This window comes from Bubalus kerabau, chromosome 3 (assembly GCF_029407905.1).
Source record: "Bubalus kerabau isolate K-KA32 ecotype Philippines breed swamp buffalo chromosome 3, PCC_UOA_SB_1v2, whole genome shotgun sequence".
NCBI classification, from domain to species: Eukaryota; Metazoa; Chordata; class Mammalia; order Artiodactyla; family Bovidae; genus Bubalus; species Bubalus kerabau.
Genome location: NC_073626.1, coordinates 44,381,990 through 44,521,434, shown reverse-complemented (window position 1 = coordinate 44,521,434; position 139,445 = coordinate 44,381,990). Strand labels below are relative to the sequence as shown.

At 48.4% G+C, this 139,445-nt stretch overlaps 5 protein-coding genes and 1 long non-coding RNA gene across 19 annotated transcripts; 4 read left to right on the top strand and 2 right to left on the bottom strand.

Moving 5' to 3' along the window:
- Nucleotides 1-20,473: 20,473 nt before the first annotated feature.
- KIFC1 (kinesin family member C1) lies at nt 20,474-35,332 on the top strand. Of its 2 annotated transcripts, none has more exons than XM_055571710.1 (11): nt 20,474-20,633; nt 27,686-27,823; nt 27,912-28,005; nt 28,525-28,578; nt 28,694-28,744; nt 28,929-29,326; nt 29,990-30,769; nt 31,790-32,080; nt 32,177-32,250; nt 32,365-32,440; nt 35,125-35,332. In XM_055571710.1, the coding sequence occupies exons 1-11, from the start codon at nt 20,622-20,624 to the stop codon at nt 35,167-35,169; spliced, it is 2,013 nt and encodes a 670-aa protein (XP_055427685.1). In that variant the 5' UTR covers nt 20,474-20,621; the 3' UTR covers nt 35,170-35,332. The 2 variants fall into 2 exon arrangements, with proteins under 2 accessions (XP_055427685.1, XP_055427684.1); XM_055571709.1 differs by having other exon boundaries at nt 27,683-27,823.
- Nucleotides 35,333-36,341: 1,009 nt separating this feature from the next.
- On the top strand, nt 36,342-41,799 carry PHF1 (PHD finger protein 1). 6 transcript variants are annotated; one of them, XM_055571714.1, is made up of 15 exons: nt 36,342-36,576; nt 37,312-37,487; nt 37,573-37,654; nt 37,753-37,848; nt 38,624-38,724; nt 38,819-38,967; nt 39,122-39,217; nt 39,396-39,464; nt 39,620-39,743; nt 39,850-39,917; nt 40,080-40,184; nt 40,293-40,482; nt 40,564-40,658; nt 40,932-41,009; nt 41,164-41,799. In XM_055571714.1, exons 2-15 carry the CDS (start codon nt 37,329-37,331, stop codon nt 41,450-41,452), a joined length of 1,701 nt encoding a protein of 566 aa, XP_055427689.1. In that variant the 5' UTR covers nt 36,342-36,576; nt 37,312-37,328; the 3' UTR covers nt 41,453-41,799. The 6 variants fall into 6 exon arrangements, with proteins under 6 accessions (XP_055427689.1, XP_055427693.1, XP_055427688.1 ...); XM_055571713.1 differs by having other exon boundaries at nt 36,343-36,576; nt 40,929-41,009; XM_055571717.1 differs by lacking the exon at nt 38,819-38,967 and having other exon boundaries at nt 36,343-36,576; nt 40,929-41,009.
- Nucleotides 41,800-41,903: 104 nt separating this feature from the next.
- CUTA (cutA divalent cation tolerance homolog) lies at nt 41,904-43,519 on the bottom strand. 3 transcript variants are annotated; one of them, XM_055571736.1, is made up of 7 exons: nt 43,379-43,455; nt 43,246-43,297; nt 42,781-42,989; nt 42,574-42,633; nt 42,418-42,463; nt 42,240-42,289; nt 41,904-42,123 (listed from the first exon to the last, which is right to left on the bottom strand). In XM_055571736.1, exons 2-7 carry the CDS (start codon nt 43,285-43,287, stop codon nt 41,997-41,999), a joined length of 534 nt encoding a protein of 177 aa, XP_055427711.1. In that variant the 5' UTR covers nt 43,288-43,297; nt 43,379-43,455; the 3' UTR covers nt 41,904-41,996. The 3 variants fall into 3 exon arrangements, with proteins under 3 accessions (XP_055427711.1, XP_055427712.1, XP_055427713.1); XM_055571737.1 differs by having other exon boundaries at nt 43,246-43,292; nt 43,379-43,397; XM_055571738.1 differs by lacking the exon at nt 43,246-43,297 and having other exon boundaries at nt 43,379-43,519.
- Nucleotides 43,520-45,600: 2,081 nt separating this feature from the next.
- On the top strand, nt 45,601-74,041 carry SYNGAP1 (synaptic Ras GTPase activating protein 1). 2 transcript variants are annotated; one of them, XM_055571693.1, is made up of 19 exons: nt 45,601-45,667; nt 48,829-48,950; nt 51,057-51,162; nt 57,202-57,293; nt 57,695-57,816; nt 59,531-59,684; nt 59,905-60,003; nt 61,368-61,994; nt 62,129-62,273; nt 62,488-62,632; nt 64,118-64,354; nt 64,478-64,679; nt 64,860-65,038; nt 65,579-65,620; nt 65,934-67,011; nt 67,357-67,530; nt 68,635-68,846; nt 69,909-69,999; nt 73,615-74,041. In XM_055571693.1, exons 1-19 carry the CDS (start codon nt 45,601-45,603, stop codon nt 73,759-73,761), a joined length of 4,041 nt encoding a protein of 1,346 aa, XP_055427668.1. In that variant the 3' UTR covers nt 73,762-74,041. The 2 variants fall into 2 exon arrangements, with proteins under 2 accessions (XP_055427668.1, XP_055427669.1); XM_055571694.1 differs by lacking the exon at nt 65,579-65,620 and having other exon boundaries at nt 68,641-68,846; nt 69,909-70,013; nt 73,615-73,657.
- Nucleotides 67,511-76,153, bottom strand: LOC129646065 (uncharacterized). The gene is made up of 4 exons (XR_008711668.1): nt 75,817-76,153; nt 73,338-73,440; nt 69,496-69,752; nt 67,511-68,868 (listed from the first exon to the last, which is right to left on the bottom strand). It is a non-coding gene; the product is annotated as an uncharacterized LOC129646065 (long non-coding RNA).
- Nucleotides 76,154-76,279: 126 nt separating this feature from the next.
- ZBTB9 (zinc finger and BTB domain containing 9) lies at nt 76,280-138,291 on the top strand. 5 transcript variants are annotated; one of them, XR_008711665.1, is made up of 6 exons: nt 76,280-76,548; nt 112,400-112,506; nt 113,085-113,302; nt 131,228-131,479; nt 136,478-136,583; nt 137,178-138,291. XR_008711665.1 is itself a non-coding variant. In XM_055571723.1 (2 exons), exon 2 carries the CDS (start codon nt 76,811-76,813, stop codon nt 78,194-78,196), a length of 1,386 nt encoding a protein of 461 aa, XP_055427698.1. In that variant the 5' UTR covers nt 76,280-76,548; nt 76,805-76,810; the 3' UTR covers nt 78,197-79,308. The 5 variants fall into 5 exon arrangements, 2 of the variants coding, with proteins under 2 accessions (XP_055427698.1, XP_055427699.1); XR_008711666.1 differs by lacking the exon at nt 131,228-131,479; XR_008711667.1 differs by lacking the exons at nt 112,400-112,506; nt 113,085-113,302; nt 131,228-131,479; nt 136,478-136,583; nt 137,178-138,291 and adding an exon at nt 109,162-109,680.
- The last annotated feature ends 1,154 nt before the right edge of the window (nt 138,292-139,445 follow it).

The window sequence follows — 139,445 nt, the reverse complement described above, 5'->3', positions numbered from 1 at the left end:
CAGAACTCCTGACCCACTGAATTGTGAGAAGCAATCAAATGGTCACTGTTTTAAGGCATCATGTTTTGGGACAGTTTGGTATATATCAACAGAAAACCAAAACTGAACCAAAAGAGGAACTTTGAGTTCTTAATGTTTGAGAGACTTCCTCTCCAGACCAGTAAGGTGAGACAGCATTGAGACTGCACTTGAAAAGAGCGAAACCTACAAGGCAGTTAAAATCATGTGCTGGTCTGGAGGAAACATACATGTTAGAGTTTTTAAAAATCTGTAATAAGGACTGTTTTCTTTACCGATATGCTTCGAAAACCTAAGTTTGAAGAGAAGAATAGGAAATGCTCCCCAAAGTACCTCCAGGCTGGGTGACTTTTGGACCCATTCTAGTATGAGCTCCTTCTAACAAACGGCAAGGGAGCTGGGGCCTCAATTTTTTTTTTCCAGTAGCTGAAATCTGATCCCTTTATTTTACAACCAGATTAAATAAACTCACTTTTATGCTTGTTTGCAAAATAAAGTTTTGGACTTCTCTGGTGGTCCAGTGGTTGAGAATGTGCCTGCCAATGCAGGGGACACAGGTTCCATCCCTGGTCCAGGAGGATTCCACATGCCACAAGGCAACTAAGCCCGTGGGTCAAAACTACTGAGCCCGAGCTCTAGAACCTGCGTGCCTCAGCTGCTGAAGCCCGTGCACCCTGGAGCTCACGCTCTGCAACGAGAAGCCCAAGCCCCACAGCAAAAGAGTAGCCCACACGCAGCAACGAGGACCCAGCACAGCCATAAAAAATAAATGAAAGTAAAATTTAAAAGAAGTTCTGCAAGGAAGAAATTACTCATCTCTATGGAGTTCTCCCCATGTGGTGTCAGCCCATTCTCTGAAGAGGCACCCTAATGTAGGGAAAGAATGGTGAGGTCTGTCATCACAGAGGATGGGGTTTGAATCCCCACTTCCTTCCCCACCTCAAAGCTGTGATGCTCTGGAGAAGTTATTCAACATCTTTCAGGCTGAGCACAGGCTCCCTCATCATTAAAAAGTAAGACTAGTAATATCTACTGAAACCAAGCAGGACCCTGGAGGGCCTTCCTGGGGATATACCACCCCCTACTTCTCACTGTGTCCCTTGCCTCTTGGGGCTGGTGCACTGGGATGACCCAGAGGGATGGTATGGGGAGGGAGGAGGGAGGAGGGTTCAGGATGGGGAACATATGTATACCTGTGGCGGATTCATTTTGATATATGGCAAAACCAATACAATATTGTAAAGTTAAAATAAAATAAAATATTTAAAAAAAAAAAAAGGCTTAACCTCCTAGTTCAGTTCAGTTCAGTTCAGTCGCTCAGTTGTGTTTGACTCTTTGCGACCCCATGAACCACAGCATGCCAGGCCTCACTGTTCATCCTGCTGCTGCTGCTGCCAAGTCGCTTCAGTTGTGTCCGACTCTGTGCGACCCATAGACAGCAGCCCACCAGGCTCCCCCATTCCTGGGATTCTCCAGGCAAGAACACTGGAGTGGGTTGCCATTTCCTTCTCCAATGCATGAAAATGAAAAGTGAAAGTGAAGTCGCTCCGTCATGTCCTAGACCTTCCCCAAATCTCAGACAGCAGATTTCATCAGAGAAATTAAAAAAAAAAAAAAAAAAAAAAAAAGCAGAAACAAAGGAAAGCAGTAGAGCAAGACAAGGTAATAAAAACTTTATCCGTAATACAACAGCAAGGACATTTAGTTCCTCTTCAGGGGCTATAAATCCTATCCTGAGCCATACTCTTGAGTTGTTTTGCAGATACTAAAGCCCCACCAGGCAGAAGTTAACTGTTCACTGACCACCAGCACATAGATCCCAGAACAGTTGGAACCAGAAGGTTGATGTTTGAGATTCTTGAAAGTTGACCCTGTTACCTTACCACTGACCAATCAGAGGAATGTACACAAGCTGATCATGCACCCCACAACCCTCTTCCTCCCCTTGCCTTTAAAAGCCCTTCCTTGAAAGCCAAGGGAAAGGCTGGTTTTTTGAGCATGAGCTGTCCATACTCCTTGCTTGGAGTCTTGCAACAAATGCTGTCCTTTCCTTCATCACAACCCCGAGTCGGTAGATTGATTTGCTGTGCTTTGGGCAAATGGACCTAAGTTTGGTTTGGTAACTGTACCTTGAAGGATTGATTCAAGGAAAAAATGAGGTAAGGTACATGAAAGTACTTAAAACACTGCCAGGCATATGGCTGAGACTCAAAAATGTCTTGGCTGCATTTTGCTGCATTCAGAGGTCACTGAAGCCCAGGTGATGGCTCAAAGAAGGTGAAGGAGGAAACAGCAGGCTGCTCAGCTTGTGGGAGCTGGGTTGGGTCCCCACCACTGTTCTCTTTTCCAAGACTCTTGCCATTGACTTAGATCCCGGAGACGGAAGATTTTAAATACATGACCCTATTGTCATATTTTCTGTTATGTGTATCCCTACTCCCATCACAAAAACAAAGGTCCTGCCTTTAGTATCTCAGGAAAGGAAATAGAGTAGAATGCAGATTATCATTTATTCAGTTTTTGACTTTGGGGTTTAAAAGCCAAAGTCTCAAAAAAAAAAAAGTTTTAGAAGAATAATTAGCGAGTTCCTTTTTCTCAGTGTTGCCGCACATATGATACACACTCACATACACACACACATATTGACACACGTGTACGTGCAGAAAATCAAAGGATTATATACAAATTCACTAGACTCTGCAGACGGGAAGTCAGATGGAAATGGGGAGCTGGGATGCGGACTGTGTGAAGAAACCATTCATGTGCTCTTCTCTTTGCCCTCAGCAACTAAGTGGCCTCCTCCTTCTTTGGTTGTGGCATTATCCTGCTTGCGAGAAGATAAAGATTGTTTCAGAAAGAACAGAAAGAGGAGAAAAGAGCTAATGTGTTGAAATTCAAAATAGGATTTTGCAGCAAGACAATAGACTTGAAATTGCACTCACAGAGAAATCATTTTCTGCATTCATTTAGCTCCTATTTAACATAATCAAGATCGAGCTCTAGGTCCAAGTTTCTACAAAAGGGAGAGGTAATTTAATCTCTCATTTCTGATTTCGTCACCTGTTCATGATGACAATCATAACATCTACCTCAAAGGATGGCTTCCAAAAGGGGCTCCTGTCTTCTGAAGTGGCAACCAGAGCCAGGAAATCAAGGGTATGATATGAAAGGAACGCAAGAGAAGCCACCCCTTCTAGTCTTGGGGATTGAAGAAGACAGCCAGGAGGTGACGGTGAGATAGACATCAAAGAGGCTGACCGTGGGAGTGGGGAAATGGCTTCAAAACGGCCAGAAAATAGAGGAAATCATTGAAGTCGGTACAAACTGGTGTCCAGTGTAGATACATGGGCAAATCAAGGTGAACCGGGAGGGAGACAGAGAGTAGTTTGCACTTTTAGTTCTTTCCTAGGTGGGTATTGAGTTGAGAGCCATGGGCCTGCCATGGGCGTGGTATGCAAGCAAGATGATGAATGGGTGACAGAATATGTGAATATGTGAATATGTGAGTGTGTATCATATGTGGGGCAACACTGAGAAAAATGAACTCTCTAATTATTCTTCTAAGAGGTGTAACGTTCAGACAGCTTGAGTTGGGGGCTAGGTGGGGGATATAGTAGATATTTAGGGAGTCCACTGGGTTCTCCAGAGCCACAGAGAGGTTGCAATAGTCAGGGAGTATGAGTGAGATCAGATCCAGCCATAAGACTTGTTGTTCAGTTGCTAAGTTGTATCGGACTCTATGCCATCAAATGGACTGCAGCACGCCAGGCTTCCCTGTCCTTCACTAACTCCCGGAGCTTGCTCAAACTCATGTCTATTGAGTTGGTGATGCCATCCAACCCTCTCATCCTCTGCTTCTCCCTTCTCTTCTTGCCTTCAATCTTTCCCAGCATCAGGGTCTTTTCTAATGAGTCGGTTCTTCACATCAGGTGGCCAAAATATTGGAGCTTCAGTTTTAGCATTAGTCCTTCCAATGAATATTCAGGTTTGATTTTAGGGTTGACTGATTTGATCTCCTTGCAATCCAAGGGACTCTCAAGAGTCTTCTCTAACACCACAGTTCAAAAGCATCAGTTCTTTGGCGCTTAGCCTTCATGGTCCAACTTTCACATCTGTACATTACTACTGAAAAACCATAACTTTGACTAGACAGACCTTTGTTGGTAAAATGATGTCTCTGCTTTTTAATATGCTGTCCGGATTTGTCATAGCTTTCCTTCCAAGGAGCAAACATCTTTTAATTTCAAGGCTGCAGTCACTGTCCACAGTGATTTTGGAGCCCAGGAAAATAAAGTCTGTCACGGTTTCCATTTTTTCCATCTATTTGCCATGAAGTGATGGGACTGGATGTGATGATCTTAGTTTTTTGAATGTTGAGTATTAAGCCAGCTTTTTCACTCTCCTCTTTCACCTTCATCAAGAGGCTCTTTAGTTCCTGTTCGATTTCTGCCATTAGGGTGGTGTCATCTGCATATCTGACGTTATTGATATTTCTCCCGGCAATCTTGATTCCAACTTGTGCTTCGTCCAGCCCGGCATTTCACATGATGTACTCTGCACAAAAGTTAAATAAGCAGGGTGACAATATACAGCCTTATCTTACTCCTTTCCCAATTTTGAACAAGTCCATTGTTTAATGTCTGGTTCTAACTGTTGCTTTTTGACCTGCATACAGGTTTCTCAGGAGGTAGAAAAGGTGGTCTGGTATTTCCATCTCTTGAAGAACTTTTCACAGTTTGTTGTGATCCACACAGTCAAAGGCGTTGGCGTAGTCAGTAAAGCAGAAGTAGATGTTTTTCTGGAACTCTCTTGCTTTTTGTATGATCCAGCGGATGTTGGCAATTTGATCTCTGGTTCCTCTGCCTTTTCTAAATCCAGCCTGAACATCTGGAAGTTCTCAGTTCATGTACTGTTGAAGTCTAGCTTGAAGGATTTTGAGCATTACCTTGATAGCATATGAAATGCACAATCGTGTGGTAGTTTGAACATTCTTTGACATTGCCCCTCTTGGGGACTGGAATGGAAACTGACCTTTTCCAGTCCTGTGGCCACTGCTGAGTTTTCCAAATTTGCTGGCATATTGAGTGCAGCACTTTAGCAGCATTATCTTTTAGGATTTGAAATAGCTCAACTGCAATTCCATCACCTCCACTAGCTTTGTTCATAGTGATGCTTCCTAAGGCCCACTTGACTTCACATTCCAGGATGTCTGGCTTAGGTGAGTGACCACACCCTCATGGTAGTCTGCCTGCTTATCTTTGTGTCCCTTTAGGAATACTTGTGAATCTATTACTATTCCAAAAATTGAATGAATAATCAAAAGCATATTATAATAGACACCATATATAGGCATATAACCAAGAAAGAATTACAGTCTAGAATGTATGAAGAACTTCAACAAACCAGTTTGAAAAAGACAGTCAACCAAAGAGAAAAATGAAGACAGAATGAAGACAATTTCTCAAAGAAGAAAGAGAAAATGGAATTTAAAGTAACAGTGAGGGGAAGAACCCCAGTGTACATGGGTGGTGCTCTTGGCAGCTGGGGCTCTGAGCTTTGGATGCTCTAGATGTGCTGGCAAGCCGAGGCCCTCGGCAAAGGTTTGGGCTGGCTTCTCTAAGGGGGAGCTGAGGCGACTACTGGAGACTAAAGGTAGGTTCCGTGAAAATGCAAAATAAAATGGAAGCTGCATTACTGACTTCCAGAGGGATATTAAGAATTCAGCTATCAAGTGTAACTGAAAGATCCATTTGAACCACAGCAGTGTCTCCCTGTGAAAAAAGTCAATGATAACTTCAGCGAGAAAAAGCCCTTCAAGAGCAAAACCTTGGACGTTAAGATGAACCAACTTCATTGCCTCTAGAGCAGCTGCTTTCTCCACCAAAGCAAAGATTTAATATTCAAAGACCGTGTTCATCTCCCCACTACCTTTTTCCCCCACTGCGCTTTGAAGAATACAATTTTAATACTTTGTTTGTGTTATATGTCTAACCTAGAAATATAATGAATAAACTATTGAAAAATAAAATAACAGGAAAGAATTCCCTGGCAGTTCAGTGATTAGACTCCGCACCCTCACTGCAGGGAGCATGGGTTCGATCCCTGGTCTGGGAAATAAGATCCCATAAGTCACATAGCACAGCCAAAATATACTCCCATCCACCACGCACAAAAACAACGACAGTGAGGTAACATTTCCCATCCATCATATTGGCAAAGATCAGCCTGGTAATATCAAGCCTTTCTGAGGTTATGGGGCAATAGGGACCCTCTTACATTGTATGAGAGTGTAACCTGGAAAAACCACTGTGGAAATCATTTGGCAATATCTAGTAGAGTTGACAGTATAATTCCACTTATAAACTTATATCCAAATTCTCCCATATTTGCATAAGAAGGCATAGAAAAGTATGTTCATTGTAGCATTTTCTTATATAGAAATAAGTTGGGGTCAGCTCTCCCTCGAACCAGCCTCCTCTTCTAACAGTGTCTGTCAACTCTAATAAACTTTATTTCTCTCTCATTCTGTCTCATGTCTGGATATTCTTTCCAACCCGAACACGGACTATGACATAATTGTCCCAAAATAACTGGTCAGATATCTCAATGTAAATGTAAAAAAAAAAAAAAAAAGGAAGAAGTTGGAAATAACATCCGTAAATGAAAGAAAGGAAAAATGATTCATGGTCTGTTTATGTAATTGCAGGTTATAGAGCTATGCTGTCCAATATGGTGACCACTAGCCACATGTGTCTTTTTTAATATCATTTTTATTTATTCAGTCCTTTTGGCTGTGCTGGGTCCTCGCTGCTGTGCGGGAGCTTTCTCGAGTTGCCGCGAGCAAGGGCTACTCTGTTTCGGTGTTTCGATTTCTCATTGCAGTGAATTCTCTTGTTGCGGAGCACAGGCTCTCGGGCACTTGTGCTTCGGTGGTTGTGGTGCATGGGCTTAGTACTTTCAGCTCTCAGGCTGAGAGCGTGGGCTCAGTAGCTGTGGTGAGGGCCTCAGCTGCTCCACAGCATGTGGGAGCTTCCCAGACCAGAGATGAAACCCATGAGCCCCACACTGCAGGGTGAGTTCAACCACTGGACCACCAGGGAAGCCCCAAATGTGCCTATTTAAATTTAAACTTATTAAAATTAATTCTAGGGGAAAAATTAATTCTAAAGGAAAATTTTTAAAATAAAATTAATTTTAAGGGAATTCCCTAGCCATCCAGTGGTTAGAACTCCATGCTTCCAGTGCAGGGGACACAGGTTAGTTCCTGGTTAGGGAACTAAGACCCCACACGCTGCAAGGCGTTGCCCCCCACCCCCCAAAATTAATTCTATGTTTTAAATTTTAAATTAAGCTCCTCTATCAAATTTAGCCCCATTTCAAATGTTCAGTAGCCACATGTGGCTGTTGGGTACTATAGTATTGGACAGTGCAGACAGAGAACATTCCAAAACTGCAGAAAGTTCCTTTGGACAGCACTGCTATAGAGCAGATAAAAGGAGCTATCTCATTTTCAAAGTGTTTCAAAATATAGAAGTCTCGAAAATATAAGTTTGATTGGAGAAACCAAGCAAGTTGCCGAAGAACACCTAGAGCATCATCCCGTTTAAATAGTTTGGAAGAAATTGATTGCACTGCCTTTAGAGACAGGAAGCATGTGGTGAGGGATGAAGTGGCTGAAAGACTTCACAGATGCTCTTTTGCATCTTTTCAGTTTCGAAACAGGCTACTGTGTCATCAGTTCAAAAACCATAAAGTTAATTCTCCTGGCCTCAATCAATTCAAGTAAAAGGCCCAATGCAGATGAAGTTTGTTTTGGGCTTTGCAAAATCATACTTCTTGGTTATTTATTGAAACCTGCCTGCCAGATTATCTTTTTAAAAAAGTAACCTTGTGTTTCCTCTCTATGGTATTTTACAGATTCTGCAGAATGCAAAATTTGACTGTTTGTACTGAAACTTCTACAGCAAGATCTCGCTCACTTCTCTGATTTTGTTTCACGTGGGAATGAAAGTCTTTTGAGGGAACTGAGCTCCTGTAAGCTGTGTAGCATGGCAGAAAAAGAGAAAGCCTTTAAGTGTGAGCAAAAAGTTCTGAGATAACTTATAAAGGAAAAGGGCAACAGACAAACATAGTGTGAACTTGAAACTAAACTGCAATTCGTTGTCTAATAAGTCCAGTTTGAACCGATTAAAATGGCCAATGTTTTCACAGATATGTAGAAATAGTACGAAAACATTCATGGGCATGATAATCATTGCATTCAAGCTAGAGGTTCCCTCTGCGGGAGGAGGAAGGGGATCAGGAAGGCATATGCAGGGTATTCCACTGAGTCTTTAATGTTTTACTTATTAAAAAATAGAGCAGATTAATACTGTTGAAGAAGGTGGTGGTAATTCTGTAAGGTTCATTATGGCTATGCTCTGCAGTTTTGTATTTATTTCATCACTTTGAAAAAGAAGGACAGAGAAGGGAGAACACTGTTGGAAGCTTTAAATATGAAGACCGAGATGTGAGAGAGAATGTGACGTTTGAGTGAGGAATTAAAAAAAGCTTCTGGGAATTCCCGGTGGTCCAGTGGGTAGGACTCAGTGCTACTATTGCAAAGGGCCCAGGTTCAATCCATGGCTGGGGAACTAAGATCCTGCATGGATCTGGAGTGGCCAAAAAAACTACGTAATGGGATTCTACAGTGAGGGCGGGTTTGCCCCGGAGAAGTCTGCCCAGGTGGGTGTGATGAGCTGGTACACTGGACCAATTAAGCCATGTTGAAAGCAAAAAATATGCAGGGTCTTTTTAAAGAAAGTGTAAGATCAGATATATGAATTTTTCTTTGAAGAATGGAAGTCATTTTTAACCAGGAAAGGGTTCACTAACTAGATTTGGAAACCTTTGGAAAGCTAAGTACAGTTCTCAAAGTGAATGCATCTTGACTTTGCACGCAAACTGCTCTCAAGATTCTGGCATCCAAAGGGAAGAAAATAGGAATTCTCTTAGGGCCAGTAAATTTGTGAAGACCTTTGATTATGCGATTAATTGTTCCAGATTCTTACAACACATTGCTTAGATAAATTACAATTTTCACTGTGAAATTTAATGATGGTTCAAAATTCGTATCAGTTGAGATAAATAGGGTATCTGTGAGCTTACGAAACTTTTCCCAAAGGGGCAGTTTATTCAACAATAAAAATACCAATTTGTGATTATGGTGTTAAAAGATTTAGCCCATAACATGTTAAATCAAGTGGATTCTTAAAGTTCCCTCCCCATACTCAAACACAGAACAATGCTGTTGCTTTGACTTTCTTTTTCAAAAATTTGTATTTATTTATTTTTGGCTGTGCTGAGTGTTTGTTGCTGCGTGTGGGCTTTCTCTAGTTGTGGCATGCAGGCTTCTCATTGGGTGGCTTCTCTTGCTGCAGAGCATAGACTTAGTTGCCTCCCAGCATGTGGAATCTTCCCTAACCAGGAATACAACCCACGTCCCCTGCACTGGCAGGCAGATTCTTAACCGCTGGACCACCAGAGAAATCCTGACTTTTCCATGTCATTATTGAGGAGTTTGCACTTCATTTTATTTTTAAATTAATTTTTTATTGTTGTTTTGGTTTTGTTCTGCCATACTGTGCAGCATATGGGATCTTAGTTCCCTGATCAAGGATGGAACCCTTGCCCCCTGCTTTGGGAGTTTGTAGTCTTAACCACTGGGCCACCAGGGAAGTCCCGGTATTTGCACTTTTGAAAGATCACACTGGCTGCCAAGTGGAAAGTCAGCAGGAAATAGGAGAGGATGGGGGAGGCAGCTGGATGCAGTTGTAGTCGTCCCGGTGAGAGGTGAGAGGTCGAAGGTGAGGAAGGATGAGCAGCAGGTAGAATCTGCAGGACAGGGAGGTGGAAGAGACTGGAGGCAGGCAGCGGTGGTGGGGAGAGGGTGGTTGGAGGGAGAATGTTAGGTTTCTGTCGAGGCTGATGGAGGTGGGAGACTGGGGCAAAATGAGTAGCAGGTGCTGGGGAGAAGGTTAAGCTGCAGTTGGACATATCAAGGTGGGGTCATGCCTAAGGTGTGAGGGCAAAATCTATAAACAAATTGACTTCTAAAATTGCTACAAAATGCATGGCTTCCCAGGTGGTTCAGTGGTAAAGAATCTCCCCTGCCCCACCCCCCACTCGGCAAATGCAGGAGATGCAAGAGATTCAGGTTCGATCCCTGGGTGGGGAAAATCCCCTGGAGGAGGAAATGGCAACCCACTCCAGTATTCTTGCCTGGAAAATCCCATGCACAGAGGAGCCTGGCGGGCTACAGTCCATGGGGTCACAAAGAGTCAACATGACTGAGAGACTGAGCGTACACCCACAAAATACCTAAGCCCAAGTGAAGCATAGTGACATACTGATGAGAATTTATATTAATGGGTAAAAAAGATGTACGTATGTATTTTTTTTAACTGTCCAACCTGTACAGGTGAAGATTTCTCTTGTGGTTTCCAGGTGTCATCTCTTCCTATTCCATCCAGGAATCATTGTTTCTTGGTTTGCATTGTCCAATGTGCTCTTCCTAGATAAGTTTTTTGCCCACCCTACACAGCATGTGGGATCTTAGTTCCCAGACCAAGGATCAAAACCCCCTTCATCCCTGCCTTGGAAGCACTGAGTCTTAACCACTGGATCACCAGGGAAACCCAGGCTCCTGGATAATTTTATACTTCCCACCACTGCAAGGAAATACACTGTCATGGCTCTTTGGGATGTGTTTGATTCAGAACAACATAGATCTTTTTTCTTTCAGATCCCCCATACTGAATGCTGGTGCATCGTTACCCAGGGTGCAATGTCATGTTTGAATCCTGGCTTCTGATGACTCTCTGAAGAGTGACTACAGAGCTTCACAGATGACAACCACAAATGAAGCCTTACTCAGAATATACAGGAAAAGTAAAGGGTCATTTGTTTTCTGGTCATGTTACGTTGATCACTTGAAATTTGATAATGTGCACATACATCAACCCACATTTCAGCCATATATTCTCCTGGGCTGTCTAGGACATAATCACTGCCTTCTTGGAATGTAATCTTTTCTTTTTTCCCAAGGCTATGGCACCCCTGCCTTTTACACACAGTCACCAGCAGGAGGCAGCGAGAATACGAGGTCTGTCCATCCTTTGAGGAACTTCCCTGTAGCTTATACGCTAAAGAATCTGCTTGCATTGCACCATACCTGGGTTAGATCCCTGGGTTGGGAAGATCCTCTGGAGAAGTGAATGGCAACCCACTCCAGTATTCTTGCCTGGGGAATCCCATGAACAGAGGAGCCTGGTGGGCTACAGCCGTGTGCTCTCGGTCGGACACGACTGAGCGACTAAGCACAAGTCCATCATTTGAGCTGCTTGTGTGACTAGAGACTAACCTGGGAGGCGGCCACATCAGCCGAAGAGAAGGGCTGGCTGGCTTGCAGAGCTGAGGTCTTGAAAGTCTGAGGAGGAGGCAGGCAGAGCCACCCCCAGGGGACAACCTGGCATGAAGCGCAGACTGTAGGGCAGGTGGGTGACTTTCCTTGGTGCCAGTAGGGCCCATGGAGCAATGCCAGCAGCCAGGGACATGCAGGGTGAAGGCCTCCTGCCACCCTTTCCAGCCCCATCTCCCCAGATTGTTCTCTGCTCCAGCCCTTTTCAGTCCCAGGCACTTGAAGAGCCTGGCTGTGGCCTTCTCTGCCTGGAGTGATGCAGTAACTCATACTGCTGTACATGCTGTGCTAAAGAGGTCACATTCATCTTTTAGTTTTATCGTTGCCTCTCTGTCTGCTCATCTGTCTGTAACAATAAGTCCGCGACATACGAACCTTCAAGTTGTGAACTTTCAAAGACACCAACATGTCCCTGTATGCCAGCTGTTGTACTGTACTACCCATGCCTTTTAAGGTACTGTACTTTAAGATTAAAAATGTTTTATTCTTTATGCATATTTGTTTTTATGTATTATTTGTGTGAAAAGTATCATAAACCTATTACAGCAGAGTGCTACATAGCTGACTGTCTTAGTTGGGTAACTAGGCTAACTTTGTTGGACTTAACAAATTGGACTTATCAACGTGCCCCTGGAACAGAGCTCGTTTGTATGTAGGGGACTTACTGTGCTTCTCACTGGGGAAGAACTTCAGAAAAGGCAGGGAACTTGTCTGTCCCGTTCACCTCTATATTCTCAGCACCCAGCAGTGTGGCTTGCTGCAGGAGCCCCGGGCTCCATGCTACAACTGGCCATGATAAGCTTTTTTTACACTGAATCTGCATCTTGCAAAAAAAAAAAAAAAAAATGAAGCAATGAACTGATTTTTCTTTTGTATTATAACTCAGTTTTTTTAGGAGCATTAGACCCAACAAAGGAAGATGGCTCCCTGCTGCTAAGCTGCTAAGTCACCTCAGTTGTGTCTGACTCTGTGTGACCCTATAGACGGCAGCCCACTAGGCTCCTCTGTCCCTGGGATTCTCCAGGCAAGAATACTGGAGTGGGTTGCCATTTCCTTCTCCAATGCATGAAAGTGAAAAGTGAAAGTGAAGTCCCTTAGTTGTGCACGACTCTTAGTGACCCCATGGACTGCAGCCCACCAGGCTCCTCTGTCCATGGGATTTTCCAGGCAAGAGTACTGGAGTGCGTTGCCACTGCCTTCTCCCTACACATACTTTAAAGGGCATGTTTTCCCTAGACTTTCAACTTTTGTGAAGGTCCTGGGAGGCCGGTCCACACAGATGGAGGGCGTGGTGGTGGTGAATGAGGCCTCCTTGGCAACTGGGTCTGCAGACCAGAGGCGGTTGTTTTCTTCTCCAGAATATATCACAAGGCCCACTGTTCTCCTTAACTATCTGTAGGGGGAGACGGCTTCCCCATCATAGGACTAATATCTACCTATGCCTTGGTTATCTGGGAGAGAGAAAAATCTGGGGGCGGGGGAAGTGGGATCAACCACCTCTGGCTGAGTCCCTTCAGACCCAAAGAGCTTCCTCTCGGGCTCATACAGCTAGACCTGCCTTGGGGACCTCAGCCCCTGATCTGTACCCACATATCCTCTCCTGCAAAATGGAAGCTGCTTTTCCCCTTTACTCTTACTTATCTTGCTGCTTCCACCTGAGATGAGGACTTCCCCTGGAAATCTTTCTTCACCTCCTCACTTCTGAGCAAGGTGATCTGATTCCAGCACCTGTCTTTCTTCTACCATATGGTAGGTAACATTTTTTTGTCTGTGTCTCCCTCACTCCCAAACTGGAAGCTCTGGGAGGAAAGAAATGATATTTACTTCATCAGTGTTGCCCAAGAGCCTAGCACAATGCATGACAAAGTGGGCACTTAAGAAATGATGAACTGGGGACTTCCTGGTGGTCCAGTGCCTCAGATTCCGTGCTCCCAATGCAGGGGACCAGGGTTTAATCCCTGATCAGGAAACTAGACACCACATGCTGCAACTAAAGATCCCACCAGTGACCAGTGAAAGTCACTCAGTTGTGTCCGACTCTTTGTGACCCCATGGGCTATACAATCCATAGAATTCTCCAAACCAGAATACTAGAGTGGGTAGCCATTCCCTTCTCCAGGGAATCTTCCCAACCAGGGATCGAACCCAGGTCTCCTGCGATATAATTGTAGGCGGATTCTTAACCAGCTGAGCCAAAAGGGAAGCCCATGTTGCAACAAAGACTGAAGATCTCAAGTGCTGCAATGAAGATCTAGTGCAGCCAAACAAGCATAGAAAGAAATATTAAAAAAAAGAAATGATGAGCTGTACTTGAAAACTGAGTGGCCCTCTTATAACAGTTTTGAGAAATAAAATTCATCCTTTTAAAATGTATAATTCATTGGTTTTTAGTATTAATATATTCACAGAGCTGGTCAACCACCACCATTATATAATTTTGGAACAGTTTTCATCATCACAAAAAGACACCCATTAGCCAACCACCATTCCTCCTCCCTGGGTCCCTGGAACCAGTGATCTACTTTCTGTCTCTATGGATTTTCCTCTTCTGGACATTTCATATAAATGGAATCATTCAATATGCGGTCTTTTGTGTCTGATCCTGTCATTCCACGTGTTTTCACGGTTCATCCACGTTGTAGCAGGTATGAGTACTTTATTTCTTTTTATGGCTGAAGGACAGTCCATTTTATAGATATACTACATTTTATCTGAAGAGTCTTCAGCATTGTTTCATTTGCTTCTCTGTTTTGTTCTTATCTTTGGGATTTCAACTAGGCAACAACACATACGGAAAAAAGGCTGCAAGGTAGTACACAGTGGCTTCCGTGGCTAGAAGAATGATTTCTTTTCCTCTAAATTTTTTCTTTCCTTTTTTAAGTATCAGATCAGATCAGATCAGTCGCTCAGTATAGTTGATTTAAAATGTTTTGTTAGTTACTGTTGTCGAGCAAAGTGATTCAGTTATTACATATATGTTGGTTTTTTGTGTATTATTTTCCATTATGGTTTATCATAGCTTATTGAATATGGTTCCCTATACAGTAGGACCTTGTTGCTTATCTACTTTATATATAGTAGAGTGGATATGTTGTTTATCTACTTGAGATAGAGTGGATATGTTGCTCCCAAATTCCTAACTTATTCTCCCCACCTTTCGCGTTTGGTAACCATAAGGTAACTTCACTGCACACCTTGCCATCTGCAAAGAGGTCTGCAAAGTGTTGGGCAGGTGGAAAAAAATCCCTCGGAGAAGCAAGGAAAAGAAGCAGGGGGAGGAGGGGATGTGGAGTTCAGGAATGTGATTTCCAAAACAAGAAATCCTTCCCAGCTTGCAGGAAGGATCTCTGAGGAGGGGGGAAGGACCACCAAGGGCTGTCCCACTCAGCCTGCTCCCGAGGTACTCAGATGGGACAGACTCTAGCAGGACCAGGTATCACAGGCTTTATCATCCCCCTTAGCCCAACACCAAGGCCTTGGAGAGAACTGACATCTTTATAATATCAAGTCTTTCTCTGTAAGTACACTGTGTATCTTTTCATTAATTTAGAACATCTTCCAATAGGTTTTATCATTTTCTTCACAAAGGGTTTGCATTCCTATTGTTAAATTTATTCCTAAGTTCTTTGTATTTTTGTTCCTATTGCAAATGGTATATTTTTAATTAACATTTTTATTGCAGTATAACATAAAATGCAAAGTCAAGTGCAGAGCTTGACTTTTATATATGTATATAGTCATGTAACCAAACAGTGTATTTTAAAAGTTACGCTTTATAACTGATTGTTGCTGAAGAGAAATGCAAAAATTTTATGTATATATTTTTCCTGTATTTTTTTTGAACTAGAAATCTTACTAAACTCACTTGCCAATTCTACATGAAATTTCTTCTGGGGTTGTTACACACAAAAAATTTCATCTGTAAATACTGATGTTCTTGTTCCTTTCCAATCCCTATATATTTGCTGTCACTGTTTATTGGACTAGCTAAAACTTTCATTATTATATTTACTAGGATTATTGAGAGCAGTTTTCTTTGCCTTTTTTCTCATCTTAAAAGGAAGGCTTTCAATATTTTATTATTATCGTGATGTGTACTGTTGAATTTTTGAAGATTTTTATCAAGTTATGGTCTTTTCTTCAATATCAATGGATGTTGAATATTTTGAGCAGTCTTTCTCCATCAATTAAGATAAGTAAACTTTTTCCTCTTTAATGTCCATATCTCTCCCACTCTAACATTTTGTTTTTTAACTTTGATAAATGCCTTTTGATACAAATATCTTCCCAGTTTTCCCTTCTCAGTCCTCTTTCAGTTCAGTTCAGTCGCTCAGTCATGTCCGACTCTTTGCAACCCCATGGACTGCAGCACGACAGGCCTCCCTGTCCATCACCAACTCCCAGAGTCCACCCAAACTCATGTCCATTGAGTCGGTGATGCCATCCAACAATCTCATCCTCTGTCGTCCCCTTCTCCTCCCACCTTCTATCATTCCCAGCATCAGAGTCTTTTCAAATGAGTCAGTTTTTTGCATCAGGTGGCCAAAGTATTGAAGTTTCAGCTTCAACATCAGTCCTTCCAATGAACTGAGGACTGATCTCCTTCAGGACTGACTGGTTTGATCTCCTTGCAGTCCAAGGGACTCTCAAGAGTCTTCTCCAACACCACAGTTCAAAAGCATCAATTCTTCAGCACTCAGCTTTCTTTAGAGTCCAACTCTTACAACCATACATGACCACTGGAAAAAACCATAGCCTTGACTAGACGGACCTTTGTTGGCAAAGTAATGTCTCTGCTTTTTAATATGCTGTCTAGGTTGGTCATAGCTTTTCTTCCAAGGAACAAGTGTCTTTTAATTTCATGGCTGCAGTCACAATCTGCAGTGATTTTGGAGCCCCCAAAAATAAAGTCTCTGTTTCCACTGTTTCCCCATCTATTTGCCATGAAGTGACAGGAGTGGATGCCATGATCTTCGTTTTCTGAATGTTGAGCTTTAAGCCAATTTTTCACTCTCCTCTTTCACTTTCATCAAGAGGCTCTTTAGTTCTTCTTCACTTTCTGCCATAAGGGTGGTGTCACCTGCATATCTGAGGTTATTGATATTCCTCCTGGCAATCTTGATTCCAACTTGTGCCTCATCCAGCCCAGCGTTTTGCATGATGCATATAAGTTAAGTAAGCAGGGTGACAATATACAGCCTTGACGAACTCTTTTTCCTATTTGGAACCAGTCTGTTGTTCCATGTCCAGTTCTAACTGTTGCTTCCTGACCTGCATACAGATTTCTCAAGAGGCAGGTCAGGTAGTCTGGTATTCCCATCTCTTTCAGAATTTTCCAGTTTGTTGTAATCCACACAGTCAAAGGCTTTGTCATAGTCAATAAAGCAGAAATAGATGTTGTTTCTGGAACTCTCTTGCTTTTTCAATGATCTAGCAGATATTGGCAATTTGATCTCTGGTTCCTCTGCCTTTTCTAAAACCAGCTTGAACATCTGGAAGTTCATGGTTCATGTATTGCTGAAGCCTGGCTTGGAGAATTTTGAGCATTTTCTTTACTAGCCTGTGAGATGAGTGCAATTGTGCGGTAGTTTGAGCATTCTTTGGCATTGCCTTTCTTTGGGATTGGAATGAAAACTGACCTTTTCCAGTCCTGTGGCCACTGCTGAGTTTTCCAAATTTGCTGGCATATTGAGTGCAGCACTTTCACAGTATCATCTTTTAGGATTTGAAACAGCTCAACTGGAATTCCATCACCTCCACTAGCTTTGTTCATAGTGATGCTTCCTAAGGCCCACTTGACTTCACATTCCAGGATGTCTGGCTCTAGGTGAGTGATTACACCATTGTGATTATCTGGGTCATGAAGATCTTTTTTGTACAGTTCTTCTGTGTATTCTTGCCACCTCGTCTTAATATCTTCTGTTTCTGTTAGGTCCATACCATTTCTGTCCTTTATCGAGCCCATGTTTGCATGAAATGTTCCCTTGGTATCTCTAATTTTCTTGAAGAGATCTCTAGTCTTTCCCATTCTATTGTTTTCCTCTATTTCTTTGCACTGATCACTGAGGAAGGCTTTCTTATCGCTCCTTGCTATTCTTTGGAACTCTGCATTCAGATGGGTATATCTTTCCTTTTCTCCTTTGTTTTTCACTTCTCTTATTTTCACAGCTATTTGTAAGGCCTCCTCAGACAGCCATTTTACTTTTTTGCATTTGTTTTTCTTGGGGATGGTCTTGATCCCTGTATCCTGTACAATGTCATGAATCTCAGTCCATAGTTCATCAGGCATCCTATCTTTACCCATCCAGTGCTGTTTTTTTCTGGTTTCCTTCATCACTGCTCACTCTTCAGGCTCCTTCTCCTTGTCGGTTTCCTAGGATTTCAAAGATTGGGGGATGCTGACAGGGTTTTTGAGACACTGTGTTTCCACACAGTCTGCTCCCCTCCACAAGCACAAGTTTGAATTCAAATCAAAGCACTGAATTAGAAGATAGGTGGCTTGAATTCCAGTTTGGTGTGTCTCCAATTGCCTTTTCATACTGTTCATGGGATTCTCAAGGCAAGAACAGTTAGAGCTGGACATGGAACAACAGACTGGTTCCAAATTGAGAAAGGAGTACGTCAAGGCTGTATATTGTCACACTGTTTATTTAACTCATATGCAGAGTACATCAAGCAAAACGCTGGGCTGGAAGAAACACAAGCTGGCATCAAGATTGCCAGGAGAAATATCAATAACCTCAGATATGCAGGTGACACCACCCTTATGGCAGAAAGTGAAGAAGAACTAAAGAGCCTCTTGATGAAAGTGAAAGAGGAGAGTGAAAAACCTGGCTTAAAACTTAACATTTGGAAAACTAAGATCATGGCATCTGGTCCCATTACTTCATGGGAAATAGATGGGGAAACAGTGGAAACAGTGAGAGACTTTATTTTTTGGGGGTCCAAAACCACTGCAGATGCTGACTGCAGCCATGAAATTAAAAGACACTTGTTCCTTGGAAGAAAAGCTATGACCAACCTAGACAGCATATTAAAAAGCAGAGACATTACTTTGCCAACAAAGGTCCATCTAGTCAAAAGCTATGGTTTTTCCAATAGTCATGTATGGATATAAGAGTTGGACTCTAAAGAAAGCTGAGTGCTGAAGAATTGCTTTTGAACTATGGTGTTGAAGAAGACTCTTGAGAGTCCCTTGGACTGCAAGGAGATCCAACCAGTCCATCCTAAAGGAAATCAGTCCTGAATATTCATTGGAAGGACTGATGCTGAAGCGGAAACTCCAATACTTTGGTCACCTGATGCGAAGAACTGACTCGTTGGAAAAGACTGATGCTGGGAAAGATTGAAGGTGGGAGGAGAAGGGGACGACAGAGGATAAGATGGTTGGATGGCATCACCCACTCTATGGACATGAGTTGGAGTAAGCTCTGGGAGTTGGTGATGGACAGGGAAGCCTGGCTGCTGCAGTCCATGGGGTCGCTAAGAGTCAGACACAACAAGGGGAATGAACTGAACTGTGTCTCCAATTATGCATAAGACAAAACCCTTAAGAATCCGCTTTCAGTCTAATAAATAAAATCCCTGCCCTGCCTACCCCCAGGATTGGTTGATGACTAGGGGGTGGTAGAAACACTCTGCAAATTATTCACAGGTCAGGGGTTGTTGCTGTTACTAAGAATATTAGAAGTATTGTGAGATAACCGATATACCTTGCATTTTGAAGCTAGTGGAATCTAGATTCAATCACACTTCCGATCAGCAGTGTGGTTCCTTACTTGTGCACTTGTTAACTTAACCTTTCTGAACCTGTCTCCTTTTTCTGGTTTGCGGATAAGAAATGGAAAGCACTTGACATATATTACTGCTACTGCTAAGTCACTTCAGTCGTGTCCGACTCTGTGCAACCCCATAGACGGCAGCCCACCAGGCTCCCCCGTCCATGGGATTCTCCAGGCAAGAACACTGGAGCGGGTTGCCATTTCCTTCTCCAATGCATGAAAGTGAAAAGTGAAAGTGAAGTCGCTAAGTCGTGTCCGACCCTCAGCGACCCTATGGACTGCAGCCTACCAGGCTCCTCCGTCCATGGGATTTTCCAGGCAGGAGTACTGGAGTGGGGTGCCACTGCTTTCTCCTGACACATATTAAGATCCCAGTAAATTGAGCGATTTATCTGAAAAGCATTAAAATATTCCATAAACGGAAGCAGTAAATCCTCCGTGGGTTCTAGCCTCGGAAGCACTCAAGTCAGTTCTCCAGCACCAGTAACAGCGCCCAGGTACACAGAGGAGGTAAGGCGTAAAGGGTGACCGCAGAGAAAAATCCTCCTTCTCTGTACCTCGAATCCCCACCGTCGAGCTTCCATGCAGCGGCCAGCAGTACTCAAGGTCCTGAAATGTGGTGAGAAACGCCAAAGAGACGGGGGAAATGAGCAGAATCATTCACTCTGACAACAGCAAGCGGGATCCAGCTTCGGGGATCAGTTCTCAGCGGCGCGGGGACTTCGCGCAACAGCCGCAACCCCACCGGTCCAGTTTTTGGCTCGCGAACGCGTTGCCTACTGCCGCCGCCGTTAGGAGGCGCTAGTCCGGCCCCGCGGCCCGCACAGGTACTTCTGCGCAGGCGCGCCTCCTCTGAGCCGGCGTCCCCGCCCCCACACGAGTTACACTCGGCCGGCGCGTTCCCGGCCATTTCTGACGCTGCGAGCGGCGGCCGGGAGCCGAGCGGAAGCGCCGCGCGCCTCCCGCTGAAGGAGGGGTGGGGTGAGGAAAGAAGAAGTGGTGCCGGAAGTGGGGCTCAGTCTCCTGCCGCGGCGGGAGGGGGGAGCAGGAAGGAGGCGGTGGCGGCCAGGCAGGAGGCGGTGGCGGCCAGGCGGGGTGTGGCCTTGGGAGGCGGCGGGCGCTGCGATTGGCCCTGGGTTGTGGCGACGGCGACGATTGGCCCCTGCGGGCCGAGCGAGGTGAGCCCCGGTGGCGGCCGTTGAAATTCAAAAGTGGCGGGTGTGGCAGCGCAGGGGCCGGCAACGCAGGGACCCGGAGCGCGCGTACCCTGTGTCGCGAGCGCGCGAGAGAACGCGGGTCCCCAGAGCCCCGGCTCGGTGTCCTCTTCACCGCGCTTGCCCGGCGTGCGTGGCCCCGAGCCGGACATGGAGCCGCAGGTGAGTGGCGGGCGGCGCGGGGACGACAGCCGGCTGCCGCACCCCTCAGCGCTGACCGGCCGGAGGCCTCGGTCCGGCCTGCGGGGCCCAGATCCGCTCCGTGGGAGGGATGCGGAGTGGAGAGCGGAGAAGGCAGGCAGCGGCCCCGGAGGGCAGGGGCACGTCGGCTTGCCTTCTTGCAGCTTCAGGGAGCCCCCTCACCCTTCCTCACTTTGATGTATCCAGGATTTCCCGTTTCGAATCCTCAGGCTTGTCTGAACACGTTCCCTCCCGTTCATTCAGTGTGAGTTCCGAGATGGCCCTGGGGAAACGGTGACTGAAGCCGAATCCTTGCTAATGCCTTTTGGTGTCCTTTCTCTCCTTTTTGCAGCCGCTTGGGGGCATCGGAAGGGAAGAGGGATGGAGTACTACTCTGAACTGAGGACTTTGCATTATTTCTCCTTCCCCAGGTTTTGCAGAGATCTCTGCTCAGTGGGACTGGTTAACTTAATGTCTTCTCTCATCAGTACCCTGCGGCACCCCGGGACCTCCTGCAGCCTCTTCCCTCCTGCGGAGAGAAGTGTGTTTGTGACAGTGAGAGTGGGTTGACGTCTGGTGCCAGAAAAGGGCTCCTGCCAGAATCCTCTGTTTACTAGTGTTTGGCATTCAGATTTACCCAAAGTCAAGTTGCTACAAAGAGATAGTTTTTGTATCCTGCCAGCCAGACAGTGGAGCAGTGTGTTGTGACAATGAAAAAGAATAGAAGCCTTCTCATATTTATTCATCACATATTTACCAGGCACCTAACGATGTGCTTGGGAGGCAGCAGAGATCCCTGTCGTCATGGAGCTGCCATTCTTTGGGGAGACAGACAATATATCATAAGTAAATCGTCTAATGCTGTTAAGGTTTTAAGGGCTATCCAGAAAAGGAAAAGTTTGAGCAGATTAGGAGGGGAAGAGGGGAGGCTAGCTGGCAAGTCTTAGTAAGCTGGGTGGTCTTAGTAAGCTCCCAATGCAGAAGGTGAGAGGTGAATCAAGACTTGGAGGAAGTGAGGGAAACAGGCAAGGGGTTATTAAGATCATTCCAGGCAGAGGGAATCCCCTAGAGCAAAGTCCCTAGAGTTGTATAGCAAAGCCGGATTGAAATGAGCAAGAGGGAATGTTGTGGTAAGGGAAGTCAGATAACAGACTTCTTGCACAGGCCACTGTGAAGACTTTGGTTTTTTTCTCTGAGTGAGGTGGTGAATCACTGGATGGTTTTAAGCAAAGAGAGACAAGATCTGTCTTACATTTTAAGAGGACCATTCTAGCAGCTGCATTGAGATTAGCCTGTAAAGGAGCAAGGATAGAAACAAGGAGAGCTGTTAGGAATGGGGCGGGTTTTCTCAGCTTTCAACATTATTGACATTGTATTGGGGGTGGAGGGCTGTCCTATTCATTGGCTGATTAGCAGCATTCCTGGCTTCTACCCATTAGGTGGCAGTTGCAACCCCCACCTAACCATGCCAGTCAAAGTGTCCCCAGACACTGTCACACATCTCCTGGGGATGAGGTCATCCCTAGCTGAGAACCAGTGGAGGGTGATAATCCAGGTGAGAGATGATGGCGATTTGAGTCATGGGAGTGGCAGGGGAAGTGGTAACAAGTGGTCCGATTCTGGATCTATTTGGATGATAGAGTTGGCCACATTTGCTGACATTGGACTTTGTGGTATATAAGAGAATGAGAGGACTTTAGATGTATTAGCTTGAGCAGCTGAAAGAGGGAGTTATATCAACAGATGGAGGAAGCTGCAAGGTTGAAAGGATTAGATGTCAGGCAGTCAGAGTTTGGCGTGTTTACTAGGATTCCAAATGGTGACATTGAGAAGGCAGTATGACTTCAGAGTCAGTCTGGGCTGGAGGTGTAAAGTCAAAGTAAGTTTGGGAGGTGGCAGCATATGAGTGTGCAAAGCCATAGGAGTGGCCTAGAATATAGAGATTAGAAAGACCACTGTTAAAATTTGGGGAGATGAAGAGGATCTACCAGAGAGGTAGGAAAACCAGGAGAGGATGGTCTCCCAGGAGCTAAGTGAACTTAGTAAGAGGGAGTGATCAACACAGGGTGACTTGTGGCCTTGAGAGCAGTTTTGGTGGAATGGTGGGATTGAAATCCTGATAGGGTTTAGGAGAGAAAAACTCTTTTTGGTTGGAAGCAGTAACAGCGTGTGTTGTATACTGACTGGAAGGATCCGGGAGAAAGGGGAAGTGATGGTGCAGAGAAGGAAGGATTGCCTGGGTGCTCTTCTTGAGTGGGTGAGGGGCGGGAGCAGATGTGCACATGGATAAGTTAGCAGTAGGGTGCCCATCTCCGAACCTGGGAAGTGGTATAGGAGGGGTCAATGAAAATCTGCTTTTATGTTATGGAAGGAGCTTATGTGGAAAGTTGGGAGTTGTCCTGTCCAGCTTTATAGATGGGAGAAAATTAAATACTGTGCTCTTTGGAGTTGTCCTGAGTAAACAAACCTTTGAACACATTTTCTGAACCCACACAAATTCCAAGGAGATAGGTCTTTCGGTGATCCACTATATTAGCGTAGGGAGAACAATGGGCACGGCTGATTAAGAAATTGAATGTTTGACTTTGAAATACTGAAAAGAAAAATTTAATTTTAATATTACATTTAATTAAAAATTAAAATCATTATTCTTTGTGCAGAATTCTGCAAGTGGCAGGAAAAAGAGAATGCAACCTCTTGTTTTTCATTTTTATTTGTATATGAGCCAGTAGTTTGAATCCCTGCTGGTAGACGGGCTTCCCTCGTAGCTCAGTTGGTAAGAATCCACCTGCATTGCAGGAGACCCTGATTCGATTCCTGGGTCAGGAAGATCCACTGGAGAAGGGATAGGCTACCCACTCCAGTATGCTTGGGCTTCTGTTGTGGCTCAGCTGGTAAAGAATCCGCCTGCAATGCGGGAGACCTGGGTTAGATCCCTGGGTTGGGAAGATCCCCTGGAGAAGGGAAAGGCTACCCACTCAAGTATTCTGGCCTAGAGAATTCCACGGACTATATAGTCCACGGGGTCACAGAGAATTGGACACGACTGAGCCACTTTCACTTTCACTGCTGGTGGCCATCTAATTTCATTCCTTTAAAACTATTGAGTCCTACCGTATAGCAGACATTGTGCTAGACACTCTGGTTCTGTAGCTGTAAACAGAGCAGACATATTCTTGTGATGCTCACAGTCTAATGTAAGGAAAGATAATAAACCAGTAAACTTCAAACAAAAACAAAAAAACAGGATATCAGATTGTTTCAGAGTTTTCTCTGTGAGCATGCCTGAACCTCTTTGTATCACAAGTAGTTCAGCCTCACTTCCCTGAAGTTAAACTTAGCATTTCTTAAAAATTAGCCTTCACGTACTCTCAGATCTCTTTGTGTTACTTCTCACAACTGCATGTGAATCAACAATATTTAAAAACGAGAAGTTTTACTGAAAAACAAACACAGCTTTTCCTCCTGTGATCTTGGGAAGCAGGGCAGGCTTCCTGGAGTCGGCCAGTCTTGGTCTCCTTCATTGCCTGCCCTCTGCTCCCCGGCCCCATGCTACCTCTGCTTAGCCCTCAGACTCTTAGAATATCCCCCTCTACTGAGTTCTGGGGAAGTAAGCTCTAATGCCCTAAGGCATCTTTGTATCTAATGAATTAACTTTTCTCTTGAGCTGTTAGAATGGTGAGAGCTGTTTACATTTTTGGGAGAATTGAGAAGACAGTTCATTTTCTTTCTTTCTTTCTTTTTTCAATATAAATACATTTATTTATTTGGCAAATTGAAAGTGAAAGTGAAGTTGCTCAGTCGTGTCCGACTCTTTGCGACCCCATGGACTGTAGCCCACCAGGTTCCTCTGTCCATGGGATTTCCAGGCAAGAATACTGGAGTGGGGACAGTTCATTTTCTGTAGAGCTTTCTCTTGTACCCCAGTTTGGAAAGGCTGCCCTGGAAAGTAAGCTATGGGCAGGCAGGGACTTTACATTCGTTACTCTTGCCCCAGAGCCTAGAACAGCATCTGGTCCAGAGCATCGTTCAACAAACCTAGTAGGACAGACCCATGGTGAATGAATGGATGAGGGAAAGATGCCATCCCTCTGCTGTGATAACCCTCATCTTCTATTTCCATTCATTCTTTGCACTGGACATGGTTTGCTTTAAAAAAAAAAAAAAAAAAAAAACTTTAAAAATATGCCTTAGTTTATCTTTTTTTGTATAATTGTATTTATTTATTTTTGGCCATGCTGGGTCTTTGTTGCTGCTCGGGTTTTTCTCGAGTGGTGTGTGGGAGCCACTCTCTAGTTGCTGTGTGGGCTCTCATTGTGGTGGCTTCTCTTGTGGAGCTCGGGCTCTAGACTGCAGGCTCAATAGCTGCCAGACCAGGGTGTGTGTCCCGCACACTGCCAGGTGGGCTCTTCGCTACTGAGCCACCAGGGAAGCCCCTAAACCTTTTTAATGTTTTTATTCTTTGGCTGCACTGTGCAGTATGCAGCATCATAGTTCACTGACCAGGGATCGAACCTGAGCCCCCTGCAGTGGAAGCACTGGACCACCAGGGAAGTCCACAGTTCACTTTTTCAGTACAAATTGAATCATACTGTTCTCCTGACTAAAAATGTCAGAGTCCTCTTGGTTTCAGTAGACCCCAGACTCCATGCTGGCATCCCAGCTGCCGCAGTCTTTCCCTCCTGCCTCTACCCTCCTTTCCCCACTTTCTCTGCACATCCCTGTGTTCGCTGAAAAGAATAATCTGTCGTTCTTTGCACATCCCTCTCCTTGCTTTCTGCCTGGAATGCTCCTCCTTGGCCCAAGCCCATCAAGCCAACTCTTTCTCATCCTCAAGGCTCAGCCTAAAAATACTTTGTAGGATTGTGTCTAACGCTCTCTCCCCATCTAAACTGGATGCCCACTCCCTCCTTCGGGGTCCTTTTCTGATAGCACTTAGTAAGATTTAATCATCTATTTATATTTTACTTGCCTACCTTCCTGTGGCCATCCTGAGGACAGGGACCACTGTTACTCCAGAATCCAGATCATTTCCTGGCATGTAATAGGCATTTTAATATCAATAAGCTCAGATATGCAGATGACACCACCTTTATGGCAGAAAGTGAAGAGGAACTAAAAATTGATGAAAGTGAGAGTGAAAAAGTTGGCTTAAAGCTCAACATTCAGAAAACGAAGATCATGGCATCTGGTCCCATCACTTCATGGGAAATAGATGGGGAAACAGTGGAAACAGTGTCAGACTTTAATTTTGGGGGCTCCAAAATCACTGCAGATGGTGACTGCAGCCATGAAATTAAAAGACGCTTACTCCTTGGAAAAAAAGTTATGACCAACCTAGATAGCATATTGAAAAGCAGAGACATTACTTTGCCAACAAAGGTCCATCTAGTCAAGGCTGTGGTTTCTCCAGTGGTCATGTATGGATTTGAGAGTTGGACTGTGAAGAAGGCTGAGCGCTGAAGAATTGATGCTTTTGAACTGTGGTGTTGGAGAAGACTCTTGAAGAGTCCCTTGGACTGCAAGGAGATCCAACCAGTCCATTCTAAAGGAGATCACCCCTGGGTGTTCTTTGGAAGGAATGATGCTAAAGCTGAAACTCCAGTACTTTGGCCACCTCATGCAAAGAGTTGACTCATTGGAAAAGACTGATGCTGGGAGGGATTGGGGGCAGGAGGAGAAGGGGACGGCAGAGGATAGATGGCTGGATGGCATCACTGACTCGATGGATGTGAGTCTGGGTGAACTCCGGGAGTTGGTGATGGACAGGGAGGCCTGGCGTGCTGTGATTCATGGGGTCTCAGAGTTGGACACGACTGAACGACTGAACTGAACTGAACTGAATAGGTATTTTGTAAATATTGAATGAATGAAGTAAACTGAAGGGCAGAGAGAAACTGGCCTTGGAATTAATAGTTATCCATAGTGAAAATCAGAAATTGATCTATCCGTGGTGCTTTCCTGAGGGGATAGGAGAAGGGTGACTACGTGTCCCAGTTTGCATAGGAGTGACCTGGATTTAGCATTGAGAGTCCTGTGTCCCAAGAAACCCCTCAGTCCTTGGCAAACCAGGATGGTTGGTCTCCCAAGGCAGGAGTAAGTAGAGGTTGGGCGCAATCCCCAGACCCTGAGCTGGGCTGCTCAGAGGAGAGGCTCTTCCTTTCCCTTACCCCCACTGCATCCCTGTCCTTGGTGCTCTCCAAACTGGTCATGCTGCTACTTTCTTATCTTCCCCTTGCCAGTCAGCCTACTTCCACTCATTATTATTATTTATAACAACCTCTTTTGTATATTTTTTCACATGCCTGATCAGAAACTGTATCTGACTCTCCATGCATGCAGGGCCCAAACCTAAGCTCCTTAGCGTGGCATCAGTGCCCTATGAGACGGTGTGGTCCAGTGGTTAAAAACACAGCCTCCAGAACCAGACTGTCTGGCTTCTAACCCCAGCTCTGCCTTTTATTCATCGATGACCTTAGACCAGCTCTTTTACTTCCCAGAGCTTTCCTTCCCTCATCTGCAAGATGGGGCTAATAATAGCATCTCCTGGGTGGGCTGCTGTGAGGTTTAAGTCAGTTGATACAGATAAAACGTTTGAAACTGTTCCTAATAAATGTTACCTACTCCTCCCACCCAGCCTCAGCCTGGTCTCTTTTCTAAGTCACTCCCTTGTTTATGATTCTCAGCTCTCACTAAAAGAGTTTATCGGTTTCTTAGCCATGCCATGTGCAGGCTGAGTTTTTGCCTTCCAAAAGGAGGGTTCCTTCACTGCTTGTTTAGGTCCTCCCCTTAAAGTTAGCTGAAGTCCAGCATGTGTCTGTCTGTCCTGTCCCTTAGGGACTGTGTCATGTCCCACCTCCCTCCATGGTTTTTGGCTGGCACCTCATCTGAGAGCCCCAGCGTGTGGCCCCAGGGGTACTGAGTTAATGCTTGTTGGAGATGATGTTGACAGTCAGGCTCAGGGGCCATAAAGGGGAACTCCTGGGACATTGGGCCTCAGGGTGTGGTCTGAAGGGCCTCTCTCTTCCCAGCAGAGGTCCCCGTTGTTGGAAGTGAAGGGGAACATAGAGCTGAAGAGACCCCTGGCCAAGGCTGCTTCCCGGCTGCCTCTCTCGGGACGCAGGCTGAAGAGGGGGCCCGACCAGATGGAGGAGGCCTTGGAGCCGGAGAAGGTGAGCTGGGTTTGGAGATCCATGGACGTGCGTGTGAAACCATCACGGATGGAGCTGTGGACCCCACCCGACCCTTGTCTTTCCCCAGAAAAGAACACGAGGCCTGGGCACCAGAGTGACCACGACCCACCCCAGAGCAGCAGCCCTCAGCTCCGGGCCGCAGGCACAAGGCCAGACCGCAGGTGGGCTCCAGGGCCGGAGAGAGCCAGCCCACAGCTCTCTTGAGCTCACGTCTGTCTGTGTCTTTTCTGTCAATCGTAGCTGATTTTGAATAGGTAACACGCTTCACGGGTTTCAAAGTCCCAAAGGCACAGGAGTTCTTGTGCAGTGAGAGCCTCCCTCCTGCCTCTGTTCCCCAGCCAGCCAGCCCCCTCCCTGGGGGCAGCTGCAAGTCCTGCCAGGGGTGCTCTGTGGGTCTGCAAGCAAATATGGGCATGCTCCCCAGTGTGTTTTACACACATTCTAACATACTTCACACGTCGTTCGCCACCCCCCGCCCTGCTCTTTTCGCTTGTCTTGGTCCAGCTTGTTTCTTGGCATGTTGGTCCTAGGAAGGATATCTTTAGGAGTTGGTCAGATTTAGAGGAAGAGGAAGGTTATCTTATTTATAATCTTCTTAAAAAGCAACTCCTCTGTCTTTGGATGCACTCCCATCTCTGCAAGTCATGACTCTGCTTTTCCTCTCCCCTGTCTCCCAACAGTGCCCAAAGCTCCCAGGAAGCCAGCACCCCGATGTTCCACGGCTGTTGCCCCAGGTAATAATAGTGTGTGAGAGCCAGGGCTGAGAAGGGGTTGGGGGTGAAGGGAGGCGGGTAGAGGTGGAGGGACCCTGGTGTTATCACCCCTGATGCCACCTTCCTGGTTCTCTAGTGCTGAAGACTCAGAAGCCAGGTCCTGTTGTTCCCGTCCAGAAGCCTGGAAGTAGGTGACAAATAAGATCTTGGGTGAGAGGCTGGGCTGGGGAGAGGAGGTGGTGAGTGCCCAGAAAAGTCCTTTTGGTCCTTTCCCTGCCTGATGGAGGAGGTGTGGAGGCCTAAGGCGAGGAGGGGGGAGGGAGACAGAACTGGGGCTGCCCTGACCTTTGTCTTCTCTGTGCCCATCTTAGCGACAGCCGCGCCTCCCATGGTGGGAGGGAAGAAACCCAAACGTCCGGCCTGGGACTTAAAGGGGCAGTTATGTGACCTCAATGCAGAGCTGAAATGCTACCGTGAGAGGAAGCAGGTGCTGGACCAGGAGAACCAACAGCTGCGGGGCCAGCTCCAGGAGGCCCAGCAACAGGCCTTGGCCCTGGGGGCAGAGCGCAAGACCCTGGAAGAGGAGTTGACCAGGGTGCGGGCCCAGGCTGAGCAGGGCCAGCGGGAGCTGGGGAACCTGAGTGCCCGCGTCCTGGAGCTGGAAGAGCGGCTGGGCACGCAGGAGGGCTTAGTGCAAGAGCTCCAGAAGGAACAGCTGAGATTGCAGGAGGAGCGCAGGGGACTGGCTGCCCGGCTGGGAGAGCAGGAGGTGAGGGCTGGCTTCTCCTCTAATGCCACCCTTCTCTCTAGGTGGCCCAGAAGTCGTTTGGGGCTTTGAAGTCCTGAGCACCTCTGTCTGGCAGCACCATCCCCCACCCTGCTCCCTGCTCTCCCCTGCTCTGCGCACTTCTGACTGTCTTGCTTCCCGCCCCACTTCATCCCATTCTGTTTCCATAACCCACCCCTCTCCCATCTGCGTCTCCTCTGCTTCTCCACCTCTTTTCTTTCTGTCCGTCTTCACTGATAAAGGTCCCCATGCATTCTCTCTCCTGCTTGTCATCCATTTGGCTCCTTGGTGAGCACCAGCTAGAATGAGTTACTTGCAGTCTGTCAAATGACTTGATCCTCAATTCAGGGCGTTTGGCGTGTGCACATCCCTTTTTGTGGAATATTCTCTCTGCACCCCATCCTTTCTTGGTTTACTCCCACGCTTTGGGGTGTCAGCCTAGATATCTTCTTCCTTGTGCCCTTTCTGGTGCTCCATGTACTCCTTACTCTAATACTACGATTTATATTCACTTATCTCTTCTTTACCAGACTCTGAAGTCCTTGGGGTCAGGGGCCAGCCTACCTCCCACCCCCAGTCCCATCATGAAACTTCTTACTCTTGGTTGCCGCGTCTCACCATCCATGTCTGTTCTGTTCTGGACAGCGGAGGCTGCAGACCTCAGAAGCTTCTCTGTCGGACAGCCAGGAAGAGGTGGCATCTCTGCGCCAGGAGGCTGCAGCCCGGGAGGCTGTACTGGCTGAGCGGGAAGACCGTCTCCACGGGCTCGAGATGGAGCGCCGGCGGTTACACAACCAGCTGCAGGAACTCAAAGGCAACATCCGTGTGTTCTGCCGGGTCCGCCCCGTCCTTCCAGGGGAGTCCACCCCATCCCCTGGCTTCCTTCAGTTTCCCTCTGGCCCCTGTGGACCCTCTGACCCTCCAACCCGCCTCAGCCTCTCGCGGTCTGACGAGCGGCGTGGGACCCTGAGTGGGGCGCCAGCTGGCCCTACCCGCCATGACTTCTCCTTTGACCGGGTGTTCCCACCAGGGAGTGGACAAGATGAAGTGTTTGAGGAGATTTCCATGCTTGTCCAGTCAGCCCTGGATGGCTATCCAGTGTGCATCTTTGCTTATGGCCAGACAGGCAGTGGCAAGACCTTCACCATGGAGGGTGGGCCTGGGGGAGACCCCCAGATGGAGGGGCTGATCCCTCGTGCCCTGCGACACCTCTTTTCTGTGGCCCAGGAGCTAAGTGGCCAGGGCTGGACCTACAGCTTTGTGGCAAGTTACGTAGAGATCTACAATGAGACTGTCCGAGACCTGCTGGCCACTGGGACCCGGAAGGGCCAGGGGGGTGAGTGTGAGATTCGCCGGGCAGGGCCAGGCAGCGAGGAGCTCACTGTCACCAACGCGCGCTATGTTCCGGTCTCCTGTGAGAGGGAGGTAAGCGCTGAGGGCCACTAGGCCTGGACATGGGGTTGGAGGGCTGGGGCGCAGGCAGAGCGACGCAGGACGCAGGTAGGGGAGCAGGCCAGGATGAGGAAAGGCGAGTGGCGACGATAGATGGGACGTTTGGCTTTGGCTGGCGGGCTGTGAGGTGCATCCACCTTCACAGAACCAAGGCGTGGAGAGCAGTGGCGCACCTCATAAGGCGGGTGACCCTGGGCCCCACACGGTGAGCTCGGTCTCATCTCCGCCCACACTGCTTGTTCAGTTCACGACACCCCTGCTGGCCTCTGGACTTTTCCTCAGCCTGCTCATCACACCCTTGAATCAGGGCTTTGTACCTCCTCTCCATTGCCTGACATGGTCGTACGTTCCTTTCCCAGCAGGGCTGAATTGCTCCCTCACCACCTTAAAGATTTTAAGGTGTTGAGGCCATCCCTGACCATCTTTTTTTTTTTTAACTTTTGGCTGCACTGCATGACTTATGGGATCTCAGTTCCCCAACCAGGGATTGAACCTGTGCCCTGGCAGTGAAAGCTCTGAGTCCTAACCACCGGATGGTCAGGAAATTATTGCTGGTTATCCTTTGTAAAATTGAAACCCTCACCATCACACACTGCTTTTCTATTTTTAATTCCTTGATACTCTCAGATACACTGTGTATTTTAATTATTTAGTCTTTCGCTGGCTACAAAAAAAGCACCAAGAAGGCAGGTGCTGGGTCTTGCTTATTGCCATATCTGACCTGTGGGTTCCCAAGTGGTTCAGTGGGTAAAGAATCTGCCTGCAGTGCAGAAGATATAGAATACGGGGGTTTGATCTCTGGGCTGGGAAGATCCCATGGAGGAGGGCACGGCAACCCACTCCAATGTTCTTGCCTGGAGAATCCCATGGACAGAGGAGCCTGGCAGGCTACAGTCCACAGGTTGCAAAGGGTTGGACTAGACTGAAGCGACCATGCATGCCTGACCTGGCTATGTGCTCACCACTGCCTGACTGCACCTCTTGCTGCCCCAGGTGGAGGCCCTGCTCCATCTAGCCCGCCAGAACCGGGCTGTGGCCCGCACAGCCCAGAATGAGCGCTCGTCGCGTAGTCACAGCGTGTTCCAGCTGCAGATCTCTGGGGAGCACGCTAGCCGAGGCCTGCAGTGTGCGGCCCCCCTCAGCCTGGTGGACTTGGCCGGGAGTGAGCGGCTAGACCCCGGCTTAGCACTCGGCCCTGGGGAGCGGGAACGTCTTCGGGAAACACAGGCCATTAACAGCAGCCTGTCCACGCTGGGGCTGGTCATCATGGCCTTGAGCAACAAGGTAGGAATGGGGGTGGGGGCAGGTGGGCCCTGGGAAGCAGCTGAGGCTGGCTGTCCCCAGCCCTGTCCTAATTGCCTGTCCCTTTCTACCCTGTAGGAGTCCCATGTGCCTTACCGGAACAGCAAGCTCACCTACCTGCTGCAGAACTCTCTGGGTGGCAGTGCCAAGATGTGAGCAGAAGGGGTGGTCTGGGAGCCACTGTGTCAGGGTCAGGGTGGGGGCAGCGACGTAGTGGAGACCTGGACACTGATTCTGGGTTTTGCCCCCCTCTCCTCTGTCCATAGGCTCATGTTTGTGAACATTTCTCCCCTAGAAGAGAACGTCTCCGAGTCCCTCAACTCCCTACGCTTCGCCTCCAAGGTGCGGTCACTAGCAGCCCCATCCCCATCAGACTTCCTGCTGACTGTAGGCTTCTGCACCCTGGTCCTTGGGGCCAGCGGCACGTGCATCCTGAAAGGATGTACATTTGCCAGGCATTTAATTATTGACTTCTGGCGGGGGTGAATTAAGTTTTTAAAACTAGGTGGTTGAAAGGTCAAACCTACGTAGAAAGCTGTATACAAGTGAGCTTTAGCCTCTGCCCTGCCCACCGCGTTCTCCCCCATCCTAGTAGTTGTTCTCATCCTTTATCCTTTTACTTCTCTCAGTGTTTCTTTTTGCAAATACAAGCAATATGCATGGGATTCCCTCTTTCTTACAGAAGACATCTCTTCCCCTCTCTCTCATGTATTATATATTGTCCTGCCTTTTTTTTTGTTTTTGATTAACAAGACAACCTTAAGGACGGGGCGGTGGCCAGGGAGAGTGGGGGAAAAGAAGAAAATCAGACAGCCCCAGGATGATTCCCCACCAGCACACAGAGATCATCCCATTATTTTTACATTTCTAGGACTCCACTGTGTGGATGCACCAAAGTTTATCCACCAGTTCCCTCTACTGGACACTTGGATTCTTTCCACCCTTTTACTAGTACAAACCAGGCTATATTGACTAACCTTGTACATATCATTCTATATTTGCTTGGTTACATCTAACTATCCAGAGAGAGATTGTTTGAAATGGGATTCCTGGATCAAAGACATACAGGTTTTTCAGGCTATTCCAAATACACAGCGTGAATTCAGGCTCCAGTCCCCACAAGGGTCAGCTGTGTTCAGGGTATGAATTCTCTAAGAAACTTAAGCTCCCTCCACAAGAGTTAAGTCAGGAAGTTTCTTTATAGACTACCTTGGAGAGTAATGTATTCCTCTGATAATTCATTTTCCTGAGGATATAGCCTTGAGATACTTTCTGGCTTTGCTCAGGGCCTCAGATTGCAGATGTTCTTCTGCACTCTTGCTGCCGTGGAAGTAATCGACCACCTTAGCGCCCTGCCATGGTCTTCTGCTTTAATCAGGATTTCCCTTGCTACCTTACAAGTTCAGTTAAAGTTCTACCAACATCATTAATACCCAAAAACATGAACTCTTTGATATCCTCTAATACTCAGTTTATATTAAATTTTCCCTGATTGTCTCAAATGCCTTTTATACATTAGGATTTGTTCCATTCAGGATCAAAGCAAGGACCACCCTTTTTCGTTGAAATGGTCTTGAGAGTTTCTTTTAATCTGTAATAATCTCACCCCCACATTTATTTGTTGAAGTGCGGTGATTTGTCCTGTAGAACATATCATATTCTATATTTTGGCTGGTTGCTTCCTCTTTCCTCCACAATTTTTGTTTTCTTGTAATTAGGTTTGGAGGCTTGATTTGAATCAGATTCAAATTTCTTGGCAAGAAAATGGCATGATACATTTTATTGCATCATATCAGGAAGCACCTAGTACTGAGTTGTTCCATTTTTTCCCCCTCCTGCTAGTTGTTTCACCTTTAATGATATAAAAATTGATCATTGCACTTGGATATTGTCAGCCCAGTCTATCCATTTAGAAACTCCCTTCAACTTTCTCCCCTAATGATTTTATCAGCGATGCTATCTAGATCTATTGTTTGTTGTTTAGTCACTAAGTCATGTCCAACTCTGTAGTCCACCCGGCTCCTCTGTCCATGGGATTTTCCAGACAAGAATATTGAAGTGGGTTGCCATGTCCTTCTCAGGGCATCTTCCCGATTCAGTGATCAATCCCACCTCTCCTGCATTGGCAGGCAGTTCTTTGCCACTGAGCCACCGTGGGAGCCCTAGATCTATTATTCAGTTCAGTCGCTCAGTCGTATCCGACTCTTCGACCCCATGAATTGCAGCACGCCAGGCCTCCCTGTCCATCACCAACTCCCGGAGTTCACTCAAACTCACGTCCATCATTAGGGAGTTTTTAAATGGTGATTTTCTAATTTTCTCAGCTGTTCTACGTTTATTAATCACAATTCTTGAGCTCTCCCCCTTGTCATCTATTTGTTTATTCTGAAATTCAGTCCATATAGGTAAGATGGGATAAATGCTATATTCTTCATCAATTTTCACTATTATAAGTTGGTATCCTGGCAACTTCCAAAGGTGACCAGTGAGTTTTTATCCAGGAGGTAACATCTTACCTGTACTTTTGATATATATCGTTTGAAGTCATTATTCTTTCTGATGCCAAATTGCCCGCCTTTGGCCAGTGGAAGCTCCAACTTGGCTCCTGTGCCCTTTAGACAAGTTCCCAGTAGTCCTTTCTCCAGATTCATCTTGTACATTTCCTGCCCTAGACTGAAGAGCATTAATTTTCTAAGGAACTTTGGGTCCTATGTTTATGTTGACGTGTTATCTAGCTTATTGAGCACTAGTCATGGGAGGGCTTTAGGGGTGTCTAGAAGGAGAAGTGCCTCTCTCTGCTCCTGTGAGGGGCTTCTGTCCCTTCTCTGGCCTTTCCTCCTCTTCCAGATCTAGTGTGCCCAGTGGGCACGGGAGAACTGGGACCAGCCTGAACCTGCTTTCAGAGCCCTTATTTCAGGACTCTGAGGACAGCCCTAACACTGAGGGTTCAGAGGTGATTTTGGGAAAACTGTTCTTTTGGTTGCTGAAAATTTTTTATCCTGTTTGTCTAAATCCCCTGCCCGCAGGTGAACCAGTGTGTTATTGGCACTGCCCAGGCCAACAAGAAATGAAGATGGATCTAGATTGTGTGTGTGTATGTGTGAGACACACGGCGGGGTGGGAGTGGGTGGGTGTGCTTTATTGGGAGTGGGCGCTGATACCTGGGCCTATCAAATAAAGAAGAGAATTTTTTGTTGTTTTTAAATAAAGGTTTTATTAGCGGTTGTCCAATAAGGGGGATATTTGTCATATCCATGAAGATGGGAGCTGTGGCTCTTCCATTCTGCCAGACGTCTGTTTCACGGGGACAGGGCTTCAGCTTTTCTAACGGGTCACTCCAGAGTCAGGGTAGCCCCCTGCCCCGCTCCCGTCCCTACCCACGTCTGGGGGGTGTGCGCACCAAATGTCCAGTCACTAGTTCCGCTTCCTCCGCCACAGGCCACCCTCGCCCGGGGCAGGAACTCGGTGAGTGCGAGAAGGTGGGAGCCCGAGTCCGGGGTGGGGCCGGCGCGCCCGCCCACAAGCTGCGGGCTCTCTCCTCCCGCTCTTTCTCTTCCTTCCCTTTCGAACCGCCGGGGCTAGCTCCGCCTGCAGCCATTGGCTGGCTCTCGGCGGCGTCACCGCCTCGGTCCGAGCTCTCCTAGTCGGTGCACCCGCCTTGGCCGCGCGGGGCGGGGCGCATGGGCTAACTCCCTCGCGCCAACCGCCGAGGGCCGCCGCCCCGTCAGAGGAGGGCTGGGTCTTCCCAGGTGCCGCGCGCGCGGGAGGGGTCGCGCGTGCGCAGAGGCGCGGCGACAGTGGGCGGGGGTTGGGGCAACTAGCTCCGGGGAGGGCGGGGCCGGGGCAAAGGCGGGAGGGGGCGGGGCCCGCGGGGCGGGGGCCATGGGACGGGTGAATGGAGGGCGGGGTCGTGAACTACAGCGCGGGGCGGGGCCCGGAGTGACCCTGCGGGGCCGGGGGCAGTTAACGGATGTGGCGCGGGGCGGCGGCCCGGCTGGCGGCCTAGCGGGGGATTCCCTCCTGCCCCTAGGGCAGGCCTCCCTCCGGAGGAAGGGGCTGCGGGGATTCCCTCTCCCGCCGGGTCCGAGAGCCCGCCCGCCCCATCCGCGGAGACGCTCCCCCTTGCTCCGCGCCCTCCAGGCCCGCTGGCGGTGAGGGAGGTGGGGTGAGGAGGTGCCCGCCCCCGCGGCTCCTCCTTCCCCCCGGCCCTCCCCTCCCTCCCCCCTCCCCCCGAGCCGGTTTGTCCCTCCCCTCCCCTCCCCTCCTTCCCCCCGCCGCCTCCTCCTGCCGCTGCCGCTGCTTTGGCTGCTGCGTCATACGCCCCAGAGCCGCCGGGACGGAGGGGCTGGGCCTGGGGACCCCCCGGTCTCTGCCTGCACGCCCCCCCGACGCCCAACCGTGCCCTCCCCGCGCGGGGGTTTCACCTCAGTCTCCCACGTCTGCCTCTGCCCGGTTCCCGGCGGCCCCAGCTGTCACTGGTAAGGAGGCGGCGGGAGGCGCCCGTGGGGGGGGCAGGGAGCCGGGGGTCGGCGCGCAGGGCGCGGGCGGGAGAGCCGCGCCACCCGGGCGGCGGGTCGGGCTAGGCCGACTCAAGTCCCCTCTCGGACTCGCGGTCCTGGGGAGAAGAGACCCGGACTGGGACACGCCCCCCTCCCGGGGCACTCAGGGAAGTTATCTAACCCGGGGGCAGGGAGCCCCGAATTTGAGGGTGACCTGACATAACCTAACACCAAGATGATTGTTCTGAATGAGACACGGGGGCCCAGGAGGCAACCTTTTCCACTCGAAAACATCTCCAGAAAAAGCTCCCGAAACATCTCTGGGAAACAGCACCCCAATTGTAATCCCTCTGTAAACAGCGGTAGAAGGTGACAGCAGAAACTGAGGGGCAACCTTTGCCTTTGCAACCATCGTTTCTGCTAAAATCTCAAGGCCGGGATACAACGTCCCAGGGGAGCTCTGGCAGCTGGGAAACTAGAGAATTAGGTTGGTGGGGTTGGGGGACGGTGGGGAGAAAAGAACCAGTGGTGACTGTTGGGAGAGCTGGAGTCAGGAAGGCCGGAAGGGGTGCCCAGGGGTTTCCTACCCAGGTGTCTCAGGGAAATGGAGGTTGGGCACACCTGCTCAAGTCTTTGACAGAAAAACAGGCAAAGAAAATGGGGGCTAGTTCCTCAATATTCGTAACTTTCTCCTACCGTCTCACCTCTAACTAGGCCCCCCCCAGGATGCAATGGCACAGCCCCCCCGGCTGAGCCGCTCTGGTGCCCCCCCACTTTGGGACCCAGCTTCCCCTGCTCCCACCTCAGGCCCCCGGCCTCGACTTTGGGAGGGTCAAGATGTGCTGGCCAGATGGACAGATGGGCTGCTATACTTGGGGACCATCAAAAAGGTAAGACCTCTGACCTCTGTCACCTTTTCTCATTGCCCTTATCTAGTCTGATTCCTGTTCCATCTTCTCTGCTCACCCATTCCAGGTGGACAGTGCTCGGGAGGTGTGTCTGGTTCAGTTTGAGGATGATTCCCAGTTTCTGGTTCTGTGGAAAGACATTAGCCCTGGTGAGAAGCCTGAGATTGGATCCAGTGGAAAACAAGCCTGGCATGGGGGACAGAAAGGGGCTGGAGACCAGGCCCTCTGACACTCTGTTCTCTCACAGCGGCGCTCCCTGGGGAGGAACTCCTCTGCTGTGTATGTCGCTCTGAGACTGTGGTCCCTGGGAACCGGCTGGTCAGCTGTGAGAAGTGTCGCCATGGTGGGTGAGAGGGCAGGACAGCTGAAAGGCCTAGCTTGCTCTAGGTCTGCCAGGGTGCCTCTGACCCTTCCCTCCAGCACTGGTCCTGATACTGTCTGTCCTGGTCTGAGTCCCCAAGCTATTGCTCTGGCCAGTCTCCACAAGCCTGTAACCTCACTCCTTTCCAGCACAGGGAGAGGCGGCCTTGGGATAGGATGTATGAGCTCTGCGGGCAGAGGGTGTGAATGAGCAAAAGTCTCTCAGTTGTGTCTGACTCTTTGTGACCTCATGAACCGTACAGTACATGGAATTCTCCAGGCCAGAATACTAGAATGGGTACTCTTTCCCTTTTCCAGGGAATCTTCCCCACCGAGGGATCAAACCCAGGTTCCCCACATTGCGGGCGGAATCTTTACTAGCTGAGCCACAAGGGAAGCCCAAGAATACTGGAGTGGGTAGCCTATCCCTTCTCCAGGGGAACTTCCTGACCCAGGAATCGAACCGGGGTCTCCTGCATTGCAGGTGTTCTTTACCAACTGAGCTATCAAGGAAGCCCCAAATGCAGGCAGAGGGTAGTTCCAGTACGGCTTTTTGTAACCATTTGACCTTGGGCAGGTCCCTAAACTTCTAAGAATCACAGCTGCCTCACCTGCTTTTAAAATAAAGGTAATACGCCCACCCAGCAGGACTATGGTCAAGAACAAAATGAGATGGGGTAAGACTTTTGTCCCAATACCTAGCGCACACAGGTACGCAATGCAATAAGTGGTCTACTGTCAATATTCTCATTATTCAGCTTATCACCAGGACTGCCACGTTCCAAGGGCCCCAGCCCCTGGAGAGGGAGAGGGCGCATCCTGGGTCTGCCGCCAGTGCGTTTTTGCCATCGCCACCAAGGTAAGGGCCCCTACCTGTGGGACCTCCCACCCCCAGCCTCTCCTGAACCCTTCCTTCCCCCACCCCTGAGGCCACCTGTCTGTTCCACCTGCAGAGGGGGGGTGCGCTGAAGAAGGGCCCCTATGCCCGGGCCATGCTGGGCATGAAGCTGTCCCTGCCGTATGGACTGAAGGGGTTGGACTGGGACGCTGGGCATCTGAGCAACCGGCAGCAGAGCTACTGTTACTGTGGCGGCCCTGGGGAGTGAGTCGTGAGGGCGGGCTAGGGAGCAAGCGAAGCGGGTGGGGACAGGAGACTGGCAGGGCGGCGGGCCGCTGAGGGGCGGGCAAGTGGTGAGCAGGCTTTGGGGCAGTTAAGGAGGGCGTGTCTGGGGGTCACTGGTCCCGTTTCCCTTCAGGTGGAACCTGAAGATGCTGCAGTGCCGGAGCTGCCTGCAGTGGTTCCACGAGGCCTGCACCCAGTGTCTGAGCAAGCCCCTCCTTTACGGGGACAGGTGAGCCTGGGCAGACCCTCCAGGAGCTCTGCCCCCCACCCCAGACCAGGTGTCTTCCTGACCTCTGAAGCCTTGCTTACCGGTCAGCTCCATCCTTGCTCGGAACACCCCTCCCTCCCCCGTGGGCAGGTGTAGTTTCCTGTAAAAGGTGTATTCTCTTCCTCTTGCCTACGTCCAGGTTCTATGAGTTTGAGTGCTGTGTGTGTCGGGGGGGCCCTGAGAAGGTCCGGAGGCTACAGCTTCGCTGGTGAGCTGGATATGGGGCACGACCTCAGCATCACTCCTCTTTCCGTACCCCTAGTTTTTCACTTTACAGGCCCCAGCCCCCTACCTGGGGGACACCCCTGCCTGCCCCCTGTCTTGTAATGCTTCTACCACCTTGACAAGTCAGTGTTTCTCCAGGGTGGATGTGGCACATCTTGTCCTGTACCACCTCAGTGTTTGCTGTAAGAAAAAATACTTTGATTTTGACCGTGAGATCCTCCCCTTCACCTCTGAGAATTGGGACAGTTTGCTCCTTGGAGAGGTAAGGGGTGGTGAACCTCTGGGGGTCAGGGTGGGCCAGGGAGATGTGGAAAAATGGGGGAGGGAATCACTGCTCTCCTGACCCCATTTCCTATCCCCTCCCCCAGCTCTCAGAAACCCCCAAGGGAGAACGGTCTTCCAAGCTCCTCTCTGCTCTCAACAGCCACAAGGACCGGTGAGTCGGAGGGAGGCTCAGGAGGAGATGGAGATGTGGAGACGCAGCCTGAGAGGGAGGGGCTGCAGCCCACCTGGAAGATGCCCTCTGAGAAGGACTGACAGCATAGGAGGGTCCCTTTTCTTCAGCACTGACCCTGTATCATTTCTCTCCTCATCCCAGTTTCATTTCAGGGAGGGAGATTAAGAAGAGGAAATGCTTGTTTGGTCTCCATGCTCGGATCCCCCCCCCTGTGGAGCCCCCTCCTGGAGACGGACCCCCTACCAGGTCACTGGTCCAGGGGGGATGGGGAAGTTCTCAGGGTGTATGTATGGAAACAGGGAGGTCTTTGGGGTGTCCGGGAGGGGGCTGGGGGGATAAGGAGGCCTCTTACAGCTTCCCTTCAGGGCAGGGCCCTGGGGGAGGGGTCTCACGTCCCCTGGGGAAGCGCCGGAGGCCGGAGCCAGAGCCCCTGAGGAGGAGGCAGAAGGGGAAAATGGAGGAGCTGGGGCCGCCCTCAGCAGTGCGCAGCCAGCCCGAGCCCCAGGAGCAGAGGGAGCGGGCTCGTCTGCAAAGGGCACTGCAGGTAAAGGGGCGGGGCACCCGTGGGCAGATGGTGGTGTGGGAAGGAATCAAGGATGATCTCTCAGTCCTTTGCTCCTTCTAGGCCTCAGTGTCTCCACCACCCTCCAGCCCTAACCAGAGTTACCAGGGCAGCAGCGGCTACAACTTCCGGCCCACAGATGCCCGCTGCCTGCCCAGGTCAGTGCGCCTCCTCCCTCCAACCAGACACACTCCCTTGGAACCTCTTTTCCAGTTGCCTACAAGCTTCTGGATTTCCTCACCCAAAATTCTTTTCCTTCTCCCCTTTGGCTGCCCACTTCTTTACCTAGAGACTTCGAGAACCAGTGTCTGCTCCCCAGTATTCTAGAGCCAGTTTCCTTGAGGATAGTGTTTGCGCTCTGCCCTTCCCAGGGGGAGAGGGTCCTATTCCCTGCTTTGGGTCCTGACTTTCTTCCTTCCCAACCCCAGCAGTCCCATCCGGATGTTCGCTTCCTTCCACCCCTCTGCCAGCACCGCAGGGACCTCTGGGGATGGTGAACCCCCAGACAGGTGAGATTTTACTCCTTTACCTGTGATATCTCTGTACTCTTAACTTCCTTGGTCTCTTAAACATTTTTGTTGTTGTTCCTCTGATCCCCACACGGCCTCCATTTCTGGTCAGTCTTTATCTCCATCTGGACTGACAGTTGCTTTCTCTACCTAGGTCACCCCTGGAACTTCACATTGGTTTCCCCACAGACCTCCCTAAAAGTGCCCCCCACTCGATGACTGCCTCATCTTCCTCAGTCCCAGCCCCCTCCCCAGGCGTTCCCAGACGCTCAGCACCCCCTTCTCCCCTGTGCCGTAGTTTGTCTCCTGGGGCTGGGGGTGGAGTCCGAGGTGGGGTCGGCTACCTGTCCCGTGGGGATCCCGTCCGGGTCCTTGCTCGGAGAGTGCGGCCTGATGGCTCAGTGCAGTACCTGGTTGAGTGGGGAGGTGGGGGCATCTTCTGAACAGCCTGCCTCTGCCCAACTGCCCATTGACACACACCGGCACTTTCATACCCTGACCTCTGACCTCACCTACAGCTGGGATGTACCTGGGGCACTAGGAGGGGTATGTCCCCCTACTGTCCAGGCTGGAATCCAGGTTGGGGGTTGGGGAAGAGGCTCACTCTCCTCTACTCCCTTCACGGTTCCTGACCCTTCCCCCCAACCATTCCCTCATTTCCTTTGATGTTATTTTGTTACAGCTTTTTAAATATTTTTTAAAATTATTTAACCCCTGGGGACGGAGACTGAGGAGGGGAGGAGAACAGATCCTGGGCTCTGTATCATTGAAATAAAGATAAATAAACAAACTTAGCAGCCCTGAGTCATTCCAAAAAACGAGAAGAAAGGGACTAGAAGCACTTCTGATCTTCCCAACCAAATGCACTTTTTGACAAAGAAAGAAAATGGAAGAGACAACTAAAAATGGGATTTATTAAGAGGACAGTCATCACAAGGTACGAGTGTTGATATTTATGAGGGAAACCATGGCAAGAACAAAGGTTCATCACAGCGGGGCTGTACTGGAGTCAGGAACCGACTCTGTAACCTGGCGCACCCACTGCAGGTACGGGGAGTTCCCCTGCTCCACAGGCAATGCAATCACCTCAGCCACTTCATAAGGGTGCACAGACCTGTGGTAACGATAGGGGAGCAAACACTTACCCAAAGGAGTCCATCCCCTCAGACTGCCCAGGAAGGCTCACCCCACAGTTTACACCCTCACCTCTACCCACGTCAAAGTTCTCACCGAACAAAATCCGTCAGAGCGGGAACCAAGGAACTTTGGGTTTTGATCATCTGAGGGGTGAAGATAAACATGGCTGAATCAGGGGGTGAACTTGATTCCAGGATCTGGGATGAGGGATAAGGGGTCAAAGTAAATGGTCAGGGAATTAAGTTTTTGTCAGGTAGGAAACATTTCTCACCATCAGCACTTCACTGTCCTCTTCAATCTTGCCTTTCCACTCATAGCTGAAAAGGTCAGGGAGAGAGTGTTGTGGGAGCAAAGATTTCCCTCAAGGTAAAAGACTACCAGTCAGCCCTTTGAGTTAGGTTAACCCTCCAACCCCGAATTGACTCACATGGATGTAATCTGAGGGACAAGGTTGACGCAGGCTGCTAGGCGCTTCTCCACCACAGCCCTGAAGGTGAAGAGAGGAGCACCGTTTAAAGGCCCCATGACCCGATTTTTGCACTGGCAGCCCAGAGACAGGCGGGAAGCAGCGGGAGGCGCTCCCCCAACTCTCCCTTCATAAGCACCTTTCCTCGCTTCACACTGAAGTCCCCACCTGGCGATCTCCTTTGCGACCTTCTCGTTGGGGCAGGTGACAAAGGCCGCAGAGACCGAGCCGGGGACATAGGCGGAGCCCGAGGCCGACGAGGGCTGGGCCGGGGGACTTCCTGAAGCCATGGACAGCAGGGCTCGGGGTAGCAACAGAAGGCGAGAGGCTGCAGGCAGCAGTGTCGGCATCCAAAACAGCGACAGGAGCAGAGCGGCCTAAGGGCAGGGGGTGGATTCGGGGTCTCATCAACACCCCAGCAAACTGCACCCCGCAACATTTCGCTTGCATAAACACTCAGGCCCTCCCTCTTCTGCATCCCGAAGGAAAACATTCCTGAAACCAAGAGAAGCTTGGAAAATTTAAGGCCAAGACTCAGTTTTCACTCTCTCCTCGGAGGCCAACATCTGGGTTTTGGGGTACGGGTCATGGGCAAAGCTTCGAGGACCGGAAGGGGCGGGGCCGGTCACTCACCCCTCCGCCGAGCAGGAATGTGGGAGCCCGCCCCCGCCTCATGCAGCCTATGCTGGGAGGAGGGTTGAATATCAGAGACCACACGTTACGCGGAGAAAGAACCCCAAAGCCAGGAAGAGCGGCCTCTTCTTACCTGGGCAGCAGCCACGTGATAAGAAAACAGCGCAGACCACGTGACAGCAGAAGCCGGACAACCCTAACCTCCAAAACCAGCCAATCCTTGCTCCCACGTGGCCCGGTTTGTCCCGCCTCCGGAGGCGAGAGGGGCGAAGAAGGATCCAACCAATCAACACCTGGATCTGCAGACGTGCACGGAAATGGAGCGCCCGTTTCCGTGTAAACCGGAAACGGCCAATTGCAGGCTGAGGCGAGCCGCAGCGGCGTTCCACTGTCACGTGAAGGGGCGGGTCGCCTCTGGCAGCGGTACCTCAATGAACTACGCGAAGAGACCAATCGCGGGGCAGCCCCGCAGGCCACATGATGAGAGCTCTGGCGCTGGGAAAGGGGGGCTGGAGACCCCGCAGAATCTATGCGTCAGGTTGTGGAGTCGGGGCTCATTCTTAAACCCCGGAATGTGCCTAGTAACAGCCCTGTTCCTGAGGCCTTAAGGAATGACAGGGTCTTAGGAGATTGAACCTCAGGGCCGGGGGGGTGAAGAGAGCGCCCCCTGCCATTTTGGTTAGGACTGACAGATTCTTGAGTTGGGGAATGCACAAGTATAATCTGAGAAACCAACTGTCTCTGGTTATAGGAGGAAGTGATTAGGCAGGCAGGGCATGGCAAGACCACGGCTAGGTGGAAAGAGGCATTTTAAAAGAACGGAGTAAGACCCTGTAAGTGGGATAGACAGTGATTAAAATGGGGCGCCTCAGCCTTAACTGAAGCCCCAAAACTGCAGGCAGACTTGTGAATCGATAGAGGGGGTGGGGGAGAGGAAGGTTGCAGGTTGGGGGTATGAAGAAGACACCGGGAAGTAGTGATGGTCCTTTTATCCCTTACCCCCTTCCTATTTCACTCTCTGGGTCTGGTCTACCTCTCAGCCTTGGGTCTCCTTCCCTTAACCCATCCCCCTAGGAGCCAGGACCTGCCCTACATAACCTCCCTGGGGCCCAAGCACATCCTGTGACCCAAAAATGGAGGGGCCAATGAGAGGAGAAATAGGTGGGAGGAGGCAGGGAGAAAAAGGCTCTGCCACTTTCCCTACCTAGTATTCCCCCTCCTTCCTGGGTCTGGGGTCTCTGGTCTGCTGGATGGGTATAACTGGGCATTTCCCAGGCTGAGTTCTCTCATACCTACCACTCTGGGGTTGGAGGTCTCCCTGAGATCTCTGTCTCTGGAGTTTGTCTCTGAGGGATCTCTATGGGGTCTTTTAGGATCTGTATCTTTTATAGGACTGAATGTCCTTGTTTTTTGTTTGTGGGGTGAGGTTTCTGGGTCTGCAATCACCCTCTCTCTGAGGTATTAAAAATTCTTTTTTATGTGTTTGGGGTCTCTGAGTTCATCTCTGGGCTAAAAGAGTGTCTCTTTTGCCCCCCACCCTGCCAACCAAGGTCTGGAGTTTCTCTGTCTTTGAGTTATCAGCCTCTGAGTCTGCAGTTTCTTTTCTCTGAGATTTAAGTCTGGGGTCTCTGATATCTCTCAGTGGGTCTGAGTTCTCAAAGACCTAATTTCAGGTCTGGATTCTTTCTGAATCTGGTCTCATCTTTTCCTTTGAGTCTAGGTCTTAGATCTCAGTCCCTGAAATCACTGTTTAAGTCTGGTGTCTTAAGATTTCTGTAGCTATGAAGAAGCTTTTTGAGACTGAATGCTCAGATTTTGACCTTTGACCCATCTGGGGGGGGTGGTCTGGGGTCTATTTTCTGAGATTGGGGCCTCTTTTCCTCTAGACTTAGGGTTTGTGCCTCAGATTATCCCCTGCGCCACCACCCCCCCCACCCCCAGGTGGCAAGGTATCTTTGTGGGTCTGGAGCCTCCCCATATCAGGGTCTGGGGTCTGCATCTTTAGAACCGCTCTCTTTCTGTCGGGAGAGTTTTTGAGTCGGGGTCTCTCCCTCCTTGGCTCTCACTGAGTAGGGGTGGGGGCTGCAGGGACTCTCTCTCCTCCTCCTCCTCCTGCTCTCCTCTCGCTCGCTCCCCCGCCCCCCTCTCTCTCTCTCTCTCTCCCGGCTGCCGCTGCTGCCGTTGGCTCCTCTTCTCCTCCTCCTCCTCTCTCTCCTCCTCTCTGCCTCTCTCCGCTCCTCTCTCCTCCTCTCTCCTCCTCCTCCTCCACCTCCTCCTCCTTCTCCCCCTCTCTCTCCCCCTCTTTCTCTCTTCTCTTTCTCCCCCGGCCCCCCCGCCCCCTCCCCCCCAGGCCTGATGAGCAGGTCTCGCGCCTCCATCCATCGGGGGAGCATCCCCGCGATGTCCTATGCCCCCTTCAGAGGTACGGTGGTGAGGGGAGGGGGAGGACCAGTTGGGGGGGAGAAGGGGGGAGGGGCGGGGGGGGGCTGGGCAGAACTGGGGCCAGGGAGGGGAGCAGCTGAAATGGAAGGGGAGAGGAGGACTCGGAAGGCAGGGATGGGAGCAATGGGGAAGGAGGGATTGGAGGATAGGGGTAAATAGGGACCGGAGGGGCCAAGAAGGCCTTGAAGGGGGCTGAGGGGGAAACGATGAAGGGAAAAGAGATCGCCAGAGAAGGTGGGAAGATAGAAGGGTAGGGTTGGGGGAAGAGCTGCAGAAATAATTTGGAGGTGGGAGCTGAGAGATGAGGAAAATATCAAGGAACTAGAATGACAGAGTCTTAGGAGAGGGGCTAGGAGGGGAAAATGAAGAAAATTAAAACATAGGGGTGAAAATAGCAGCCAAGAAGATGAGGGCTAGGATCTGGTGGGGTCTCAGAGTATGGTAGGGGGTAGAAAAAGACAGGAGATGGAGGGAGAAGAGAGGGGGCCAGATGGAGAGAGAGGGAGGCAGTGGGGGGGCGGGGGGCGGGGAATGGAGGGTCCAGATGGAGGGAAGAGAGGAGAGAGAATGGGGAATGGGTTTGGGGGAGGAGAGACCAGGGCAGGGGGAGGGCCAAATTAGGTATGTGTTTATTGGTGGGGAGGGGGGCAATACAAGTAAAACTGAGTGCTGGGAGTAGGAGGCAGATTAAGATTAAGACCCGGCCCCAGACTCAGGCCCTCATTAAGGCCCTTGAGCATTGAAACCTAATCCCTGGGGGCTTATCCACTTCCTTCACTTCACCACTTTCACCCCTCCCCCACCTCCAGTCCTTATTTCCATTCCCCCTCCCTCTGGTGTCCACCACCTATATCTTTCCCCACATATGGTGTCCGTTCCTTATATGAGTCCCCCTTCTGTCCTTCCCCTGTATCAGTCCCTGCTCTGGTGCCCCTTCTCTCTCTCCCTCTCTTCCGCCTGGTAGTCCTTTATATCTCTACCACCTCTCCACCCCCTCCTTCTTGGCCCCCTCGTCTTAGTGTCCCTATTATGTCCCCCTCACTTCCTTTGGGCCCTTCTGGTGTATTCCCTTGTCCCTAAAGATTTACCATCATCTCTGACTCTTACTGCCTTAGATCCATTCCTGTTATTTCTTCTCCACCCCATCCCTTCTTCCCCACCCCATTCCCTATCTTATCACCACAAGTCTGTGCCTACTTACTTTCCCCTAAGACCCCATCTCTTATCACCCATTCCTCTTCTCTAGTCTCCTCTCCTTCCTGGGCTGTTGGAGATTTGGGGAGCAAAGACACCAGTTTTGACAGTTGGAACAGGACCTACAAGAGATCCCCATCTGAGCCCCATGGAAGTGTTCATCCTAGTAGATCTTTCCCCTTTCTTTTTCCCTTTGTCTCTTGCATCTGCCTCCCAGAATCATCCTGCGTCCAGGCAGCGTTCGTGTATGTGTGTATTTCCGGAGTTGCTCCTAAGTGAAGTTCCCCGTGTCCTTCCCCACTCCCAGGAGGAGGGTGTCCCCTGAAGCCTAACTGTCCTCCCTGTGGCTGCTGTCTGACCCAGTCCCTCCTATAATGATGATGTGAATCAACAGATGTCCCCTCTGGGAGTCCTCGGGGTCTGACTGGAGTGGGCATGTTTCCTGCAATATCTGCAGTCTCAGAGTCTCAGAGTTTTGGTGATCTCTTTATCTAAAGGGTATGTCTCTGAGGTGGCACTGGCAGAGTTTCAAGAGGATTGGGGTTTTTACATACCTGTGTTCAGGGAGTTCACCTCTGTCTCTGACCTGCAGATTGGGTAAATTTGAACCATGTTTACAGACAGAAAGGGGCTAGATTTTTTAACACTCTGCTACTCATAGCTTTTAGTTGGAATGAAGTTCACTGGCCAGTTCTTTTCCTGCAATATTCCCATGATTAATTATCCTGGAAAGGTAACAGGATTTGATCTTTTTTCCTCTAAACTCTCTGTCACCCTCATTCCTTAAGCTTATTTTCTATCACGCTGATGTCATCAATTTTATTTCTCTCTGACTTCTAGAGGGCCTGCCACTATGTCGCCATGATGGTGTGTAGCATTGGGATTTAAAGGAGAGGCACTTTGCATGCACAGGGGTGTGGAAGAACAGCAGAATCAGGGGAGGGGCGACCCTTAGTCTACTACTTTTGGAAGTTTTGTCCCCATCCCCAGCCTCTATGTCACAGGCCTGGGTCTTTCATTCTTCCCTCTCCTCTTCCTTCCTCAGGCTTCTCACGGTGCCTTGGGGAGGTTCCTACTTGAGGAGTTGGCTTCCATCCTGTCCATGGAGACTGGGGAGGTGGGATAGAGGGACAGTATTGAATCTTTGACCTCTGGGCATGGAGTAGGGGAAGAGATCAACTCAGTATTCATGCAAACAAGGGCATATTTCCTGCCTCCTCAGTCCCCAACCCTTCCACAGCCAGATACCAACAAGACCCATCCTTCCTCTCCCACCAGCAGAAGCAGCTCTTTCCCTGAAGGATAAAGCAGGGTTGGGCTGGGGAGGAGGGAGTGAAGGAAAGCAGAGAGGCAGGAGAGGAGGCCCTCTCAGGATTCTGACCCTGGGAACAAGTCAGCTCCTCACTCCCTTTCTTTTCTAGACATTTAGCTTTTAGTCTCATGACCCAAATGTTCCTACATCCCCATCCTTCTTCCCACAGCTCTGTAGGCTTCCTTACTCTCTTGCAGATGGGTGGGGCCACCTTCCAAATCCTTGTCTTCTGCAGCTATCTGGTTGCCCTTCCTCTTCCCAGACACTTGCCACCAACCTCCCTGTATTTTTCTTCTGCCAGTTTTGCTGGACCCTCAGCCTTTTGATTTTTCAGAAGTGGATGGAGAGCTCCTTCCCCTTTCTCTGCCTCCAAACTCGTACTCTCTCTGTCAGGATATCATTCCCCTCTGAACCACTCCTCTGTATTTTCTTCTGCCAAGTCTACTGAGCCCCTCAGCTCCCACCGCCCCAGCCAGAGAAGCTTATCTTCTGTTCCTCTATAGTTTCCAGGGGCCTCACCCCCTTCTATGATCTCCTTAAGGTGGGTGGGGGCCCCTTGTTCCCCTTTATGGACTCTTCTGTCCCCTGAATGCATAGAGCTTCCCTTATGGTTTCTGTGTATCTCTGCCCCCTAGATGTACGGGGACCCCCTATGCACCGAACCCAATATGTTCACTCCCCGTATGATCGTCCTGGTTGGAACCCTCGGTTCTGCATCATCTCGGGGAACCAGCTTCTCATGCTGGATGAGGACGAGGTGAGCAGGGTGGGAAGGCTGGGAAGAGACCTCTGGGTCGCATGGGAAAATGTGAGAGAAGGATGGGAGAATCCTCATTTGCAAAGGGACATGAGACACAGAGATGGCAAAGGGAAAGATACTGGCAAGTGGTGGGAGGAGGGTGGCCTTGAGACTTGGTTGAGACGTCAGAAGGGGCAGGGGTTCTTTCCCTTGGCCAGGGGGGTCTTTGAGGGCCATGTGCAGTGATGGGGAGGAGCTGTGGTTCTAAAGATTTGGGGGTGCCTTCTGTTTTCACCCTGCTCCTATTGTGGGATAGGTTAGGCTAAGAAATGGAAACAAAAGGGCTTGGAGGAGGGTGAAGACACAGATCACTTTGGAGGGAACAGCTCCCTCTTCTCTCTCCATACTGAGCAAGCCTCATCACTGACCACTCCCCATCCTTTCCCTGGCATGGGGCAGAGTGCATGGACTCAGAGTGCGGTCTCTGAGGGAACTGGGAAGGGGCTGCAGGGTACAAGGAGAGATGATGGAGAGCAGTAGGTCTGGGCCTCGATGGTGGTGAAGACAGGGAAGCCTGAGATCAGGGTTTAGAGAGATGCTGAGAGGGCTTTTGCCAGGGACACGGGGAAGCAATATGAGGGAAGAGACACCTGGGGGGTGAGGGGAACTGGGAATATGGGAAGTTGTCTAAAGGAGTCAGAGTGGGATAGAGGCAAGGACCAGCCAAAGTGGAAGATGTGAAATGAACAGAGCATCCTTGGAGGTGGCAGCCATGCAGTATGATTAGAGATCCAGGGGAGTGTGGGTTCTAGTTTTGGAGTCAGGTCAGCAGTAGAGCATCCATTGGAGGAAACAGAAGATGTGACTCTGAAGAATGGATCCCCAGAGGTGTGATTCAGGCGGTGGGGGTGACTTAGGTAAGCTTTAGAGAGTGATAGGATAACCTGCAAGACCAGAGAGGTGGTGAGAGATATGTCCCAAAAGCTGTCGGGAAGGGGGTAGTGAGGCACGGTTAGAACTGGAGTTGAGGTTAACCAGAGTTTCGAGGAATCTGGGGGGCAAGTGAGTGTGGAGAGAGGCCTGGGTAGAGAGCTTCCCAGGCACAGAGTCAAGTTGAAGCCTCGTCCAGGGAGGACATGGCGACTCAAGGGAAGGGTGCTTTGGGGAGTCCAAGTGTTAGGCACTGGGGGCCAATATGAATGGTCACTAGTCGTGGCCAAGCGTTTGGGGTCTGTAGGATGAATGGGGGAAACTGGAGACTGTGTGAAAATGAAGAGGTTGGACAGTGGGTGGGAGAATGAAGGAATGAGAGAGATGGGGACAGACAGGTCCAGAGGACTGGTGGCTAGAAACTGAGGTAGGAAGGGTGTGGAGAGGGGCCTGGAATGGCAGTGTGCAGGGCCACAGGGAACTGGAATTGGCTGGGTTGTGGAGCCCAGGCTGGGACTAGTGGGGTGGGTGGTTCTTGAAGGGGTGGAGATTGGCGGGGTGGAGAGGGGAAGGTTAGGAAGGAGGTGGCCAGGGAGACTTGGGGATGAGGCTTAGGGAGAGGTAATGGCTAAAGCGAGGTGAGCTAGGCTGAAGGGGTGGCCATGGAAGGCGATGAAAGGTGGGGGGGGAGGTGACCAGGCCCTCAAGGGGGTGGGGAGATTGGGTCCCATTCTGGCCGCAAGCCTGGCCGTGGGAGGGAGACAAGCTGTGGATCCTGATTATAAATGCAGCTTCTGCTACCCCCGTGACAGCCACGGAGGGAGGAGGGAAGGGGGTGAGGGCGGTGGGAGGTTGGGAGGAAAACAGGGAGAATGGAGGAACTGAAGGTCAAGGGGAAAGTGGATTTGGGGAGCAGCAAAGACCAGAGTGGTTGCGGGGATTCCCTGGAGGGTGTTTCAAAAGACATGGTGGAAGAAAAGAGGAGGGTGGGACGGGAGGGGATAAGCAGACTCGGAGAGAGAAGGCAATGAGAAATCCACTCACCCCGAGACACCTAAAAAGAGTACGGAGGGGCGGGGGCAGGTGGTCAGACTGGTGGGAAGGGAGGCTCAGACTCCTCTGGTGGGGAAGAGAAAGAAGAGGGACGGCCTGGGCCCGCGAGGTCTGACGCCCCCCCTCCACCGCATCCCCTAGATACACCCCCTTCTGATCCGGGACCGGAGGAGCGAGTCCAGTCGCAACAAACTGCTGAGACGCACGGTCTCCGTGCCGGTGGAGGGGCGGCCCCACGGCGAGCATGGTACGGCGGCCGAGCAGGCTCTCGTGCCCCGAACAGGCGCGGGGAGGGGGCTGCGGGGGCCTGGGTGCAGGGGAGGGGGCGTCCGGGCCCGGGAGGGGGCGGAGACGAAGTCTCGCACCGTGTGGGAGCCCGGGCGGAGCTGGCGCCCTCGTCTGGGGTCTGAGCGGGACGCAGGCTGTGGGTGAGAGGCCTCAGCGGTCCTCGCTGTTTCGCTCTCTTTTTCCTCTCCAGCAGTGAAGTTTGACTGTTTCCCCGGTGCTTGTAAAAATAGTCTGCTTAGATCTTTCGCTTCCTGTCCGAGTGGCTGCCCCTGCCCCTCCCCGGCCTGGGTCTGGGATCTTGGAGAGAATGACCTAGTTCCCGCCCTGCCCCCAGACCTCTGCCCCACCCCCCACGCTCCTGATTCTTCTCCCAGACCTTCTGGCCTGGGGACCCTCCCTCTTGCCCCCTTTTCTTTTTCTCATCAGCTGTTGTTATTTTTCTGCAATTCTGTCACCCTCTTCTGCTTTCCTCCCTGATTTCTCTTATTTTCTCTGTCGCTCTTGGGTCGTCTGCCTCTCCCCTGTGTTCTCGGTGGAACTCCGTCAGACCCCCATCTCATCTCCTTTCTGTCTGTCTGTGGAGCTATGTGCTCAGTCTGTCTCTCCAACTCTCCCTCTCTCCATCTGTCTCTTCCCCTCCCTCCCTCTTTCTGCCCCCCCTCCACCCCCCTCTTTAGTCATTTAAAAAAAGATTTTTGTCTTCCTGAGAAGTTCGCTTAAAAGGTTTCCATGGGAACAGTGAGGGGAGATGAAGGCAGAGAACAGAGATCTGCAGCCAAGGTGCAGAGAGACGCCCTCAGCCCCCAGAAACCCCCTTGTCACTGCCCCCTACCACTGTGTCCCCCTTCCAGGACCAAGGGTCCAGGTCCTTCATCCCCTCAATCCCTGGTGACCCCTTTATTCTACCAGCACCCCCCCTCCCCTCAGGGATCCAGGCTTCCAGTTTCTCTTCCGTAGAGCCAGTGGCCTGTCTCCATCCTTTGGCTCCCTTCAGCCCTCTCTGATAGGCTCAGGCCTTACTGCTCTTGGGGGCCAATTCTGGGACCCTGGGTGGATCGCTGGCCAGGGGTGTGTGTCATTGTCATGGAAACTTGTGACCATGGGGGCGTGTGGGTAGCACATTTCTGTGAGGCAAAGCCAGGTGGTGCTGCTGGTGGTGGTGGAATGTGTATAGAGAATGTGTGTGATGTCTGTCACATCTGTGTGTGTGTGTGTGTGTGTGTGTGTGAGAGAGAGAGAGAGAGAGTCAGTCATGTCCATGCCTGGGAAAGGTTTGTGTCCATGTGTGCATACCTGTGTGTCCAGGCCAGAATGGTCACATGCTCATGGAGCATATTTGTTATATATCTGGTTGGTGGGCGTCTCTGCCCACATATTCCCCTTCTATCTTCTTACTGTCACTCCTCAGGGTCTGGGGTCTCTCGTGTGGGTCTCTTGTGTGTTAGGGAGGAGGGCACTCATGTATGTTTGGAACTGGGGATGGTGTGTGGAGGAGTTTGTGTTGGAAGTTCAGTAAGGGCTGGGAGGGGGTCCAGGGATATATATATTTGGGGGGAGTGTTTAGTGAAAGAGTTGCTGGCTGGTGAACGTTTGGGGTTCTCAGGGGGACGTGGAATGTGTAAAGGGAGTGGAGAATGTGCAAGGAACCTAGAAGTTTTGGGACCCTGGGGGCCTGGGTCCGAGAAGGTCTGTGTAGAGGCTGTGGACTCTTCGAGCCCAGGAGAGGTCGCCGGACCTTCAAGGGGCATCGGCATTCAGGGCTCCTCCTCTCCTGGGTGGAGCCGCCGCCCCTCATTCCCTCCGTGGTTTCGATGGGGGGTCCAGCTCAGGAAGGGATGGTGGGAGGCCCGGTTGGTTTTGGGGGTCCCTTCGCCCCCCTCCCGCATCTCTCTCGCGCTGTCTCCGGGCGACGGGGCTCGTGACAGAGGCGGCCACGGCAGCAGCGGTCGCCTAGCAACGGCGGCGGGGCCCGGGCAACGGCGGCAGCGGCGGGAGCGGCGGCGGAGGGAGCCGTTCCCGCGGCCGTCACCGCGCGGCCGTCCCGGCCGTCCCGGGCCCCGCCGCCGCCCCCACCGCGCCGGGCGGCGCGAGCCGGGCCGCGCCGCCCCCTCTCCTGCCGCACCCGCCCCTCCCCCGCCGGGGACCCCCCCCCCTCCGACCCCCCCGGGGGGCGGTGCGAGGTAAGGGCGGGGCCGGGCGGACGGGGAGCGCGTGGGGGGGCGCCGCGCTCGTGGGGGCTCGCGTGTGCGTGGGCGCGGGGCGGGGGTGGGGAGGCCGCGGCGGCGGCGGCGGCGGCTGCTCCCTCCGCATGTTCTCGCTGCATCTGCCGAGTGGGGGGAGTTATGGTAACTGGCGGGGGGCAGCGGAGGCGGGGGGTCGGAAACTGGCCTCGTCGGACCAGTCTCCGGAGCGCGCGGGGGCGGCCGGTGTAGGGTGGTCTTGGAGCCCCTCGGTGGAGGCGGCAGCCCCGGTGTCCGCGTGTGTGTCGGTGTCCAGGCTTGTGTCTCCTGTGTGTTAGTGCCATGTGCACACGGGGCCCGTTCCTCGTGTGCACATGTGCAACCAGCCTTTTGCAGCCTGTCCTGCCCTCGGCTTGCTTCCTACCTAACGCTCTGCTGGGCTGCCCGCGGCTTGGGGGGCAGCCCTTGGCCGTACCGGTCCCTGTCACCTCTGACCCTGAGAATGCATGTCCCTGGCTGGGGCTCGCCTTCTGTCGGTCTCCTGTGTGTGGGGATGTGTGGCTGCATGAGGAGGATTTCTGTGTCCCTGGTGGCAGGTGTGTGTCTTTGCATGTGTGTTCATCATTGGCCTGGGGATCTGTGTCAGTCCCAGCATGGGTGTCCAGGGCGTGTCTGGATGTGGGTGGTATGCAAGTGGGGGGAGAGAGTAAGTGTGTGTGAGTGTGTTTTTTGGAATCCTACCATGTATGAAACACCTTTGGGCTAGCAGGTGTGAGCCCCTGCTCCGTTAGGGAGTGAGGACAGGAAAGCTAGCTGAAAAGGGAAAGAGTGGGGTAAAGACGAAAAGCGGGGAGTTGGGGGAGAGGAGGACTGAGAGAGGCTTGGCGAGGAGAGGGAATGGCTGAAGAGGGTTTGGGCAGGTGGGACTTGGTGGTGTCAGGTTGAGAAGAGAGGAGAGAGGAGGTGGGGAACTGGCTGGAGTTGGTGGAGAAGAGGCCTGGGAGTGGGGGGGCAGCGCAGGGGCAAGAGAGTCAGGCCTTCCATGAAGCGGTAGATGAGAGGAGAGTGGCGGCTGGGCCTAGGGCTTGTGTGGGCCTGTAGGATCGGGCTTGGCTGGCTCAGGAGAGGCCATCCTAGAGGCCGGCTCCCAGTGAGGCCTGGCGCAGCAGGACCTGCTGGTAGAGGTGCCCGTTCCTCTCCAGCTCTGTTCCTCCACCTGCCTTGGCAGCCTTCCTCCGGGGCTCCCCTTGAGAGCTGCCAGCGGGGTGTGACGGGGAAGAAAGGCCAAAGGGAAGGTTAGCGGTTTGGGGGATCGGAGGATATGGGGAGATTCTGTGGGTGATGGCAAGATTAGAGAGGTTGGAGAGGTGGGAGTGCAAGCCCTTGCTGTGTGTGTGAGTGAGTGCAATTGTGTGTGTATACAGGGTGTGTACATGTGTGGGTGTGTGCACAATGCCTGTGTTACGGGTCTGTGTAGGTGGCTGTTATGCGTGTGCATGCGTGTATACATCGTGCAGGGATGGGACACGGAGGCCCAGGATCTTGGTGTGTGCTTTTCAGGTTTGCTCTCTGCGTGGACATGGGCCTGTGGCATGTGTTCTGAACATGTCACTGCATGCAGCACTAAGAACAGGATATCCTGTGTTTCTGGGTTTTTTTCATTGTGGCAGTGAGGGTCTTTGTAAGCATATGCGTATGTGGTCTCTGTGTACGTCTGACTTAAATGAGTTTGTGCCTCTTAGTACTTAGTTATATGTGTAAGATTATATTACTTCCAAGAATCAAGCAAACCAATTAGCAAATCCATTCTCCTTCTGTTAATTCTTTAGTTCTAAAGCAGAATTTTAGTAGATTTGAAGTTAGACTTTCTGCCTTTATTACAGGATCGTTTATATGAACATAATGGCTGAACTGCATTATTTGGCATAGAATGAGGCGAGCATACCTGAGAAAAGCAAAGACTTAGGAAGGAAATACCCTGAAACCTTAGATGCACTGTTGAGTGTGTAACAGAAGGGTAGTTAATACATTTGTTCCTTGATTTTTCTTTATTCTGGTAGCAACCAGGGACTCCTGTGTTGGAGTCAGGAAAGGGCTGGGGAAGAAGGGGTTGTCCTGAGATAGAATGGTTGTGGTTGTACTTTTCCTGTGAATGAAGGATGCTTGTGCTTTGGGAGTATGGGGGTACCTTGATGCAGTCAGAATCTTGGTTTACTTAAGCATGTGTCTTAGAAGTTAAAGTGGCCCCCTCTGTGTGGGGGCCCTGTGTGGGTCTCTGGGTTAAATGTCCTTTTCTGTAATGTGCTGCCTACATAACTGCCCCAGGTCCACACCAGCAGCTCTCATGGGTGTCAGGGTCAAGTATGCACTCCCCTGCTGCAGTGCTCACATATGTCTAAGCATGTGTCCTGTGGGGTATGTGGGCCCCAGGGCCTCAGGATGCAGACCTGTGGCACTGCCACCTCACCATTCTCTGCATGTCTCATAAGCACCTAGATTCCTCTTTATTTTTCGTATTGTGGTTATCATGTATATATGTCCCCCTCCCGACATAGCTCAGTGTATGTTTCTGTGCTCTACACATGTGTTGCTGAGGGACTGACAAGGGTTTCCATGTCATGGGATCCACTTTTTTGTGTGTAGATCTCCTAACACCTGGGTTTTAGAGGCATAGGGAAGCTGGGCAATTTGCAGGCGATTTGCAGTTCAGGAAGCTGACAGTGAAGCTGTGGCTGTGGCCCTGGCCCTCCCTTGTTTTGGACGCTAGAGGGTTAACAGGCGGCTCTTCCGGTCCCCCCCACCAGCCTGTAGCTTCTTGTTGCTGTGGAGATGGTAGCCCCGCCCCTGATGCAGCACCTGCCCCCCCATTGGCTGCAGTGGTGACTGTGGGGCTGAGGGGGGAGCCCAGGCCTGGGCAGCCATTCTGGAGCTGGAGCCCGAGCTTGGCATCCCCCCACTTTCATTCTCCTCTAGCTCCTCAGCCCCTCTCAATTCCCTGGCAGCAGAGCCTCAGCTTCCCTCGTCCGAGCTGCCACCCCTCCAGACTCAGAGCCGTCCGAGCTTCCTCCGCGTTCACCTCCCTTCCTCCTCTTCGCCCTGCCCTCACTTGGGAGTCTCCCGAGTGCCCACTGCCCATTCTCCCCGCTCCCCTGCGTTTTTCCCCTTCCCCTTCCCCCTTCCCTTCTGACTCCCTGCCTCTGCAGTGCACGTGGAGCCAGCCCCTTCTCCCCTCCCCCCTGCCCTTTGCTGTCCCCAGGCTGCTTCCGCTTCCACTCCGCACAGGTCCCTTCCAGGACCTCCCCCTCCAGGCCAGGGAGGGGGTCATGGGAGGCAGTCCTGGCCCTCCAGACAGACAGGGCTTCCAGGAGTGGGGTCGCGGGGGAAGATGTGCCCAGTTGAAAGAGGAAGAAAGCCTGCCTCTGGCCCATGACCTTTAACCCGACTTCCCCCCCAGCTGACCCCTTCCTGGGGGTGTGGGCACCAAGAACCTAGGTGCTGTGGCTCTTCGGTGTCCTTTATTCCTGGAGTTTTACTGATGCTCTCAGCCATGCCCCTTTGCTGACTGCCAGCCCCAACCCCAGTCATGGGCCTGAGGCCCCCCACCCCGACCCCCTCTGGGGGCTCCGGCTCAGGTTCCTTGCCCCCTCCTTCCCGCCGCCAGCCTCTCAGCCGCCGCTGCTCTTCCTGCTGCTTCCCGGGGGGTAGGTGAGGCTGGAGCTGAGGGGCAGAGGGAGGGGGCTGATACGCTGGGGCCAGGGTGGACCCGGGGCTACAGTGATCCCCTCCCACGTCCCTGCTGGCCCTCTCCTCCCCTCCAGAATACCACTTGGGTCGCTCGAGGAGGAAGAGTGTCCCAGGGGGGAAGCAGTACAGCATGGAGGCCGCCCCCGCCGCACCCTTCCGGCCCTCGGTGAGTGAAGGCCCTGCCAGATGTGGCTCAGCTGGTCCCCTCCCCGCCAGTCCCAGCTGGAGCCCCTGGACTGTGAGAAAGGGGGCAGGAGAGAGAATCTGTGCGTGTGTCCCCCCACCTCTTTGGTTCCCCCCTTCCTGGCTCTGCCCCCCCTGCTTCTCAGACCAGCCCTCCCACCTTCTCTAGGCTGGTGTGTGTGTGTGTGTTTGTGTGTGCACTCGCACCCGTGGGAGCAAAGGAAGACAAACTGGTAGCAGGGCTCCTGTCCCCTTTTTCTCACCCTGGAGACTTCCCTTTCCCCCCATCCCGCCTTCATCCAGGGGCTCTTTACCAGCTGAGCAGTGAGCAGGTGGAACTGACCCTACCCCAGCCCACCCCTATCCCCATTTCCCCCCACCCAGCAAGGCTTCCTGAGCCGGAGGCTAAAAAGCTCCATCAAACGCACGAAGTCACAACCCAAACTTGACCGGACCAGCAGCTTCCGCCAGATCCTGCCTCGCTTCCGAAGTGCTGACCATGACCGGTAAGGGGTCCAGGGACCAGGGTGGGATGATTTGGATGCAGAGTAGGGGGCTCTGGAGTGCCCACTGCCCTTTCTGTGGGGGCTATCAGAGCGCAGAGCTTGATGGCCTCAGATTGACTGAGAGGTGTTATGGGGCAGGGACCAGAATGGAGGAGCAGCAGGAGGTGGGGAGTGGGGGCGGGGAACGGGAGCGGGCCGAAAGGGGATGAAGGTGAAGCCAAGGAGGGGCTCTCCTGGCCGGGGAAGGACGGGCTCCAGGCTGGGGTGGACGGAGCTGCACAGAAGGACAGAGATGGAGTGACTGCCCGGGAGAGGACGGGGAAGGGGCGGTGGGCTGGGAGGGACTGGGGGATCCTGGTGGAGGGTCCCAGGGAAGGGGGGTGGGGCGGGGTGGGGCGGCAGGTGCATGTGGATCGTGTGGAGGAGGGCAGGCAGCACAGGTGTGCAGGTCCACAGTCCGGGGGGCGGGGGGGGGGGGGTGGGGGGGCGGAGGCTGGAAGGTTCATCACGGACTGAGCCTGAGGAGGAAGGCCGCAGACAGGCCAGAGGGCACTGTCGCCAGGTCTGGGCTGGAAGGAAACCTCGTTTGCTCCTGGGGTCTGCTTCTTGGGGTCCCTCTTTGGGTTCCCCCCTCACCCGGTTCCTCCCAGGGGAGAAACCTGTCCTTCCTTCCCCCCGTCTGGCCGCCCCCGAGGCAGGGCAGGTAGGGAGTTAGGCTAGGTGAGTCACACCTTCCCCTCCCCCTCCGTGTCCCTGGAGCTGGATTTGGGGCCGGCAGGGGGTGAGGGCCTGGTATTCCTGGCCGCGGGGGCGGGGGGCCGGGGGAGCGTCGCGCTGACGGCAATGGAGCCCAAGATGACGGGGCTGCTATAAATAGCTCCACGGAGGCTCCCACACCCGAGCTCCCCCTCCCTTCCCCACTGCTCTCTACTCCTCAGCCCCTCGCTGGCTCCCAGAGCTTGGGTCCTGTGGCTCCGGCCTCCACTCCCCTCAGCGCGTGGGCCTCTGCTCTCCTGAGGGGTGCTCCCAAGTTTCCCCCTGCTTGCCCTCTGTGCCCTCAGCCCGCGCTGCAGGGCCCCTGCTCACCTCCTGCCGCCCTGTCTCCACTCTTCCCTTTCCCTCTTTGTCTTCTCCTTTCCCCATCTCTTCCTCCCTAGTCCTTGTTTCCAGACCCATGCTCCTGTTCTCAGTTTTCTGCCCACAGCCTTCTCGTGTTTCTTACTATTTTCCCTCATTCTTCCCTCTATTTTGCTAAAATGTGTTCTCTTACCTCATTCATTCTTGGATTTATTAAGTGGTTTTTAGGTCGTACCTATGTGGCAGGCCCAGACCAACATCTTCGTACTTGTAATTGTTGACTCCCAAGAATCAAGACTCCCACAGCTGTGGGGTTTTTTAGGGGGGTGATCACCTAGAAGTCCCATCTAGAACTGTCCAAAGCCCACCTGTTTCCTTTTTTCATTTCTGGCTTGAGATATTTCTGGGTGTCCCCAGTATTCAGAACCCCTTAGGTGGTGGACTGAGGGGAGGGGCTTTGTCTCACACCCCTTGTGTCCTTCCCTGTACAGGCTGGGTTTCTGTGTCTGTGGGAAGTGGGTGTAGGAGCGCTTTCCCCGGGTCTCTGTCCCTCCTAGAGCCTGCTTGGTGATGCAGCCCTCTGGGTTTGTAAGCAGGCTGGGCCCTGATCCCCTCTCCTGGACCCCCACCCTGCCAGGGCCCGGCTGATGCAGAGCTTTAAGGAGTCGCACTCTCACGAGTCCCTGCTGAGTCCTAGTAGTGCGGCCGAGGCCTTGGAGCTCAACTTGGATGAAGACTCCATTATCAAGCCAGTGCACAGCTCCATTCTGGGCCAGGAGTTCTGTTTTGAGGTACTGGGTGTGTGGGGCTGGGGCAGGCCCAAGGGTCGGGATCCAGGAGGGAGAGGCAGAGAGGCCTGGAGAAGGTGGCAGAGGTTGGGATATCAGGCAAACAGAAGCCTCTGGGGCTGGGAGGAAGGTGGAATGGGCCGGAGGAAGAGATGGTGGGGTGATCCCAGCCCTGGGAGTCCTCTCTCTTCTAGAGCCCCTCTGACCCCGCACCCCTCTTCAGGTAACAACGTCATCAGGAACAAAATGCTTTGCCTGTCGTTCTGCCGCTGAAAGGGACAAATGGATCGAGAACCTGCAGCGGGCAGTGAAGCCCAACAAGGTACTGCGTGTCTGGGGCTCCAGACGGCACGGGCAGGGTGATGTCCAGGGGGCCGGGGTCCTTGGCGAGAGGGGAGGGGGCAGGTGGAGGAGTAGGAGGAGACCCCCCATTTCTTTTTGTTTTCTTCGGCCTTATGATGTTTCCTTTCCATAGAAATCATAGATTGAGAGCTGACAGGGCTCTGGAATTTCCTCCAGTGCATCTTCCCTGCAAGCAGGGATGTCCCCCTAATACCCTGACAGGTGGGCACCCAGCCCCCGCTTGCAGTGTTTCTGTAGCACACATAGATTGGTCACATAGCTGAATATCGAAACCATGGTTTCTTCTCTGTACAACTGGTAGGAATGGGGTTGAAGTAGAATATCTCTAAAGTCCCTCTGGCTCAAAAATTCTGTGAGTCTGTGTTCTTCCCAGGAGAAATGCTCCCAGTTCGGTCTGCTGTTCTCTGTGTCCCAGCTTCCAGTGAGCTCCTCTGTGGAGACCCTTGTTTGTCAATGTCCTCCTTAAAACCTAGACCCAAGATGCTGCAATCTTCCCTGCTGCAGAGTCCAGATACCAGGCTCTTTTCACACTGAAACCTCACTGGTCATTGTCAGCCTCCAGGCCCTTTTTGCATTAACTGTAGATTCTCACCTTTTGCATTTATGCCTTTTTTTTTTTTTCAATTAACTTCTGATTGTCTTTGAAAGACTCCTCAGTTCTCCTGTTCAAATCCCACCTTAATATTATGGGTTTATTATTATAACTTAAAAAAAAAATTTTCCCAATACGAATTCTATCAACTGATGTATGAGCTCAGTCTATATCTATTTCTTCTGGCTGCTATAACAAACTACCACTAACTAGGCTACTTCAAATAACAGAAATTTATTCTCTGGTAGTCAGGAGACCAGAAGTCAAAAATTAAGGTGTCGGCAAGGCCTTGCTCCTCTGGAAGCTCTAGGAAGAATCCTCCCCTTCCCCTTCATACTGTCTGGGGATTGCCAGCAGTCTCCAGCACCCCTTAACTTATAGCTCCATCTGCAAAATTTTTACTTCCATCTTCACGGGGTCTTCTCCTTTCCGTGTGTATCTGGTCTCAAAATTTCCCTCTCCACATAGACCCCAGTCATGGGATTTAGGGTCCATCCTAATCCAGTATTGACCGCATGTCAATGTGATTTTATCTGCAAGGACCATATTTCCAAAACAGGTCACATTCCGAGGTTCCGAGTAGACTGAATTTGAGGGAGACAAGGTCCAGTTCCATATACACCTTCTCAATTCTGTGATTGCTGGTCTCAGAGACTGGGTTTTGACTGTCTCTCCTCCTTTGGTGTCTCTGGCTCTCTGGCCCCTCCCCTTCACCCACCCTACCCTGCCAGGACAACAGCCGCCGGGTGGACAACGTACTGAAGCTGTGGATCATAGAGGCCCGGGAGCTGCCCCCCAAGAAGCGGTACTACTGTGAGCTCTGCCTGGATGACATGCTGTATGCACGCACCACTTCTAAGCCCCGCTCGGCCTCAGGGGACACCGTTTTCTGGGGTGAGCACTTCGAGTTCAACAACCTGCCAGCCGTCCGGGCCCTGCGGCTGCACCTATACCGTGACTCAGACAAAAAGCGCAAGAAGGACAAGGCAGGCTATGTCGGCCTGGTGACTGTGCCTGTGGCCACCCTGGCCGGGCGCCACTTCACAGAGCAGTGGTACCCTGTGACCCTGCCGACGGGCAGCGGGGGCTCTGGGGGTATGGGGGGCTCGGGTGGGGGAGGGGGCTCTGGGGGTGGCTCAGGGGGCAAGGGCAAAGGAGGTTGCCCAGCGGTGCGGCTGAAAGCGCGTTACCAGACGATGAGCATCCTGCCCATGGAGCTGTATAAGGAGTTCGCTGAGTACGTCACCAACCATTATCGGATGCTTTGTGCGGTATTGGAGCCCGCCCTGAATGTCAAGGGCAAGGAGGAGGTCGCCAGTGCTCTGGTTCACATCCTGCAGAGTACGGGCAAGGCCAAGGTGAGTGCTGGGCCCTCAGGACAAGGTGACCTGGGCATGGGCGCTCGCTTGTGGGGACAGTAAGGGGAGGGCATGTGTATCTTCATGAGCTTGGGTTGAACAGAGGCTGACCCCTGGCTCTTCCTGGACTCCAGGACTTCCTTTCAGACATGGCCATGTCTGAGGTGGACCGGTTCATGGAACGAGAACACCTCATATTCCGCGAGAACACGCTCGCCACTAAAGCCATAGAAGAGTACATGAGACTGATTGGTCAGAAATACCTCAAGGATGCCATCGGTACGGCCCTCCTGCAGGCCTTCTCCCCAAACCTACAGACACCCGGTCCAGCCCTAAACACAGCTCCTCCAGACCCCAAGTCCACCTTGCCTCAGCTCGGTGCTTCCAGACCCAGAGTCCCCAGCCTCCAGCCTGATTCTGAGATTCCCCAAACCCCAGTTGTTGCTGCCCTTTGAAAGTGTGACTGACCCCCACTGTGCCTCCAACCCCGCAGGGGAATTCATCCGTGCTCTGTATGAATCTGAGGAGAACTGTGAGGTGGACCCCATCAAGTGCACAGCGTCCAGTTTGGCTGAGCACCAGGCCAACCTGCGGATGTGCTGTGAGTTGGCCCTGTGCAAGGTGGTCAACTCCCATTGGTGAGACTGGGAACGCTGGGTTGGGGGGCCAGGGTTGGGGGAGTCGTGTGTTCATCTGTTCATCCATCTGTCCATCTTCAAAGAGACCCAAGAACCAGTTGTGGGCAGAGTGCTGTGCTCAGTGCTATAGAGCAGACAGAGAGCTGCGAGGCTTGGCCTCTGCCCACAGAGGCCCTGCACCAGAGGGGGTGGGATATCAGAGACGCAGAAAGCCAAGGGACAGTGTAGTATGTGTTAAGTTCCAACGAAGGGACCCTCCATCCCGCCTCCACACATTAGGTCAGAAAAGGCAGAGCTTGGAGATGAGCAGAGGCAGCTTCATGGGACAGGTGCTCCTGGGCTGGGCTTAGAAGATTGGGCCAGGTTCTGACCTATAGAACATGGTGGGTTGAGAAGTTGCCTCCGGAGAAGGCTGTGGAGCAGACCCATGCGTGAGGGCGAGAGGTCCTGGGGCAGCAGGCAGAAGTGGTTTAGTGGAGCGTGTGGCTCACTTCAGTGGGGAATGGAGGGCCATGTGGTGGGACGGGGTGAGGAGAGTTAGCATGTGAAGGCCTCGCTGCCCAGTAAGGGAGCCTGAGTTCTCAGTAGGTCAGGGGATGCCTGTGACGGTGTGCAGTATCGTGACCGTGAAGGTTAGGCCTTCAGTAGAAATGGGTGCAGAGGCGGTTGGATAGGGAGATGAAGTTCAGGCTAGTTGGGGGCTGTTGTTACTGTGTCAGGCATGGAAATCAGATCCTGAGTCAGGATCTGGCAGGAAAAGTAGAAAGGGGCCGCTGTAAGGACCCTCTGCAGAGAGGATCAGCGGGTGTCCTCAGCTAATTGGAAAGGAAGGGCTGTGTCTGTGGGGGTCCTGAGGCTGTGAGGCTGGTGGCTGGGCGACCAGTGGCCTCACTGACAGAACCAGGGAGTCAAGAGGGGGAACTCAGCGGAGGTTGGAGGTGTGGGAGCAACGCTCAGCTCTACTCTCCATGGTTCGAAGTTTAAGGTGTCAATGGGACATTGCAGAGGAGGGCCTGGGGTGGGGGGGCGGTTTGAACTCTGAGCTGTTCCAGGGATTGGGGCCATGCCTGGGGTGCCTCCATCCCCATTTCCCTGGAATCCAGAAGAGTTGGGGGGTCCGAGCTCCCTGTACCTCAAGTGACCCTCCATCTCTCTCCCATCTCTGTCTCTCCCGGTGTCTTCTTCTCTTCTCCTGCTCTCCTCGTCTCTCTGGCACACGCGCTGTCTCCCCGTGTGTCCCTGTCCTCCGCCTCCCCCTCCGGCCCGCTTTCCGCCGTCTGTCCCCGCCGCAGCCCTCTTCCTCCTCAGCCCCCGTCCTCCCCCCGCGCCCTCCCTCACGCCCTGTCACTCTCACCTCTGCCTCTGCACCCTCGCCTCCTAACACCCCCCTCAGCATGTTCCCTGGAAGCTGAGGGTCTCTGGGGCTCAGTTCCGGTCTCTCTCTCTCTCTCTCTTTCTCTCTGTCTCCCCGCCCCTCCCCGCCAGCGTGTTCCCGAGGGAGCTGAAGGAGGTGTTTGCGTCCTGGCGGCTGCGCTGTGCAGAGCGGGGCCGAGAGGACATTGCGGACCGGCTGATCAGCGCCTCGCTCTTCCTGCGCTTCCTCTGCCCAGCCATCATGTCGCCCAGCCTCTTCGGGCTCATGCAGGAGTACCCAGATGAGCAAACTTCGAGAACCCTCACGCTCATCGCCAAGGTCATCCAGAACCTGGCCAACTTTTCCAAGTGAGGGAAGCCTCAGGCCCGGGGTCGGGTGGGGCTGGCAGGAAGGGTCTCCTGAGTCCCTAGAGTCAGGCTTGGGTTGGGGCCTTCTGGGTGTGATCTGTACCTTCTGGATGCTTTGGCCAGGTTTACCTCAAAGGAGGACTTTCTGGGCTTCATGAACGAGTTTCTGGAGCTGGAGTGGGGTTCCATGCAGCAGTTCCTGTACGAGATCTCCAACCTGGACACGCTGACTAACAGCAGTAGCTTTGAGGGTTATATCGACCTGGGCCGAGAGCTGTCCACGCTGCACGCCCTGCTGTGGGAGGTGCTGCCCCAGCTCAGCAAGGTCAGCACGGGCCCCTTGGCGGGTCCTTAGGTCTCCAGAGGCTCCTGTGGCCCAGAGACCATCCCCTGAGCAGATTCTGCTGCCTGTCTGATCCCAGACACATCACAGCCATTTCCTGGGCTCAGACACCTTCCCCTTTCTGAACTCTGAGGCCCCCAGGTAACAGCCTCCCTCTTCCAGGAAGCCCTCCTGAAGCTGGGCCCGCTGCCCCGGCTCCTCAATGACATCAGCACGGCTCTGAGGAACCCCAACATCCAGAGGCAGCCGAGCCGGCAGAGTGAGCGGCCCCGGCCTCAGCCCGTGGTGCTGCGGGGCCCTTCGGCTGAGATGCAGGGCTACATGATGCGGGACCTCAACAGGTGAGCCCCGGGAGCCCCCGGCTGTGCCCTAAGAGCCCACACGTCTGTCCTGGATACACTCCTGGGTCCGTGTGCCTCTCACAAGGACTTGAAAGAAAGGAAAGAGAAGCGTTTTCTTAGAGAAAACCGTAAGGAGACAGGTCCAGTGGTTAGGCTGAGAGCCTGTTTAAGTCAGAGGAAGCAAGCAGCACAGAGCATCCCCTGCCGAAAGCATCCCTCCAGCTCCATGTGCTAGGAGCCTGGGGGCCCTCAGCCTGCCCGGGCCTGCCCCGGGCCGGGCCTCAGCCAGGACACTGGGACCAGCCACCTGGTGTCAGGACGTGCAGATGGCTCTGTCCTAGTCCCCTCCGGGACCCTGTAGACCCTGCCCGCTCCGGCCCTGCCTCGCAGGGCCTCCCCTGCACCGCCGGGCACTGCCTGCCCTGCCCCTCCTCTCCATGACACCATTCCCATCTGCCACCCCGCCCACCTCCACGCGTCCGACCTCTGCCCCCTCTCTCCTTCTCTGCCTGTGCTCGCCCCTCTTGCATCTTTCTCCAGCTCCATCGACCTTCAGTCCTTCATGGCTCGAGGCCTCAACAGGTGAGGGGCTCTGCGCTCCCCCGCCCTCTTCTCTCTGCTGTCTGCGGCCTGCTCCCAGCCTTCTCCATCCCTCATCTCCCCAGTGTCTGCCCAGACCCGGCCTCATCCCTCCTCCTGCTGCCCCATCTGCCCCCGCTGCCGCTGCCGGAGGCCCGTCCCACCCTGTTCCTCTTGCACCTCTGCCCCCCGCCCGCCGCCCTCTCTCCCTGCCCTGTGGCCCCCTCTTCACCCCAGGCCTTCACTGACCACAGAGGCTCACCTGCCAGTGGCCTGCTCTGACCTCCCACTCGTGTGCTCCCTTCCCTTCCCGCAGCTCTATGGACATGGCTCGCCTCCCCTCCCCAACCAAGGAGAAGCCCCCGCCACCACCGCCTGGTGGGGGGAAAGACCTGTTCTATGTCAGTCGCCCACCCCTGGCCCGGTCCTCCCCCGCCTACTGCACGAGCAGCTCGGACATCACGGAGCCGGAGCAGAAGATGCTGAGTGTCAACAAGAGCGTCTCCATGCTGGACCTGCAGGGCGACGGGCCCGGTGGCCGCCTCAACAGCAGCAGCGTGTCCAACCTGGCAGCTGTTGGGGACCTGCTGCACTCAAGCCAGGCCTCTCTGACCGCGGCTTTGGGGCTGCGGCCTGCGCCTGCTGGCCGCCTCTCCCAGGGGAGCGGCTCGTCCATCACGGCGGCCGGCATGCGCCTCAGCCAGATGGGCGTCACCACAGACGGTGTCCCTGCCCAGCAACTGCGCATCCCCCTCTCCTTCCAGAATCCTCTCTTCCACATGGCCGCTGATGGGCCAGGCCCCCCAGGGGGCCACGCAGGGGGCGGCGGCCACGCCCCACCCTCCTCCCACCACCACCACCACCACCACCACCACCACCGAGGCGGAGAGCCCCCAGGGGACACCTTTGCCCCGTTCCACGGCTACAGCAAGAGCGAGGACCTCTCCTCAGGGGTCCCTAAGCCCCCTGCCGCTTCCATCCTTCACAGCCACAGCTACAGTGATGAGTTCGGACCCTCTGGCACTGACTTCACCCGTCGGCAGCTCTCACTCCAGGACAACCTGCAGCACATGCTGTCCCCTCCCCAGATCACCATTGGTCCCCAGAGGCCTGTCCCCTCAGGGCCTGCAGGCGGGAGCGGTGGTGGGGGCAGTGGCGGGGGCGGCGGGGGCCAGCCGCCCCCTTTGCAGAGGGGCAAGTCTCAGCAGTTGACAGTCAGCGCTGCCCAGAAACCTCGGCCGTCCAGTGGGAACCTGCTGCAGTCGCCAGAGCCGAGTTATGGCCCTGCCCGCCCACGGCAGCAGAGCCTCAGCAAGGAGGGCAGCATCGGGGGCGGCGGGGGCAGCGGTGGCGGTGGCGGCGGCGGGGGGCTCAAGCCCTCCATCACCAAGCAGGTAGGACGGGCGGGAGGGCTGGCAGGGCGGTGAGCGGGAGGGGAGGAGGAGGAGATGGGTCGAGGGGAGCACAGCATTCTGTGGTCTGAAGTCACAGTTTTCTCACCTCCTTTCGTTCATTAAGCAAAGTGCACAGAGGGCCTGCTTTGCTCCACGTGCTGTTCTGGGCACTGTGTGCTTGTCAGTTAACAGACAGGCCTCCCTGCCCTCTTGGGGCTCCCAGGGCAGATGTGATGAGAATAGCATTCATGAGGGGATCAGTGGGGGGACTCCCATTTCCTTGGGCCGTGCTCCCTGCCTCTCAAAGTGCCCGCCTCCTTCCGCTTTCCCTCTCCCCTGCCCCAGCATTCCCAGACGCCGTCCACGCTGAACCCCACGATGCCGGCCTCCGAGCGGACGGTGGCCTGGGTCTCCAACATGCCTCACCTGTCGGCTGACATTGAGAGTGCCCACATCGAGCGGGAAGAGTACAAACTCAAGGAGTATTCGAAGTCTATGGACGAGAGCCGACTGGACAGGGTACGGGGGGCCCTCCCCACCCTGAGCCCTGTCATTACCCACAGGGCAGGCTTCTAGTCCCTTCCAAGGGCAACACCTGGGGCCAAGTAGTTATGAGAAGAAAGGACAAAGACCCGATCCTTTCTGAGAAGCCCTCATTCTTTCAGGGGATGCAAGATACAATCAGTCCATTGAAAAGCCCCGTTCAGCTCTGTTTTGTGGGTTCCACACACGGTAGATTGTCGGGGGAAGCATGCTCTGTATTAGACCGCCTCTGTGTTCCTCCCCAGGGAAGCATAAGCCCTGGGCCCTGTGACTTCTCGGGAGGGGAGGCACTGCAGCAGCAGTGGGAGCTGAGCCACTGGGCGAGGGCAGGGCAGTTACACCACGAGCCACGCACGGCTTCCCCCGTCACTGTCCCACAGGCTCCGGTGACAGGGGTAGCCGTCAGAGGTCTCGTGCAGGAAAGTGGCGTACATGGGGAAGACTGTCCAGGCTCTCAGCTGCCGGTAGCCCCAAGCAAAAGGCAGCTGAAGCTCTGGCCTTTACTCGCTTGGCAGAAAGCTGCTTGGGAGCCATTGCTTCAAGGACCCTGAAGAAGAGGGTGACTGCAGGGTTAGATTGTACATACAGGATACATGATTCCAACCTGGGGAGCAGAGAGGTTTTTGGGGAGAAGTAGTCTGAGCAAAGAAAAATGTTGGGATTGATGTAGATAGTCTTGAGCTAAGAGAATATCTTTAGGCCTTATTATAAATTATTTCCAGCACCATTTAACAAACCAAGGACAAAATGCCTTCCACCTGTGTCCATGAGTCTGTCTAGGCTTCTGTGTTGGTTTTCCTGTGTCCAGGTGCACGTGTGAGGGCATGTGTATACCTCTAGGATGGGGGAGTCCATGGTCTTGTTACGTCTTGACAGAGCCTCAGCCCCATGTGAGGACTTTCTTAAAAGTGTGTGTGTGAGAGAGAGGTGGGGGGGCAGATCAAGAGCCAGGGAAGGGCTGGAGGAGACTGGTGAGGATCCCTCACCACAAGGTGCTGTGCTTAGCAGGCAGGGTAGAGGCTGGGTGCATGGTCAGGCCCAGCCCCCCTCACAGTGCGGGGTCGTGTGCCCGGCGGGCAGGTGAAGGAGTATGAGGAGGAGATCCACTCGCTGAAGGAGCGGCTGCACATGTCCAACCGGAAGCTGGAGGAGTATGAGCGGAGATTGCTGTCCCAGGAAGAGCAGACCAGCAAAATCCTGATGCAGTATCAGGCCCGGCTGGAGCAGAGCGAGAAGAGGCTACGGCAGCAGCAGGTGGAGAAGGACTCCCAGATCAAGAGCATCATCGGCAGGTGAGGAGCGGCCCGGGGAGGGCTGGTGAGAAAAAGCCTGAGGCTGAAGAGGGTCAGCAAACCCCGCCTCCAGTCCCACCCACTCCCCCAGCTCAGGACACCTGGAGGAAAGCCCAGTGCCCTCCTAGGGATGCCACCTCCTTCACCATTTACCAGATGAAGAGTAATCTCATGCTTAGTGCATTAAATGTCCCTTTACTAAACCTTGCTCTCTCCCCTAGTAGAGTAATGTCTGAAGCCCTTAGAAATGTACCTCTTACTGTCCAACCATCTCTGTGTGTCTGGACTGGCCTAGGCTGGGACTCCCCACTGGTTATTCTCAAGCCAGCCTATGATGCTCACCCCAAATCTAAGCAGAGGTCCCTTAGCCACAGTGGTCCCTGACCTTCCCATCCTAGAGAGGTGTTCTATCCTGGAGTGAACGATGCTCACTCTCCCTTGCGCTCTGCCAAGCCCTGAGCTCCAGAGGAAGTGTCTCAACAAGGGGTCAGTTAGCTTGAGAGCTGGGTAGGACCCCACACCCCACTCCAACCAGGGCCAGTTCCATTGCCATCTATTCTCAGTGTATTTTTCAGGAAGATTAATTAGAAAAGCTTGACTTGAAACTTTTTTGCAAACCACTGCTGTGATATCCTTTATGAGAAATCACCTTGAGAACCTTCTTTGAAGGTAGAGAGAAGCTGGGAATGATGATTGTAGAGACCCCTCTTGGGCCAGGGGTGTCCAGGGGCTGCCCTGGAGACAGTCTCAGTTCCGTGAGGTGGCGTAGGGGATGGAGGAGCCAGATCTTCAGCTGCAGTGTCTGCGGAAGGGCCTGCTCATGGATAGAGTGCTGAGTGCTGTGTGCCTGGTGAGGGGAGCTCCCAGGGCACAGAGGCCCTCCTTAGCAGAGAGATGCAAGCATTCCTGAAAGCGGGTCGGAGGAATGGAGGGATTCTAAGTGCAGGGGAGAAAAGTGCCAAAGCTTCTCGAGAGAGTGGCAGGGCTCCCAGGGTCGGGATCTCCCTGGGCAGGCTCCCCGCCTGTGCCCGCCACTAACCCCACTGAAGCCCGTCCCTTCAGGCTGATGCTGGTGGAGGAGGAGCTGCGCCGGGACCACCCCACCATGGCTGAGCCGCTGCCCGAACCCAAGAAGAGGCTGCTCGACGCTCAGGTGGAAATTACAATGTCATTTATCTTCTCCGTGTCCCATCCCCATCCATCCCACTGTCCTTCGTGCGGTCACTGCGCCAGCCACCCCGGGCCCATCGCCGCCGTCTCGCCCGTCGTCCTCCGTTCATCCGGCGGCTGCTTCCGGCCGTCCCCGCGACCCCATCTTCATCCGTCGTCTGTGCCTTCGTCACTCCCGGCAGTGTCAGCCCCCACCCCGCCCCGTGCCTCCCCACCCTGCCTCCCCTACTCAGCCGCATTTCAGGACCTCCAGCCAGAACCTCAGCCTCTCTGCCCCCAGACCTGAGTCCTGGCCCTGGCCCCTTCTGGGCTGGCCCCCGCAAGAGTCAGGGGGCACAGTCTCCCCACGCGCCTCTCAGGCCAGGGGGCTGGAAGCGGTGTTTCACCAGCGCAGAGCCTCAGGCGCTAGGGGTGCTTGTGTCCTGGGCTCCAGCCAGTGCCCTGGGGGTGCTTGTCACCACTGCTTCCTGGGCCCCTCAGTTCTCCTTGTCTTTGACAGCTCGCTAGGCCTCTTCCCAGCTCCTGGGATCTTGAAGCCCACCCCCCGGCCCCACACTCTGAGCCCTCCCCTCCTGCCTGTGTTTAAAGCCCAGCCCGCCTTCTTCGGCCCTGCACCCCCTCTGGTCCTCATACCTGCCCGACTGCCCCAGCTCCTGCCATCCACCCTCTCACCCCGCAGCCAGCTTTTAGGACTTCCCTCCCGTCCTCTAACCCCTTGTTTCCCTCCCCCCAGTTCGGCTCACTTGCCCACCCGTGCTTCTCTCTCCTCTGCTCTGACCTCCAGGCTCCCCCCTAGAACCACCAAGGCTCCTGACCCCTTGACCCCACTCTCTCCCCCTGCAGCTCCTCATCAGGTAATTCTCCTGGTTCCGCTTTGACCACGGGCGGAGGACACAGGGGGAGGTGACTCCGGACCACTGCAGGTTGGTCGTGAAGCCCACTCCCTCTGACTCTCCAGAGCCCCTCCCCGGTTCACGGCTGCCCCCCACACCTGAGGACCTCCCCAGATGCGACCCTCCGGACACCTGTACAGACCCATCTTCCCAGGCACTGCCCCAGAGCACTTCCCTGCCGCCTCCTAGAACCGTTCAGGGACCCCTGCTCCCTACCAAGCACTTTACCCTGGACGCCTGCACACCCCTAGATCACAGTGCCTCCCCACACCACCTCCCCGCACCTCCCCTGACCCTGCCTCCTCCTCTAACCTCTCCAGTGTATGTCTGTCACCCCCCATTTCACCAAAGCGTCCTTGGGGGTTGGGACGTTGGGGTAGGGTTTGTTAAGGAGGGGTTGTGATGCTGGGTTGGGGGGGGCGCTGGCTAAAGGGGCTGTGAGGCTGCAGCAGGTAGGCTGGGGTTTCCTCTTCCTTCTCCCTTCCTCTGGTTCTGTGGAGAGCCCTCCTTCCCTCTACCCCTCACCTGTTTCTCTTCTTCCTTCCCTACATCTGTGAGGTAGACAACATCTGGGGCTCCTATTCGGCCCTGCTGGGTGGGAGTTAAGAGTGTGTAGTTAATGCAGGGAGACTTTGGGGGGCTTGGAAAGGGTGCCATTCAGATGTCAAGATAGTAAGGGTGAGTGGAGCAAGGAGAAGGATCAAGAAAGGAGACCCTGATGGATGTTAGGATGTGGACTGGCCCACGTGGTGTGGGAGTTGGCAGTGGCAGGAGATGTCTTCCTAGATAAAATCATGGGCTGGGAGCCGTGTTGATTTCAGGCAGAGATGCTAGGTTGGCTGCTGATGCCATCCACTCCCCTTCTCCTGCTCCCCAGTGGCCTTGCCGGACACAGAACCCTACCTGAAAAGCCAGTAAATGGGAACTGTCAACCAGCGACATCACTTCTGAGAGGCTTTATTTTCTGCAGGATGGATCTGCAGTGGGCAGTGGCTCCTCACTCTGTAATTTTAACTCTCTGCCTGCCCAGCCTCTCTGTCAAAATAGTTAGTGAGCTGAAAACAGATGCTGCCAGGCACCAGGGGACCTCACCATTTAAAGGACTCCTGTGGCGAATTCTTTTGTAAAATGAATAATGGCACCCTAATTTATCTCCTTTCTAAATTTGGGTCCCTGGGGGTGTAGGGGGCATGCAGACAAGCAGAGGGAAGGGAGTCTGAGGTTTCCTTCCCCTGCTCTCCCGCCACACTCAGGATGCCCTACTGCACGTGACTTCCTCTCTCGCTGACTCCTGGAAAGTGTGGGAGATACTCTGTAGCTAAGAGGGCAGCTTTGCTTAAATCTTGGGTTTGGGTGACCTTCTGAGAGGTGAAGACGACTAATCCGGGAGCTTCTGCCTGGAATGTTGTTAACGTCTTTAGCGATTCCGTCAGACACAGCTCGGTTGCTAGGCTTCAATGCTCTATATCCCAGGAAATAACTTGGACACTTTTTCTAAACCCCCTTCAGGTTTTGGTCCCTCTGCAACTCAACCATTAACATAAAAATTAATTTTATGTCTGTATTTTTAAAAGCCAAATGAGCGACCTGAAGCATAGAATACATGGTGTTCTTCTCCACTCCCAGCAGAGGAACAGAAGCCAGAGCTGAAGGGAGGAGACAGGAGTTGGTCCAGGAAGAGTAGGAAGGGGTAGAATAGGACCAGGGGTGGGAGTCCCCCCTCACCCTGTAACTGGGAGCCCAGGGTGAGGGAACGAAAGGAACGTGGGGGTGGAGAGGAACGAAGTCCTTCTGCTTCCTGGGGACGCAGAGCTTGGGGCATGCTGCGTCTCTGCAGGAGCTCCTGGTCCTTCCTTTCTGACATCAGCATGAGAGAGAGGCAGCCCTCCCACAGTATTTTTCCCTTCCCACATTACTTCCCTGAATCCCATTCCTTCACCCCAGTACAGTTAAACCTCTCTAATTTAGAATGTTGTATTTGAGGAGATGGCCACTCTGAATAAGTGACAAAACTGAATGACAGTATCTGTTTAATGAAATGCATGTCTTCAGAATATATACAGTAAGTAGAACTCCATGAACGAGGCTTTTCCACTCAGGGCCCTCAGGGAGCATGTGTTAATGAATGGATAGGATTGAAGTCTGTTTTCTGGTATAGATTAAATATTCCCTCCCACAGACAGGTTTCTACTATTAATTTGCTTAGCACACTCTTTCTTCACAGATAAAGGAAAACTCAAGCCCAGTTTTTGTTCAAATTATGAAAAAATTCCAGTCCATGGGGGTTTGGATTAATGAGGTTTTGCTGTACTGCCTTTCCTTGTTCCCTCTGCACTAAGTTCCCACCTCAGGTTGGTGGTGGCCTGGGAGGGGGCCCTGGGCAGCGGAAGGTGCCAGGGTTAGCTTGGGGGTGAGATAGGAAACTGACCTCTTTTGAAATGGGTTCCTGGTGTGACTCCTGGGGTTGAAGGCCCCAGTTAGGAGTCGGGGTGAGAGTCTCTTCTCCCTGATTCCAGATGATGTACCTTCTCCTGCAGGTGAGAACAAACGAGGAGGATGTGGGTGGGAGGGGTCTCCTGGGGGAAGGGGGTGGGACAGTTGGTGGAGTGGGCTGGCTCTGGGGGAGGCCACTGCTTGGGGGCTGGCAGCCAGGCCCCCGCGAAGCGTCTCAATAAGTCCGCGCTCTCCTCTTTGGTATCTTGCAGGAGAGGCAGCTTCCCCCCTTGGGTCCAACAAACCCGCGTGTGACGCTGGCCCCACCTTGGAACGGCCTGGCCCCCCCAGCCCCACCTCCCCCACCCCGGCTGCAGATCACTGAGAACGGCGAGTTCCGAAACACCGCAGACCACTAGCCCACCCAGCATCTCAGACCTCCTCCTCCCTCCCTGTGCACCCCACCTTGGAATGGCACCAACCACCAGGACTGGACGTCGCCGAGGGACAGCGGGATCGCCTCCCTGAACGCCTCCTTGCAGGGCACCAGCCCCCCACCCCCACTGCACCATTTCTGGGAGGGAGAGTGGGGACCCTCAACTGCCCCCTTTTCCTTCCTGCTGGGGTGCTGTCCCCTGTGACCCCAAGGACCCTTGCCCCAGGACACAGACCCCTTCACTCCGGGGTGCTATCCCCATCCTCTGCCTCATCGTTCCCCTGAGCACTGGGGGACAGACCCTCACCCCCACCCTGGGGGTGCGGCACCTCCAAACTTTCAACTTCAGGGTGATTTTTTAGCAGTAACCAGAGCTGACAATCTAACTCCCCTCCACCGCCCCATTTTGGCCTCCCCTGTCCCCCTTGTTATGGGGAGGGGACCCCAGGTGAGGGGGTCCTATTACCCCTTGATTTCTCAGGAGCGTCTGGGGGGGCTCAGCACGCACAAACTCCTTCTCCTCCTACCACTCTCAAATACTCTCCCTCCCCACCCAGAACCCAGATGGGGTGGAGGGGCCACCGGGGCAGGGAGGGGGCGGCAAAGGGGGAATGGGACTTGTCTCCCTTTCTTCCCATACCTGATCTGCTCTTGGCTGGTCCCAGAGCGGGGTGAGGGGGCTCAGGCCCCCCCCTCCCCCAGTGTGTTGGGTGGGGTGGAACTGAGGTTCAGGGGAGGGATTAGGGTTTAGGAGGGGGGTGTATGTTGGGGAGGACAGACTAGCTGATCTGCCCTACCCTGACACACACAGCCCCCCTGCCCCCCACCCTTGGTCTCTACTCCCAGGGGGAGGGGGGAACTTACTCTAGGAAAAGCCATGTCTTTCTTCCCCAGGGCAGGGGGACCTGTGTTGGAGGAGGGGTGTTGGGGGCCCCCTTCCATGACTCTGTCCCCTGGGGGAGGTAGGACAGGGCTGGGCTTCCCTCTCATCCTCCCCCCCCCCCCCCAATCTCCATCCACGTCTCTCCCTCCCGCCAGCTCCACAATTTTTCGGTGTTTCTCTGTACATAGCTCTCTGGCGGGATAGGGGAGGTAGGATGGATGGGGTTTGGGGTGGGTCGGTCATAGGAGGAGAGAAGGCCCTCCTTGGCACCCCCTCTTCCCTGACTGCTGTCCTCTACCCAGCCTTGCCCCCTCATCCCTTCTTGCGTTTGGTATTGAGACTTCTCGGACTCCACCCTTTTCTTTTGTATGGACAGTTCCCCTTCAGTCCCATCCCCCTACACACAGACACCCAGCCGGGGCCAAATTTATACTTATATAAAAGTTGTAAATATGTGAAATTTTATCCCTGTGCCCTTCCTTGCTTTCCCAACCTCAGACCCTACCCCTGGACCCCCTTTCCTCTTCTGTTCTTTGGCTGTTGTAATTATCTGGGATTTGTACTGTACATATCCGGGGTGTGTGTGTGTGGGCTGGGGGCAACCCCTCTGTACAGCGCTTCCTGGCCCCCTCCCCACCACGATTCTCTCTCCACCCATGAGGGTAGGGAGATGTTCTTCCTACCTGTTTTATTTTGTTTTCTCGTTCTCCCTCCCCACCCCACCCCACCCCCAGCCTACTCTCTCCCCCACCACTGCCCCTTTTCTTCCACTCCCAGCCCCATTTCCTTTTTTTCTGGAGTGTGTGGTGAAACAGAAAAATCATGTTTAATAAACGGAGATTGTTCTTTTATCGCGGTGCTGACTTTCCTACTCTCGGACCTCCGGGAGGATCAGCATGGTGACAGGAACTGCTTTCTGAGAGGAAGCTGACAGCTTGGGAGAAATTCTGTATCCTTGTGTGACGCCAGTCTTGGCTCTAGAATATCGCTCTCCCAACCAGCACTGTTTTAGAGTAGAGGTTTTTGCACAGGCCAAATTTCCCCCATGTGTCTCACTGCGCCACTTAACCCCAAGAATAAAGAGGTTAAGGAACAGCAGCATTATCTGATAAAAAACTGCAAGTGTACATTTACATGTCCCTTAAAAATAATTACCTAGAAGTGAAGATTATTTCATTGTTGGTTAAAGTGCTCCCGTACGGAACGGAGGAAAGAACTTGGTGCCTCAGCCTTGTGGAGCCGGCCACTGGGCCAGCACTTGCCGTCTCGGCTTTCCCTGAGGAAAGGATGGGAACTCCTACCTCGCGGGTGGCAGGTCGGGGGAGGGGGCGTGGGATAGAAGGAGATGCGAACAATACCTAGCCCATATGCTAGGTGCCTTCTTAATCTCAGCACCGATCGGGGGCAGGCGTTGCATTTAATCACTGGCATGGCTCATTGATCGCGCCCTCGGTACCGGCTGCGCCTTCTCATCCCTTCTGCGGCCCGGGCCCGGTCTACTGCCTCCCGCCAGCACCGCCTTCTAGCCGGCGTGGTCAATCGACGTGAGGCTTGTAGGCCGGCGCCTTCCTATTGGCTGCCTCCCTGGCCCCGCCCAACTCCCTGGGGCCCGCTTCCGGCGGGGAGGAGGCGGCTTCCGGCCGAGGCGGCGCGGTTGCTGCAGAGCCGCTCTGGGCGCAGCACCGCGTGTGTACCCGTGGGGGCGTGGCGGCAGGAAGAGCCAAGCGGCTGGCGCTCGCGGTCCCCGGGTGCCTGCCAGGGAGTTGGACTCTGCGGGCACGTGAGTTGGGAAGCGGAACGGCGGGAAGAAGCCGACCGGGCCGGCGGGATCCGGCTCACGGCTGAAGGACCTCCTCCTCGCCACAGGCCCTGCAAGTTCAAGCCCCGGTTGGTGTTTTGTTGTGGTTTGTTTTCGTTTTCTCGGCGGGGGAGTGTGTGGGACTGTTCTGCCTGAACTACCGGCGACCGAAAAGTTCCCATACGTTGGGGTGCAGCGGAGGCGGACGTTGCTTAGGGAGATACGATTTTCCTTATCCAGAGCTTCTGTGACCCCCTCTTTCCTCCACAGCGTTCGTCGCGCAGGGGCTCTCCCCCGCCCCCTCACCTCCTGTACCCGACCCTCTGGGGTTTTTTTTTTCCTCAGGAGGCCATGGATACCTCGACGCCTTTGCCTCCCGTAGCCCCCTCTCCAGCCTGCAACCCAGCCCCACGGACGATCCAGATCGAGTTCCCTCAGCACAGCTCTTTGCTGCTGGAGGCCCTGAACCGCCACAGGCTGGAGGGAAAGTTCTGTGACGTCTCTCTCCTGGTGCAGGGCCGCGAACTGAGGGCCCACAAAGCAGTGTTGGCCGCCGCTTCTCCTTACTTCCACGACAAACTACTTCTGGGGGATGCACCGCGTCTCACCCTACCCAACGTTATCGAAGCCGATGCCTTCGAGGGGCTGCTCCAGCTCATTTATTCGGGGCACCTCCGTCTGCCCCTGGATGCTCTCCCTGCGCACCTTCTTGTGGCCAGTGGCCTGCAGATGTGGCAAGTGGTAGATCAGTGCTCAGAGATCCTTAGAGAACTGGAAAACGCCGGTGGTGGGATTTCATCCCGAGGAGCGACCCCTTTCCACACACTTCTTTCCACCACAGGAGGCTGGTGCATCCGCTCTTCCCCTTTCCAGACCCCGGCACAGTCTTCTCCTTCTACCCAGAGCCCGATTGGAGGGGAGGGGAGTGAACTGGGAGATGTGTTACAGCTTCAGGTTGAGGAGGAAGAGGAGGAAGATGAGGAGGACCAAGGGTCAGCAGCACCCTCTCAGACTCCTCAGCCTCAGAGAGGATCAGGGAGTTTTCCTCGCCCTCCTGCATCCCACCCCCTGCCCACATCCACCACTCCTTGCAGGCTTCCAGAGGGTGAGAGTGCCCCACCTGAGCCTCCTGCTCCTCATACTGCATTGCCCCCCAAAGTCTTCTACATCAAGCAGGAACCCTTTGAGTCCAAGGAGGAGATAGCAGGAGGCGGAAGTCAGTCTGTAGGAGCAAAGGAGGAGACCAAAGTGTTTCCAGCAGGGAACACTGAAGAGAATGGAGAACTAGGGTTCCTACTGCCCTCAGGAGCAGGGACAACATCTGGAGGAGGTGGTCCATCCTGGAAACCAGTGGATCTTCATGGGAATGAAATCCTATCAGGGGGTGGGGGACCTGGAGGAGCAGGGCAGGCTGTGCATGGGCCTGTGAAGCTAGGTGGCGCACCCCCTGCAGATGGAAAACGCTTTGGTTGTTTGTGTGGGAAGCGCTTTGCAGTGAAGCCAAAGCGCGACCGACACATCATGCTGACCTTCAGCCTTCGACCCTTTGGCTGTGGCATCTGCAACAAGCGTTTCAAGCTGAAGCACCATCTGACAGAGCATATGAAGACGCATGCTGGAGCCCTACATGCCTGTCCTCACTGTGGTCGCCGGTTCAGAGTCCATGCTTGTTTCCTTCGCCATAGGGACCTCTGCAAGGGTCAGGGCTGGGCCACTGCTCACTGGACTTACAAGTGATTGCTGAGGCCATATGCTAACTTTCAGGACAAGGGAGCCACTGCTGCTGATGGATACTTATTACCCCTCACTACCACAGTACCCTGATCCTGTATCTTGATGTTGGTGTTGGTGGTTTTTTCTTGGCCATACCTCGTAGCATGCCACCAGGGATTGAACCTGCACCCCGGCAGTGGACAATGCAGAGTCCTAACCACAGGACTAGCAGCAACGTCCCGTATCTTGTTAATTATTCCACAAGGATAGATATATTACGGATCTCTTCTTGGGTGTGGGCCTCAACCTGACAGATTTGCAAGTTTTTGCTAACTGTCCTATGGGAACTGGTTTACAGGCTGTAGATACACTGATCAGTTGCCTGTAATAGATCTTTTCGTACAGGAAACTGGATTAAATTTCCGATTAGAAGGTATTTGATGAGAGAGGAGGTAGAGCAAGAAAAATTATGATAAATGTTTAATTCAGTCTCTATGAGAAGTTAAGGGAGCTGGTCTCCATCTAGAGATGTGTTTGATTCAGAGTTCTAGTAATCCAGAGACTAAGCTCTAAGCTTTACTTTTCTCTCATCATTGCTGAAATTTTATGAGTAAAGGTCATCTTATATATTTTTCTTTGTTATGATTTTCTGGAAACCCTTCAGTCTATAAATTACTTTCTCACCAGTAGGTACTTTTTCAACACCTTTATTTTGTATGTTGTAGTTGAGCACTTTAACAAATTGAGAATTCCATGAGTCACTTAGAACCCTCTTTAATAGAGGTATTCTCTCCACAGTCTGTGTCTCTTGTCTACCTTTGACCACCGCTGATCACTCATATTGATCACAGGGACTGAAATGTGATCAGTGAACTCAGGAGATGGCCACTGACCTAATATACTCTCAGGGTAGTGCCACTGCTCTGAACAAGAGGCCGAGGTTAGAGGGACTCAGGGCTGAGGTGGCACATGCTGAAAACTAGAGAAATAACTGCACAGTGGGACCATACCTCCTCCCTGTCCATCCTCACCCACATTACAGCCCCTTGGTCCACACATAGAAGGGTAGATGTTGGAATGGGGAGATTGTCGTAGTTTTCTTTATTTCTTCAAATAAACTTTGCCATGAAATCTAAGCTAACTGTGAACTGAATTGAGTCATTTATATGGGAGAGAACATGTGAAAACAGTTGCAAAGACCTGGATGTATTCCTTATGCAGCTGGGTTATGTCAGTGGGAAGAATCAGATAGTTTGACGCTGATGCAGAGAACACAATCCTGGACATTGGTGGACCAGATTCTCAGTCCTCACCTGCCTTTTTTTTTTTTTCTTTTTTTTGAGGTGTGGGGTGTTATGTACCTTCTAACTGGTTCTTTGGTTTTTTTGTTGTTTCTTTAGGGATTTTTCACATGATTTTATAATGTTGCCTCCTGACTGCATATATTATGTGTATTGTTTGGTTTGTTCAACATTTATTGCAAAGCACTGTATTCAACCCTGACTTACAGTCTTAGCCTTGAAGAGTTTGCAGCTACTACCAAAGCTAGACATAATGACAATGTGGTATAGTCAGTCCATGATGCGGGACAGTACAAGCTACTGTAGTGGCACAAAGGAAGCTGAGTAAAGAACCTATTACAGACCCAGAGGCTTCACAAAGACCTCCTCCATTGCCAGAGTGTGGCAGTGGGGATAGGTGGCTGGATTGATGTGGAAATGGTGAGCATGAGAACTGTAGAGCCAAGACTGACGGCCTTTGCCAAAGCAGGTACCTCGGAAGTTATTAGGTATGGAGCCTAAAGGGGCTAAAACTATGACCGTGGCTGAGAAGGTGAGTTCTAGCTGGGATCTGTCAGTCTTTCTAAAGAACCATCCCCACTATAAGGACTGACCACACTGGGTACAGGCTCAGGGGTGGAGGCTGCCACCCTTGGATCTACTGCCATGCCACCCACCTGTTATTCTTTGGTGCACATTCTGTGAGGGAGTGTATCTGTTGGCTAGGATCCTTGGATTGCAAGCAATGGACGCTGGCTCTAACTAGCCTTATCAAAACAGGAATCTGAAGGGTGGGGTGGCTCCTGGAACAGAAGGAAGGGCTAAAAGACCAGCCTTTGGAAGGATGAGACCTGGGTCAGCTCCAGGGCTTCAGGGAGCAGAAACTGGGGATTTCTTCAGGTCGTATGTTTTGGGAAGACCCAGTCAGTCTTATGTCTCATGTCTCCCATCTAATGATGAAATTTCCCAGGAGTGGACTCTGCCTCAGGGCTGCCCTCTGGCCAGAGCACGGTGACCATGCATTTCACTGAGGCAACAAGTCCTGGAATCCTCAAGGGTAAATTGAAGTTCTGGGACAGAAGAGTGGGGAAGGGGGCCCACCCGAGAACAGAGGTCCACCCATACAGTCTCCACATGTTGCCCATCTCAGGATCTGTAAAGCTTCAGGTATACCTAGCACTTGATAGATGTCTAGACACACAGCAGAATTGCCTCCTCCCACTCCTTATTCCCCCCAGCTCTTTATTACTTCCTATGAAGCCCATTAAAACTCCATGTTAGAAGTTTATTTTTTTTTATCAAGTTATTAGAATTATAGAGAACTCGAATTCCATGATGAAAGGTTGTGGTTTAAACTCACGTAAACGTGCACTTCTCTGCGTCTGTCTTTTCCTTTTTATAGTGGAGGAAATGTCCCTTCTACTGTGCACGGCTAGGCCCCTTGCCAGAGCCTTTGCTGTCTTAATTATCCTCTCTATCCTGTATCTTCACTCTTCTGTCTCTAGTTTCTCATTAACAGTTAATATGTTCATGGTATTGTGAGAATTAATACATGTAAAATGCTTAAAACAGTGCCTTGTACTCAGTAAACTCAATAAATGTCAGCTCTTATTATAGAGTGAGAGCATCAGTTCCCCACACTCAGGGATCAGTTCTCTCAGGGAGCATTCACATCCATAAAGGGAAAATGTTTTCAACTAAAAGGGAAATGAGGCATACAGCACTCAGTAAGGATTAGATGTTATCATTTTAATTACTGCCTTTCTCATAAATGCTAGTTTTTCAGGGCTCTTCCCCTGTCTTCTAACTTGATACACTCCTGGATGATTTTATCCACTTTTCTGAGTTAAAGCATTTAAATACTGGTGACCCTTAGTTTTATATATCCAGTTTTCCTAACCCCAAAACCACTTAGATTCTTTCCTCTTTATTCCTTCAACAATAAGCGTCTACTGTATACCAGGCACTGATGAAGAAAGCAGAAAGTATCACAAGGACTTGGGCCTGGATTTTCGCTTTAAGAGACAGATGTTTAAACCATTGTGTACATACTTCATAGATGGAAAGGAAATACAACAGGCAATAAGATGGAGAGTAACAGGAAAGGAAGGTATACTGTACATATTTATCTAGTATCCAAAGCAAAAGAAAGACCCAGACTGTTGCCCTAATGGTCCAGGAGCGAGTGACAAGAAGGAAGACAGAACATGAAACCTGGTGCAAGGGGTCAATAGAGGCCCTGTGGCCTCTATTGGACTGAGGTGCAGAGTCTACTCTGAATCCAGCTTTTATTCATAACTGCAGACTACAAGACTTTCTCAGATCTTATCTTTCTCAACACACAGGCCATATCAGTCACATACTCCTAAACATCATGGACTACACTGACACAGTCCAGATCTCTGTGTGTTTACCCCAGGCCATTCCCTTCTGGGCTGGTCTCGGGAGCCGTTAGCAAGTGCACGGGCAGCGCCTATGCCTGACACGGGCTAGGCGTTCCAAGGTCCATGCTTTCATGATCCCACTCATAACCCCTTCTGGGTCTGACCCTGGGGTTTGTAACAAGGCTGTAATTCTAAGAAAGACGTGAAAAATAATCATCAATATAGTTTCTTAATACATGCTGTTTTTCCAGGTACTATTTCTGTGAAATTTCTGAAGGCTGTGAAAGTACATTATTAGGAATTCCCACTACACCAGACGTGCAAAACAGGGCAAGGAAAGTGGTTCCAGTTAAGTGTTCAGCAGATGTAAAGGCCAAGGAAGAGATAGGAGGTGTATTTGATGAGAGTGGGAACCTGGAGAGGAATGAGATGTTGTCTTAGTCCATTGTGGCATCTCTAACAGCACCACAGATTTGGTGACTTATAAACAAAAGAATTATTTCTCACACTTCTGGAGGCTGGAGTCTAAGATCAAGTGCCAGAAGATATGGTGTCATGAGGACCTGCTTCCTGACTCATATATCTTGCTGTATCTTTACACAGTGGAAACAGAAAGGGAGCTCTCTCTGAAGTCCCTTTTTTATAAGGGCACTAATCCCATTCATGAGGTCTTCACCTTCATGACCTAATCTCACCAATCCCCAGCCTTCTAATAACACCACTTTGGGAATAGGATTTTAACATGAATTTTGGGGAACATAAACCTTCAGTTCATTGCAGATGTGATTGAAGAGGTGGACTGGACTATATGAAGCCTTGATTATGATAAGGAATTTGGATTTGATCCTAAATGCATTGAGAAGGCAATAAGGGATTTAGGGAAATAATAATCTTTTCACATTTTAAAGAGATTCCGGGGCTTCCCTGTTGGCTCAGATGGTAAAGAATCTGCCTGCAATGCAAGAGACTCGGGTTCAATCCCTGGGTCAGGAAGATCCCCTGGAGAAGGGAATGAGTACCCACTCCAGTATTCTTGCCTGGAGAATTCCATGGACAGAGAAGCCTTGTGGGCTTCAGTCCATGGGGTTGCAGAGTTGGACATGAGTGAGTGACTTCACACTTTCACTGGACTTCCCTGGTGGTCCAGTGGTAAAGACTCCATCTGCCAATGCAGTGGCCATGGCTTCTGCCCCTGGTCCAGGAAGATCCCACAGGCCTCGGGGTAGCTAAGCCTGTGTGCGACTACTGAGCCTGCGCTTGAGAGCCCGTGCTCGGCAGCAAGAGAAGCCACAGCAATGAGAAGACCGTGCACCTCAGAGAAAGCCGGGACGCAACAACGAAGACTCAATGAAGCCAAAAATAAATTTTATACAGAGGGCAAGAGCAGGAGCAGGGAGACCAATTAGACTATTTCATTAGTGCAGACAAGAAGTGAGTAAAAGCAGATATGGAGAGAAGGAGATGCATTAGAGTTACAATTTTTCGAGGCAGGACTGACACACAACATTTTAACAGCTTAATATAGAGATTGTGGGAAAGTAAAATACCAAGATTTCTAGAGTTTTGGCTTGAGTTAGAGGCCATTTAATGAGTGGGAGACAGGAATAGAACTTGGGAGAGATCACAAGCAGCTGGATGTATTGACAAGTGTTCTTCTAGACCAGGGGGTGGCAAACTTATTCTATAAGGTATCACATAGTAAATATCAGGCTTTACATGCCAAGAAGCAAAATCAAGGACATATAGGTACATAAATAAGGAAAACAAATTTCCATAATTTCTTTGTATTAACAAAATTCAAAATAATAATTGAGTACAAATTTTTGTTGTACAAGTCTGCTGCTTAATTGGGGATCAAAGTTACTGTTTCCTAGGACTTCCTGGGGTGATCCGGTGGTTAAGACTGCTTCCAGTGCAGAGGACATGGACTCAACCCCTGGTTGGGGAACTAAGGTCCCATGTGCTGCATGGTGCAGCTAAAAAAAAAAATTAGAAGCAGTGTTTCCTATCATTATAATCAACTGCAAGCGTTCATCTGTTAGTGCTAATCTATAGTGAGATTTTTTATATTTGATCTTTGAAAATGTCTTCACACAGGTAATACTGCCAGAACTGGTATCAGTCTAAGAGCATGTGATTTTAATTGAGCATATTCATCACTTGAAAGGCATTTATAGACTTCTATCATTTATATTCTCTTGATAACTTGCCTTTTATCATATCATTACATTGTCAATTCAATTCAGTTTAGTCACTCAAGTCATGTCCGACTGTTTGCAGCCCCATGGACTGCAGCACGACAGGCTTCCCTGTCCATAACTAACTGCTGGAGCTGGCTCAGACTCATGTCCATTGAGTTGGTGATGCCATCCAACCATCTCTTCCTCTGTTGTCTCTTCTCCTGCCTTCAATCTTTCCCAGCATCAGGGTCTTTTCCAGTAAGTCAGTTCTTCTCATTAGGTCGCCAAAGTATTGGAGTTTCAGCTTCAACATCAGTCCTTCCAGTGAATATTCAGGACTGATTTCCTTTAGGATTGACTGGTTGGACCTCCTTGCAATCCAAGAGACTCGAGTCTTTTCCAATAGCACAGTTCAAAAGCATCAATTCTTCGGCGCTCAGCCTTCTTTATGGCCCAACTCTCACATCTATACATGACTACTGGAACAACCATCACTTTGACTATATGGACCTTTGTTGGCAAAGTAATGTCTGTTTTTTAATACGCTATCTAGGTTTGTCATAGCTTTTCTTCCAAGAAGCAAGCGTTTTTTAATTTCATGCTGCAGTCACTATCTGGAGTGATTTTGGGGCTCAAGAAAATAAAGTCTGTCACTGTTTCCATTGTTACCTCGTATATTTGCCATTAAGTGATGGAACTGGATGCCATGATCTTAGTTTTTTGAATGTTGAGTTTTAAGCCAGCTATTTCACTCTCCTCTTTCACTTTCATCAAGAGGCTCTTTAGTTCCTCTTTGCTTTCTGCCATAAGGGTGGTGTCATCTACATATCTGAGGTTATTGATATTTCTCCCAGCAATCTTGATTCCAGCTTGTACTTCATCCAGTCTGGCATTTCGTATGATGTACTCTGCATGTAAGTTAAATAAGCAAGGTTACAATATACAGCCTTGACATACTCCTTTCCCAATTTGGAACCAGTCTGTTGTTCCATGTCCAGTTCTAACTGTTGCTTCCTGACCTGCATACAGATTTCTTAGGAGACAGGTAAGGTGGTCTGGTATTCCCATCTCTTTAAGAATTTTTCACTGTTTTCCACATTGTCAATTAAGCACATCCAATTGAAGGATAGGTGGAGGCTCTCCAACTGCAGTTAAATGAAATATAGGAATTTCCTTTGCACTTGCACTGAGGTCTGAAAAATATTGCTGGAACCATAGTTTGAGTTCAGAATATGTAATATGTATCTGTTGCAAATTTGTGTGGGGATGGAGATCTTGCTTCTTGTTCTTGACTCTATCTGTAATTCAGACAGCTTTAATGATTTTGCTGAGGTTTATTGATATGTTTCCATATAAGCTCTTTTTGCCTTTTAAGAAATGGTACCACATCTACAGCCTGTCCACTGATTGATGTGTGGATGAACAAAAAGTGGTATTTATATATAATGGAATGTTACTTGACCTTAAAAAAGGAAGAAAATTCTGACAGATGCTCCAAAATAGGTGAACCTTGAAGACACTATGCTAAGTGAAATAAGCCAGGAACAAAATGAAAAATACTGTTATGATTCCACTTATATGAGGGACTTAGAGCAGTCAAGTTCATAGAGAAAGAAAGTATAATGGTGGTTGCTAGAGGCTGGGGAGAGTAGGAAAGGGGAATTTATTGTTAAATGGGTACCTAGTTTCAGTTTGGATAGATGAGAAATGTTCTGCAGATTGATAGTGGTGATGGTTTCACAACAACATGAATTATTTAATGCCACTGTACACTTAAAAGTGGCTTAAATTGTAAATTTTGTTAGGTATATTAGCCACAGTAAAAAGTAAATGAACCCTTAGTGAGCTAATGGATCTAGACATTGAGCATCAGTGGTGGCTAATACCATAAAAAAAGAAACAACCAGACAATAAAAATATGTTGCTTTTTTTTAAAATTTATTTTAGTTGGAGGCTAATTACTTTACAATATTGTAGTGGTTTTGCCATACATTGGCATGAATCCACTACGGGTGTACATGTGTTCCCCATCCTGAATGCCCCTCCCGCCTCCCTCTCATCCCATCCCTCTGGGTCATCCCAGTGCACCAGCCCTGAGCACACTGTCTCATGCATCAAACCTGGACTGGCGATCTGTTTCATATATGATAATATACATGTTTCAATGGTATTCTCATATTCCGCCCTCGCCCTCTCCCACAGAGTCCAAGTTCAGTTCAGTTCAGTCACTCAGTTGTGTCTGAGTCTTTGCGACCCCATGAATCACAGCACACCAGGCCTCCCTGTCTGTCACCAACTCCTGGAGTTCACTCAAACTCACGTCCATTGAGTTGGTGATGCCATCCAGCCATCTCATCCTCTGTCGTCCCCTTTTCCTCCTGCCCCCAATCCCTCCCAGCATCAGAATCCTTTCCAATGAGTCAACTCTTCGCATGAGGTGGCCAAAGTACCGGAGTTTCAGGTTTAGCATCATTCCTTCCAAAGAACACCCAGGGCTGATCTCCTTTCGAATGGACTGGTTGGATCTCCTTGCAGTCCAAGGGACTCTCAAGAGTCTTCTCCAACACCACAGTTCAAAAGCATCAATTCTTCGGCGCTCAGCTTTCTTCACAGTCCAACTCTCACATCCATGCATGACCACTGGAAAAACCGTAGCCTTGACTAGATGGACCTTTGTTGGCAAAGTAATGTCTTTGCTTTTCAATATGCTCTCTAGGTTGGTCATAACTTTTCTTCCATGGAGTAAGCATCTTTTAATTTCATGGCTGCAGTCACCATCTGCAGTGATTTTGGAGTCCTCCAAAATAAAGTCTGACACTGTTTCCACTGTTTCCCCCTCTATTTCCCATGAAGTGAAGGGACCAGATGCCATGATCTTAGTTTTCTGAATGTTGAGCTTTAAGCCAACTTTTTCATTCTCCTCTTTCACTTTCAAAAGACCATTCTATACGTCTGTGTCTCTTTTGCTGTCTCGCCTATAGGGTTATCATTACCATCTTTCTAAATTCCATATGTATGCGTAATATGTTGCTTTTGGAGAACACTGCCACCACCTATTAGTCTAACCGAAAGTATGGAACCTGAATGTGATCAAACCTCAAGATACAACTACCAATTCACAGATGATGCAGAAGGCAGGGAAACATGTTAAGCCATACCACAGTGATGCAGTCAGCAAAATTAGGACTGTACGAAATTGGGGATTAGACAACCACTTTTCTTTAAAAATTGCAAGGGGAAAAAAGGGATGGAAGGAAACCTGCAGTTTAAAAGATTTTAAAAGACTAAGTAATCGTAATGTGTGGGCCTTGTTTGGATCATAGTTTTTTATTTTTAAAATTTTAAAAAATATATTATCACCTTTATGAGACAACTGATTAGACATTTGAAGATATCAGAAATTATTGTTAAAATTTTAGTTGTGAAAAAAAAAATTTTAGTTGTGATAATGGTATTGTGAGTTTAGAAAAATAGGGAGCCCTTTCTTTGGTTATTTACAGAAAAATGCGTGTATCCATAGATGTAGACTGAATAAAAACGCCAAGTACACATATGCATTCTAGAGAATTGTATTAATTATAATTTTTGTATATATAGTCACTTTTTAAAAAGAGTGAGAAATTTGGAAATAGTTAATGCACATTAAGAGTAATCAATCACCAACTTGATGACATGGGTTTGAACAAGCTCTGGGAGTTGGTGATGGGCAGGGAAGCCTGGCATGCTGCAGTCTATGGGGTTGCAAAGAGTTGGACATGACTGAGTGACTGAACTGAACTGAGTCAAGAATCTTGTTTTACAAGCACATTCTGGTTGGTGTTCTGGTCAAAGTTAATAAAACTTTCTACTTGACTCTTAAAATAATTCATTGCTGTCTTTATTGATTTAGAGTGATCTCTAGCATATATTGAGGAGTGTAAAAAGCAAAGTGCAGGACGATATATTAATACATAACATGCTATGTTTTGTATGAGAGACAGTAAACAGAGACATTACTTTGCCAACAAAGGTCCATCTAGTCAAGGCTATGGTTTTTCCAGTGGTCATGTATGGATGTGAGAGTTGGACTGTGAAGAAAGCTGAGCGCTGAAGAATTGATGCTTTTGAACTGTGGTGTTGGAGAAGACTCTTGAGGGTCTTCTCTCAAGAGAAGGAGATCCAACCAGTGCATTCTAAAGGAGATCAGTCCTGGGTGTTCATTGGAAGGACTGATGCTAAAGCTGAAACTCCGGTACTTTGGCTACCTCGTGCGAAGAGTTGACTCATTGGAAAAGACTCTGATGCTGGGAGGGATTGGGGGCAGGAGGAGAAGGGGATGACAGAGGATGAGATGGCTGGATGGCATCACCGACTCAATGGAGATGAATTTGAGTGAACTCCGGGAGATGATGATGGACAGGGAGGCCTGGCGTCCTGCGATTCATGGGGTCGCAAAGAGTCAGACATGACTGAACGACTGAACTGAACTGAACTGAAAGGTAGAGAGGAAATAAGAAAGGTATAATATTTGCTTACATTTGCAAAAATAAGCACTCCTAGGATAAACAAGAAAACAGTAAAACTGGGAAAAGAAGTTGAGGTAAGGACAGAAATGACCATATGTGCTTTAAGACTCCTGTAGGTGTACTTTGGGGTTTTTTGCTTTCATTTTGCCGTATGGGGTTTTAGTTGTGGCATTCAGGATCGATCTTTTGTTTTTTTAGTTTTGGCATGCAGGATCTAGTTCCCTGACCAGGGATCGAACCTGGGCCCCTTGCTTTGGGAACATGGAGTCTTAACCACTGGACCACAGTCTTAACCACTGGACCACCAGGGAAATGCCTGTGTGCTTTTGAATTATGTAATTTAATTACCTAATCAAAAAATAAAAATTTTAAAATTCTTTCAATTTGAGAACAAATGAACTGAACCATATTAACTTGGCAATATAATCACAAAGAGAGTTAGTTCTGAAGACTTTCCATCCTTAATGGGATGTACTCTTAAGGACAAAAAAATCCCTAACTAAAAGTTTAAACTTTTAAGCCCTTAAATGTGAAATTTTCTTAAGCTTTAAACTTGTCTCTGAAATTATGTTGTTTGAAGTATTATCAATACAGGAATTTAAAAAATAAAGTATTTTCCAATAAATAGGTCAAAAGACATCGTTATATTAAAAGTGGGAGCAATCAGTGTTTTTATTTGTTTTTGGCTATGATGGTCTTCATTGCTGTGTGAGGGTTTTCTCTAGTTGCTTCAAGCAGGGGCTGTTCTTCCTTGCAGTGTGCAGGACTCTTACTGCTGCAGCTTCTTATTGCAGAGCACAGGCTGTGGGCACACAGTAGTTGGGAAATTGGGCTTTGTTGCCCTGCAGCATGTGAAATCTTCAGGGATCGAACGCATGTCCCCTGCCCTGGCAGGTGCATTCTTAATCCCTGGGCCACCAGGGAAGCCCCTGAGGAATCAATGCTTTTAGCATAAGAGAAAAGATATACAATTATATAACTAAGGAAACCCACTGAAAATAATGTTTAAACTGAAAAATCAGGAGGAACTTATGAGTTTTCAAATATATATTTTCTGGTCTTGTCCACTAGAAACAATGAGCAACCCTAGTGCCTACTAAAAGAAAGCATGGCTTCTTGAAGAAATTGCTGATTCCACATCTAGAAGTAGGCATTTTTCAAAGTGCACCTGAGATACCTTTTTGTGTTAGGAAGCAAGAAAACTTTAGAAGATAAAAGTTTGTCATGTCAAAAGAACCCAGAAGCCTACATGAAAATGTCCCCATTGAACAAAGTTATCACAATCTCAGTAACTAAAAGAATAATGATCAAATTGAACACATTGGTTGAATGAAATTCATTATTTTATGATGATACTCAAAATGAGAATAAATCAAGAACTCTTCACTCATTGCCATTTGGGGTAACTTTTAAAACATTTGCTTTGAAAATTGGTAATTAAAGGGAAAATTGTTGTTATTGTTTAGTCGCTAAGTCATGTCTGACTGTTTGCAACCCATCACCAGGCTCCTCTGTCCATGGGATTTCTCAGGCAGGAATACTGGAGTGGGTTGCCATTTCCTTCTCTGGGGATCTTCCCAACCCAGGGATCAAACCTGTATCTTTTGGTTGGCAGGTGGATTCTCTACCTCTGAAACACGTGGGAAGTCCAAAGGGAGACTATTAAGCATTATTTTGCTCTTCTAGTAAAAGTTTATTTTAGGAAAACCACATAGTCCCAGTTAATGAAGAAAACCTTCACAGAATTCTTGTAAACAGTGTGAAGGAAACAATCAGAAAAACATAATTTAACAAACTCCAATGAAATTGTTGATTCAGGCAAGGGTTATCAACTGGTATTAAAACCAGATGATTGATTGTTGTAAACATTCATATAGAGCCACCGCAGAGATAACTTGACAATCTCAAGAGGGAAAGCATTAATTGTAATCAGATGATCAATGTTAGCATCACTAGTGGCTGAGCATGTGTCTCTAATGGACTGCAATATTCACAACAATGTAATAACAGTATGATTTTATTCTTTTTAGTATCTTGTATTCTAGTTCAGGCATCCCTCAGAGATTTAATCCATTCCTAAAAACATGTTAGATAGTGAATTTTTAGGAAGGGGAGTCTGTACATCATTGTTCTAAATAGAAAAACACATATTCCCAGCACATCTAGAAGCCCAAACCAATTTCTTTCAGTACTTGAAACACTCTAATACATATATGTATATAACAATCAACCAGGTTTTCTGCTTAAGATAAAGCCTTTAAAACACCAGCTCTCTAATTGTTCAACACTTAATTAACTCATTAATGACTTTGTGCAGTAACCTTTAGGGTACAAATCATGTTTTCCTTTTAACTGTAGCAAATGTTTGCAGTAATGTAAATGAACAGTGAAATAATACGTTAAAGATACATGACCGTGCTGCAAGGCAGGCGAGATCTTAGTTCCCTAACCAGGGATCAAATCCATGCACCCTTCCTTGAAAGTGCAGAGTCTTAACCACTGGACTTCCAGGGAAGTTCTGAAAACTGGATACCTTGATAATTATGGGTAACAACAACAACAACAACAAAACAGAAAATGAAAATTACTCTCTAGGTCTTTTTAGGTTGGCTCTGGCTTGAGAAAACTTCAGTGTTTAACCAGGCCATTTACAACTCTTTCTTAGCTTTCACTTGCAGCATCTGAGACAGACTCCTTGTAAGTGACACCTGCCCTCTTCAAGATTTGCCTGCAACTTCCTACATGACTTCTAGGCTAAAAATTTGGATCTTTTATTATGGCCCAGCTGGGGAAACACTGACTCTACTTTGGAAGAAAGGAAATTATTCACCAGAAGAGTTGCAGAACCTGGCTAATATGTACCAGTAGGAATTGGGAGCATGTACCAGGGGAAGGGGATCTTAAGGGTGCTGAAACAAGATTGGAATATAAGACTGGATAAGGAAGCATATGTTAATAAAAAGACACTTTCTTCTGACTTAGGATTTAATATCCTGGCAAAGACACCTGGAACTGAGCCTAGTACATCACTGAGAAAGCTCCTTGAAGGCTCGGGAAGGCAACACCCCATAGTGAGAGAGGAGGAGATGCTAGAACTTCCTTGGAAAAGTTAAAATGTAGACATGCTAGATTAAATTTGCTTTACTGTCAGAGAATGTAGGACTTCCCTGGCAGTCCAGTGGTTAAGATTTTGGGCTTCCAGTGCCAGGGGAGGGTTTGATCCCTGGTCAGGGAACTTTGATCCTGCATGCCATGGAGCATGGTCAAAAATAACTAAACAAAAAAGCGCTGCTTTATCAACAATCAGAAATGGAAATTAAAAAAAAAAACTCCTCAGTTGACTGTGTTCCCTGGAGGCCAGAGGCAACTCCCCTCAAAAAAGCAATAAGAAGTCTGCTAGAGATGAGCACTGACATTGTTGAGATTATCAGTAGTAGCTGTTCTTTGAAAGCTAGGATTCATCCCAGAGGAGGCTGATGTGGAACTGGAGTCCCCAGTGTCAATAGAGAGATACAATTTTGAGAGAGTAGAGGCCCTGACTTAATTGTCAGGGGCAAGGCAGGTGTAATTACCATGATAGGCGGCAAAGCATAATGGAAACTAGAGGGAAGAGGCAGATAGAGGTCTGTGTCAACAGCTAATAGGTCAGGGTATTCCTGCTGCAAGGTAGATAGCCAGGTAGGACGTTATGCAACCTACATAGCCAAAACAAAAAGATCAAGAGTGAATGAGCCAAAGGCTGATGTTTGCTACTGAAGAGAAGAATCATGATCCCTCACTCAACTGACAGATCAGAGCCAGTTCTCAGACCCAGAGAAGACTGAATTATCTTGAGGAAAAACTCTCTGACAACATCCTAGAAGTTCCTCTAATCCTAATGGGACCTGTTCTAATTTATTAAAGGAACTGTACATAGGAAAAAGGAGGAACACAGGATCTTTTAAGAGATGTGGGTTTTAGAATCTGAACTGACAGTGGTATTAGGATACCAAAGCAACATCATGGCAACTGTAGTAAGTGTTATAGGGAAGCTGAGTGATAAATGGAGTCCTGGCCTAAGTATTTCTCACAGTAAGTCTCATGGGTCTATGGAAAAATTCTCTGATGATATCAGTAATTCCCAAAAGCATAGTTAGGATCTATTTAGACTCTGGTAGAACCCTCCTAGGAGTTCCCTGATCTATGGAGTAAGAGCCATAATGGTAGGAAAAGACAAGTAAAAGCTCCCAAAACAGTATCGTCTACCCCTACCAAGCCAAGATCAATTAGAAGTAGTTTTGCATCCTATGTAGAATGGCAGACATTAATATCATCCTCAAATACTTCAAAGAATGTGGTGGTTATATGGTTATATTTCCTTTAATTTTTTTCACTACTATGGTTCCTATTCATTGGAAGCACTGATGCTGAAGCTGAAATTCCAATACTTTGGCCACCTGATGCAAAGAAATGACTCATTGGAAAAGACCCTGATGCTGGGAAAGATTGAAGGCAGGAGGAGACAGGAACAACAGAGGATGAGATGGTTGGATGCCATCATTGACTCGATGGACATGAGTTTGAGCAAGCTCTGGGAGTTGGTGATGGACAGGGAAGCCTGGCATGCTGCAGTCTGGGGGGTCACAAAGAGTTGGACATGACTGAGCAACTGAATTGTAACTTTAATGGCTCCTGTAAAAACCAGATTGATTATGGTGGATGGTGGTGGACTATTTGATAATCCAACATAGCCTCTGGCTCTTGGTATATTGCCTTTATTTGTAAGTATTTTTATTTATTTATGACTGCTGGGTCTGGCTGTGAGAGCTTTTCTCATTGCAGAGAGCAGGGGCTACTCTCTAGTTGTGGTGCACGGGCTCCTCATTACAGCGATTTCCCTTGTTGCAGAGCACAGGCTCTAGGGGGGAAGGGCTTCAGTAGTTGCAGCACATGGGCTCAATAGTTGTGGCTACTGGACGCTAGAGCACAGGCTCAACAGGTGAGGCACACAGGCTTAGTTGCTTTGAGGCGTGTGGGGTTTTTCCCAAATCAGGGATTGAACCTGTGTCCCCTGCACTGGCAGGCAGATTCTTCACCACTAAGCCACCAGGGAAGCCCTAGTATATGGCTTTTGACCTGATAATTATATTTTTTTCTATCTCTATCAGGAAGGAAGATCAGAAGCAGTTTACATTCACACAGAATAGACTTCAGTGTCCAGTCATGGTCCTTCCCAGGACTACTCCCTTGCACCCTCTCTTGCTCTTCTCTCACAATATAGGCTAACATGACCTTGATCATCTGGATATTCTCCAGAATATTATACTGATCCTTTAAATTGAAAACATCTTACACCAGGGAGTAAGAAGTACCCTGGATGCTGCCATAAGATACAAGTATACCAGAAGTGAAGAGATAAACTAAATACAGATTCAAGGGTATCTCATATTGGTGCACAATTATGAGTCCAATAATTCTGGACATGATAAACGTTATTGCTGATGTGGAGAAAGCTTTAGTGGTCTCAAAAGATCAAACCAGCTATAGTTTGATCAGCAAAGCCCTAACTCTCTTCAGTTCTGTGAAAGCTGAGGGGTGAGGAAGCTGAAGTTTGAAGCCAGCAGAGGTTGGTTCATGAGGTTTCGGAAAAGAAGCCATCTGCATGACATAAAAGTGCCAGGTGAAGCAGCAAGTGCTGATGTAGAAGCCAAAGGAAGATCTGCACAAGATCTAGCTAATTCATAGAAATGGCTGTGCTAAACGAATAGCCTTTTCAGTGCAGACGAATAGGCTTACACTGGAAGAAGAAATCCATCTAGGACTTTTATAGCTGGAGAGGAGAAGTCAGTGCCTGGCTTCAAAGTTTCAAAGGACAGGGTGACTCTTGTTAGGGGCTGGTGCAACTGGTAACTTGAATTTGAAGCCAGTGCTCATTTGCCCTTCTAAAAACCATAAGGCCCATAAGTTTTGTGCTAAATTTATTCTGCCTGTGCTCTATGAATGGAATAACAAAGCCTGGGTGACAGCACTTCTGTTTACAACATAGTAAAGACAAATACTATATGATATCACTTAAGTGTGGAATCTGAAAAATAAAACTAATGACTATAGTAAAGACACAGACTCACAGATACAAAGACAAACTAGTGGTTACCAGTGACAAAGGGGAAGGGGGAAGGGTCAAGATGGGGATAGGGGATTAAGTGGTACAAAGTACTATGTCTAAAATAACTAAGCTAAAAGGATATATTATACAACACAAGGAATATAGCCAACGGACCATAAGGAAAGCTGAGCACTGAAGAATCGATGCTTTTGAACTGTGGTGTTGGAGAAGATTCTTGAGAGTCCCTTGGACTGCAAGGAGATCCAACCAGTCAATCCTAAAGGAAATCAGTCCTGATATTCATTGGAAGGACTGATGCTGAAGCTTCAATACTTTGGCCACCTGATGCAAAAAAATGACTCCTTGGAAAAGACCCTGATGCTGGGAAAGGTTGAAGGCAGGAGGAGAAAGGGACGACAGAGGATGAGGTGGCTGGATGGCATCACTGACTTGACGGACATGAGTTTGAGCAAGCTCCAGGAGTTAGTGATGGACAGGAAAGCCTGGCATGCTGCAGTCCATGGGGTTGCAGAGTCAGACACAACTGAGCAATTGAACTGAACTGAACTGAGGTTCAGTTCAGAAGAAGAAGAAGGAGAAGGTGATGGCACCCACTCCAGTACTCTTGCCTGGAAAACCCCATGGACGGAGGAGCCTGGTTCTCGAAGAGTCGGACACAACTGAGCGACTTCACTTTCACTTTTCATTTTCCTGCATTGGAGAAGAAAATGGCAACCCACTCCAGTGTTCTTGCCTGGAGAATCCCAGGGACGGGGGAGCCTGTTGGGCTACCGTCTATGGGGTCGCACAGAGTCAGACACGACTGAAGCGACTTAGCAGTAGCAGAACTGAGGTTTGTCGTAACTTTCCTTTGAAGGAGCAAGCGTCTTTCTATTTCATGGCTGCAGTCACTGTCTGCAGTGATTTTGGAGCCCAAGAAAATAAAATCTGTCATTGCTTCCACTTTTTCCCCTTCTATTTGCCATGACATGATGAGACCGACCAGATGCCATGATCTTAGTTTTTTGAATGTTGAGTTTCAAGCCACCTTTTTCACTCTCCTCTTTCACATTCATCAAGAGGCTCTTTAGTTCCTCTTCACTTTCTGCCATTAGAGTGGTATCATCTGCATATCTGTGATTGTTGATATTTCTCTCTGCAATCTTGATTCCAGCTGTGATTCATCCAGCCTGGCATTTGACATGATATACTCTACATATAAGTTAAATACAGCCTTGTCATACTCCTTTCCCAATTTGGAACCAGTCAGTTGGTCCATGTCTGGTTCTAATTGTGGCTTCTTGACCCACATACAAGTTTCTCAGAAGACAGGTAAGGTGGTCTGGTATTCTCATCTCTTTAAGAGTTTTCCAGTTTGTTGTGATCATAGTCAAAGGCTTTAGCATAGTCAATGAAGCAGAAATAGATGTTTTTCTGGAACTCTCTTGCTTTTTCCTTGTTCCAGTGAATGTTGGCAATTTGATCTCTGGTTTCTCTACCTCTTTGCAACTCAGTTTGCACACCTGGAAGTTCTCAGTTCATGTACTTCTGAAGCCTAGCTTGGAGGATTTTGAGTATAACCTTGCTGGCATGTGAAATGAGTGCACGTGTACAGTAGTCTGAACATTCTTTGGCATTGTCCTTCTTTGGGATTGGAATAAAAATTGACGTTTTCTAGTCCTGTGGCCACTGCTGACTCTTCCAAATTTGCTGGCATATTGAGTGCAGCACTTTAACAACATTAGGATTTTAAATAGCTCAGATGTAATTTCATCACCTCTGCTAGCTTTGTTCGTAGTCATGTTTCCTAAGGTCCACTTGACTTCACACTCTAGGATGTCCAGCTATAGTTGAGTGACCACTCCATCATGGTTATCCCAAATTTAAGACCTTTTTTGTACAGTTCTTCTGCGTATTCTTGCTACCTCTTCTTAATCTCTTCTGTTTCTCTTAGGTCCTTACCATTTCTGTCCTTTATCATGCCCATCCTTGCATGGATATTCCCTTTGTATCTCTAATTTTCTTGAAGAGATCTCTAGTCTTTCCCATTCTATTGTTTTTCTCTGTTTCTTTGCATTGTTCCTTTAGGAAGGCCTTCTTATCTCTCTTTGCCATTCTCTGGAACTCTGCCTTCTATTGGGTATATCTTTCTGTTTTTCCTTTGCCTTTTGTTTCTCTTCGTTCTTAACTATTTGTAAAGCCTCCTCAGACAACCACTTTGCCTTCTTACATTTCTTTTTATTTGGGGCGGTTTAGGTCACTGCCTCCTGTACAGTGTTATGAACTTCTCTCCATAGTTCTTCAGGTACTCTGTCTACCAGATCTAATCTCTTCAATCTATTCTTCACCTCTACTTTATAATCATAAGGTATTGGAGGTCATATCTGAATGGCCTAATGGTTTTCCCTTCTTTCTTCAATTTAAGCCTGAATTTTGCAATAAGGAGCTCATGATCTGAGCCACAGTCAGCTCCCGGTCTTGTTTTTTCTGACTGTATAGAGCTTCTCCATCTTTGGCTGCAAAGAACGTAATCAACCTGATTCTGGTATTAACCTGGTGATGTCCATGTGTAGAGTCATCTCTTGGGTGGCTGGAAAGGTGTTTGCCATGCCTAGCGTGTTCTCTTGACAAAACCCTGTTGGCGGGACTTCCCTGGTGGTCCAGCGGCTAAGACTCCATGTTCCCAATTCAGGGGGCCTGGGTTTAATCCATGGTCAGGAAACTAGATCCCACACAGCAACTAAGATCTAGTGCAACCAGATAAATAAATTTTAAAAGAACAAAACTCTGTTAGCCTTTGTCCTGCTTCATTTTGTACTCCAAGGCCAAACTTGCCTGTTATTCCAGGTATCTCTTGACTTCCTACTTTTGCATTCCAGTCCCCTATAATGAAAAGGATATCTTTAATATATAGCATATAGCTCTATATTTAACAATCATTAAATACAACAATCCTTGGGAAATGGAAAATTGTATTTATTGCAATTAGTTATATATCTGGATTTGTTACTATCTTATAATGAATATTTTATATTGTGATTTTCCTAAATTGCTACTTTCTGCTTTCCTGCTTGCATTTGAAATGATTGTATTTTCTCTTTTTCCTTTATTACTTCTCTAATGGTTTGGAAGTTATACTTCCTATTTCTTCTATTCTTTTAGTAAGTTCTTTTCTATTTTAATGTGCATACTTGATAGTCTAAAGGAGGTTATTTATGTACCTTTTTCCATAACAGTAAAGGGGCTTCTGCTTGCCACTACACTGACCTGCTCCCTTCCATACGGCACATTAATATGTCCAGCATTCAGGTACGGCTTATTTTTAGATCCTCCATACTGATGTTATTATTGTTGCTTTATGCAGTCAACACCTGTTTAAATGTAAAGTCCTTATTTGTAAGCTCTTCTCTCTCGCATTTCAGTGTTCTGTTTCCTTCATCCTGAAATATATCCCTTAGAAATCTTGCACTGAGACTGCGTAAGTGATAAACATTGAGTTTTTCTCAGAGTGACTTTATTTCACCCTCACTTAAAAAATTAATTTACCATGAAATCTAAGATACAAATGAACTTATTTACAAAACATAATCACCAATATAGAAAACAAACTTATGGTTACTAAAGGCAAAAAGCAAGGGGAGGGATAAATGAAGAATTCAGGATTAACCGATACACACAATTGTATATAAAATAAACAGCAAGGTCCTACTGTATAGTATAAGGAACTATATTCAATCTTATAATAATCTATAATGGAGAAAAATATTTTAAAAATATATATATAACCGAATCACTTTGAAGTTCACCTGAAATATTGTAAATCAACTATACTTCAATAAAAAATTAACTTACTTTATATTTTAAAAATCCATAATTTAGATGTCTTGATATTCTAATCTTAAATGTTTGTATCTACATTTTAAAAACAACTTTTGCTTACATAGCCAAATTAATGTTAACATATCTAACAAAATAAACTGATTTCTTAGTGTCACCTAATATCCATTCCATATTCTGATTTTCTCAATTATCCCAGTAATATCTGGTTTTCCAATCAAATCCAATCGAGAACCACATACTGCATTAGTTTCTTTATTGTATCCCTTAAGCCCCTTTAAGTTTTGAACTGTCCCTTTTTTCATGACATTGATTAACTGAATTGACAAGGCTGGCTTTCCTATGACATAGCCTGCTTCCTGGGTCTCATTGCTTCCGTACAGGGTGTTTAGCATCTTTCTCTTTCCTCTAGATTTCCTTTAAACTGCAAGTTAGATCCAAAGGCTTGTTTAGATTGAAATCAAACTTAATTGACTAGATCACATTACAAGTGATGCAATATTCCTATCAGAAGAATAATATCTTACTTATCCATCTGTTATGTGGAGAAGGCAATGGCACCCCACTCCAGTACTCTTGCCTGGAAAATCCCATGGACGGAGGAGCCTGGTAGGCTGCAGTCCATGGGGTTGCTGAGGGTCGGACACGACTGAGCGACTTCACTTTCACTTTTCACTTTCATGCCTTGGAGAAGGAAATGGCAACCCACTCCAGTGTTCTTGCCTGGAGAATCCCAGAGACAGGGGAGCCTGGTGGGCTGCCGTCTATGGGGTTGCACAGAGTCGGACATGACTGAAGTGATTTAGCAGCAGCCATCTGTTATATAAGTATTCCTGTACAGCAGATCAGATCAGATCAGATCAGTCGCTCAGTCATGTCCGACTCTTTGCGACCCCATGAATCACAGCATGCCAGGCCTCCCTGTCCAACACCAACTCCCGGAGTTCACTCAGACTCACGTCCATCGAGTCAGTGATGCCATCCAGCCATCTCATCCTCTGTCGTCCCCTTCTCCTCCTGCCCCCAATCCCTCCCAGCATCAGAGTCTTTTCCAGTGAGTCAACTCTTCGCATGAGGTGGCCAAAGTACTGGAGTTTCAGCTTCAGCATCATTCCTGTACATAGTTATATGCTAAGATTGTGTTCTTTGTTAATAATTTGCTTTAGACTTTTTCTAGACAGATATTCTGTGTGATAGATTTCAGTCAGGATACAATAAGAGACTGGGAAGAGGGTTGAAAAAATGTATGCTAAAGATGGCGGGCATATACATTTAACTTCTAACTAGCATGATTTGGGACCACTTGGAGTAGGCTTCTGCACAGGTAGGAGAATTTTTCTATGATACAAATCTGACTGGGTAGGAAGAAACTGCATCTTCAGCTTTATCAAATTACTTTGATACCAAGTTACTCTCCAACTAGCCCATTTACTCCTCTACCACCAGCATCTAGACATTTGTTTTCCTCAGTGCTCGGTATTTACAGATTTTTCTTTCTTTTTTTTTTACTTTTGCCAATATCATTATGTAAAATAAGATCTCATTGTGATTTTTTTTAAGTTATTACACATATCATGACATTTTGCCCCTAAATTCTTGAGTATTTATCTTATAAAAATAGACATTTCCTACTTAACCACAACTTCCTTATCACTAATAAAATAATAATTCTTTACACCATCTAATACTAAATCCATATTCATATTTCTCCAACTGTCTAAAAAGATCAGTAAGGATTTAGGGAAACCTGAACAGGAGTCGACTGTATCCTGGGGGTTTGTTCAAGTCGCCTTTATTCTCAGATGATAGCTTACCTGGGTGTAATGGTGTAAGTTGCCAGATATTTCCTCCAGGACCTAGGAAGGCAGTAGTGCCCTGTCTTCTTTTTTCTATAGTTGCTGTTGAGAAATTTGCTATTTGTCCTGGATTCATTGCTTGTGGAACACACGTTTTCTTTCTTGCTTCTTTTAAAATATCCCCCACCCCCCACCCCACCCCCCCTCCCCCGTCTTTGAGTTCTTTAGTTTCTTTCTGATGTATCTGGGTGAGGATCTAGTATATCTTGAGACTTATTTCCTGAGACTGGGAGAGAATTCTTGTGCAAAACCAGTTCTGGATGATGATCAATCATGATCTGTTCTCATCATCTCATTATCTGTTTTAAGAGCCTAAAATAGTGCTGGCACGTATTAGGTGCTTATAAATAGTTGTTGAATGCATTTGTAAATAAGTGAGCATTTTTCTCCACTCCCCCTCATTCTCTCTATTCTCTCCTGCTCAAAATTTTTTCAGATATTTGTTAGAACATTTCATTCTGTCCACCATGCCTCTTCCTCTCCTTTACACATTTTTCATCTCTTTATCTTTCTTGTCTACATTTTAGATACTTTTGTCAGATTTATCTTCTAGTGCCCAATTCTAACCTCAGCTACTTCTAACCTGTTTAACCCATCCATTGAGTTTATATTTATATATTGAATTATATTAGTTATTTGTAATCATTGATACCTAGTTAATCTTTTTATAATATTCTGTTTATTTCATGCGTTTGATTTCTCTGTTTTATGACTAATCGTTTTTATCACACTTATAGTTTGAATCTTGTAACTCTATTGTCTGTGCTTTGGGAGTCTAATCCTGCTATTTGTTACGTAGGCAAACTCTTATTCACTGTGGATTATTTCCTTGTGGGTTTTCTAATTTTGGATTGTGAGCTTTCTAATTTTGGATTGTGAGCTTATGTTGATGGCCTTGAGACAGACCTTCATAGGCTATTGTGAAGATTGGATAAATTAACTCATATGATGGTATGTCTCAAGTACAGGTAAAAATGAAATCACGTTGAAAAGAATAGATTGAAGGGCCAGAATGATCCACCCGGTCATGCTGTGTAAAAATAAACAAACAAAATAAAATAGAATTACATGCTTAAGCCATCAAACCCTGGCAAGAATCACACAAGGGAATAATATCAAAAACTCTCTCCCAGACACCAAGCTCTTTACTCACATTAGCTTTACACTTTATAACAACTGTGAGGACGGTGATATTCCGTTTTATGGAACAGAAATGGCAACAGGGTCATTAATTTATAGCTGATTGGGGAACCCCAGTTAAGACCCAGGTCGGAATGATTGTAAAGTTCATGCTCTTTTAAATTCACTCCATTATTTCTCAAAACAATTTTTAGGGAAAAAAATAATCATTTGTACTACATATGTATTTTTTTCCCCCAGTTTCAGTTCAGGCCAGTTACCCCCATGGATCATTAAATGTGTTAAATAACTAATGAAAAGGGGAAACGAACACATAAAACTAGAAAAGAATTGCATTTTAAGTAGAAAAAAATTAGTTTTCATTTTTCCAATTTGGGATTTCATTTATGTACAAAAAAGGCAACAGGAAGCTTACTTATGAGAAATACCTACAGCTCTGAGAATCTAATAAAAAAATATCTGAGCTGAGCATTCCAAAACCAACCAAGCAAACAAGTGTGAATTTAATTTCTGAATAAGGAATTTCCAACATAGCCTCAACATATATTATTTTACATCAACAAGCCAGGCAGCATTAAAGCCGACTGGTGCCAACGTATTTCAGTGTATGTTACCCAGCCCCACACAGGCTGATGGGATGTGCCCACTAGGAACGTTAGGTTCTGGGTCTGCCCGTCTTGTCTGTCAATCTCTTTCCAGAATCATCTTCCAAGGAAGAGCCAGGATGTTCAGGAATTACCAACTGTTTTAAATATTGTCAACATAAATTGCACCTAGCATTTGGAGTTAGGTGATTTGATTTTAATAAAGTAGACTCAATTCACTATTTAAAATATATGGTATGAGTTTATTTAAGGTACTAGTCTTGGTCTCTTGATTTAATCAACAATCCACCAACTGACTATTTGTCACTAGTTGGTACTTGTCATTTGATATAAACTTGATTCAGGGACTTCTCTGGTGGTCCAGTGGTTAAGATTCTGTGCTTCCATTGTAGGGGGCACAGGTTCAATCCCTGGTTTAGGAACTAAGATCCAATATGCTGTGCAACCAAAAAAAAGAGTTTAAAAAAATTTAATATCTTCACATCTCAGATTTGACTGTAGGTTACATTTTATTATAAGGACTTTAAAATGTTTAATGCTGTTGAATAATTAACTAAATAATTAAAGTTAATCATTAACTTTGCAAAAGTATACACAGAAGAATGGAAAGATGATTTTGTTAACGTATTTAGCAAAAACAGATGATGCAAATAAGTAGAGTCCTGGGAGGTTAACTCTCTGGAACTAATTGGTCAGATTTCCTTTTTGGCTATGAGTTTATTTTTGCCAGACTCTGAGAAGATCAACCACCATTCCCCCCCAAAAAAATACTGACATTATTTTATTTTTCTAAAACAGCCATGCCATATAATCTGGATTATTTTTTCTATAACAAATGTGTACTGACTTTAACAAAACAAATTAGATGATTTTAATACTATGACAGCAATACAAATAAAATATTTTTAAAATTGAATTTTGTAATCATCTCAATTTAAAAAATCACCTTGGCTTCCTATTTAGTCAGAATCCCTTAAAGATAAGCCTTCTTGGGACTTTCCTGGTGGTCCAGTGCTAAGACTGCATTTCTAAGGCAAGCGGTGTGGGTTTGATCCCTGGTCTGTGAACTAAGATCCCACATGCCATGTGGCATGGCAAAAAAAAAAAAAAGCCTCTTCCTTTTTCAATTTCTACAGGCTATAGTATCAGTTATCCCAAATGAAAACCTGCTTTCCACATCGGCCTTAATAAAGCCACCGCCAGTTGCATGAGGGCCACATCCCAGCTGGGATGGTAGCCCTCAAGGTCATTTCCACACTGGCCTGTGCAAAGGTTTCTCTGAGCTCTGACCCCAGGGTTAGTACTGTTAGGTGACAGGGCATATATGTGCCACTGCACAAAGTATTCCAGGTGCCTCTCCAGAAGATAGTTTTCTACTCATATCCGCAAGCCCTGGCCAAGGATATGAGTTCCCCGAATCCTAGCCAGTGTTGAATATTTCCTTCCCGTCTGACTTGTCTCTCTGATTGGTATAGTGGTTATCCCACTGGAATGATTTCTCATTTCATTTACTGCATTTATCATTTCTAGAAGTCCCACTTCGTTCTTTTTCAAACCCGCCATATCTCTTTTTCTAATTTTCTATTTCTCGCAGATGTGTTCAACCTATTTCTTTACGATCATACACTTCATTATTTTACAGCCTGTATAAGATAGTTTCAATGTCTAAAGTCTTTGCATGGGGCTGCCCCTAGGCCACAGGATACCTTTAAGCAAATTAGAAAAAGTGGCCCTTCTTCAAGCATGTAGTCCTCATGGCTCAGATGGTAAAGAATCTGCCTGCAGTTCAGGAGACCCTGGCTCAATTCCTGAGTTGGGAAGATCCCCTGAAGAAGGAAATGGCTACCCACTCCAGTATTCTTGCCTGGAGAATTCCATGGACAGTGGAGCCTGGCAGGCTAGAGTCCATGGGGTTGCAGAGTCAGACACGACTGAGTGACTAACACTTTCACGTTTCTTCAAGCACACTTTTGGAAAAGTGAGAAGATTATCAGAAAACCTGACCAGCTCTGCCAGGGAGAACTTTCCTGCACTCTGTGGCATACACACGCACCCACACTGTCACCCCCTCACCAGTCCCTGGGTTCTGGGCACATTTGCTGATGGCCAAGCCCTCTGTGCCACCTGTGCCCCGAGGTGTCTGGTTTGGAGTCTAGCAGAATTTGGGTTTCTACGGCAACAGGCTGGAGCCTGATTTCCTTGTGCCCTAAGTTATTTTTTACTATATGCTAGTCATTATATTGGAAAAATTGTTTGTAGGGATAATTTGAGTACCAGGATGAAGGAAATTTCTTCCATAGAGAATTTCTTTTGCTTCTTCCAGGAGCCTGGGTACCTGGAATATACTCAGCCACACAAAGTCAAGGCTTGGGATATCCTGGGTAACCCAGGTAAACAGAACCAGGCTGTCTTTCTGGCAGGTTGGTCCACTTTAAAATAGTTTACCCTCATCCTGCCTTATTCGGGGGAAAGGGTCTCCTGTTTGACTTCCCACCGGGCAGGCCCCTAGGCTGTGATGGAGACCCATTCTTCTCCAGATGTCATCAGAAGGGAAGGTCAGCCCTCCCCTAGTGGACAAAGGCCCTTCCTTAGCAGGACAGCAGCCTCTGGGCTCCTCCCACCTTGGTACTGGTGACCTACAGACTGACGCTGTCCGCCTTGTGAGTTCTTTACAGAGGATGTTTTCAACGTCTTGTCCAGCTTACTTAGTTGTTTTCAGCAGGAAGATGGCTGGAGAGCGTTATCCTGCTATTACCAGAAAGAGAAATCCTGTTGCTCTAATTTGCATTTCTTTGATTAGTGGTGCATCCCAGCATCTCTTCTGAAGCTGGTAGCAGTTCAAGTTTCCTCTTCTGTGAAATGCCCTCTTTTCTCTTGGCCTCCTGCCTTTCTCGTGTTGATTCACACGTGTTCCTTAAATACTCTAGGTATTCATTCCATTTAATATATGTTTTTCTAATCTGCCCTCCATCTAGTCAGTACCTTGATGGTGTCCTTCACCAAACAAAATCTTGGATTTTGATGTGGGCAAATTTTCTGTACTGTCCGCCTCTAGAGTTGTGTCGGTCTCATCCTTCATGACTGTTTAGACCAAGCCGGTTCTTCCAGCCTCCTTTGACCTGCACCATGTAGAGGGGCGCTGCTTTCCCTGTAGTGGTGACCAAGCCGAGTCTGCAGTGTCCGCAGCCTCACTGCATTGCTGCTTCATTTGTTAGCTTCCCATAAACCCCCCATGTCCCTCACATGTGTTGCTGTTAAACCAGATCCTGGGTTTAGGAAGTTAAGTTTTAGACCTTCAGGCAGGATACAGATCTCTATTATTTTTCATCCTGATTCAGCCCACCATTCCAGGCTGCTGAGTTATTTTTGGGCCCTGATTCTGTCATCCGGTGCTTTGGCTGTCCCAGTTTTGTGCCACCTGAAACTTTGATAAATATGTCATCCATTCCCACGTCCAAGTAACTGGTGAGAATGTAGAACATGAGAGGATTCGGGCCAGAGCCCTGGACCATGTCCCTGGAGTTCTCTTTCAGGCAGCTATTGATCAATCGATGGTCACATTCCACCAAGAATGACTGAGAAGCATCTCAATGCCTGAGCCTGCTCTTAAAAAAAAGAATGGATATATATATATATATATATATATCTAACTAACTCACTTTGCTGTCCAGCAGAAACCAACACAACATTGTAAATCAACTATACTTTAAAAATTAATATAAATGAATAAACGAATGCCTGAGCCTGGGCTAAGCCCTGAGAATACAAAGGTGGCAAATGAAATAAGTTCTCCAGTCTCAGAGGGTTCACATTCTAGTGAAGGAGACAGATGCATTTAAATATGGTATAAATTCTGGGCATCCCTGGTGGCTTAGTGGTAAAGAATCCGCCTGCCAATGCAGGAGGCTTGGGTTCGATGCCTGGTCTGGGAAGATCCCACATGCCGCAGAACAGCTAAGCCTGTGGGCCACAACTACTGAGCCTGTGCTCTAGAGCCCGGGAGCTGAAACTACTGGCCCACAATTACTGAAGCCTGCACACCTAGAACCCGTGCTCCTCAACAAGAGATGCCACTGGAATGAGAAGCCCACTCATCACAACAAAGAGTAACCCCCCACTTGCCACAACTAGAGAAAAGCCCATGTAACGACGAAGACCCAGCACAGTCAGAAATAAATACATAAATAAAACTTTTTTAAAAAATAAAAAATATAAAGTCTAACACACTTGTTTGGTACTTTTGATTTCACATAGAACTCCCTTCAAGGACTATCTCTTTTTAGCCCTGTTTAGGATAGGCAGCCAACTGGGAATACATTTCTTTATGTATTAAAAGATTTTATTTTTTAATTTTTTGTTTTATTTTAAAATATAACTTTATTTATGTATTTCTGGCTGTGCTGGGTCTTCGTTGCCGCACAGGCTTTTCTCTGGCTGCAGTGGGTGGGGCTACTCTCTAGCTGCGGTGCCCAGGCCTCTCACTGCAGTGGCTTCTCTTGGCGCGGAGCACGGGCTCTGGGGCATGCAGGCTGCAGTGTTGCGGCTCCCAGGCTCTAGAGCACAGGCTCAGTAGGTGTGGTGCACGGGCTTAGCTGCTCTGCGGCATGTGGAATCTTCCTAGATCAGGGATCTAACCTGTGTCTCCTGCAGGCAGATTCTCCACCACTGAGCTACCAGAAAAGCCTGATTTTATTTATTTTTTAAGAGTATATTTATTGGCTGCGCCGGGTCTTCATTGCAGCATTCAGGATCTTTTAGTTGCAGCATGGGGGATCTAGTTTCCCAACCCAGGGTCAAACCCGGGGCGCCTGCATCAGGAGCACAGAGTCTTAGCGACTAGACCTCCAGGGGAATCCAGCCATCCCACATTTCTTATGTTCTCCTGAGGGCTGTTAGGATATTAGTCCAACACTCTGCTGAAGTTCAGGTGTCTACAGTAACAGCAGAAGTATTTCCACCAGGACAGAGACCTGTTCTTTGTGAATGTATGCAGTGCCCCCTTTATAAGTGCTTATTAATGATTTGTTCATAATCCACTGCCAGTTTTGTTAGTGGCAATTCCTCCAAGACCTCTGAGGCCGTTCTCTCACTCGGCTGGGATGTAATTCATCAGGGCCAGGAGATTCAGGAAGACTTACAGTCTTCACTGTTTATCTGAGGAGGGTATTTACCTTTCAGACCAGCAATCACTAGCCTGGTGAAGCCCTCTTCAGAGTCCAGTCCAGCCTCTCTGCTTCTGGGAGGCAGTAATACAGTGTTTTTCCAGTAGGAGGGGTGGGGGGCAGGAGGGGTGTCCCTGCGCCTTTAATGAATTATGAAACTCATTAAGCAGGTCGGGACCAGTGTTTCCTTTTACATAAAAGGGAAAGGATAGAAAGAATCAGCACTGTAGCTAGCAGGAGTACATGTTTTATAAAATTTCCTTTTAGTTATACCTATGTGTTCTGGATCTAAAATACATCTCTTACTGAAGGTCATCCCCAAAAGTTTAAAAGCTACTGGCATAGTGATTAAATCGGTTCTCTCAAGTCAGCCAGGGGACTCTGGGCAAATTACTCAACCTAACAGAATTTCCTCATCGGTCAAACAAGATTGGGGCACCCATCTCCTTGTGTTGTTATGAGGATTAAATGACACAAGAAGTGAAAACTACTTGGTTCAGCACCCGGAATGGAATGTGTACAGAAGATGCTTTAAAGACAAGCGCGCCTGGCCTTGTTCGTTTCTCATTCCCAGCGCTGTTAATTCACTTCCTACTTTCTATTTTCGGCAGTCTGGAGAAGAAAGTCTGCGACTTTCTAGCAATCCTGGATTTTATGGATATTATCTTATCTCAGAGGGTTTCAAGGCTCGTAAACCTGCTTCTTCCGCGGCTCGAGGCTGGCGCCGCCTGCACTTGAGGGCGGTCCGGCGCGCCCTCGCCCACCGTCTGCGGTTGGAGTTCAGCCTTCCGGGGCCCCTCTGGTTACATGGGTAGGGGTGATGATGAGTGCTTTGTTTCAAACCTAGGTTTTCTCCTTCCTTTTCCTCTGAGGGAAGCCCTTCCTCCCATCCTTGTAAGCTTTCTCCCGACTCCTGGGGTTCAAGGTGCTTCTTTCTCCTCCTCCCAGCATCCCAGCCCCCTGGCGCGGGGTGGCGGGCTGAGATGCGCTCAGCCCATCGCCCCAGCTCGATTCAGGCGCCGCCCTCACTGTTATGGGGCCGGGGGCGCTGGAGAGCGCCCAGCGGTAACCCCTCTCCCGGCCCGGCGGGGCAGGAAGGTCGGACTACGAGCCCACCTCCTCCCAGGAGCAGGCACCTGGTTGGTGCTTTATGGCCCACGTGAAAGCTCCTGGCTCACTCAGCCCCTCATTCAATCAGGGACTTCACATGAAGTGCTGAGGATACAAGATGATTAAGAATGGATCCCTGCTTTTAAAAAACTCAGCCTTTAATGCCACCCCTCAAAATATTTAAGCAGCTGTTGTGGTGGATACGGGCTTCTCAGCCTGCCAATGCAGGAGACGTGGGTTCTGTCCCTGGGTTGGGAAGATCCCCTGGAGAAGGGAATGATTACTCACTCCAGCACTCCTGCCTGTAGAGTTCCATGGACAGAAGAGCCTGGTGGGCCACAGTCCATGGGGTGGCAAAGACTGAGCGACTAACACACGATAAACCATAATGGAAAATAATATTTTTAAAAAGAATGTATAGGAACTTCCTTGGTGGTCCCGTGGCTGAGACTTCTCATTCCTAATGCAGAGGCCTGGGTTCCATCCCTGGTCAGGGAACTGGATCCCACATACCGTAACAAAAGATTCTGCATGCCACTACGAAGACCCAACACAGCCAAATACATAAACATTTAAAAATAATAATAATGTTTTTTAAAAAAGAATGTATATATAACTGAGTCACTTTGCTATACAACAGTAATTAACGCAACATTATAAATCATATATATTTCAATTAAAGATGTTAAAAATCAAATATGTTAGCATTTATAAAGTAAGGAACAGAATCAGGATCCAAGAAATTTAAGGGGCAAAGTTTGATTTTTAAAAGGACTGGTACCGTTTCAAGGGTTTTCCTCTTAAGTTGTATATAAAACAGGAACCATCCTCATTTTTATTTTCAGATAACATATTTGGTACCATGTGTTGAGAGGGTCACGGGATCCTGGGGCATCACTTGGAGGCCATGCTGAATGCAACATCATACCAACAAAACCCTGCGTTATAAAGAAGTCCACTCCGCTTCTGGACATAGGTCCCTAAAAGTGACTGTGGGGCTTTCTGCTCTCTCCACAACTAGCAAAGGAGCATCACTTAGAAAAAGCTTTGCAGTTGGTGTATCAGCTGGCAATGAAATGTATACTTCTCAAATATTCCAAGGTTATACACCTTCTTTTAAAAAATGCAATAATAAAAGTTTTAATTCAACAGGTATTGTAAGGCTTTTTAGTTTTTGCTAAATGATGGATGTGCTTTTGTATCTCATGATTTTACTTTGTATTTCCTTGATGACTAAAGAGTTCAGCATCTGTCTTTTTTATGTTTATTGGCCACTTTTTTTTATATATAAAGATCTGATCAAGTCTTTTTAGGGCTTCCCAGGTGGCACTATTGGCACTTGATGGCAAATAGATGAGGAAACAATGGAAACAGTGACAGATTTTATATTCTTGGGCTCCAAAATCACTGTGGTTGGTGACTGGAGCCATGAAATTAAAAGACACTTGCTTCTTGAAAGAAAAGCTATGACAAACCTGGGCAGCATATTAAAAAGCAGAGACAGTACTTTCCAACAGAGGTCCATCTAGTCAAAGCCATGGTTTTTCAAGCTGGACCATAAAGAAGGCTGAGCTCCAAAGAATTGATGCTTTTGAACTGTGGTTTTGGAGAAGACTCTTGAGAGTCCCTAGGACTGCAAGGAGATCCAAACAGTCAATCCTAAAGACAGTCCTGAATATTCATTGGAAGGACTGATGCTGAAGCTGAAACTCCAATACTTTGGCTACTTGATGCAAAGAGCTAACTCCTTGGACAAGACCCTGTTGCTGGGAAAGATTGAAGGCAGGAGGAGAAGAGGGCAACAGAGGATGAGATGGTTGGATGGCATCTCTGACTCAATGGACATGGGTTTGAGCAAGCTCAGGGTGATGGTGAAGGACAGGGAAGCCTGGCGTGCTGCAGTCCGTGGATCTCAAAGAGTCGGACACGACTAAGTTACTGAACGACAGCAAGGTGTCGTTACTGCACTAGCAGTAAAGAAGTCTTCCCTGGTATCAGCTGCTAAAGCATCTGCCTGCAGTGCGGGAGACCTGGGTTTGATCCCTGGGTCTGGAAGATCCCCTGGAGAAGGAAATGACAACCCACTCCTGTATTCTTGTCTGGGAAATCCCGTCAACAGAGGAGTCTGGTGGGCTACAGTCCATGGGGTGGCACAAGAGTCAGACACGACTTAGTGACTTAACAACAATAACAACAAATTATTTACTCTTTAACTTATTGGAATTCTTTACATATTATGGATTCCCGTTCTTTATTACATGAATTGCAATTGTCTTTTCTCATTTGTGGCTTCTCTTTTCGTTTTCTTTTTGGTTTCATGTAGAAATTCTTTACTTTAACATAGTCTAATTCATGAGTTTTTCCCTGTATGGTTTATGCTTTTATGTGAATTTTTAGATGACTCCTTCCTAGATCATAAGCATATTCTCCTATATTGTCTTCTAAAACCCTTATAGGTTTGCTTTTCATCCTTGGATTAAAAATTCTTAGACTTTTAGTCCACCTGGAATTAATTCTGAGTTTGGTGTGGGGTAGGGATTCATTTTAAGTTATTTTTATGTGAATGCCATTCCTCCCTGCACTGTTTACCAAAACATTCACCTTTCCTCAATTTCTCTGCAATACCACCTCTTATATCAGGCGTTCGTATGCATGGATCTGTTTCTATGGCCATTTGTCTCTGTACCAGTTCAACATTGTCTGAATTTTGTAGCTTCATGAAAAGTCTTGATATCTTTAGGCCAACTCTCCTCTCACTGTTTTTCTTCTCAAAAGACATGGTTAGAGCTAGGCTTTGATCTTTATAAAGTAACTATTTGATTAGATATTTATCTAATAAAAATAGATATTTTTCTATAACCTTTCTTTAGCCAAAAATAGGTTATACATTTTTTAAAAATCTGTGCTTTACCAGTCCTGCGGACTTTGTGTGTCACATTCAGTTCCAAAAGAAATTGATGTTCATTATGGGAAGATCAGCTGAGCAGAGACCTAATGCTCTGCTCAAACATTAGAGTTGAGTCCCCGGCCTATCTTATCCTCAGTAAGAAGTGTATATAACACTAGGTTGACTTTAAAAATAGTCACAACCTGAATGTTAAGAGTTACATTTTATTCAGTGGGGATTTTTATGACTTCAAGCCCAGGAGACAGCATTTCAAGTAACCCTGGGAGAACTGCTCCCGGGAGACGAGGGACGGAATCAGGTTATATAGAAGTTTGTTACAAAGGGCAGGTGGTAGTCTGAACATCAAAAGCATTTTTATGAATTAAAGAAAACCAGATACCTCAAATTAAGGAATTTAGCACTTTTCTATATATGGGAAGATGCAAGAGTCTGGGCTCACCGAAATCATTCCTTTCACATGCATCTCAGCTATCTGGGGTCAGTATCCTGTGATTTTTCACATCCTGAGTTCCTCAGTGCTCACCGTAGGGAGTGGCTGCAGCTAATGGCTGCTCGATCAGGCAGGTATTCTCCTTCCTGAGTGCCCTGGAGGGCTGGAAGCGCTGACGACTGTGACATCCCTGTTTACTGCTATGGCAGGAAATAGTCAGTTTCTTAATAAGTAGAAGTGTTTGTATCCATTTCATGGCTTAAAGTGTATCTGAAGATGGGAGGATGGAAGGAGGTCACGGGGCTGGCGCTGGTACTGGAGGTGACATACCACCAGCCCCTGCAGCATTTCTTCAGCTCGGGCTGGCTGAAAGGGACAGAAGAGAAAACTGAGGGGAGGGGGACTCAAAGGACACCCTTCAGTTTGGCATCCCTCAGGCTGGGAATGAGGACAGAGAAGGGGAAGAGCTGGGAGGTGGCAAGCGATGGCTGGGGATGGTAGAAAATGGCAAGACAAACCTATGGCAGGAAGGTGGCATGCAGTCCATCGTCAGAGAGTGCAATAGGGCCAGACACCCTCCGTCTGCGTCTCCCCACCCCCGCCCAGTGCTGTGCAGGGGCCGGAACTCACAGGACAGCTCCTGCAGCTAGCTGGTGGCAGTGGTTCTCCTAGACATCACCTAGCAACTGCTCAGAACAAAGATGCAGAAGAGAACTGATTGTTTCTCCCTTCCTTTCTCCTCCAGTTTGTTCCATCAGCTGTGTTAGACAGGATGGTGGCTGATCCTTGCCATCACGGAGTTACCTTCATAGCCTGATGATGGGCCCCAAACAAGTGGATTGAAAGAACAAGGTATGCAGCTTACTTGGGGGTGTGCCTCAGAAAATCTTTTTGAAAAAATTAAATTTCAACCAACTTGAAATACATCCTCTCCCACAAGCCATTTTCCTCCAGGTGCTATCCCTTTCCAGTGAGTCATTTTATCCTGGCATCACCATCTTTGTCTGCACATCACAACCTGGCCTACTCTGGCCACGGCCCCTTCTTAAGACCTGCTGTTCTCTTCTGTTCAAGGCTGAGAGTCACGCTACCATTCCCCAAAGGGCACCCCTGTTTGAGTCCCTGTCTAAGCAATCCTGTGCAAAGAGCTGGGGTGGGCTTTTACCATTGGAGATCTGGACACTGGCCTGAAGGCCAAACCTAGTGTAGGTGTCCTGCAGGTAAGACCATCTCTTTCTCCTGGAAGCTGGGGAAGCGGGTGTAGTCTGGGAGGACAAGTCTCTGGCTGCAGGAGGACATGCAATCTATTTTATGGATGACCACCTCAGTACCAAAGGCAGTGCAGTCCCTGCAAGCCTTCAGCATAGCCTTCTGGGCTTCCCGAGGTGCTCACAGGAGCTCCGGCACATTATACCTTTGTTCTCTTCTAGCTCCTGCCCGCCTGCCCTGCCAATGCTGTCTCCCCAACCCCCAGCCAAGCTCATGTGGCTTCCAGGTGTCTAGAGACCTGACGCCCACTGCAGTGGCTGATTCCAGAAAGGCCACGGCTGTGCAACAGGAATACCGTGCTACAACTGCCTCCCCGCCGCCTCCTTCTCCTCCTTCTGAGAACGTGTGTGTGTGTGGGCGCCGCATCCGACACAGAGAGGTGGGTGAGACAGGATCCTTGCTTTCATCAGGCAGGCGTGACTCAGTCTTAGCCTCTAGCTCTACACACGCTCGCCGTCTGCACTCCGTCTGCCCCCGTTCTCTCTGGAACACTCACATGCTTCACTACCACCCTTGCACTGACACAACCTGTAGTGAGTGGGTTGAATGGTGCCCTGCAAAAGATGCCTCCACATCCCAGCCCCAGAAACCTATGAATGTTAACTAATTTGGGGGTAAAAAGGGTGTTTGCAGATATAATTAAGAATCTTGAGATTGTCCTGGATTATTGGGTGATCTCTGAATCCAATGGTGAGTGTCCCAAGAGACACATGAGAGACACAGGCAGAAGAAAGGGCCTTGCTGGGACTTCCCTGGGGGTCCAGTGGTTAAGAATCCCCCTGCCAATGCAGGGGACACAGGTTCCATCCCTGGTCTGGGAGGATCTCACGTGCCGCAGGGCAACTAAGCCTGCACGCCACAAGTACTGAGCCTGAGTACCCTAGAGCCCGCATTCTGTAACTAAAGAGGAGCCCCTGCTCACCCCAACTAGACAATGCTGGTGCACAGAAATGAAGGCCCAGCGCAGCCAAAAATAAATTTAAAAAAAAAGAAAGAAAGAATAGACGGCCTTGTGAAGGAGGAGGAGAATGGAGCTCTACAGCCACAAACCAAGGGACATCTGGAGCCTCCAGGTGCTGAAGGAGGCAGAGTGAGACCCCCTAGAGCCTCGGCAGGAGCCTGGCCCTGCTGGCACCTTGGTCTTGGACATCTGGCCTCCAGAATGGTGAAGATAAATTCCCATTGTTTTAAGACACCAGCTGGTAACGATCTGTCACGGTGGCCCCAGGGAGCTAATATGCTACCCTTCGACAAATCCGGTGTCCCAGTCCATGCCCTGCCCTGAGCCACTTGATGGCCGCATGTGGGGGTGAGCACCCCACCCTTCAGACACTCCCTTCACTCTGCTTCCCGACTCCACAGAACACTTTCACAATCTTTCACGCTGGAGTCCTCATTTCCTCATCCTGACTTCTAAATGTTGGAGGCCCCCAGCTCAGCTTTCGTGCATCCCCTCAGTGAGAGACTTCCCTGGTGGTGCAGTGGCTTAGACTCTGTACTCCCAATGCAGGAGACCAGGGCTTGATGCTTGGTTGTGGAATTAGGTCCCACATGCCGCAACAAAGATCCAGTACAGCCAAATAAATAGTGTAAATAATTTTTTTAAAATGCCCTTGGTAAAAGCACCCAGTTCCTGACTCTAAACCATCTGCGTGATGACTCTTCCAAAACTTCGGCAGGAGCTTGGCACACAGTAGGGGCTCAAAAACTACTTGGAGGGGTTCCCTGGTTGCTTAGTGGTTAGGGTTCTGGGCTTTCACTACCATTGCTCAGGTTCAGTCCCTGCTCAGGGAACTAAGACTGCAAGACTGTACACATTGCAGCCAAATAAAGAAAATCCAAAAAAGAAACAAAGCTGAAAAAAAAGAAAAATCCTTGAAGAGTGGGTCTTTTCACATAAATCGCCATTTTTATGTGTTTACCACATTCACTTTGAAAGCACTTTTAGATATCCTGTCTTGCTCTTCTCTGACAAGCCCTTGGGCACCAGCCCTTCAGCAATTTTGTGGTAGAACCCAGGTGGTGGGATCGTCCATATGTGGCCTGCTGACCCGGACCCCCTCTGGAAAGGTTCTGCTCCGCTGATCAGGCTCTTCTAGGATTTCTCCGCAGAAGGAACCAGTCAAGCATGACTCCACCTTTGGATCATTAAAGCTTCTAAGAGGCTTTCTCTACAACACAGGTTGGCAAAGTATGACCTGTGGGCCGTCTGGCTGGCTGCCTGTTTCTGTAGTTTTCCTGGAACGCAGCCACACTCATCTGTGTACTGACCGTCTGGCGGCTTCCACGCTCCAACGGCGGAGCCCACAGGCCTAGCGTGCTCGCTTGCTGGCCCTTTACTGAGTTCGCTGGCCTGCTCTGGGACAGGTGAGCCACAGTGGAGGCTTTCCACTCCTTGTTCTGTCTGTCCTTCTGTCTCCGATATCAGTTCTTGGCTAGAGGAAGGTTCAACGTTCTTCCCCTTCCCTGCTCAGCACCCTTGTGGGATTTGAACTCATGAGAGACGTGAATCCTGCTGTGTCAGTGAAGATCTCCGTGATTACTGATGACCTTCGCACCCTCCTCCCTCCTGGCCGATGCCTCTCCCCAGAGTGGAGTCTTTGATGATTCATCAGGGGGGTGTCTGTCCACATCTGCTCTCCCAGGATTCTCTCCTGGGGACTCTTTGATGGGCCCCGAGAGTCCAGTTTTGGCTGAGGGCTTTTCTACACCATTCTTAAGACTTCCTTATATATATATTTAAAAAAAAAGACTTCCTTATAGTATAAATTCTCTGATGGGCAACGCCATGGGGTTGATCCCCAAAGGGCTTTCCCTACTCACCATGCATGCAAGGCTTTCCTCAGAGTAAACACTCAGAAAAACCAAGCATTGGGAGCTTTTGCACTCATGGGGCTTCTCTCTCCTGTGAACTCTGCAGTGACCAGAGGTTAATATGATATGCATGATAGCTCTTCCACACCTGTGATATGCACATGGCTTACTTGGGGTGTGAACATGGGTGTGTGATGAGATGTGATCTCTCTCTGAAATTTCTCCTACACTCTTTGTGTTCTGTTCAGCTTCTCTCTTGGGTGGACTGTTTGACCAACAATTAGAGTGACCTCCTCCTCCTGGCAGATATATTCCTTCCCAGAAGGCTGAGCACTGAAGAACTGATGCTTTCAAACTGTGGTGCTGGAGAAGACTCTTGAGAGTTCCTTAGATCAAACCAGTCAATCCCAAAGGATATTAATCCTGAATCTTCATCAGAAAGATTGATGCTGAAGCTGAAACTCCAATACTTTGGCCACCTGATGCAAAGAGCCGACATATTGGAAAAGACTCTGATGCGGGGAAAGATTGAAGGCAGGAGGAAAGGGGGATGACAGAGGATGAAATGGTTGGATGGCATCATTGACTCAATGGATATAAGTTTGAACAAACTCTGGGAGATAATGAAGGACAGGGAAGCCTGGCAAGCAGTCCATAGGGTCACAAAGAGTCGAACACAACTGAGTGACCAAACAATAATCCTGTGTGCTCATTGATGAGAAGAAAGGGCCTCATGTCTCAGAAGGTTCTTTCACACTTGTGACACCGGTGAGCTTTCTCTATTATGAAGCATGGAAGGGCAGCTTGAGTGGTGGCTTCTGATGCTTTCTCCACACCCTCAGCACTCAGACTCGTCCCCACACGGTGTAGGCTGGGGACCAGGGCTACGGTTCTGCCACATTACTCACACTCTCAGGCCTTCACTCTGCAGGGGATGATCACAGCACTAGCCTGGAAACGTTCCCCACACTGGCTGCTGGTGTGGGGTTTCCCTCTGGCGTGAGCACACGGATGGTGAGAACACATGTCTGTTTCTCAGCTCTTTCTCACACCCCTCACATCTACAGGACTCTTTGCCAGTGGAAGTCCTCTGGGCTGCAGGAACAGGTACAAACAAACCTCTCTCCAGTGAAGCTCCTCTGCCAGGCAGCAAGTGGTGACTTCCTAGTGGATCCCTTACTGTACACACTGTATTTGCAGAATCCTTTCTTCTAAGACCTTTTGTGGTTTCTTGGGATCCATGAGATTCTACAAAATTAGCCCTCTGGGGCCTTGCTTCTAGGGGTCCTCCCGATGCCTTCCTTCCAGGCCTTGTGTCCTCAGAAACACCCTGCCTTATTAAGTTGATTCCTGATCTGCTCTCACCATCTGACAAATAACTTGTGACTTGATCCTGATCCTGAGCAAAAATCAATGTGAGAAAAACAGAATAATCAAGTACAACCAAGAGAGAATGACAGCTTCAGCACGTATCTTCACAATCCTGACTAGGACAAAGGATGGGGCCAAAACAGAAACCTCCAAGAACCCACAGACAGTGTGTAGTGGTGCTACATGAAGAATAAGAGGGAGGAGACAAAGGACAGGATGAAACGCATGGGGAAGAAACAGGGATGTTAGCAGATATGCAGAAATCAAGTCCACTGCCAGCAGGAAAGGAGACTGCCTGGGAGCCAAAGGTCCTTGGCGTCTTCACCACCTGCAGACTGACCAGGCATCAGGCCACTGTCCCCTCTGTGCAGGCAGCTAACTCAGAGGAGGGGAACGCATGGCGAGGTGTTTCTGTGGAGGTGTCCATCAGATTCCCACCTGCTGGCTTAGAGACCAAACGGAGACAGAGACTCATCTGAATTAGCGCTCCACACTGGGTTCCTCAACATTGTAAATGACACAAGGGAAGGAGCTGCCACAAGGTGGGGGTCTAGCAGACCCCCCTCACCTGTGAGTGAGGCTTTCCATCCTCAGCTTCCTGCAGGTGTAGCACCCAGGGTGCTTCCCCTTCTCCCAAGAGGATGATCAGTTTAGGTTGGGACAAAAATGAAATTCCATTTATAGCACTGAAAACAGGAAAGGGGAGATAATGGACCATGACCAGCCCTAACCCTTCTGTCAACAGGAACCTGATGTGGCTGGAGGAACCAACAGAAGTAAGACTCCCAGGGGCAGGGTCTTCAGTACAAAGGCCGATGACGCGAGTGCCAGGGAGGTGAGGGCAGACTCAGAGCACAGGGGAGCTGCCCACCCCAGTGAAGAAAACATCCGAGCAGGGCATAAGGGAGAAGCAGAAACAGCCCGCCCTCATCAGAAGGGACCACGCCATCTGCAAGGAGTCAGAAACAAAACCAACTAAACGGACACTTCAGACCCCATCACTGACACATGGGTGGCAGCAAAGACTTGGCTAGCAAGGAATGAACTGAGTCAGACCACATTCCCCTGAGTCTCCATCACGTCCTAATGGAGGTTCTTCTCAGAGGGGTCAGTGCCTGTCCTCACGCGTGGAGGGTTATGGCCATGACCCCACTTCTTCAGATGATCCTGAAGCACGTGGTTTCTAACGCATAGTGGGAAGAAACTGAGGGGCACAGCCAGACTCAGCAGAGTAGGGGCGGCACTGAGTCTCGTGTTTGAGTCTGATGAGCAAGAACTCTGCTACAAAAAGCCGGGGCTCACGTCTAGGAAGACTCTTCCACAGAGAGGGCCATGGTCAGGTCTGTGCGTTCAGCAAATGTCCCAGCAAAGGAAGGTCAAGGCAAAAATTCTGTTTTCCTTCTCTGTTCTCAATACCGCTGGTCACCAGGTGTGTGTGGGAGGGGAGGATTGGGTGGAGTGGGGTGTTCCTATGGCAAGCAGTTCTCACCCCACAGTCATCTCAGTTCTGACACTACCTCTACCTGGGACAGGTCAAGGGCTCTGTCCCAGAAGACCTCCTCCTCTTCCGACACCAGTCTCAAGTCCAGGCTATCTGTCATCGGCACTTCTGATTGAATAGCTATAAACCTGAGCTTCCCACAAACCCCTCCTTATGTTGGGTTAATTTGCTAGAGCAGTTCTTGGAACTCAGAAAAACAGTAAAGGGCATTAAAAGATAAGAGACAAGACACACAGGCAGAGCGCAGGTGCTTCTGCCCCGGGTAGACCTCGGCGAGCAGCCCTCCTGCCACGTGGGTGCATTCTTGTTCACTAGCTCCAAAGAGCTCATCACATCTCACTGTCCAAGAGTTTTTAATGAAGCCTAAGATCCAGCACCACCCCCTTCTCAGCGGTGTGACCTAATCACTTGGTCTTTCTGGGGTCTAGCCTCATCCTGAGGCCATCTAGGGGCCCCACCCTAAGTCACCTCATTAGCATAAACTCCAGTGTGCTCAAAAGGGGCTCCTTCAAGCTAACAAAAGATACTCCTTTTTTTTTTTTTTTTTTTTTAAACTATACAATATTGTATTAGTTTTGCCAAATATCGAAATGGATCCGCCACAGGTATACATGTGTTCCCCATCCTGAACCCTCCTCCCTCCTCCCTCCCCATACCATCCCTCTGGGTTGTCCCAGTGCACCAGCCCCAAGCATCCAGTATCGTGCATCGAACCTGGACTGGCAACTCATTTCATACATGATATTATACATGTTTCAATGCCATTCTCCCAAATCTTCCCACCCTCTCCCTCTCCCACAGAGTCCATACGACTGTTCTATACATCAGTGTCTCTTTTGCTGTCTCGTACACAGGGTTATTGTTACCATCTTTCTAAATTCCATATATATGCGTTAGTATACTGTATTGGTGTTTTTCCTTCTGGCTTACTTCACTCTGTATAATAGGCTCCAGTTTCATCCACCTCATTAGAACTGGTTCAAATGTATTCTTTTTAATGGCTGAGTAATACTCCATTGTGTATATGTACCATGGCTTTCTTATCCATTCATCTGCTGATGGACATCTAGGTTGCTTCCATGTCCTGGCTATTATAAACAGTGCTGTGATGAATATTGGGGTACACGTGTCTCTTTCCCTTCTGGTTTCCTCAGTGTGTACACCCAGCAGTGGGATTGCTGGATCATAAGGCAGTTCTATTTCCAGTTTTTTAAGGAATGTCCACACTGTTCTCCATAGTGGCTGTACTAGTTTGCATTCCCACCAACAGTGTAAGAGGATTCCCTTTTCTCCACACCCTCTCCAGCATTTATTGCTTGTAGACTTTTGGATCACAGCCATTCTGACTGGCGTGAAATGGTACCTCATAGGGTTTTGATTTGCATTTCTCTGATAATGAGTGATGTTGAGCATCTTTTCATGTCTTCTTTGGAGAAATGTCTGTTTAGTTCTTTGGCCCATTTTTTGATTGGGTCATTTATTTTTCTGGAGTTGAGCTGTAGGAGTTGCTTGTATATTTTTGAGATTAGTTGTTTGTGAGTTGCTTCATTTGCTATTATTTTCTCCCATTCTGAAGGCTGCCTTTTCACCTTGCTAATAGTTTCCTTTGATGTGCAGAAGCTTTTAAGTAATTAGGTCCCATTTGTTTATTTTTGCTTTTATTTCCAATATTCTGGGAGGTGGGTCATAGAGGATCCTGCTGTGATGTATGTCAGAGAGTGTTTTGCCTGTGTTCTCCTCTAGGAGTTTTATAGTTTCTGGTCTTAGGTTTAGATCTTTAATCCATTTTGAGTTTATTTTTGTGTATGGTGTTAGAAAGTGTTCTAGTTTCATTCTTTTACAAGTGGTTGACCAGATTTCCCAGCACCACTTGTTAAAGAGATTGTCTTAATTCATTGTATATTCTTGCCTCCTTTGTCAAAGATAAGGTGTCCATATGTGCGTGGATTTATCTCTGGGCTTTCTATTTTGTTCCATTGATCTATATTTCTGTCTTTGTGCCAGTACCATACTGTCTTGATGACTGTGGCTTTGTAGTAGAGCCTGAAGTCAGGTAGGTTGATTCCTCCAGTTCCATTCTTCTTTCTCAAGATAGCTTTGGCTATTTGAGGTTTTTTGTGTTTCCATACAAATTGTGAAATTATTTGTTCTAGCTCTGTGAAAAATACTGTTGGTAGCTTGATAGGGATTGCATTGAATCTATAAATTGCTTTGGGTAGTATACTCATTTTCACTATATTGATTCTTCCAATCCATGAACATGGTATATTTCTCCATCTATTAGTGTCCTCTTTGATTTCTTTCACCAGTGTTTTATAGTTTTCTATATATAGGTCTTTAGTTTCTTTAGGTAGATATATTCCTAAGTATTTTAGTCTTTCCGTTGCAATGGTGAATGGAATTGTTTCCTTAATTTCTCTTTCTGTTTTCTCACTATTAGTGTATAGGAATGCAAGGGATTTCTGTGTGTTGATTTTATATCCTGCAACTTTACTATAATCATTGATTAGTTCTAGTAATTTTCTGGTGGAGTCTTTAGGGTTTTCTATGTAGAGGATCATGTCATCTGCAAATAGTGAGAGCTTTACTTCTTCTTTTCCAATTTGGATTCCTTTTATTTCTTTTTCTGCTCTGATTGCTGTGGCCAAAACTTCCAAAACTATGTTGAATAGTAGTGGTGAAAGTGGGCACCCTTGTCTTGTTCCTAACTTTAGAGGAAATGCTTTCAATTTTTCACCATTGAGGATAATGTTTGCTGTGGGTTTGTCATATATAGCTTTTATTATGTTGAGGTATGTTCCTTCTATTCCTGCTTTCTGGAGAGTTTTTATCATAAATGGATGTTGAATTTTGTCAAAGGCTTTCTCTGCATCTATTGAGATAATCATATGGTTTTTATTTTTCAATTTGTTAATGTGGTGTATTACATTGATTGATTTGCAGATATTGAAGAGTCCTTGCATCCCTGGGATAAAGCCCACTTGGTCATGGTGTATGATCTTTTGAATGTGTTGTTGGATTCTGATTGCTAGAATTTTGTTAAGGATTTTTGCATCTATGTTCATCAGTGATATTGGCCTGTAGTTTTCTTTTTTTGTGGGATCTTTGTCAGGTTTTGGTATTAGGGTGATGGTGGCCTCATAGAATGAGTTTGGAAGTTTACCTTCCTCTGCAATTTTCTGGAAGAGTTTGAGCAGGATAGGTATTAGCTCTTCTCTAAATTTTTGGTAGAATTCAGCTGTGAAGCCGTCTGGACCTGGGCTTTTGTTTGCTGGAAGATTTTTGATTACAGTTTCAATTTCCGTGCTTGTGATGGGTCTGTTAAGATTTTCTATTTCTTCCTGGTCCAGTTTTGGAAAGTTGTACTTTTCTAAGAATTTGTCCATTTCTTCCACGTTGTCCATGTTATTGGCATATAATTGTTGATAGTAGTCTCTTACGATCCTTTGTATTTCTGTGTTGTCTGTTGTGATCTCTCCATTTTCATTTCTAATTTTATTGATTTGATTTTTCTCCCTTTGTTTCTTGATGAGTCTGGCTAATGGTTTGTCAATTTTATTTATCCTTTCAAAGAACCAGCTTTTGGCTTTGTTGATTTTTGCTATGGTCTCTTTTGTTTCTTTTGCATTTATTTCTGCTCTAATTTTTAAGATTTATTTCCTTCTACTAACCCTGGGGTTCTTCATTTCTTCCTTTTCTAAAGTTGCTTTAGGTGTAGAGTTAGGTTATTTATTTGACTTTTTTCTTGTTTCTTGAGGTATGCCTGTATTGCTATGAACTTTCCCCTTAGGACTGCTTTTACAGTGTCCCATAGGTTTTGGGTTGTTGTGTTTTCATTTTCACTCGTTTCTATGCAAATTTTGATTTCTTTTTTGATTTCTTCTGTGATTTGTTGGTTATTCAGCAGCGTGTTGTTCAGCCTCCATATGTTGGAATTTTTAATAGTTTTTCTCCTGTAATTGAGATCTAATCTTACTGCATTGTGGTCAGAAAAGATGCTTGGAATGATTTCTATTTTTTTGAATTTACCAAGGCTAGCTTTATGGCCCAGGATGTGAGCTATCCTGGAGAAGGTTCCATGTGCGCTTGAGAAAAAGGTGAAATCCATTGTTTTGGGATGAAATGTCCTATAGATATCAATTAGGTCTAACTGGTCTATTGTATCATTTAAAGTTTGTGTTTCCTTGTTAATTTTCTGTTTAGTTGATCTATCCATAGGTGTGAGTGGGGTATTAAAGTCTCCCACTATTATTGTGTTATTGTTAATTTCTCCTTTCATACTTGTTAGCATTTGTCTTACATACTGCGGTGCTCCCGTGTTGGGTGCATAGATATTTATAATTGTTATATCTTCTTCTTGGATTGATCCTTTGATCATTATGTAGTGACCATCTTTGTCTCTTTTCACAGTCTTTGTTTTAAAGTCTATTTTATCTGATATGAGTATTGCTACTCCTGCTTTCTTTTGGTCCCTATTTGCATGGAAAATCTTTTTCCAGCCCTTCACTTTCAGTCTGTATGTGTCCCCTGTTTTGAGGTGGGTCTCTTGTAGACAACATATGTAGGGGTCTTGTTTTCGTATCCATTCAGCCAGTCTTTGTCTTTTGGTTGGGGCATTCAACCCATTTATGTTTAAGGTAATTACTGATAAGTATGATCCCGTTGCCATTTACTTTATTGTTTTGGGTTCGAATTTATACACCGTTTTTGTGTTTCCTGTCTAGAGAATATCCTTTAGTATTTGTTGGAGAGCTGTTTTGGTGGTGCAGAATTCTCTCAGCTTTTGCTTGTCTGAAAAGCTTTTGATTTCTCCTTCATATTTGAATGAGATCCTTGCTGGGTACAATAATCTGGGCTGTGGGTTATTTTCTTTCATCACTTTAAGTATGTCTTGCCATTCCCTCCTGGCTTGAAGAGTTTCTATTGAAAGATCAGCTGTTATCCTCATGGGAATTCCCTTGTGTGTTATTTGTTGTTTTTCCCTTGCTGCTTTTAATATTTGTTCTTTGTGTTTGATCTTTGTTGATTTGATTAATATGTGTCTTGGGGTGTTTTGCCTTGGGTTTATCCTGTTTGGGACTCTCTGGGTTTCTTGGACTTGGGTGATTATTTCCTTCCCCATTTTAGGGAAGTTTTCAACTATTATCTCCTCAAGTATTTTCTCATGGTCTTTCTTTTTGTCTTCTTCTTCTGGGACCCCTATGATTCGAATGTTGTAGCATTTAATATTGTCCTGGAGGTCTCTGAGATTGTCCTCATTTCTTTTAATTTGTTTTTCTTTGATCCTCTCTGATTCATTTATTTCTACCATTCTATCTTCTAATTCACTAATCCTATCTTCTGCCTCTGTTATTCTACTATTTGTTGCCTCCAGTGTTTTTAATTTCATTTATTGCATTATTCATTATATATTGACTCTTTTTTATTTCTTCTAGGTCCTTGTTAAACCTTTCTTGCATCTTCTCAATCCTTGTCTCCAGGCTATTTATCTGTGATTCTATTTTGGTTTCAAGATTTTGGATCGATTTCACTATCATTATTTGGAATTCTTTATCAGGTAGACTCCCTATCTCTTCCTCTTTTGTTTGGTTTGGTGGGCATTTTTCCTGTTCCTTTATCTGCTGGGTATTCCTCTGTCTCTTCATCTTGTTTAAATTGCTGATTTTGGGGTGTCCTTTCTGTATTCTGGCAGTTTGTGGAGTTCTCTTTATTGTGGCGTTTCCTTGCTGTGTGTGGGTTTGTACAGGTGGCTTGTCAAGGTTTCATGGTTAGGGAAGCTTGTGTCGGTGTTCTGGTGGGTGGAGCTGTATTTCTTCTCTCTGGAGTGCAATGAAGTGTCCAGTAATGAGTTATGAGATGTCTATGGTTTTGGGGTGACTTTGGGCAGCCTGTATCTTGGAGCTCAGGGCTGTGTTCCTTTGTTGCTGGAGAATTTGCTTGGTATGTCTTGCCCTGGAACTTGTTGGCCCTTGTGTGGTGCTTGGTTTCAGTGTAGGTATGGAGGCGTTTGATGAGCTCCTGTCAATTAATGTTCCTTGGAGTCAGGAGTTCCCTGGAGTCAAGGTTTGGACTTAAGCCTCCTGCTTCCAGTTATTGGTCTTATTTTTACAGTAGTTTCAAAACTTCTCCTTCTATACAGCACCATTGATAAAACATCTATGTTAAAGATGAAAAGTTTCTCTACCGTGAGGGTCACCCAGAGAGGTTCACAGCGTTACATGGAGAAGAGAAGAGGGAGGAGGGAGTTAGAGGTGACCTGAATGAGATGAAGTGGAATCAATAGAGGAGAGAGTGGGCTAGCCAGTAATCACTTCTTTATGTGCACTCCACAACTGGACCGCTCAGAGATGTTCACGGAGTTATACAGAGAAGAGAAGAAGGAGGAAGGAGACAGAGGTGGCCAGGAGGATAAAAGGGGGGAATGAAAAGGAGGGAGACAGATCCAGCCAGTAATCAGTTCCCTAAGTGTTCTCCACCGTCTGGAACACACAGAAATTCACAAAGTTGGGTAGAGTAGAGAGGGGTTAGGGAGGAGACACAGGCAACCTGGTGGAGAAAAAGGAGAGTCCAAAGGGAGAGAGAGCAGTCAAGCCAGTAATCTCGCTCTCTAGTGAAAAATGGGTACTGAAGATTGGGTTCTTAAAGGTACAAAATTAGTAACAAATACATAAAAGCAAAAATTAAAAATCTAGAGTAGAGTTTGGAATTTCAAAAATACGATGTTAAAGAAAAGAAGAAGGAAAAGAAAGAGAGAAAAAACGAACAAACAAAAACAAACAAGGTCGCGAAAATTATAAAGAAAATATAGGTACAAAATTGATAACTAATACCAAAAAGCAAAAGTTAAAAATCTAGAGTAGAGTTTGGAATTTCAAACATACAATGTTAAAAAAAAGAAGAAAAAGAAAGAGAGAAAAACAAACAAACAAAAACAAACAAAGTTGCAAAAATTATAAAGAAAATACAGGTACAAAATTGATATCAAATACCAAAAAGCATAAATTAAAAATCTAGAGTAGAGTTTGGAATTTCAGATATACAGTGTTATATAAAAGAAGAAAAGAAAGAAACAGAGAGAAGAAAAAGAAAAAAAAAAGTCACAGAAATTATAAAAAAAACCTATAGGTACAAAATTGATAACAAATACCAAAAAGCTAAAATTAAAAATCTAGAGTAGAGTTTGGAATTTCAAAAATACAATGTTAAAGAAAAGAAGAAAAAAAAAAACAAGGTCAAAAAATTATAAAAATATATATATATGAAGTTTGCTGTAAAAAAAAAAGGTCTTTTTTTTTTTTTTGCAAAGTAATGGGTTATAAAAGTGAAAATAAAAGGAATAATAGAGGACTTAAAATTTTTTAAAAAAAAATTTAAAAAAAAAAAGAAAGAATGATAGTAAAAATAGTAAAAATATATCTAGGACTTTCTCTGGTTTTGTTGTGAGTATTGTGGGTTCAGTTCATTTTTGGCTAGCTCCTTGGTCCGACATATATTTCTCAAGATCTATAGGCCCCTTCTTATGTAGTCGGTACTAACCACAGAGTTTTAATCTATGGCCTGTAGCTTCCAAAGCGGTTCCCTCTGTTATAGCTTCTTCTGTTTGCTGGTCTCTTCAGTGTCTGGTTCCCGCCCTGACACAAAGGGGACGGTGGAGGACACTTTTTTTTTTTTTTTTTTTAGGCTCACTTGTTCAGTCGCGCTGTGGGGAGGGAGGGAGGGATGCTGCAAACAAATAACACTGGCGTGCGCTGGCAGTGCCTCAGCCACACTGGGTCTGCCCCCGCTCACGGCGCGTGTAGCCTCCCTGCCCACACTGCTCAGGCTCTAGGTTGCTCCGCCGGGAACCATCCGTGGCTGGCCCTGGGCTGCCTGTACTTCCCAGGTCCAAGCCGCTCAGGATCAGGCACTCGGGTAGTCCTCAGAGGCACAGACTCTGTTGGGCCTGTGTTTTGTGCCCTTCCCAGGTCCGAGCAGCTCAGGTGATGAGGTGTTTGGCGTACGCGATTGCTGCGACTTATCGCCTCCCTGCCGCTCGGTTATCTAGGTGTACAACCGGCGCGCCTTCTCAGGCAGATGTTGACCATCCAGACCCCCAAGAAGTTTTAGTTAGCAAAGAAGCCTGCTTACAGTTTTATAGATAATGTCTCTCTGGGGCTGCGATTGCCCCCTTCCGGTTCTGGCTGCCTGTCACCGGAGGGGTAAGGTCTGCAGCCGGCTATCTCTGTTCAGTCCTTTGTTCCCTGCGCGGGCCTGGCGGTGTCTTAGGTTAGGGCTGGCTTTTCGCGTGGTAGATATCCCACAGTCTGGTTTGCTAGCCCAAATTATTTCACTCAGATAGCGCTCAGGGTATTCAGGCCAGGTCCTTACTCTAAGTGATGCAGCCCGCGCCGCGCCTCGCTGCCCAGCCCCCCGCTTGCTAATGGCGTGTGCAGGCGTCTGCGCTGCTTCTCCGCTGGGGGAGTTACCATAGGGCTCACAATCTGCGGGTTTTAATTATTTATTTTTCCTCCCTGTTATGTTGCCCTCTGTGCTTCCAAAGCTCGGCACAGATTCGGCAGTGAGAAGGTTTCCTGGTGTTTGGAAACTTCTCTCTTTTTAAGACTCCCTTCCCGGGACAGAATTCCGTCCCTCCCTCTTTTGTCTCTTTTTTGTCTTTTATATTTTTTCCTACCTCCTTTCGAAGACTTGGGTTGCTTTTCTGGGTGCCTGATGTCCTCTGCCGGCATTCAGAAGTTGTTTTGTGGAATTTACTTGGCGTTTAAATGTTCTTTTGATGAATTTGTGGGGGAGAAAGTGTTCTCCCCGTCCTACTCCTCTGCCATCTTGGCTCCTCCCCCCTAATAAAAGATACTCCTATCAATCAGGAAATTCCAAGGCTTAGAGATTTCTCTGCTAGGAACTGGGCACAAAAGCCAAATATATTCTAAGCACAGGAAGGAATGCAAACCTTGGTTGAGTGGCATGGCAAAGTTTAGGGAAAGAAACCACAGAAACAAGGCTTCCCAGACCCAAGTGCTAGGGTGGGAGCTGCCATGACCAGAGGGGAGGTGGGCACTTTGGGGTCACAACTGGCAGAGGCCGGAGCAAAAGTTTGGATGAAAAAAAAAAAAAAGCAGTCCCCCCGCTTTGTACACTGACCAACTCCCATGACCAGGGAAGGGGTCACACGCACAAAGCAGGAATATTTATGGGGGTGGGGTTGGGGGGAAGGAGTGTGCCCAGCCCAGCAGTTCTGAACCCTCACCCAAACCCACTTCAGAAAGAAACTCTAAGGCTGACAACGCATCCCACCTCCCTCAAGTGGGAGGATAAGTTAGGTAGGCTTCACTCTTTAAGAATTTTAAAATCTACCCATATACGCCCTAACCAGCCTAACTCGGGAGGCTAAACAAGTAAACAAAAGTATCACAAAGGATAAACCTCCATTGGTCAAATAGATATAGCATATCTACATAGTGAAATACCACGCACTATGAAGAGAATAAAGTAGATCTCTATAGAAAGACTTGGAAATGTTTTCATGATGCAGGAAGTTGCTCTAAGTGGAAAAACAAGGTTCAACTTGGTCCTTCTACAAAATATATATTCATACATAAAATCTGGACGAATTTATTCTAAACTCCTGAAAAGAAGGATTGAGAGAAGTATTCGCTTTGAACATTTTTTTTTTTTAAACACAAAGAACCTGTACTATTTTCATGGATATTTTCTGGCAGTCCAGTAGGTAGAACTTGGCGTTTTCACTGCTGAGGGCTCAGGTTCAATATGTGGTTGAGGCAAAATGTATTTACATTTTAATGATGCTTAAGTGTACAGTTAAGTGGCATCAGGTGCATTGGCACTGCTGTAGAACCATCAGCACCATCCGATCTCGATAGAATTTTCTTCATCTTCCCAAAGTGAAATGCCTTACTCATTAAGCAATAATTCCTCATCCCTTTTTCTTCTTGAAACTGATTGGATGTCATTTTGGGGGGCTCTGAAGAGCTCCGATACCATAGTCCTTTATGTCTCAATGAGCAGCAGAGTTGTAGATGAGAAGTGATGTATTAGAATGGCACACTGGTGAGGCTTACAAGCCGACTGGTGGAACTTACTGGGCTACAGTTTTATAATCAAAGGAACAGTGGAGCAGAGGAGAAGACCTTTGTCTTTCCTGAGTAGACATCATGCTTCCATCATCAGCTCCTCCTCCAGGCTGGGCAGGGAAATTTCCTTGTTTCTACATGGTCAAGCTAGATCCACAAATTATTGTTTTTTTAATGTATGCAGGGAGTGTGTCCTAGGATCACTAACTTGTTGAGCTCACGGGCAGCATGTGGGTCTCATACCACCAATGTTTTATTGTTTTGGTGCATATCTCATGCTTCTCTCACATGGTTTTGTTGCTAAGCAAGCCTGTATGGTTTTGTGGTTAAGCAAACCTGATTTCTTGAGTAATCATTAACTTACAGGGATTGCCCATATTTTTTCTACTTACAATTCCCTAGTGGGATTAACTATTTAATCTTAATCACCTATTTGTCCCTATCATTCTGAGTCCCTGGTAACCACCATTCTGTTGCAGGAAGAGGGACCCCTTCCAGGGCCTGAAACTTCGCTTTTATGTAACACTCGGAAATGAATTGTCCGAGGAGACACATGAGCAAGAGACCTTATTGGGAAGGGGCGCCCGGGCAGAGAGCAGTGGGGTGAGGGGATCCAGGAGGACTGCTGTGCCACGTGGCTCACTCTCCGGTTTTATGGTGATGGGATTCGTTTCTGGGTTGTCCTTAGCCAATCATTCTGAGTCAGAGTCCTTCCTGGTGGTGCAAGCCTTGTTCAGCCAAGATGGATGCCAGCGAGAGGGATTCGGGGAGGTGGTCGGACATATGGTGTCTCCTTTAGACTTTTCCTGAACTCTTCCAGCTGGTGGTGGCTTATTTGTTCCCTGTTCTTTACCAGGATCTCCTGTCCTAAAGCAACTCATGCAAATGGTTACTAGGGTGCCTGGCTAGGGTGGGTGGGTGGAAGCCAGTGTTCTTCCCCTAACAGTTCTATGTTCTGTCTCAAAAAATTTGATTCCTCTAGGTACCTCATATAAGTGGAATCAAACAGAGTTTGTCCTTTTGTGATTGTCTTACTTCAAGAGCATAACGTCCTCAAGGTTCACCCATGTTGTAGCATGTATCACAATTTCCTTCATTTTTAAGCCCAAATAACATCCGCTTTTTTTGTTTGTTTATACATATATATATCACACTGTTTATCCAGTCATCTATTGACTACCTGGGTTGCTTTCACCTTCGGCTATTGTTAAAACAGTGCTATGAACACGGGTGTGCAACTATCTACTGGAACCCCCTGTTTTCAGTTCTTTTGGGTATCTACCAAGAAGCAAAATTGCTGGATCATATGGTAGTTCTATCTTTAATTTTTCAGAAGAACTGCCATACCATTTTCCACAGCAGCTGCACTCGCGCTGCTCAGGGTTCCAATTTCTCCACAGCCTCGCCACCACCGGTTATTTTCTGTTTTTTTTCATAATAGCCATCCTAATGGGTGTGAAGTGGTATCTCACTGTGGTTTTGATTTGCATTCCCCTAATGACTAGTGATGTTTAGCTTCTTTTCATGTGCTTATTAGTTATTTGCATATCTTCTTTTGGAGAAATGTCTATTGGAGTCCTTTACCCATTTTTTTTAATGGAGCTTTTTTGTTGTTGAACTGTAGGAGTACTTTATATGTTCTGGATATCTTTCAATTTTTAAAAACTTCTAAAAAAGACTTTTGCATGGAAAATTTAACTGCAGCAGTAAACATTCTGCCATTCTTATTTCCTTTACCAGGTCTTTGTGTTTTTTTTTGGCATGTGGGATCTTAGTTCCCTAACCAGAGACTCAAACTGTGCCTCCTACATTGGAAGTGCAGAGCCTCAACCATTGGACCACTGGGGTGGTCCCCATCTATCAGATCTTGATGACTGAGAATATCTCAAAAAGATTTCTTACAGCTGGATCAGGATCTTGGAGTTTTGTTTTTTTTTTTTTTTGCTCTTTATATTGACATAGTGATAAATCTACAAGGTATTAGATCTTCATATCTGGAGTTAAAACAGCATCACAGAAATTCCCTGGTGGTCCAGTGGCTAGGATTCCCCGCTTCCACTGTTGGGGACACATGTTCAATCCCTGGTCAGGGAACTAAAATCCTGCAAGCTTTGAGGTGAGGTGAAAAAAATAGAACAAATAAAGCATCCAGGTGAATTTTAAAAAAGAAAAATAACATTACAGGCTGAATGTAAAAGGAAAGCATATAAGCAAAGTCAAGCAGGAGAGCTGGTCTCTCTTAGATCATCTTGGCCCCTCCTAAAGGCCACATTTTTCCACGAATCAGAATAGGAAACTCTAGGAAAGAGACTTTGTAGCCAGGGAAAATGCTAAGGTCCATCACTTAATATTACAGTTATTTTGGTTTCATGGAAAACATCCTTGGGAAAATATTTCTATAGTGGAAAGGCAGTGGAAATTGCACTTTCTACCAAAAATGAACTGCAGCTATTAATGGGACAAATTTTTTTAAGTTTCCAATGTGATCTGAGTCACCTACTAATACCACTCTCTCCTTTCACACTAACAGAAACACATTGCATTCAGGGTGAGCAAGTGCTCACCTAAAAAGACCACATCTGGGACTTTCCCGGCAGTCCGGTGGTTAGGAATCCACCTGCCAATGCAGCGGACCAGGGTTTGCTCGTGCACCACAGCTACAGAAATCTACTTGCGCTGGAGCCCAAGCCCCACAGAGACACCGCAGTGAGAAGCCCGCGCACCGCAACTGGAGAGTAGCCCCTGCTCGTAGCAACAAAGACCCAGCACAGCCAAAAACTAAGTAAATAAATAAATATTTTTTTAAAATAAAAAGACCACGTCCCCCAGTCTCTCCCATGTCAGAGCTGGTTCCAGGGTATGGTTCTGTCCATGAGATGAAAGCAGGAGTCACCGGATACAACTTGCAGAAAGCTCTCCAAAGCCTTTGAAATGTGATACTTTGTTAGAAATACAGAATCCTAGGGAAAATGCCAGCTCTTCACCTGGAAGCTATCTACTATGTAGAAGGAAGACAAACCCCTGTGTACTAGTCAACAAAGGTATGGATGAGGAGACCCTGACATCCATGGTCTTTGATGCAGCTTGGAAGGCTGCAGTATAGACAGTCGTATCCAAACAGGTTTTAACAGGCTACCACCTGGCTTGCTGACCCTGCTTATTAAGATCAAAGCCCCCTTTCTGAATTCAGTGATATAGTTTGATTTTCCACATACTTTCTTAGAGGGAAAAGATGTGTGACCAACTTGCAGAAATAGTCTTGTTTGCTTGCCAGATATATTTCTCATTGTAAATCTGCAAGTTGGTGAACTATAACAGCTTGGAAGTTACATAAATGTCCAACAATAGGGAATCAGTTAAGAACAAAATTCATTATAGTGCATATATATAAGGCGATGCAGGCGTTAAAAAACATGACGTAAAAGAGTAGATACTGCCATGGGAAAATGTTCACAAATGAGGATGTTTAGAAAATCAGGTTATAAAACAGATGTACCAAATGATCCCAGCTATGTTTAAAAATATATATACTCAGGGCAGAAAAAACCTGGTAGAATCTTACTGACATGGGGTTATGTCTCAGGGTGCAGTTAGAGATGATTCGTGTTATTTTGTAATTTTATAAATTTATGTCTTTGTTTTTGTGTATTTTCCACTTTCTGTCATGAATAAGAATTACTTCTACAATCGGAAAAGAAGCAATTATGTCATTTTAAAATGCTAATTTAAAAAATTATCGTTTGGATGACCTTAGGCAAGATAATCAACCTCTCCATGCCAATTACTTTAACTGTAAAATAGGGATAAAAGCACCTCCCCCTTAAGGTTACCCAGACAGGTAAATGCTTCACTTAGAGCAGCCCTGGGCAGGCGGGCGTTGCTCAGCGATGGTTAGTGGGTAGCGCTGAAATGAAAATAGCATAGTTTTGCAGATATGCCAGTCTGTCTCACCTGGGGGGACCCTGCTTATCAAACCAGGCCGAGAGACCAGCAGGCTTCTCCCTCCTGTGAACAATAGGTAACAGACAGAAAAGGAAGCTTAGAGCTGAGCTGACAAATTTGCAGTTCTTTAGGCTATAAAGGTGAATGTGAGTGAAGCAGCTGAAATCGGACAAATTGGTGGGAGGTTACGGCTCCCTGGCAGAGAAGGCAATGGCACCCCACTCCAGTACTCTTGCCTGGAAAATCCCATGGATGGAGCAGTCAGGAAGGCTGCAGTCCATGGGGTCGCTGAGCGTCAGACATGACTGAGCAACTTCCCTTTCACTTTTCACTTTCATGCATTGGAGAAGGAAATGGCAACCCACTCCATTGTTCTTGCCTGGAGAATCCCAGGGACGGGGGAGCCTGGTGGGCTGCCGTCTATGGGGTCGCACAGAGTCGGACACGACTGAAGCGACTTAGCAGCAGCAGCAGCAGTATGGCTCCCTGGAGACGGGGGACTGCCCAGAAGTACCTCAGTTCAGTTTACTTATTGACTGATTGATTGATGTATAGTTGATTTACAATGGTGTGTTATAATTCAACTCATTTGGCTTCTTCATTTCTGTAAATTAATTCATTTACTGGCAGTGCCGGGTCACTGCCGCTGCTCACCAGCTTTCTCTAGCTGCAATGAGCTGGGTCTACTCTTGATTGTAGTGCTCAGCTTTCTCATCACAGTGGTTTCTCTTGTGGAGCATGGGCTTTAGGGCACAGGGGTTTCAGTGGTTTTGGTGGCTGGGCTTAGCCCTGTGGCATGTGAGATCCTCCTGGACCAGGAATTGAACCTGGGTCCCCTGCATTGGCAGGCATATTCTTTACCAAAACTGTCTACTTAGGTGGCAGGAAGAGTTCTCTTCAAAACACTGGATCTTAAGTAAATAACTCAAAGATGCATTTCAAGGTTCGACTGCACACAAGTTTGGGGTCTCCCTCTCTGGACATCCTGGACAGAAGGGAAGGCAGCAGTGATGAGCTGATCTGTGACTCTCAGTTCCTTGGTCCCTCCTGAGATTCCTGACCCCATACCAGCCTGGGGGAGGGCAGGAGAGGGTCTGAGCAGAAGCTCCACATGGACTCAGCGGGCCAAGGGCCACCCCATGAGCCAGCCTCTGCTCCCCTTTCCTCACTAGACCCCAGGGCTTATGGGTCAGCCACTGGCTCAAAACCCACTGGTACAGCAGTGATAGCAGAGGTCATGATTACAGACCTAAAGAGCTTGTGAATGGCTGGGATCAGCTGGGGTTTAAGTTTGATGTGTGTTCCACCTAACAAGAATCTTCCACATTTGACAGATGGAAAACAGGATTCCATTACATCCCCATGTTCCGTTTGATAATTATCCTATTCAGCCCTTTTCCTTTCTTGGTTGTGAAGTTTGAGCTTCTCAGATTTGCCTTTCTTTTCCCTCCTCCTGTCCTAACTATCAGAACTACCAGGATTCCAAGTCTGACTTTGCTGGTGAAAAAGTCTCAGCAAGGAGAAAAAAAGTTTCTCTATTCTCCTATAGCTGCTGAAGAGCAAATACTATTCAGGATTGTAAAGCTGCTCTTGCCAAGGTTATTGTTAAGTAGTCTTTCAAGACCCCTGGACTTCAGAGATTGTTACTATTAATATATGCTGCGAAAGTGATCTTTAACTTTTAAAGTCTCTGATTCTGATTGGTTACTCGATAATTTGTAGTCCTGGAGGCACTGGTTAAACAGATATACAAGGTTTTCTGGAAGGTGTGATTTTCATTCTTAAGCCAGGAAAGGGTCAGTGTTGGCAACCTCCTCTATTCATAAGACCGTGGAGACAAAAATTAATAAAAACAATAACTTTATTAGATTTAGTTGTTAAACAAAAGTCTAATCACTTTTTAAAAATATTTGTTTTTATTTATTTATTTGGCTGCTCCGGGTCTTAGTCAGGGCACACAGGATCTTTGATTCTCCAGCTGTGGCACGTGGAATCTTTCGTTGCAGCATGCACACTCTTAGTTGGGGGCTTGTGGGATCTAGTTCCCTGACCAGGGATCGAACCCAGGCCCCCTGCACTGGGAGTGGGAGTCTTAGCCACTGGGCCACCAGGGAAGTCCCCAAAGTCTAATCAATGTAAGTCGAATGTTTAGGTTAACCTTATCAGCAATAAAGCCACAACTGTTAAATGTCTGGTGGTTGGAGTTATCCTTTTACCTTTAGGAAACCTGTGGAGAGGGTGAACCCAAGTTGTCTCTCTTGCACAGAAGCACATCCGTCCAGCACTACAGCCAGGGCCAATTCCTCAGCAACCAGGAGTGCCTTAAACAGGCGAGGACTCTTGGTCCTCCACGAAACCAGGGAAGGTCTCCATCTTCAAAGGCCAAAACAGCCTTTCCTGTTGAGAGAACTTTCCAGTCCTCTTCCCATTCCCCTGGAAACAGGATTTCAGTTACTGTTCAGAGATCGATGTCAGGCTGCGGCAGTGAGAGTGACAAATCCTAATCACGGGACACAGGGACCAGTGGCCAGTGACAAGGCCGTGACCCATCAACTGTGTAGAAATGAATTTTCAGAGGTGGGAAGTCCGGGTAGACAGACACATAGGTCGGCCAAGAGAGAAAGAGACACACCCTCGTGGTTGTTTGACTCACTTCTGTGGGGCATTGCTTCCAGGTTTCTCTTGGCCAATCATCTTGCTTTGCCTGGTTCTGAGTCCATGTTTAGTGTATCTCAGGGGCCTTCCGTGTGTGCACACACATCTCAGCCCAGGCGGACTCCAGCGGAGAGGCCTGGGAGTAGGCTGCCATCACTTACTACAAGGTGCCGCTCTCTCCCTTCCTGACCATCAGGGAGACTTTCTGCGCATGTGTAGTCAGGAAGGTCTCCTTGATGTCAAGAATGAGGACTATGTGGACTTTCACCTCTTAACTGGGCAGGGCTGAGCTCTTCTCTCGCTCCTGCTATTTTGGAGTATCTGTTCACAAACTGTGGCCGCCCAGCCTGGGGTCCACCTACCTTCTGCCTCAGCTTCACCAAGAGGACGGAGGTGAGGAGGGCTGTTAGAGGTCCCGTCACCATCACACAGACACCTTTTCTCAGTCCAGGGTCAGAACAGAGACCACTGGATTCAGAACCAGCAGATTATTTGAACATGGAGGTTCTGAGAATGTGGGGATTCTCTATCCAAGAGCCATTCTCAATTCTGCTTCTATTTCCAAAGGAAACTGACAATGCAACTTCGAAATAGAGCACACAAAAACTGTAAATGCTACACTCTGCTCGCTTAGAAATCTTAAGTCCATTGGGCCCTGATGAAGGTGTTAAGAGACCCCCACCTTGACTTTTCCTTCATAGGAACCATGAACCAGAGTGAGACCTGAGAGAGAAAGGCTGGATAATCGCTGGCAATCGTAAGATCAACCAGGAGGAGCCTATGTTCTTACGAATGAGCCTATATCCTTAACAACGGAACTCATGTTGCTTTGGAATTACTATAATCAGCATGAGTTGAAGGCAGGGCAGGTCAGTGGCCCCAGGACCTTCCTGCAGTCACCCATCTGGCTCAGGTTCTTTGTCCAGCCCTTGTGTCCAGGCACACAAGGCCTCCCCTTTTTCCAAATGGCTTAACACTTCAGGTTTATAAACTGCAAACCCTATTTGTAAGCAAGGAAGAGGGTCAGTATGTCAAGAAATCAGGGTATCAGGGCAACTCTGCTGGGGAGCCCCCTGATGCCAGGGCCCCAATTAAGAAGACTGTCCTCCTCTTTGTCCCTGCCACTGGCTCCTTCCTGCAGGCTCTAGATACTCACTTCCTTCCTTCTGTCCTTTCTCCCTAGAACAAGCTGAAGACTTTCCAGATTTTGGCTTTTCTGCTGTCCACTCTCACCTAAAAAATCTTAGATAAAAATTTTCTGCTGGTCACTATGGAAATACAGACAACGGGTAAGTAAAGTCTTGTCTTTATGGTTGACCCTTGAACATGGCGTTAAGGGGCACCAATTCTCGGAGAGTCAAAAATCCCCTATAACTATAGAGTGAGGCCACACTACCCATGGTTCCGCATCTGTGTATTCAACCAACCACAGATCAAGAAGTACTGCAAGAGGTATTTAGGGAAAGATCTGGCTTATAAATGAATCTGTTCAAACCCAAGTTGTTCAAAGGTCTACCGTATTTCTGGTTTTCATTTATTTATTTATTTGGCTGCCCTGGGTCTTAGTTGTGGCATGTGGGATCTAGTTCCCTGATCAGAGATCGGACCCAGGCCCCCTGTATTGGGAGCTCAGAGTCTTAGCCACTGGACAACCAGGGAAGTTCCCGGTTTTCCTTTTTTAAGATGCTATCCTGGGAATCTCTTATCACTCCATTCTTAACTACTTTCTCCAACTCTTGGCGTGGGAACTCACAGTAAGAGGGGCTGGCAAAGGAGTCTTCCACCTTAATGTCCCCCCCCCCATCTAATCTAATTAAATAATTCTGTTACATGATTACAGTAACAAAAGGCACTAAGGATTCGTTTTGTTTTTCTTTTTTCAGCTATGCCACACAGCTTGCAGGATCTTAGTTCCCTGACCAGTGATCAAAACTGTGCCCCCCTGCAGTGGAAGCACAGAGTCCTAAACAGTGGACTGCCAAGGAATTCCCAGCAGACATCTATTATATTTTGGGAATTTGGAGAAATATACTCTCTCTGAGGCCGGGAAACCAGTGTGGTCCTGGTGAGGACATCTTTTTTGTATGACTGTGTGCAAGTGTGTTCAGCAGCTCAGTTGTGTCCAACTCTTTTTAACTCTAAGGACTGTAGCCCACCAGGCTCCTCTGTCCATGGGATTCTCCAGGCAAGAATACTGGAATGGCTTGCCATGCCCTCCTTCAGGGGATCTTCCGGACCCAGGGATCCAACCCACATCTCCTGCATTGCAGGTGGATTCTTTACCCACTGAGTCACCTGGGAAGCCCTTTGAGTGCTTGGGATGACATGAAAGACAACAGCAGTGGACAGCCACCCTAGAAACCTACCAGTAGCTCCCAGGCCTGTGATCCTGTTTATAAAGAACTGCAGGTATAAGAAAGGCAGTAACTGAGAATGCTCAAAAACTGCACACTTTTAACAGATAAGAATCTGGAGACATGAGTTGAGGAGTAGAAATATCTTGCCTCAGGGCCAAGGAGCCCCTCAATGGTTTCTGTCTTTCCTGGGGGATCAAGAAACCTACGGCTTCAGCCAGCAACACTCTCACCAGAGTAAGTGTGTGTGCGTGCTCAGATGTGAAGCCGGTTGCCATTTCCTGCTCCAGGGGATCTTCCCGACCCAGTGATCAAACCCTCCTCTCTCGCAATGGCAGGCAGATTCTTTCCCACTGAGCCACCAGGGAAGCCCTTATACCAATAAGTGGAAGTCAAAGTCACTCAGTTGTGACATTCTGAAGTAAGTGGGTAGCCATTCCCGTCTCCAGGGGATCTTCCCTGACTCAGGGATCAAACCCTGGTTTCCTGCATTGCATGCAGATTCTTTACTGTCTGAGCCACCAGGGAAGTCAATAAGGGACACCGGCAAATTCCAAGCCTTTTGCCTGACATAAAAAGAAATAAAGCAGAAAAGAAATACAGACAGAAAAAACAAATGCAGACCAAAAAAAAAAATTAGAAACTTAAGCTCAGAGGTCTACTTGGACAAATTCTGGAAGCTTTCCAGTCCCTGAAACATTTCATAGCACAGGAGAGGGGGAAGGCAGAAGGAAGATCCATTAGAAAAAAAGCAGTTAAGCCTTCCAGTTAGACCAATTGTGGGTCAGAGGAAAGTCCTTACTCAGTGTGATAACAATTCCAAAATTCTTGGGCATCAAGTCTATATAGAGGGCCTCTTGAGGGGAGTCCAGAGGCTTCCGCTCTTTGTATCTGAAGTCCATGGCTACATCATCCAAGGTCAGGCTCCTGGAACTGGAGGTTTGTCCAGTATGGCCCAGGGTCATCCCATCACCTGCTTCGCCAAGGATCAGCAGGGTTGGAAACTTGAGAAGTGGGAGATGGACAGGGACCACTGAAGGGGCAGAACCCCGGTGACCCCAAGCCTGGGGGCTTGGTAACACACTGTTACCTGGGGCGCAGGCAGCATTGGGAGGCGAGGTCAAGGGGTGCACAGGGGGGTAGAACGCAGCCAGCATGTCCTCTGCACAGATTCTATCAATGCCTGTCCAGCTATCAAACGTGGTGTCACCAGCCGACCACCTCGGGCTCCGCCCCCAGCCGACTTCCGGTCCTCTCCGGGGTGCGTGGAAGACCCTGAGTATCTGTGGGCAGCGTGGGATGTGTGGGTACCGCAGGTCCGGGCCTTAACCTGAAACGTGCTGCCCGGACGCTGCTGCAAGGCTTGGCCTAGTCACATTTTAAGTAAGTCATCTTTCAAAATGCTTTTACCCAGTGTAATTACCACTGGACACCTAAAAAATAATAATAAATAGAAACAAAAACAGCACTGATATCCCTAACATACAGAAATAACGTATGTTATCTTAGTGAATTTTACTCTGATGATATTCTACACATATTTTGATGTTTTTGTGTTTTTATCATCTCCAATTTTCACACTTAATTCTTTCACGGGAGCACTCCTTCTCCACATCCTGTGCTATGACCCAGGTAATAATTGCCCATTTACTGGATCATCATCCTTTGTACACAGAAGAACTGTACAAAAAAGATCTTCATGACCCAAATAATCATGATGGTGTGATCACTCTCCTAGAGCCAGACATCCTGGAATGTGAAGTCAAGTGGGCCTTAGAAAGCATCACTATGAACAAA

Bases quoted from the DNA above. Each gene is read 5' to 3' on its own strand.
- KIFC1 (XM_055571709.1), top strand. The intron at 29,327-29,989 runs GTGAGGGCTGGC...TGTTCTGGACAG, and splicing joins CCCGGCTGGGAGAGCAGGAG to CGGAGGCTGCAGACCTCAGA. The intron at 32,251-32,364 runs GTGAGCAGAAGG...CTCTGTCCATAG, and splicing joins CTGGGTGGCAGTGCCAAGAT to GCTCATGTTTGTGAACATTT.
- CUTA (XM_055571736.1), bottom strand. From the start codon at position 43,287: ATGAGGCGGGGGCGGGCTCCCACATTCCTGCTCGGCGGAGGG. The intron at 42,464-42,573 runs GTGAGTCAATTC...TGACCTTTTCAG, and splicing joins GTCCCTCAGATTACATCCAT to CTATGAGTGGAAAGGCAAGA. The intron at 42,290-42,417 runs GTGAGAAATGTT...TTCACCCCTCAG, and splicing joins AGGACAGTGAAGTGCTGATG to ATGATCAAAACCCAAAGTTC.
- PHF1 (XM_055571713.1), top strand. From the start codon at position 37,329: ATGGCACAGCCCCCCCGGCTGAGCCGCTCTGGTGCCCCCCCACTTTGG. The intron at 38,725-38,818 runs GTAAGGGCCCCT...TTCCACCTGCAG, and splicing joins TTTTTGCCATCGCCACCAAG to AGGGGGGGTGCGCTGAAGAA. The intron at 40,483-40,563 runs GTAAAGGGGCGG...TGCTCCTTCTAG, and splicing joins GTCTGCAAAGGGCACTGCAG to GCCTCAGTGTCTCCACCACC.
- ZBTB9 (XM_055571723.1), top strand. From the start codon at position 76,811: ATGGATACCTCGACGCCTTTGCCTCCCGTAGCCCCCTCTCCAGCCTGC.
- SYNGAP1 (XM_055571693.1), top strand. From the start codon at position 45,601: ATGAGCAGGTCTCGCGCCTCCATCCATCGGGGGAGCATCCCCGCGATG. The intron at 57,817-59,530 runs GTAAGGGGTCCA...CCACCCTGCCAG, and splicing joins CGAAGTGCTGACCATGACCG to GGCCCGGCTGATGCAGAGCT. The intron at 64,680-64,859 runs GTCAGCACGGGC...TCCCTCTTCCAG, and splicing joins TGCTGCCCCAGCTCAGCAAG to GAAGCCCTCCTGAAGCTGGG.